The sequence below is a fragment of the Cebidichthys violaceus genome, unplaced genomic scaffold (assembly GCF_023349555.1).
Source record: "Cebidichthys violaceus isolate CVI_PGR_0920_01 unplaced genomic scaffold, fCebVio1.0.p SCAF_21, whole genome shotgun sequence".
In the NCBI taxonomy this organism is placed as follows: Eukaryota; Metazoa; Chordata; class Actinopteri; order Perciformes; family Stichaeidae; genus Cebidichthys; species Cebidichthys violaceus.
This window is the reverse complement of record NW_027176384.1, coordinates 10,059,602-10,203,780: the sequence shown is the minus strand read 5'-3', so window position 1 is coordinate 10,203,780 and position 144,179 is coordinate 10,059,602. Positions and strand designations below refer to the sequence as shown.

The 144,179-nt window shown below is 41.3% G+C and overlaps 2 protein-coding genes across 3 annotated transcripts; one reads left to right on the top strand and one right to left on the bottom strand.

The window, feature by feature from the left end:
* The first annotated feature begins 26,112 nt into the window (after positions 1-26,112).
* On the top strand, positions 26,113-96,632 carry chrm2a (cholinergic receptor, muscarinic 2a). The gene is made up of 3 exons (XM_068717284.1): positions 26,113-26,227; positions 53,663-53,812; positions 90,704-96,632. Exon 3 carries the CDS (start codon positions 90,745-90,747, stop codon positions 92,254-92,256), a length of 1,512 nt encoding a protein of 503 aa, XP_068573385.1. The 5' UTR covers positions 26,113-26,227; positions 53,663-53,812; positions 90,704-90,744; the 3' UTR covers positions 92,257-96,632.
* A 2,051-nt stretch (positions 96,633-98,683) lies between these two features.
* ptn (pleiotrophin) lies at positions 98,684-138,918 on the bottom strand. 2 transcript variants are annotated; one of them, XM_068717286.1, is made up of 5 exons: positions 138,468-138,918; positions 110,870-110,964; positions 109,824-109,997; positions 107,254-107,415; positions 98,684-100,251 (listed from the first exon to the last, which is right to left on the bottom strand). In XM_068717286.1, exons 2-5 carry the CDS (start codon positions 110,961-110,963, stop codon positions 100,196-100,198), a joined length of 486 nt encoding a protein of 161 aa, XP_068573387.1. In that variant the 5' UTR covers position 110,964; positions 138,468-138,918; the 3' UTR covers positions 98,684-100,195. The 2 variants fall into 2 exon arrangements, with proteins under 2 accessions (XP_068573387.1, XP_068573386.1); XM_068717285.1 differs by lacking the exon at positions 138,468-138,918 and adding an exon at positions 138,325-138,435.
* Between the last annotated feature and the right edge of the window lie 5,261 nt (positions 138,919-144,179).

The window sequence follows — 144,179 nt, the reverse complement described above, 5'->3', positions numbered from 1 at the left end:
GAGAGCGTTGTAGCTTTCACATTCCTCACATCTGAAGGACAATGTTTACGCTACAGTACAGCGGGCGATAACGGGAAGGACGGGAGGAGCTTTATCAGTATTTACAAAGGCAAGTACATACCGTGTTTGGAGATGAACATATAGATGCATTTCTAATTGGCCCGCCGAAGACACCAGGGGTGTCTGTTTGTAGTGGGGAGCTATACAGTGGGAGCGACACCGAAATGATGGATGCCAAGGCTGGCAGTGAAGATTAAAAAAAAAAAAAGCACACAAAAAGATGTAGGTGAGAAAGAGAGTGGGAGAGTCAGGGGAGAGAAAGCAATGATAGATGCTGTTTTGGGCACGGAACTAAGATAAGGCAATGGGTGCATATCAGTAGAAACAGATTTAACAGTGAGAAATAACCAGACCGGAGCAGCGCCTCGGCTGCAGGAGTGAGAGCATAAGCACTCAGGGAATGTAAATTGTGTTGCAAGAATCAAGTACATTAATAAGAAGTTTTATGAAAGTTATATTTGCAAGGCAATCATCTTAAACCCATTCCGAAAGAGCCTGACAACCGGGACAAATAAAAAAGTACAAAAGACACACTGTTACTCAAGCATGAACGAGGGCAGTGCAAAACACAAGTTCACAGGAAACATATAATCTTCCACTAATAAACCATGTGTGTTCTGATAAATCAGCATCAAGATTTATCATCCCTCTGAGGTACATCGAAAATCAGAGCATGCTGTGGCAGCAAGGGGCCTTTAGAATTCAAATTAGCATCTCAATCGAGCCAATCAGCAATTTTTCAAACCCCACAGCACATAACGACGTGCGCTCTTGATTCACTGGCAGCTAAAAATTCTTTGTTCAGTCTGTAATTTCTAAATTTTTCGGGACGAGATCTTGCAAATTAAGAGGGGTGCAGCAAAAACAGCAGCAAGAAAGACAAACCGCTACATAATGAAGTCCCACATGTCTGTGCAAGCATCAGAGAGAACACTCTCGGTCGCAATCCTTGTCAGACTGTGCAATTTCAATTTTGAGATTTTGGAATGAATGTCATGCGTAGATTGTAACGCTATGATGTAAAGGGAAAAATATACAAAACTGTCCACACTGGCGATCACAGTACAGTGTATTTATATGAAAGAGAGATCTTCTTCATACAGTATGAAAAACAAGACTCAAAGCAAAGGTCTGAAGGTGGGCACATAAACTGTGACTCAGCTTTTGGCTCTGCCTGAATTTACCGTCACGATCATGGTGACGCAGCCCGGTTTCACTCCCAGCGCATCAAAAAACAAAGTTTTGGCAGTGGCCCTCTGCATCTGGATACCGACGCACCAGGTACCCTTCAACATCTGTTTGAGGCGCACCAGGCTTTCAACTAACTCCAATGTAAACCCATCCGCGTCAGTATTAGGGGCTCATAGCAACGTTGGTTTGGTGGATTGGTCACAGGACTGTCACCTGTATGTCGCGTGTGAAACCAGAAGATGTGTCACGTAACCCTACGTCACTGAGTCACATGACGCTACGTTTGTACCTTAATCTACGTAAGAAACATACTTATGTTTACTCAAACCAAGATCTTTTTTCCCAATCATATCCAAGTAGTTTTGTTTCCTATGTCTTACCACAAGCGTTTCACAATGTTAGCCTTCAAGAACAAGGCCCCTATTGCAGGACGACATCAATTGTCTGTTCGGTTAAAAAATGTATTGTTGAAAACTGTATCCGACAACACTTTGGTTTGGATTCAGGTACAAAAACTTGGTTGGTTTAGGGAACAATCGTGGTTTAGGTTAAAACAAGTACTGCAAAGGGTTCAAAAGACTACTTTGTTAAGGCTAGCAGCTCATCGTTGTCATGATTACATTGTGACCTCTATGAAATCGATTCACCCTGACCTCCCCCTGCGGACGTTGTCACTCTAAAACAACGTCACATGACCTTCTTTTGCTCCTGTCAGAATTACGTCGTCGGCCAGCGGGCTTTGTCACATTAATTTAAACGTATCTTGTTTTGGCGCACTCGCTGAAACGACTGACGCTGTCGTATCTTCTCTGGAGGACAGTGTCCACACTGATATTAGTCCGAGAAAAGCCCGGAGATTAATACACTGCGGCCAGCGTGTCATGGAGAAAATGAGCATCCACAAATAGCCACAGGACTGACCGATAAAGCGTTTCAAAAAATAAGGAAAGGACGTTAAAACAGGGAGTGATGAGATCAGTGTTTTCTCTCCTAGAAATGCCAGAATATGCTTCCACAAAAATAATGGAATGTCAGCGGCTGAAAAACACGGCGGGAAAGGGTGACTTAACCTTGTGTCCTGTAATAACACAAAAACAAGGACACGACCATGCTTTCAGACTCAAGCCTCTCAGCTTTTTTTGCCCGCTAGAGAAGCACACAGAAAAACTGTGGATATATGCCTTTGAAACCTCACCCCTTTCACTTACACTCAAATTTAAAAGAATACAGAGCCTAGGGCATTGTGGAGGAATACTTCTGTATTGGCAGGGAGTGGATATGGAGACTAGACAGCAGTAGGAAAAAAAAGAAAAACAAACTGCTATTCAGTTTGTCCGTGCTCTTAACTGTTCCACTCAGGAACCATTGATCCCATGGACACATGGCGCTCTGCCCAAAGTACCAGCCAATTCATCAAGAAGGAATGTGGCTGCAGCCATTGTGGTTCAGATTACCGTTATATAACCATACTTTGCATGAAACAATAAGTAATAACGCAGGCGAAACAGGTGTTTTCATGAACGTCATAGGTATAGAATCCAATGTTGACCAGAAAGCTAACGTGCAGAAAGCAAGAGTGCCGAAACAGTAAATGTGTGAAATCATTTTTATAGCCTGTTCACCTTATAAATGCACAGTGCCTGTTCGCTCTGGGCTGCTGTTGTTTCGACAAGCCTATACAGAGCTAAAGAACATTCAAAGCTCCACTGACTGCAGCTTTACAGGACATTTTCCGGTATAGTGCTTCCAAAAAAGTAGAGAGAGGGGATAATTAAAATGTAAGAGACTGGGGATAAAACAGCATATTCAATCAAAGATTAAAACAAATATTCCAACTCAAAGGAGGAGCAGATGGGCTACAAAATAAACCCAATCCAGCGTATCGCCAACTGCTTTTGCATCCTTTTAAAATATACTGTGAAACTCTTCATTCCCGTCAATTCTGTGCCCTCTCGATATTCAGTCATGACTGGGCCTTCTATTCATTGCCTATTACCTTTGAATGAGGCGAATGAAACCGCATGCATTAAATCAATGATGTGAGCCCCTGACAATTCCATTACACCAGAACTGTTTTCTCTTTCCTTGCCTTTGCCATAATTTCCCTAAGCGCCTGATGCGCTTGCGCTTTTGTTTGTCATCATTTCTGACATTTCCCTTGCACTGCAATCATTTGTCAAATGCAGGCGGTAACATCTTTCAGAGCTCTGCCTCAATTCCATTGTCTTTGTCGTTTTAGATTATGTTATTCGTCATCTTTATCTACTGTAGACAGCTTCCTTAATAAATCCATTGTCATGCATTTGTGGTGCGCAAACAAATTGTCCTGTTTACAACTGATTTTACAACAGTGTGATATTTATAAGACAGACAAAGACAGATTTACAACTGTGTGAATCCCGGACAAGTTCAAGCAGGAAGACACTTAGCTGCTTGTGCCAACTGGGTAGTTCTTCTCTTTTAGATGCTCAACATAATCTGGCATCTGACTCTGCTACACCCCCCCCCACCAGCATAAAGGCCATCATTTCTTGTTGTATCGTAAGTTTCGTCAACCCAGTGCAGAACCTTCATCAGGAAGATCCATACTTTACCCGCTAATTACATTTTCTGGTTCCTGTCTCTGAGCTCTTTCTTAGGAATAATCCAAACATCAGTTGTAAACTTCAAATATATCCTTGAAGGTTGTAGTGGCTCAGGTTTACACAAACAAGATGGCAAATTTAATTATGCCTTATTATGAGCTAGCGTTATTAAGTTCATGAATATTTTATCGCCGTTTTCCATTAATGAACACTAGAGAGATCCAAGTAATTTGAAACAGCTGGTTGAGAGAACAGCTTAGGTGTTTCACACTCATGAGGGTCCCCAGCATCCTGTGTGTCTGCTGTCATAAATCAATTAAATTACGTAAAGTGATTCTGGTGGCTGACAACTGAAGCCCACATACGGTAGCCCACATATTTCCCATGGAGTACAACCCTGTCGACAGGAACATAATTTGTTTGTGTGCATTGAAACTCTTCTTTGATGATGTCAAAGAGAAGATGTGGATGTCAAGGTAAACTGACATCTATTGCATCCAATTTATATCCAATACTTTCAGCAACATGGCTGAAACGGCCAATAAACCCAGTGACACTGTCTCAACAAAACAAAGCAACACATTCTGAGTCCCAACAGGCGCTTTATAAGTGCTCGTTAACCTCGTTACATGCATGGTGTCTTTTCAAAATGAACGTCCGACATTGGAAGTTAGGTTTAGGCAACAAAACCACTAAGTTAGGTTTAGGAAAAGAAGCTGGTTGACAATAACTTGACATATTTCTGATGCTGAGGGGCACTGACCAAACATCGGTATATGACAAGTTGGGAGTGAGAGCGCTGGTATTAGAGTGAACACGGAACCAGTGAACTTCAGCAACTATAGACAAATTGCCAAGCAGTTGCAGAAATTTTTTTGTCGAAAACAAGAAAATGTGACGTAGGTTTAAGAAACAGAACTACTTGGTTATGGTTAGAAAAAAGATCATAGTTTGTGTTAAAATAATGAAATAACGTAACAACGTAACTTTACCGTAAATAAACAACAGCCCGGAGCAGATTTTCTTAAATAACGTGTAAGTAACAAGCGCAGCAACGTTGCATGACAAACTTAAAGTCAACATTTGTTATTATACCACTTATATTTCTTGCCATGTAACTTTTAAAACCACGTACGGGTAGATCATGCCCAATTTGACATAGCTGTTTCTCCTGACGATAGCCACCTGTTTTAGTGTAATGAAAGTAACCTTCAATCTAAAGAGAAACAACAGCAGCTGTACTACGATTGAGTACTTTCTTGGAGTAACAGGCACAGTAAGCACAGGCAAAAAGTAAGACGTTGTTTTTGACTCTGATGAAGGAACAAGGCAAGAAAAGCATTCTAACGTTGAAAGAATATTGCAAAGTTCGAAGCGTACTCCCTAAATTCAGAGCTGGTGCACATTTTTATTACAAATTCGCTCAACTATTGCAATGCAATCCTCACAGGGCTCTCCAAACACTCTACTAAATCAGTTACAGCTCATGCACAGGGCTGCTAAAGTGAAGTCAAGTAAAGAGATTCTATTGACCTTGCCCCCTGTCCTTGCGCTGGAGTCCTGTTGGAACGCTTTTCTTCTGTATCTGTAAAACTCCTTTTGTTTATACCGAGAATCTGTCGTTGCTACACAACTTTCACAATTCAATTAGTACAACAAGGTCATTTGAGTCCTTGATCTTCTTTAATCCTTACATCCGTATGTAAGTGGTCCATGTTTTCAGCCGGTCAGGTTCAATAAATATATGTATCAAAAAATAGCATGAGCATATTCATTTACACAAATACAGTCTTGGAAACTACAAATGTAGAATAAAATGCTCCTCTACACAGACACAGTACAAACAAAGCAATATAGTGCTTAGTCCTCATTCAATGCCTTAGGATATTTAGTTTTTAAATGATGTTTCCAATAAAGCCTCTCTTTGCACAAGTCTTTTTTATCCCCATCCCTCCCTCAGTGGTGTAACTGCCTCAATAACCATAAAACACAGTGTACAGACTTCATGGCCTATGACATTAAAACGTCTTGCTTCAGTATCGGGGACTTCTCATCTCCTAATGTTACTTTTGTGTTCAGAAATTCAATTCTCTGCAAAATGAACCCACAGGGATATCCGCACTAGATATATTTACTCATGTGTCGTGTTTTTTTTTTTTTTTTTACTTACTTTTTGTGTGGGTGTAAAAAGTGATTACTCCTAATCATTGCACTGCAGTCCCATTGCATTGCCCATTCCCCCCTGAGACTAATCATGCATGATTAGCTGATGGGTTTTGAGATTGGCTTCAGAATGAATCCTAAATTTAACTCCAAATGCGCAGTTTGAAATGTCACTGCATCATTATTGCTTGTATGAAAGCCGACACTTTGTGAAAACAACAGGGACATTCAAGTCCTCCGGTTTGTAAGGAATATCTTCTCTTTACAAAATATATATGATGTGTATAAGAGTGCTTGAAATATCATATATGTGCTGTAAAGATACAAGTGCTTTCACTATTTACTGTGCAAAAGGACACTGGCTCTGGACACCCTTACTCTTCCCGGGATTTTATAGGATATGGCCATATTTCATGGCTCGTAAATGTTGGCAATATAATGGACTGAAGGTCATTTTGATGTAAACGCCCTAACTAACATTTTATTAGCACACACGGTTCGTTCATTCCCAATGGAAGAGCTGTTAAACGTGTTCCTTGTTGAAGAGTACACTCTGTTTTCTTGTGTAAGTACAGATCAACCTCTGCTAGAAATGTCATGAGAGTTCAATTTGAGGAGGGTATGTTCCCCTTCTCAGCCACAACACCACCTACTCCATGTACAGCATCTGCACCGTGCTCCAGTGACAGTGCAGCTGAGACGGCGTCTGTATAATTTGATTGCAGAGCATGCATGCCCTATTGAGCGGGCTCCTGGTATAGGTTACACGTAACCCGCGGGCAAGACTTCACAGATCAATGTAAGCTGCTTCCGATTCTTGGGGCTTCATAATTGGCCAACCAAGTGATCAAGAGAGGTGATCCGAGACATTATCACGTTTTTATTTTATGGGCGGGTGAAATTCAATATCGATTCTCTACGCAGGGCACTCGTATGGACATCTGTACACGAGGGGCCTTACATTCCCAGCATGCACACGTCACAGTACCATCAGTCTTTTAAATGGAATTCTACAGGATGTATCGATGCACATACAATATAAACAGGACCGTCTACAGCATTATAGATTGCCCTTTCAGTTCAACTCAATTTATTAAAACAATAAATATATTAACACAGTTTTACTCTCTCTCGCTGGCTCTCCTTCATACACACATGTTCAAAGAGGGGATATACAGTCATGCGCAACACATTAATGGCATATTATAGAGACATGCACTGGAGCCACAGCTCGTCAGTGATAAAAACCAGTTATTTCATTGCTTTGTAGTTCTTTTTAACACAGTTAACCAAGATGGCCTAAGATTTTTATCACTGCAGCTATGGGCAGAATTGACAAAAATGAGTTAATAAACAGAGGCAAAAACAGGTTAAATGCTAAATTTAGTTGACAGGACAGTTTAGTAGAGAAATAAATCAGCAGGAGCAAAATCAGCCTGGTCAAGCCAGGAAGAAAATGTTGCCATTGAAAGTTTCTGCAAAGGTTAATTATTATTATTGTGTTGGTTTTGTTATTCTTCATGATCATTTTATGACTTCTTGTATGACTTCTTGTAGTCATTTGTAGTCATTTGTGCTCATTTTACATCGTTTTGTGGTGATTTTGAATCACTTTGCAGTCATTTTGTCTTTCTTGATAAAATCTGGATCTGTTAACAATGTTCAGACTAGTCACCATTTTGAAATGACTATCATGGATTACACACATGATGCTCTGAAAACTGATAACCTAAAACTCCCATTGTAACAATGCTGCTGTCCTATAATTTATGACACATCTTTTCTGCTTAAAGAAGCAGCCAGTCGAGTGAGATCAATGGAACACATCGTTCGTAATGACTGAGAAATGAGACGCATCTCCTTTTACTGGGCACAAGAAATCCATAATTGTATTGTTTCTTTTGCTCTTTTGTTTTCATTATTGTTGAATAATATAACAATATATTCTTTTCATGCACAGAACAAAAAGTGCCCACCATTAATCATCAACTCAGACCTCGTGATTTGCCTGTGCCCGTGATAGCATCTGTCACAACGGGACAATATGCATGACTGATTTCCTATCAGCCCTACATCCACACTGCTGGAGATGAACGTCAATCCCCACCCGAACTGAACTTTAGGAAAATAAAAGAAAAAAGTTCCCCTCGCAATTACCCACTGTGATGTACAGACTCCAAAAGTAGGCATTACGAAGCTTGTCGTGCTCAAACCACTAAATGATGTAAAAATGTAGCCAAACGAATGTCAAACATTAGGGAGAACAACTATTCTAGCATTTAATTTGATAACAGATTCTCATTTAGTCTTTTATGAAAATTCATTTGGATGTGCTGAGGCGGTGGCTCACTGTAGGCCTCTGAAAGAAACACTGGGATCACTTTTTTTTTTTTTCCCCAAGCTCTGCGAGAATGAATTTGAGATATAACACTTAAATCGACTAATTTACTGTTTTTATTCCCTTCCAGAGACGCCAGTAAGTTTCGAACTGTTGGGAATTCAATCACAGCAGCTTGATATGTATGCACATGTGTGTTCCCTCCGATTTTTTTCGTTGTCCTTCACGCTGAGTGGCTGCAGCACAATGAGGCCATCACGGTAAATGTTGAAATGCATTAATGTGATATTATCCACCCTTATGACAGACGGTGACCCGCAGGGAAACTCTGGACTGATGTGAAAATATTGCCCAGCGAGGAATGTCCCCAAGTAATTGAATCATGTCTTACATTGTGTACTCTTCCTTTGTAACACTCTGTGTGAAAATTTGTTTAATGGTTTGGAACAATGTTAATGCATTTTGAGCATTGCGTACGAGAAAGGCTGGTGACCCACAGGACGCTTTTCTTTGGGGTTTATCGGAAATGTGACGGCCCCCAGGCCAGTGAGAGCGGTTAAACAGCGATTACTAAATGGCATGTGTGTGCATGTGCTCAGGGTATGTTTGGATAAAACCAAATTAAATATATAATTTTACAGTATCATGTATTTAATAGACCCTTTTGCAGCCGGCAACTTTGATAATATGAGCGTGCGTGTTGGCAACGGAAGTAGCGTTTTGCCCCTGACACTCAGATGAGTTAGCAAGCTTTAAACATCGAATTTAAATGGGAACTAACAGTAATCTAATGATACTAATCTAACAGTATCAAAATGTCTGGTTAATGCATTTTAGAATCTGTATTAAGTTCTTCAGAATTCCAACCGGAAAATCAACTGGTGACTTTCAGCCGAACGCGTCTCTGGTTGCTCGTAACGTTAATGGTTGGCGTAGATAATAAACACAGAATTCATTTAAAATTGGTTGAAGGCTTTTTTCCGAAGACACCCACGTGTTCTGCCGTCACTACGATGTATTTCGTATGTCATTGTATCGTACCCGCTCACTAATAGCTCACAGATCTAGAAAGTCAATGCGTTGCATTTGCAATTTATAGTGGCTAATCCCCTGCTACAACTAATACTTGATGGAACAGTGTTCAAAATATGTGCAGTTAAATTGCAAACTATAACAGTTTGCTCACTAGCTTCTCTTCTATTCAGCATATATATATATAATACATTGTTTTCATTTTCCTACCAGTGTACATGCCATTCAATACAAGAATGACATATTTTATTGAAATGTGCTTGGGTGGTTGCCCTGCGTTTTGCATAAGAAACAGTAATCTTTGGAACCGATGCATTAGAAGTCTAGAAAGTGAAGACCAAAGGAATTTTAATCAGGCAGAAAACATACTGCTGTTTCTATACTAGCTTTTATTCAACCCAGCAGAGCTATTGATGTGTTCTCATAATGACTCCTTGCATTCGTATCCCCACAAACAACAAGAGAAAGAAAGGGAGGAAAAGAAAAAATGGGGAAAGAAGAACAGATTCAGCCGACTCAGTATTCATCCCCTCGGTCAACGGCACCACAATCAGCTGTGGCTCAAACAATTTATCACTCAGGAGTGTTGAGGGTCGCTGTGCTAACCAGTGGTCATCGATGGATAACTTTCAGAGATTTGTTTGACACAGAGGTTTTGGTTCAGCACATATTGATAAAAAAAAAAAAAAACACGTCTGGATTTGGACCACACCACTGTGAAACTCCCTAACAATCAACCTCAGCAGATGTAGGCACATTATTTGATGGATATGTTTAAATTAGACACCAGGACATTTTGTTTAATTGCTGTGTAGGATTCTGCTCTATAGATACGCATGATTGCAGATGGGACCGCAGCACTGCCAAAGGCTCTATTGAGAAGCTAATAGACTCTGCGGATCACAACAATTTTCCTTCCTAACTTGTTAAATGAGACCTGAGAGGTATGATGAGTGGGTGTGCAGAAGGATGTGAGAGTTCCACATGTTAAAATTAGATTAGACTGACTGTTGACTCCTTTTGTTAAGCAAGGCTTAGCATTAACTCCACAAAGTGACTGCTTTTCTTTGCTTTTTCGTGGTTTGGCAGGAGCAATAAGTAAATAAAATCGCCAACGACGGAAAGTGTGAAAGTAAGAAAAAAGATATTTGGACACGTCTTCTGTAGATCTGTATTTACTGAAGAAATATAGACAGCGATGAGCTTTCACGCCTTAACACCTCATCTAACAGAGGGACATAACAATCTACTGGTTACACAAAACGTGTTGAATTATTTTACAATCCAATGCCTTTTTTTTTTTTTTAAATGGTGAAAATACTCATATTAATGGTTTTCGGGACTTAGAAACAGCATGTGAGATAGAAAGCTGAGAACATGCAAAGTGACAAACAGTAAAGCTTTGTGTCTTCGGCTAAAGAGAGAGAAAAAGACAATCATCTGGCTTGTTGGTTATTGAACAGGAACAAGCCAATTGATTCAAAGACGTTAACAACATCCAGGTGGACCCGCTGCATCTAACTGAAGTTACTCAACAGGCTCCCTAGATTGAATTCAAATGAACTGCAGTGTAGTTCCACACATTGTGAGAATCAACATGCGGCTCAATGAGTCAGCCGCAGGGTAAAATACGTAGGGTTGAGGGTCTGTGCATTGATATGCTGTTTTATGAAGCACATACACTATAACTGGTGGACGTGAATGGTTTGTTTTAAGCTGAGCAGCAGCTGGTGCATATTCTACTCTGACATGTGTTTACCAGCACCAGCACTGGTAAACTAGCAGAACAGTGTTAAAGCAAGAAATCTGGAACTGCCCTGTTATCTAAATTGAATTTCACTGTGGAGCCAAAACATAGTAAAGACATATATAGAACAAACTCAGCTGTGAAGCATTTACTTAAAAGAACTGCTTTACTGGATGAACACAGAGGCTTTATTTCTGGAGCTCAGTTTTTTTTTTTAAAACAGTTTACTTGAAAATGAATGAATGATGAAATGAGAATGCACCTATAACCAAACAGCCACGTCCACTTTTTCCCTTTTTTAAAAAAAAAAAATGAATAATGAATGCTGACCTACATGGCAGAAAACATGCATTCAAGAGACAATATTGACCTGTCTGGGTCTGAGAAGCGTCTCAGCATGCTTTCAGAAATGTCCACTCTTTTACTGCGCCAATACAAGTGTGCACTTGATCGATCTCTGTTACCTCTTCCAACTGTCTCAAGTATTGACTGGCTCGACTTTTTCCTCTTTGAGCAGTTTGCAGAGTAAGCACAAAGTCGGTATGTCTTGTTATCTCTCTCACCGGTCCCAGAGCAAAAAAAAAAAAAAAAAAAAACTTGTATATGTTTACAACCATTTTAAACTTTGATATATGGGGGCAGGTTCTACACAAGCTCATTAAGAGCCAATGTTCCTGTTTTTATGACAACAGGAGTTGTTTCGGTTTCACACTGCACGGTTCAATATAAACACCCTTGATTACAGGTGACCAAGACATGAAGGAGAAGAAGAAGAAAGCAATAAACTGGGAAAGGGCATGAAACAAAGGAGGAGGAGGAGGAGGAAGGGTGGAAAAACCCCTGCCAGAAGACATTGCTGACAGAAAGGAAAAAGGAAAAGAGGAAGTGCAAGTTCTGAAAACGTACCAAGAGACATCTCGCTACCAATTAACTTGCTACGAGAGTTACGACTTTCTCTCGAGCGCTCGCATTGGCTTCAACCTTTTGACCGCTCATATATAACTTACAGACCATTAAGTGCCTCACAAAAGTAAGCATCTCATTATAATTGCTTTAAATATTCATGATTTCTTTCACAATCAACAGTAACTTCCTCAAAATGGCCGGTTGGACGTGCAGCTGTTTTCTTTCAACATCTATCTCTCTCAGCACCTGACTTGTCTGCCTAAGTGGGGTATAGTCATTAGTTATCCGCTGGGGGCTTGAAAGGGAGCAGTTAAACTCCTTCATACGAAACCGCAGCTCTGGTCAGCTTGGATATTTGTCCGTTATAAGGCGCTCCAATTGAGAGATTTTGAAGTGTAAATTTTGAAGTCATTGATGGCTGAATTCCATTCAGCTGCTTCGGTTTCAGGGTCCTGGTATTGTGTCATGCTGGTTCTTTGTCACACTGTTTACAGGGATACGTGAACGGAATGGAGCCATTGTTATTAATAACACTTGAGTTTTCCTACGATGACACATCAAAATGTCTGCGGTGAAAAGGTAACATGTTTTTATATTGGGAAAAGAAAAATTATCAAAAATGTGCATTGAGACTTTTCAAACCGCCAGTGCCGCATAACCCACATCAGCGTGTATTCAAATAGCGATAGGACAGCTTCATGAGCATTACAGACTACTTTAATAAGTTTACCACTTTGGTCCAGGCTGAAATATCTCAACAGCTATTGGATGGATTGCTGACCTTGGTGATCCCTTCACTTCTTTTGCGCCACCATAAGGTGGACATTTGTGAATGATCTCAACTGTTTAATGGATGCTGTGGATTACATTTTTTTTTTTTTTTTTTACGTACATTCATGGTCTTTGTGAACTTTGATCATCACCTGACTTTTCATCCAGCCCCATTATCACGCTCAATACGTAGTTTTTTTTTTTTTTTTTTATCTAACAGTTTGGTTTCCTCATCGGTGACAATAAAAGTCTTACAGCCGCGAGCTCGGCTACATGCCATTATGCTGCGTTCACACTACGAGCAACACAACAACGCGCCATGAGTCACTTTCAATGGAAGCCGCTGACGTGAAACAGAAAAGGCCCAATACTTAGTGCTGAATGATGGGTGTTTACAAATCAAAGTTGAGCTGGCCTCAACTGGTTTTCAGTGCTCCAATGACGCAGTGAAGAGTCAACCAATCACGTGGCTGTCAGCTGGTTATTTTGACTCACTTTTAGATATATTTTGACCTGAATGACTGAGAATCTTCACAGACAAAAGTTTGACGACAGCACTGGCAATAAGGAACGCTAACAATGTTTTACTTTTCTTCCTTCCAACATTTGTCATCTACAGCAGCTTGCCTGTGTGACGCTCTCCGTTAGCTGATTAACCCCCTCCATTTAGAGCTTTGTGAAGGCGGCAGGTATGTTTTCCATCTGCAGGGTCTGATTTAAGTGACGTGCCTTGTTAAAGTGTGATTACGCACATCAGATCCACTGTGGGTAGATGATTAGCTCTTCCACGCAAACTTTTGTGTTGTTAAGTCTTGGCAACCCAGTTTGTAGAATGATGAGTGATAATCGTCAGAAGCGTTTGAGATGATGCCGTCCCGGTGACACGTGGGACTCAGTGTTCACTTGTGAGACAATAAAAACTTTTATCCCCTCTTTATGTCTCAGAAAGCCCATCAGAGCTGTCACTTCACACCGAGCCTCTCTCTTCAAATGCATCATTTTCTTCCTAACCGGTTTGACAAAAGTAACACCTAAAGTGTTACATTTCAAATTGCACTAGAGTTTTGTTATTGCAGAGGTGTTTCAGTCCTGCTGATTTATATTGGGGGAAAAAAGAGTTTAAAGTGTCTGGATTGAGACGGAGAGTAAAAAGGCTTACGTTTTCCACACATGCGGTTAAATTCATAAAATTGCATTTTTGATCATTATACTCACATATAAATGTTAATATTCACATCATCACTACAGCTCTCTTTTCACTTCCAGTCATTGCCAGTGTCATCCAACTGCTTCATCCCTCCGGTCTGCCAAAAATAAAAGTAGATTTTTTTATTTTTTTCCTCAGTCACAGTCAGTGTTTTGGCTGTTTGCCAGTCAGCACTCTACACTCCTGCCTCTCCTCTTTTTCTCTTGCAGGGACTTCTGATGAGCTGTGAAAGAGCATCGATAGACTCCTACAGCGCACCTTCCACGTCCCGGCGAGATTGTAATCATGGGCAATTTTTTTTTTTTTTTTTTTCACACATCCTCTGCAAACTTATTCATAGGCGTAACAAATAGGATCCACTCTCTGCGGACTAATGGGAAATCTGAAGTCATACATGGGAGTAAAACACTCAGCAGGGAGAATTTAAAATCCTGTCACGTTTGAACAAAATAAAGATTGGCACTCACTGTATCATGTTAACCACTCTAAAAAGGGGGTATGTTTACTTTTGCAATAGAAGTTGTGAGCTTTTTTGCGGCCTCCTCATTACCAATGCTATTGTGTAAACCCACTTAGTGCTCCAGGAGACAAGACAGGACTGCTGACCCCCCTCCACTATTAAACCCTCCCGGTAGTAATAACCAAATCCAATAGAATTAAAATCTACCCATGAATGTAAGATATAGAGCTTGACCATCTCCCTGATTACTAATTAATTGCACCGCATAATTTCCCTTTAGATTTGGTTGGCGATACTTAATGTACCACTCAAATTTACAGTGTAATTAGTGTAAAAAAAAAAAGGCGCTCCCATCTCTCGTTCTTCCTCTGGTGGTGTTCTTATTACCCTCATCACAGCAAGTGATTTAAACTCAATGCCAGCCACCAGCACTTCTCAACAGACAATTTTGAATTACACTGCCATTGTCCATATTGCTGAACTTCACCACGGACATAAAAACGGTGTTCTCAACACTGGAAGCAAGACAAAAAAGAGGACAGGAGTTCATGCACAGATGAATACAACGTTGTTTCGCCTCGCCACCACTGCAGTTACTAGAGTGGTATAGAGATATTTTGTTTCCGCACATTGACAACCACGTTGGCAATGTTGGCCGCTACTAATTATTTTCAGTGATTATTGCTCTGGGGAATAGTACTTCAATGATTGCTGACTTGCGATTGACAGACCTCTCCTGCACGAAGTTGAGGTTGAGTCACGATTATGCAAAGTCAGATACGGCGAATGGTCAATCAGCGATTATGCAACGAGCGGCCAGATCTCAAAATCAATAAGATCCGTTACTTTCACATATGACAAGGGACTTGGTGTATCTCCACCATTAGACTCTTTTAGCATTACTGAACACTTAAGAACCCCGTGGTTGTGCCGCCGTGGTAACAACTTGCCAATCACAAGGTAACCACGCCATGACTGCTTTATTGTCTATTTTACACTAAATGAGACCATCATTTACTAAATGAGCATCATGCAATTGAGACCATGAACTCATGTTTACAATGTTTACTGGGGTAATGAATCAAGTGCAAACGCATATTGACCCACCAAACTCCATTAACTTCTTTTGTCCGTCCCATTGATCCACAACCCAAGATCCTCTTTTAAAAGAAAAAAGAAAAGCTTTTAAAAAATTAAAGAAAACGTTCATATTTTAAGACTTGGATCATCATGGATCCACCATCACCACAGGGTTCATACTCCTGTGCCTGAAATCAACGTTGGCTAAGCACATCCCCCCTTTTCCACAGCAATACTTTCCAATTTCCTTTTGCGCTGTCTTGCTCCACTTGGCATAATCAATTTCTTATTATTTAGAGACAAAGGGAGCCACGCTTGGCTGAGAATCTTTGATCTAGCACCAGTTTACTCTGCAGCGCTTCATAATTTGCACCATTAAAGTAGACCACCTTCTCAAACCGCCTCTCTCTACCTCATTGTGTGCGGTTACCTCGACTGGTGGAGCTCATCGCGGGTCAGATTTGATTACAAGAATGAGAACATTTGTGCCAAGTCAAGTTTGGTTTTGCGAACGCCAGCTATATGCACAGGCCATTTGACGATGTGCTGCACCGTTCCAATTTCCAGCCTGTTGTTGTCTGCATAATATGAGACAGTGTATAGACAGAAATGAAGAAAAAAAATCCCATAAAAGAAGCATTTGCATTTTTATGACTCACGCTATCTGTCTGTCATTTCCCAAGAAATCACTCTGAATTTGGGCATTGTAACTTAATGACACACCAGGAGCAAATACAACTGTATGCACATCTGCTCGGGCAGAAAAAAAGTTTTTCTCAGATAGGTTCCTATTAGTTGTCTATTCAGTTAATAATTCAGTGACAGAAACTTTTCAAAAACAGCTCCAGCTGCTGCTTGCACACACTTTGCATGAACACAATCTCTGTGCATAAAGTTTTGGAGCAATTTTCCATTCTGATGGTGTTACAGCGTTGTCACAGAGTGTTTGCTTTTGCTCTAATCATCTCTAACTGATAATTAGACGATGTTCTTGTCACCATCACACACACACACACACACGCACACAGCTCCCGGTGGGCCTTGCTTTTTTGGCGATTGCACTTCTTGGGGGTAGTTGTTGTAATTTTTAGTTGTCTCCGTATGAAGTAGCACAGCCTTATCTAAAAAGGAGACAATTTAAAAGACAGGCGAGGACGGGGGGGGGGGGGGGGGGGGGGGGAATAAAACTCAGAGAAGAAACACGCAAAGATTTAACTTTTAAATACCCCCTGTCTGCTTGCAAAGGCAGAGTTTCCATTATGGGCACAACACCTGCCTGAATTGGACAGATTTTAAATATGTAATCTGAGTATTTGTCTCTCAGCTCGGAGTAGCAAAAGGCCAAATTGCCTCTTATGGTGCATTTTTAAATCAAAACTACTGTCTCGGTGAGTCACTGCAGTGCAGAGCTTTTGCTGTCGGGGAGGTATTTACAGGCTACAATAACCTCTGCACAAACACAAATGCAGTGTCCGCTTACATTCCCTTCAAGGCAGTCACAGGTGGAAGCCCCGTATAAAAAGGAGTCGAGTACCCTCAACAGGTCAGTACCGGAGCAAAGCCAAAACAACAGTCTGTGTAGCTGAGACAAGTACAGTTCTTTTCTTCCTGCTTTATTGTAATAGTGAGGTGAGGGTTGGACAACCTCCAGGTAAAGGTTGACTGACCACATCCATTCATGTGATGCAGATTAACGAACTGAAAGGTCACTAATAAATGTACTAAATGTGCTTTGATGATGAATGCTCATATTTGTTGATCACTTTTCTTTCGGCAAAATCTGGTCTAAAAATGACAATCATCCAAAACATTGTTCCTGTTACAATGGTAGTAATTTGTCTTTGCAAATATACAGTGGTACACGTTTGGTAATCTATAGGAAACAGGAAGAGAACAGCAGCCTCCAAGGATTAGTCCAAGTCCAACTTTGTTGCTCTATGACAACCTTACTTTCTCCTTTGCTCCCGTCATAATTTCTACAGCTGCTAGAGGGCTTTGTCATTTGACCGTAAACATATGTGATTCTGTCATTTGACCGCCCTTATGGCAGGTTGACATGATTCATCAGAGCCTTCCAAAACTGTTTGAATTTACCGTTGCATCGATATAACTAGTCACAGCCACCGTTAAGTGGAAGATCCTGGTATATAGGGTGAAGTATAAACACATGGTCAGGGAACAATAGTGGCCACGCTCAAAAGAAACCAACATCGACTGTCAGAAGGAAACAGGAAGCAAACAGCTACATGTGTTGGCCCATCCAACAACCTTCCTCTGTAAACATTGGGACTGTAGCAGCAAAAAAAAGAGTCATGGGATGACATTTATGGTGCTCATAGCATTGAAAATGTAAAAAAAAATCTGCACTGCCTCTTTCCAGAAACAAAGTGCTTTTAGAAGTTTTCAGTGGAACTTTTCATTTAAGAAAAATTTGAAAAAACTCTAGGATGGATATCTCAGAACTTAAAACTTTTGAATTCACATACGGGGCGAGCACTGAAATTTTCTTTTTCCATTTCACTTCTTCATCACCTCATTAGCAACAGTTCAGTACACACCTGAACATTTCAGACTCTGCCTTCTTCACTGTGTGTCTTTAGCTCCTGATTAGTAGAACCCTAAAGGCCTTCAAGAGACTTGGCTGGATACCACAAAAGGTAAGTGAGAAAGTGTGAGTGAATTGACCCTTTAACACCAAAACATGAACATGCCAGTGTTAATGCAACCCTTTATTTTAATCTGTGTCACCGTGGAGAGGTCTGGGTCCCTGAGGCGTGACACAGAGGGTCAAACCCTGCAGGTCTGCACGGCTCTATTGCACATCTGCGCTCTACAGCATTCATGTCTACTCCAATTATCCCACTTATCTAAATAACAAAAAAACGTTTCAGGCAAATGAGCACATTGCTCATCTAAAGCTTTAGCACAATAAGAGGTTGCAGGGTTTATTCTTGAGTGTCACCATTAATGACATATTCATGTATGCTACACCCCTAGCAGGGGTTTTGATGCTTTGTCCACCAATCCACTAATACCATCACTTCACTTAATTACCCTCAATTAAGACACTATAAAAGGATTGCAAAGAATTGCTAATGAACTCATTTGAAGACGTGGAAACATTCAAAAGAGGATCCTGGATCGAGGGCAATTAACCCCAGGCACGATAGATAAGCCTCTTCGCTCCCTTATTCTGTCTCTTTATATGGAGAGAAAATTTGGGCTTGAAGGGTAAATTCATTCTAAAATACTAGACAGCTCAATCAATATTTACAGATTAATATCCGCTTCGCTGACCATTAATAGGTGCACAACGTTGTGGATTCAGAGTGCTTATGCTTTCACATGTTGCTACATGGAACTGATGCGAAATGTCAACCGGAAAATATGTCCATTTAGAAATAAAATCTGTCTTATTCTCTTCACTGCATCCAACGATTTAGTCTCCCATTAGATGCAAGTGACTTAATTTGATCTTCCTGGCATGGCCTAAGTGAAAGGTGGGCAGACGGCTTCAAGTCAAAGCTAAGGGCTGACATCTTTTCAATTCAGTTATGACAGAGATTTGGTATCCGTGGAGTCGGTGCATTTAGTAGGCCTCCTGTGACGTCACATTACGCAAGGTCGTCACTCCTCAACCCCACAGGATTTTGCTTATAAAGTTCAGCCGCCAAACTCACAATTTGAAAGTGTTTCAATAATCATTGAAAGTAACAATAGATATGGTTAATCAGCATACTTGCCAACTTCCAGACACCTAAACAATGCTTATTAATTATCCCGTGTTCGCTTAAAGAGTTGAAACTTCAAACTCAATCTGTTTGGTGGGTTTAATACTTTTCGATAATTTCTATTTGACAGTTTTCAATTTCATAAAATGGGTTCCTGAGGTGGCAAATGCTGTTTTAGCTGCATGAACCAATTAGTTTGGTAATATGTGTAATTTAGGTAATTGTTGTAAAAGCAACAATAGCTTTATTCGAACACGTTAATGCAGATTTTTCAACCAGATTGTGGCATTAATGTTATAATCAGGCAGAACACAGCTCTGTTTTTCTGCTGCTATTCAGCTATTAATATGATACTGAAGGCCTTTCCTTCACACTGGCAACTTCCTGGAAGGCAGCAGGTATCTGCTCCATGTGACACAAAAGCAAACACTCCGAGAAAGATGGCTGCTGTTTCTGAGGATAGACCGGATGGACTCCTGAAGCATCATCGATAACGGAATTAAAGGAACAGTGTGAAGGATTTTTAGTGGCATCTGGCGGTGTAGTTGCAGATCTCTCCAAGACTGCGGCAACGAAAGCCGCAGAGTATAATACCGCAGCGCCGTAGCGCCGTTCACCTCGCTCAGAGTCCATCCATACCATAATTACACTGCTTGAGGAGCAAAAGACAGTGGCTGGTAGTAGCAAGGTTTTGTGCTCTGCGACTCACATTACCACAGTTTCACAAGTGCGTTCGAGAACTACGGTCACCTTCAAGTAATGTAAAGACAAAAAGGGTTCTCGCTAGAACCAGTGTTTGGTTTGTCCTTTCTGGGTTGCTGTAGGAACATGCCGGTGCAACATGGTGGACTCCGTGAAGAGGACCCCGCTCCTTATGTAGAACTACATAAGGACTTTTTGTTTTGTTCAAAAAGTCTTAGTTTCAGGTGATTATACACAAATTAACAAATGGTTTTGAATATTCCAGTGTAAACCAGTACAGCTACAGTATAAACACACTTATATGGATCAAAAAGCTCAGGAAAGAATCATTTCTATATGAATGCTGTTTAAATAATTTGCTTATGGTTACTTAAATTGCATTTTTTTTGTTATTTCACTTTACTCCCTTGATACTCTGCCCCTTGGTAACCCGTCTGCTTTCCAGCTGGTGGAGGCTGGTGCTGCTTACGCATTGAAATCCTGATTGTAAATCATTTTAATTTTCTCTCAATGAAAAACGAATGGGCACGGGGAAAGCACCTGTTGTTGAAGCAGCCCTCATCAAATGGATTGATAATGCCTGGTCACATAACGCTCCCAAAGTGAAACTCTGCCGATGCTCAACCGGCTTTGCGTGTGAACGGCACGAACGGCATTCTTTTAAAGCTAGATGCTAGCTTTGTCATTTGGTGCTTTTCAACTGAAATAGCTGCATACTAAATGGAATATGTTTAGACGAAAAAACACAAACAAATTAGCTAAACATGGCTAAAAAGCTCTGTGGCGCTTGCGGGAGCTCCAGAATCGGATGCATATGTTTGGGTGACACCTTTCACATTCATAAATACAGATAATTTCCATCCAGCGTGTGTCCAACAGTGGGTTGGATAATGCTGAAGCGGTGGATTTATCATGCTAATGGCACTGCCAAATACAAAGACTGATGGCTCGGCAAAACACAGAGAGCAGCAGGCAGGTCACCAGACTCTAGTGAAACATACTTCAAAACGCTGACGCATACAAACCAGTCCTTTCACTCGTAATCGTTCCAAACTGTAAACAAGAGTACAAGGAAAATTAGCGTGCAGGTGGAAAAGACTGAGATGGAGCAACAACGTCTAATTTTTGAAAACAAACCAAAAATAAAAGCATCGTGTTTCGTCGCTGTTTCGTGAGCGTGCTTCATTGTACCGCACGTCAAATTGTTGTGACAGTTGTTTGGCCCGTCCCCTGGATTGCAGGTAAATTCACCATCCCCAGGCTCTCTATTGATCCGTGCATATTGTATTTCTTCTGCTGCCTGCTTTCTCTTCTGCTTGTGTCTTTTGTTCTGGTGTCCCTGAGAGGGATTGTGGGCCCAGCTTGCCAGTGATTTGCCAAGCCTGATTAAGAGAAACTGGTTCTAGTCCAGCTCATTTACCTGATAGCACGACACAGCCTAGATTTTGGGATCATGTGTGTTGATGGTAGAATGGCGAAGAGTTACGTGTTATACAACTTATTGTATTTGTTGAGGTCCAATGTCAAGGAAGCTGTTACATACACAGGGGCAGAATGATCTGGTGGCCTGCTGTGGATCATTGGATCATGCTGTGGTCAGAACCCAGTTGAACCTCTAGAATCTAATTTGGATAACAGATTTTATATTTGAATTTGAAAGTATAGGTTGTTTGTTCATTTGGTCATTTTCATTCTTAACTTCACATTTTTAAATTTGGCCTTATCTTCAAACGCAATATCCCAACATTCAATTTCCCAAATTTACCAGGACTATCCTCACCTTTGTCTCTCTTATTTTTATCAAGTGCTTACAGGATGAACCTTCATACATCTGCTCCACGCTCCCCAGCTTGGAGAGTTCCAGAAGTCTTTAAAAAGAAATCCATGGTAGAGAGTTGATTTAGGACACCAAGGGGATTATTCCATCCTTCTGTTTAATAAAGTGGTTCTTCAGGTTTTTCAACAGCAAGTCAAAGTCTCTTGACAGCTGTTCGCATTGATGGACTATCCAATGATCAATACGCACTCTGTTAACACAGATCCTACTGACTGCAGAGTACTTGAAGTAGTTAAACAAAGAGAATGGATCGGAATCAGGTCTTTGACTGTAACAACTTTGTGAGGAGAAAAGAAGCAATAGACATTATATTCTATATCATTCTATAGATTGTTCTTATATAGACGTTCAGAGCATTAATATAACAGCAAACAACTGTTGCAATGTACAGATATGGCAGAGTAATCTCTATCTGGAGTTTGTGCAAAAAAAGGTGGGATTCATGAACAAAAAAATGTACTGACATTTAATAAAACTAATTTAAACTTAAGCCAAAAGAACAGCCACCTACTTCCTCCCCCGTACTCCGCTGAATGGAATTTTACATTCTCTGCCTCGCTTAACTGGAACCTGCCCAGGTAAGAGAGCAAAAGATCGTCAAAAAAAAAGAATTAGCAAAACTTGAATGTAAGATTTCTGAGTTATTGCTGACATTACAATTTATCCATGGGCACCATACACATCAACGAGCGCACCAAAAGAAGTAAAAGAATGCAATTGGGTGACCGTGGCTAAGTGGAGAGCAGGGCCGCCTTTCAATCGGAGGGTCGACGGTTCTATCCCCGGCTCCTGCTCTACTACTCTCATGTCAATGTGTCCTTGAGCAAGGTGTGTAGATAGACACTGAACTGTAAGTCGCTTTGGATAACAGCGTCTGCTAAAAGACTGTAATGTAATGTATGTAATTTCCTGCAGAACGATCTCGCTTATCTTTCTACATCTCAACAGGCTCCAGCCCCGCCCTGCTAAGAAGACCTAATGAGACACACCTGTTAGCACTGTCCCTGATTGAGCAGCTGATTTACATCAACATCCCAGAGTGAACCCCTTTCACCACGTCAAAATCCTATAAACAACAACAACAAGGAAGTGTGTGTGGTTTATATAACCCCATTGATAAGTGATCAAATAAACTGAAACATTGGACAGAATTCATTATTAGTAAGACACAAAAAAAATGATGTTAATGTGGGGAAACAGGGCCTAGTAACAGCCTGGCCTCCTTAAAATGATGTTCCCGTACATTAAACGTCTGCATGTATCACAAATACATTGAATCAAAGTCCCCACATAACACAAATGTAATTCACAGTGACTATAGGATGTTATTATTATTCATCCTTTTTTGTTTTGTTGTTGTTGTTGTTGTTGTTGTCAGCCTGAAAATGAAGAAAATCTGCAACGATTGCATGAGAGTCTACAAAGCAGAGCCGGTTAGCCATCAGACCCTGGCCGAGGCTGGCCGATGCTACGCTATGATTGGCAAGTCTGCGTTCGAGGGGCGGGACTTAACGCAGGGTCACTTCATTGTTGCCATTTGTCTTGAGTCTGTTGTTTTGTAGAATTTCTCATGTTGTTTAACTTTTTGCTGTTTTGTTTTAGATCTGTTGTTTGTGCTTTTTTGTGAAACTTTTATGCCGCTGTCTTGGCCAGAACACCCTTGTTAAAGAGATTTGTGGGTGAAAAATAAGGTTAAATTGAATTGAAATGTTTATAATCTATACATACTGCCTCACCAGGAGGCATCATATCTTTGTACAACATTTATCAAAAAGGATGAACCATAATAAAGCCCAAGAGCTTAGTTCCATAGTGGTCTTCTTTTGAGACATGCTTTTTCAACTGAACACACAAAAGATTACGGCTTCGACAGGTGAAACAGAAGCACGCTGCAGCCTTGGCAGCTCTCTGCTGCCATTAAAGAAAAATACATTACCAGTCATTCTTTCATATGCACTTTCACACGTTCGCCATTCACAGGGTGGCGCTTCAGACGACTCGTCGTTCAGCATGTCTCTTGTATTTTTGCCAATAGCGAGTCCATTAAAAACTGATTTAGCTCAACTAATTGCAGTGCACTCCAGCCGGCCTTTGAGGCTCTCCTGTTTATCAGTTGGAGACAGGTGCATACTGTGTGCAACGTGTGGTCCGCCCATAGCCATGCACAGTATGTGCCCGTTCACAGCGACGCGGACTCATGCGAGCAGCATGTTGTGCACTGTGAGTCATGTGTATTGTGAACAGGAATAACTGTAGCAATGCGGTGGGTGTTTTGACTGTCACCCAACATTGTTTGTTTGCTCTGGCCATCAGATGGGATTTAGTAATGAGAACGGGCAAGTCTCATTGTACTGCTAATACCGTATCGCCCGACCTGGAGCATTTACATGGGCCGTTAGTGCATTCTCTGAAAGTTAAAATATGTAAAACTGTGTCTGACATCTGTCACCAGATGAAAAAATGCTTTCCCTCTGCATCTTACCGTTATTTTCTCCTCAGAACCCTCCTGCTTAATATGCAAGCTCAGCGTACCCAATTTATACTTCTCAGTTGCTACAAGAGCCACATTGTTAAATAATTCAAGTACAGTATGTGTTTCACAAACCACTGCAACATGATGCATTTTAATTGACAGCTAAGGTTCAGGATGGCACCATTCAAACTGTGCCTAATGGCTTCATTTTTTTTTTTTCTTCCCAAATTTGAAATCACATAAAACTCTTAATGGTGACGGGGATGAAATGTGGAGCGATAGCTTTGGGAGATTGAGGACTGAGGAGAGGCGGAGGAGGTCCAGTATATTCATTAAAATAAAGTCGGTGTTGCCTGTCCATCAGCGTGGTGAGCAGACCTGGAGGAAGAGGCCTGTGTATGAAACTATAGCTTTAACTTTGCCTCCTGTAGGCGTGTACACACACACACACACACACAATTACCTACACACACACACACACACACACACACACACACACACACACACACACACACACACACACACACACACTTAAAAAGAGAGCCTTTTGAGATTATTTCCCCAGTAGATGTCAGTAAAACATTCCCATCCTCTGTTTATTTTCCCTCCCAGTCTTGGCTCTGTAGCATGTTTAAAAAGTAAATACTAAATAATGTCAAATCACACTAAGCCTTTAATACCAGCAGCCCTATTCTCAAATGCAACGTTGTAATAAATCAGGCAGGAATTCTCCTTTTCATACAAGTGTTAAGCGGGTAAATCTCAATAAGTGCCAGTCAGCTATGATAAAACGAGTCATTCGGCTTTAGCAGCTGTCTTCAGAGAGAGGAGGGACAATGTTTACAAAGTGATGAAGAGCAGGACTTCTGCTCCATGTGTTCTGATGATCAACAGGCTCCCTGTGGGGGGACATGAACTGGGGGAACCAAGAGGAGGAACAAATGGGATGTAATACATCAATTGTAATGTTATTCTAATTATTGCCTACTTTTAATTGTATCCATTTAGAATTACTTTCAAGAATTTAATTACGTGGAACTGTTTAGCGATTTATTTTGTCTTGCTCCAAGATATTCAGAAACTGATGTGTCTCCCTCCCACTGACGGATTTCCCCATGGACATGAGAATGAATATTACATTTTGAGACTTAAGTTTGACGTATATGCAGCGTGCTCAGGAGAAGATGATGTTACATAGAGTAAAGTGAGCCCTCTAAATACCCAATGTATCTGATCTTTCACAGGAGCACGTTTTTTTTTTCCCCTCTCCTTACCAAATATGCGCTCTCCTCGGTGCTGAAAGTGGAAAGTGTGGGTAAATCTGCTTTTTTTTCTGAATGGAAATCACCCCGATGTCCCTTAATTTGCAGGCAAAATCTTGTTCTCTACCACCAAGTAAAATAATATGAATGAGTCGCAGTTAAATAGCCTCAAATGCATTAAATTAATGTGAAAAAAAGTCTTAGGCGAAATGAGTTGATTTCCTATGAAAATGAGTGGCATATGAGCCCGCTGACATGGGGTTTAATTGCTGTATTGGCGAATAATACAATGCAAGGCTCTGGGCGACTTCATATTTAAAATCACGTGTTGCTGGACACGCTCAGCCTGGTTTCCCCCGAATTTAAAAGGCAAATAACGACTGTCATTATCGTCAACGAAATGCCAGCCTACTTCTTATGGCTCTCTCTCTCTCTCTCTCTCTCTCTCTCTCTCTCTCTCTCTCTCTCTCTCTCTCTCTCTCTCTCTCTCTCTCTCACACACGCGCACACACACATACACCCGCGCGCTGTCACACTTCTCCCCCACCTTCCCACTGTCTCCCTTACAGCCGAGGCGCGTTTCGTCTCCAAAGCCTGTCTCCAGAAGCATGTCTGAGGACATGCAGCCACGGTGCGATGAAGCGGACCAAAAGACGCCACCAGCATGACAGCATGAAAGCAGGTAAGCCGATACTTGAGTGATCTTTTTTTCCCCTTTATGAACTCTAGCCCGTTTCTGATAAAAAAACCAAAGGAATCGGTATTTCTCAAGCAGGTTTATTTGACTCTCCCAGACCAAGAGATATGGAGCGTTAGTTCCTACAGCGACTGAGCGAGAGGAGAGCAGGTTTCATTTAGGTGTCTTGCTCAAGGACACCCTGACAGAAGGGACCGAACCTGAGACCTATGTCTCTTAACCGTAGACGCATGTATCATGATCCCACAGCGCGTAAAAAGGCGAAATATGGACACTTGGTCAGTACAGTGATACAGAGTACAGATAGTTGCTTTTGTCCGCCAAGGTGACACAAGTGTGTAACTTTATTTTCAGTAAGATTTAACTCAACAGAGAAACCTAGGTGACAGTAAATATCTAGTCGATATTTAGCCGGCATCTAGTAATGGGGAAGCTTTGCACGATGAGCGCAAGGACAGCGAAAGGTTTTACGCTCTATCCGCAGCTGCCTGTGTGTGCCATATTGCGCATCGTGGACTGAAAGGAGAGCAGAACTTTATTCGTGGTTTATTTCATAAAGTTTCCCGAGCAGAAATAGTCTCAGTATCAATTCACGCTATAGTGATTGTGTCATATAATGCAGTTTAATTTTCCAACCAGTTACTACATTGGTGATGGCGCGCTGCCTCATCAAATATCCGGTGCAATGAGCACCGTAAACCCTCCTTTCTCTGGATTTTTCTCAACAGATTTTCTGTAAGCGTTTTCTTTCATGATTATTCAGAAGAAATACCGGTTTACCAGTAACGTGTGCGCCCATGGCACTCTATTGCGCTTTGGATAAAAGCGTCCTCCGTGTCGTTTCATTCCTGTCTTCATATAACAGCTATTTTCTCCGCAGTTCTCTTCTTTTGATATTCCATCTGTGCTGCAAAAAAAAAAAGAAAAGACGTCTAATCATCCACACAGCAGAGATTCCGAATCCTCTCTTGTCTCCTCTCCTTGATTTCAGCGCGTTTGATCGCCACGGCGAATGGAAAACATGCATTTTTTATGCTGCCATATGATTCATGTTTGGTCAAGTCAATAAAACAACCAGATTATGTCCATTAAGATTGACACACCTTCTTTAAAACGAGGTGATTTCGCGTCGCAGCAACACAGCCTTATTGCGTAAAAGCGCGAGGCGAGAACAGACATGGGACGGGATAGGTTTGTGTGGGAGCGTGTGACTGTGGGTCTTACAGTTGAGATGTTTTACGCGCAGAGTGGATCTCCCAAATCACGCGCTGAACTTGCTGCCCATACAATCTACTGGAGGACTCGATGTTCGAAAGGTAAAGCTGTGATTTATCGTGCCACTTTTCCTGCATAGCCACCCGTGTAGGCTGCCCATCTTATTCTTTTAATCAGGAGGACAATTACCTCTAATTAGTCACGTCTATGTGAATGAAAGGCGGAGTAAATCTCTACTCTTCCTATCGTCTGGCTGGACTAATCAGTGCAGTGGGACGAGGTGTGCTTGTGATAAAAGGAGGTAGGTGCTAGTTTTGGGTCATTTAACTTCACTCTGACATTAATAAGAGAGCGAGAGTCAGCGTCAGAAGAGCTGTAATTCTCACTTACCTGAGAAGGAAAATCAAACTATTGGCGGTTATTTCTGCACCATGACAGAAATAAAGTATATGAGCCTGTTTGTTGCCCTATATTTGAGTATTTATTGATAAGTCAAAGTTTATTTCTGATTATTTAGAATTGTATATTTTTTCTGGGGGTTAGTAAGGCAAGGCAAGTTTATTTGTATAGCACATTTCAATAACAAGGCAATTCAAAGTGCTTCACATAAAACCATTACAAGCATCAAAACACAAGGCTAAAAAGGAGATTTAAGTGGATATTTCCAACAGGATCCTGAATAATAATACAGATACAGTTCATCTGGAGCACCAACCTGTGCAGATATTTGATATTCATTTTAACATTTTGTTGTGCAGTGTGAGTGCTGTGGCTTGGCCGTGATGAAGTCGCCGGCTGTAATTGTTTCTATTTGAAGAGATGGCGGCTAAACAAAAAGCACCGATGTCGTCTTTAGTGTCTGCGATTGTCGCGGTGTGTTGGTCGATGCTGCGTTTGTTCTTTCACATTCATGCAGATCTCCAATTCGGAATCTGAGTTAGTGTCAAACAAAGGGAGATGATTTGCATTTTGCTTCTGTCCGTTAGGAAGTTGCCATCACTTCAGCTACGAGAGACAGCACTGCTGGGGAACAAGTGAAGACTTAGGATTCCATTATGTTTGTCTGCAGAATAATGCTTGTTTATCCATCTGGAAAAAGAAGCCTGATCTGAATTTGGTATCAAAGGGTAACTAATGTCAAACTGATTACAGCTGCTGCACTTAGTTTGGTGAGTTCTCTGATCATGTTGCCTTGTTTTGGTGGATACTTGATCATGACTGGGTGCTATCTGCTACACCACCTGACAACCAAAGGCTTTACAGAAGAGCCATTTGATTCTTGACAACCTTTTTTCCATATAAAACACAATTGGCAAGCCCACAACAAAAAAACATGTAGTTTTCATCGATACAATCACAAAACCGTTTACAGCACAACAGAAGGGAAGAACCATTTCATTAGATATGAATAAAAACCTTGGAATGCTCATTTCTAGTGCATAACCACATTATAATCATCCTGTGGATCGTAGAAAATGATATTATCGGGTTAAAACAGTCATTATTTAAGTAGTATCAACATGGCAGTACTAGAAGAAAATTTATTATTTCACTGCACTACAACTACAACCTTCTCAGTACTTTTCCATGTCCTTAGCCATTGCTTAATTTGTATTATTTTACATTTGAGTGCACTTTAACAACCTTTTTCATTCATCAAACATATTGAGGTGTTAAATAAAACTGCATAAGTCCACCAATGTTACCAAAGTGTTTGCTCTGCTCTGCTCTATCTGTGCAAGTTTGCAGAAGTTTTGCAGACTTGTTGCTCTCCTTTTCCACTTATCATCGTCTTTGACATCCTGATGTTGATGGATGAGGTTTGGATGCACCGTGACTGAACAGTCATTTCATGTTTTTTTTTTTCAATTTCTGCCAGCCCACTGCGGTTTTATCGAGGTCAGACATGTGGCTTCCTTTTTTTTTGTTTTTTTTTCTAATGCCCTTCACTAACTCTATTGATATTACATTAGAGATGCAGATATTATGGACTGTGCATAATTTCTACTTGCAGTGTCAATGTGCTTGACTGTGATAGCAAATGATGGCGTACATTGATTAGTGTTTCACGCTTGGCCAGCGATTCTGCATGATAAGTTGCATGTTGGTTCATGCAGATAAGAGCAAAGTGACATATGTTCGAAGCATATTCATTTCAATATCCGTCATCGAATTCCCCTGTTTTAAGAACCCAACCACAGATTGTTGTGTCTAAAAGTGATGCTTATTGCCCCCTGTGGTGAAAACCAGACATGGAACAGTGTGATCCTCAATTGAGTGCCGTTTCCTTTCATATTCAAATTATGATGATGTAAATCAACACTGCTCTTTATCATAGCTAAATGTGTATGCACACACACACACACACACACACACACACACACACACACACACAACAGGGTCAACTTGGTCACACTCACAAGGAGAGAGGAGAAGAGATTGAAGGAGGAGGCTCATGCCAACGCTCCTACCTAGAATGAATGCACACTTATTTCTGAATCTGTGTTTTTGGCAGCTGTGGAAACAATGTTTCTTTTTTGTAAAAAGTTAAATTTAGCTCTCGGGGCGCCTCATTCCATGGACATAAGCTTCTCGGTTGTAGAGCGGCTGCACAGTGCACATTAGTGGATCTGTGTAGCTGGCACACACAGAAAGGAATGTCTAATTATCACGCTTTCAACCGCAGTAGGCTCATCTACGTGCAACTGAGCTCCTGTTCTAATCGCTGTCTTTTTCTATCATTACACACTTATTTGATTTTATTTTTACGCAATTCAAAAAATGTTTTATTCCTGCTCTGTGTGGATGAGCCGGGAAGTCCGCGCAGCATTGACTGGCTGTTGAAGGAAGGTGTAATTGAGCAGAAACAGAAGATTGGCTCCGATAATGTGTAGACATTTTGTGGAAGAGATGAAATGAGATTCTATGAAGGGGTTTTACATAACAGTGAACATGCAGTGTACAATTGCTTGTATAGCTGGATGGATGAAGGTTTTGCCAGAGGGAACACTGCTAGGATGTATTTGACTCATACATATGGTTTCATCAGCGAAATGTAAACTGGATTCAGAGCATGCAGATTTCCACATGCTGATGCCGTATCTTCAGCTAGTGGGACAAACGGCTAGCGTAGCCTTTAGCTGTGCTCCTTATCAGATGCTGAGTGATTGCAGGGCTTTACAATATGAAGTGCCACTAAACCACCGCAAGAAGTGGCATTGATTGGACAGGATGGGAGGAGGGAGATTCCTCCTTAAGGTCATTATCTAGCAGACAGAAAGAGTTAGACGAAACAAACCAGTGTAATTGCATTTGTAACAAAAGACTCGGAATCAATGGACTAAGCACTACTTACAGCATTGTGTCAGCATATTTCATCAACATACAAATGGATTCAGTGACCTTGTAATTGCTCATAAAATCTATCTTATGAAATCATTTCCTCAGCTCCCTGAAGTTCGTGGTCTGTGTGGAACCCACATTTCATGCGATTCAGAATGCATCTGACCACCTCAATGCGGATCCACACAACACTAGCAGTGGGACGAGGCTTATCTCCAGATGTGATGCTATCGCCATATTTGGGTGCATACTTATTGCAATTGCAAACTTTTTTCAACACTAGACCATGGGACAAAGTTTAATCATAGACTTCAAGAGACTTCTAGATCTCTAAATTGAAAGTGTACAAATGTTTGCTTTTCAGCATGTATGTGAAATGTCCTGAACTCAGCAATGTGTTTTTATAGCACCTCAAATATTCACAAATGTAGCTATTTCAATGTACAAAAATGGGAAAATGTTAGTAATATTTTTGTTTTAATTTAGAGCAACAAATATATAATAAATATATCAATGTATCATGTTTTATATTTATTGTGAATATATTCCAATAATATTATTTCCATATATGTATTTAGTAATAACCCTTTGTCTGCACCTTATTTTGAAAATTGGACATAGTCAAATGTTACTTTCCATCGCTCACTCTCCTCGTCAGCTCCGTTTTGTTGAGACATTTATGGTCAGCTCGATCCCTTTTGAATGAATTTACTAATAATATGAGTATATGAGTGCACCATAGACTGTATATGACAAGTGGTAATAGTCACCGTGATGTTGCCCATTGGTTTGTGGACTGCCGTTTTGAAGCCTTGAGTTTGTCATTTTGGCCGTCGCCATCTTGGTTTTTTGGCCATTGACATCTTTTTCTTTGCAACCATATGCGACACAAGTGCAAAGCAAACACTGCGAGATATTTTTAGGCGACAAAAATGTTACAATAAACTTTCAGAAACTGAAAACACATTATGAAAGGGTTTAAGGTCGAAGACTAAAATGCGGACGGCTTCCAGTGCCGTGTTTGTGGCAGCGTGCTGTAAATCACAAGTTAGACACGCTCTAAAGCATACCTTGCTTCATCGTCCATTTTACTTTAAATACATAATTATTACATCATTTACAAAATGAACATCATGCTGTATTGAACACGACTTAAAACGAGCAATTGAGACCGTAAACTCATGTTTACAATGTTTACTGAGGTTTCTCATAGACTCCTATACCAAACAGAGAAATCAAAGGCCATTAGAAAGAATGCAAGTTTAAGGCACTTTGCATTGGTTTACTTTTCAGACGAAGAACTGATTATGCACTCCAGCTTTACCTCCATGATGTATTATTGTCACCATTTTGTAATGTGATGTATTGTATCATGATATATTTTTACTCTCCTAGTAATGTATATGTTTCAACAGAGGTGCCATACAACGTTTACAAATCAGTTTATATAATGTAGGCCTACGCACGGAGGAGCTGCATGGACAAGAAACTGTAGACCTGGCAGTTGCTCACCACAGCATTCTTGTCTCTAAAATCAGGAAATAATTCTTAAGGTGGGTTAAGTGCCCTTGCTTTTAACAGGTCATGGTGATACTGAATTGCAATCAGAAAAGGAAAATCAACATTTGCTTGTATTTTAGAGGCAACGAATAGCAAAAAAACACAAACCTCTAACCCAGGCTTTTATAAAACATCTCCTTCATTGGTCCGTTTCACAGAAAAACATTTTCATTTTAAATCAAGCTGTTTCATGCCAAAATAATAGAACCATACATTTCAGTCATTGTGAAAATCTGAACAGCAGCTCATATGCGACAGCTGCAGCAGCAACAGTTGTAGTTCTGCCCTCAGTATCTCTGGAGATCCCGTTGAATGTTCTCTGCTTGCAAAAGCCTCAGGTGTTCCTCCGTCTTGCTCGTCCAGCAATAATGTCAGGCAGCCATTTCTTGCTTTTAATTACTCTGAACCTCATTAAAGCCAGCTACTTCAAGCTCTGGCTCTGCCATTATCATTGGCTCCATAAAACATTCAGTGTGGCCGCCTGCTCTCGTCGGACCTTATTGTAATTGCCGGCAGGCTTAATTCCTCTGTGATGGAAGATTTTAAGACATGAGACAAAAGAAAGAGGGAGAATCCAGTTTCACACGTCACCTACACATTCACAAAAAAGAAAGTAGGTAAAAATGACTTTTGCCGTCTAATTTCTTTTCCTGCAACTTTAGCAGCAGGGGAAAGAGCTCAGGCTGGTGTCACAACTTCTTGTAAATGGCACCAACATGACAGGGCGCCATAATATCTCACTGTGCTGCTGCAGATGCCACTTGTGTGGGTGTATTTGAAGTAGCCCTGTGCGACTTTTTTTTTTCTCGTGGGCCAGGAGCACTAACAAGCAATTAGCCAACAGAAAGGGCGCTTGGTATTTCAGGGGACAAAATCCAAAGCTTACAAAGTCTAAGACTGCTCTTTTTTAGTTTTTGACGGGAGGTTTTGCTTGTTCTGGGAAGCAAAAGCCACTGGTACTCATACAAAAGCAGCTCAGAATCATTTGAACAAATAAAACAGAGGGGAACATTTTGATAATACAATATAGATTACACAACAGTATGTGTAATGCATTAAAAGAAAGCGTTAATCTATCCACTTGTGCAAATAAATGAGCTGCTGGCAGCTGACGTCTATTTAAATAGACACTAAAAGTCAAACTGTACTCCTGAAAGTGTTGCTGTCCTAATTACAGGCCTGCCTGGAGCGGATGAACAAGAATGATGGCCAAATGGAAGCACCATGTACTTGACGTCAATAATGAATCACTGCCCTCCACCACTTTGGTTCAGACTGAATTAGTTCAACAAATACTGGATAGGATTACAAGATCCTTAAAGTCCTTATAATGGATCGATCCCATGGCTGTTCATCGAGCGCCACCATGAGGTTAATGGTCATTGTTTTGAGTGACATGTCTTCGCAACTGTTGGATGGATCACGACAAAATGTGATACGGACATTCATGCCCTCCTTGGGGTGAATGTCTCCTTTTATACTTTAACGTTTCATGTAGCTCCATCACCAAAGTCAAACATGTATTTTGCTCAATACTTTCCTGCATGACATAAAGAGGCTTTCAAACCAGCTCGATTTCAGTTCATGTGTACTCGGGTTCGCATCTGTTCTGAAAACCAACTGAACCAAAACACGTAACTGGACTGTTATTTAACACAAGTAGCAATTGGCGAGTAAAGTTGCATAGGAGTTTGTTAACGCTGCCGGTCCGCGTATGTGGAGAGCATGCACCGGTCTTATCCTCTTAACTTTACAGCCATGGGTGATAAAGTATGAAGCCAAGCAAGAGGGTCGTTCTTGACATTGTCTCCAGTCATAGTCGGCACGGTACGAATCAATCATAACGAGTACAAAATTGCCCAAAAACCTGCAAAGCTAATGACATTCCCATATTAGTCGCAGCTGTGCTTCTTTAATGCTATTCAGCACATTTTAGCATGCTAACACAAAAAGCTGGTGAGCATTATATCCGCTTAACACCAGTATATTAACAGTAAATGGTGACCATATTTTCAAATCCCCAAACCAGGACCCTTAAGTGTAGGCTATCAAACATTCATGCATTCGCTAATGTATGTGCTTATGCAAGCACCATAGGCATGATATTAGCATTTTCACCATGCACGACTGAAAATGTACTCTTGCAGTGTCTCCAGAACCATAATTTCCTTGCTGGGTACTTCACGAAGGAACGAGGAAGCCTCCTAGAGCTCTTTAGAAAACACCGACTCTCTCTTGGGCATGCCAGCTCACCGTTTGATTACGACTGTCATAGATACAGCCTTGACAACTGCTCATTGATAGATTGGCATACATACTAGCAAATGTATGTTGAATTCAAACATGTAGGTTTAGGTTAGGTAATAATGAGTGAATGGGATAGACCATGATAGACGTCTGTATGTATAAGCGCCGAAAACAACTATATTATTATTTGAATTGAGGTGAAAACCGGAACAATTTGGTAGGGAATGTTGAACACCGGGACACCCAGCTTGAAACATGGACAGTGTCGGACAAACTGGGACGACTCGCCATCGTACTTAGCATAACTGCAGACTCTTTGTCTTCTTGAATTTCTTTATTTCTTTGCTGTTTTTATGAGTTTTTGAGCAAGTTCTTTTTTTCAGTACTATCAAAACTTGAAATTGAATATATATTAGATTATAACCATATTGGTGTTCACATTATTCAGCATTAACGTCTGCCCAAAGCCTGAAGATATATTTGTATCTGCAAAAAAAAATATGATGTGTAATATCCCTTTTAGAAGCACATGGAAGGTTTTCTCAGGTTCGGATGTGGCCTAAGGGCTGTGCTTGATTATCACCAATTCACACTTTGCAAATGTACCTTAAAAAAACAATGTTGATGAATGTTGCATCACCTTCATCAATGTGATAACAGATACTTGTAAACTTTGCGCTTTATTGCTTTCTGTAATTAAAATTGTAATAATTCTTTGTTGCTCCCCTGAGACCAACACTGAATCCATTGAACTGACACCTTCAGTGACAATGGAACTCAAGAGTTTCCGTTAAATTAATTTAACAAGGAAAGTTATCTCTCAATGGGGGCATTGGTATGATATTCTATTCCTTTCCACTCCAATAAAAGGAAGGCTATTTGAAACCACAAGAGCTCTGACCTTCCCCTCTTTGCCACAGTTATGAATGATAAGAAAACATTTACTGAAGGAGCTTGAGGTTTTTTTTCGAAGGTTAAGAAAATGTATTCCATGCGCAGGTAACAGACAAATGTGGTCAGTTTCAGCAGTTTGTACAGTATTTCTAAACTGTGTCTTCACATTCTAAGCCAGATAAAGAACCCTTGAAATCAAAGCTGATTAGAGCTGCCTCTGAGACAGACTTGACGCAAAGCTCAATACTGTGTACACACTCAACAGATAAACACGCGCCCTGGTGCGGGATGTTGTGGATCAAATCAAAAGGTAAATAGACAATACAGCACTAGCTGAGGCAGTGGAGGCTGCTGTACATCCCATCCTGAGCCAATATTTTGAACTCCAGTGACACTCATTGTCTGTTATTGTTATTGGATTCTGTGTCAGCTCTCGGCCACAGGTATCGTCCTGTGTTTGCTTTAATGCCCCCCGGCAATGTAAACTGCAGTTTCCTTTTTATGTGGTCAGCCGGTTCAATTTATAGGGTCTGTCCACTCTGTCTTTTTAAAAATAAACGCGAGACAAAACCCAGATAATGGCAGTAAAGACCACTCTCTGGTTTGATGGAAGTTAGTGAATGTCTGCCTTTTTTTCCCTCAGAAAAGACAACTGTCTTGTTTGTGCGGTGCTTTAAGGGGGCCGTAGAGGAAATCACTGGAGTATGTAGACATACACTATTATTCCAAGTTGCACAGGAAAAGGGGTCATGAGATACTTTAAAGTATAAACATGACCGGGTTATTTAACAGAAAAAACATAGCCTGAGATTACATGTGCGCTTGATAAGTGCAGCGTGACCAAGTCGTCTGAGTCCTGGATGTCTCACTTCCTCCCCTCAGGCATCACTATGAGAGGCCAGTGGACATTGTACTCCATCCAAAGCTTTGTACAGATGCACAGTTTGGCCTGACATTCTCAAAGAAGATCCCTGAAGGTCTGTGTAACTCGTTCCAGGTGAATGATTTGACATTTGAAAGAAAGGCCAGCGAGAGGGAAAGTGGGCACTACTTCTAGGTTTTTCCGAACTTGAGTGTGTTGAGGAACTTGGAGGGCTTCTTCTTTGCATTCTGCACTGGACACACAGTCGAGTTCTGTGCATTTCCCCGATCATGTTTTTTGAACCTCTCCTGGCCTCCAGTTGAGCCGACTCGTCGTGTCAGAGCGTGAAGCCCATCTGAAATACTGTTATTTGACTTGACAGGAACAGGACTGCCTACAGAGTCCAGAGACTACACTGTGTCAGTGGAGCACAAACAGACTGTGGGATAGATTTACTGTGTGAGGCACCCACAGCCCCTATGTTCACACTCTGTGATGGACCTTTCTGAAGCCTGCTCACAAACAAAGTCTAACAGAGATAAGACATGTGGGATCATGTGAAAAAACTCGGACACAGTGAAAGAAGAAATACCTTCTCCAAGTTCTTATACTTTGTTGCTGAACTAATTGTTGTGCTCAGTAAATGTCAAATAGCATGTTTGAATATTTACATTATTTACAGGAAGTCCCTTGGTTTTCTTTACTTAAAAGATATTAAAGAGTTGCTCAACACTCCCTGAAGATCTTGGTTTTACTGACCTCCACTGGTTTAACATCTCACTTTGCTCTAGTGATGTAGAAGTGTACTATGAGGTGTGTCAGTACACTGTGACATCATGGTTGGTCTTAATACCAGACGGCTGTAGTTTAACGTTTCGAGTCCGTTTCACCTCTGACCACAACCAGCGGATGATTTTTAAAATCATGGTGTTGTCATGGTGTACTGACACACCTTGGAGTACACCTCTACATCATCTCAGGACGGTGAGCAGTTAAACCACTAGGGCCCAGCAAAAACAAGATTTTCAGCTGGTGTTAAGTTGCTTTTTTATTTATTTGTATGACTAATCTAACACAGGGAGATGTGTGTATACATTTTTCCAATCAAATGTGATTTAGGATGACTAGATAACCACCCTTGGCTTTGTTAGCTCGTGAGTTATAGACCCTAGCTAAGACAAAGCATGGGTCAGAAGTGTGTGTCAGTTGGAAAAAAACCCGTAGGCACATTAAATCTGAGCAATTTGATCAGATTCCTCCAACCGCACACGTCACTTTACAGACGCTTAAGGCACTAACTGTGACTTTTCAACTGGACTGAATCAAACAGAGAGGATTGCTATGCGGGTACAGCTGTCTCTACTTTGTTTGTCAATCAGGAAAGGAGTGCAAGAGACAAGGTCATCGCACGTCTGTCCAATTATAAAGATTTTTCCAGTCCAATCAATACTGCCCAACATGTCTAAATCAGAGAGGTCTCATTCCCCAGTTTCCTGATAATTGGAAGCTGTTAGAATGGAGGACGGGACAGGAGTATCAATTGGCACTTGAGGCTGATTAGCGTTCTACTAAAAGCCAAAGCTCAAGTGTACTTCATTGTCCACTTTGGTTAGTCAAGGATATTTTAAAATGTTTTAATTTTTATGAGGGAAATCATGAAGACCTAAGCCTACAGTGCTTCGAGAGAGTTGAGTTGAAACAACTCAGTACTATTGGGCACTGGGATGTCTTTTTTTTTTTAAAAGTTAAAGAACTACTTTGCCAAGATGCATGGATTGGAAAAGCAATTACTCTTAAAGGAGGAACAGTGAACTATTCATTTCACATCCGGCCAATGTTTCATCTTATTGTTAAGGATTGAGATCTAAGTGGATTGAGTCTTGATCACTAGGCTTCGTCACACTTTAAGTACTTTATTGAATCAGAAATGTTCCCGGTTTCTACATGACTCGACAACTTTGAAGATTGTTTTTTTGTTGTTAGCCGACACATCCTCCGCTGAGCCTCTGAGTAGCTGTGTTTCTCTCGTCTCCTAATGAGACTCCTACTGTAATTAGTGCTTTATGAGAGGCAGGTGTGCTCAAAAGGCCAAACAGTTAGCTACAAAAACACAGACGGTGAAAAAAAATCCATTGTAAGGGCAAACACACAGTATGTTTGCTAATCAGAGTGATTAAGGTGTAGTCTGTTTTCAATGAAATACTGGCAATTTCTAATAAGATACAAATTAAGGTAACGTAATGGCAACAGGTTTAGAGTTGCCCCAATGTGCTGAAAATGTTTGACTTGCAACATCAGTTTGAATACACCTGAGGAATCATGTCGCATATAATCCTATATTTCTCTCTCCCTCTTCATATTCCCTGTCGTTACACTTTGTCCGCTTTTGCTTTAAAAAAAAAAAGAAGGGAGAAACGCCATAAATTACAGAAAGAAAAATGTGAGACTGTGATACAGTAGATAAGTGATGCGACCTTGACATTCTGTTCCAGTGCAGTACTTAAAACACTTAAAGAGTTTCTCTTTGCATCTTAATTGAGTGAAAGAAGAAAGTTTTATGCCTTCAGACAAAAACGTCTTTATAGGAAATACATTTATTTTTGTAGATAGAGGAACACAAACCTTGTACTACTGCGATCCTATCTTTAAATTACACTTCCGTGGGAGTGTGACTGTGTTCGGCGTAATTACGGAGGCGTCGAACGACCTTTTGTTCAGAAGACACCGACTCAATCATCTCGTCCTTGAGGTCACTTCTCTATCATACCACAGCATGCAAAGCAAGAGCATTCAGCGAACTTGATAAGAAGGACAAAGCCTCACCTAAAGCGCCATAAACTATGGAAACAGCTCAGCAGAACGTCATAGAAATGACTCATGCTCAGAGTACAGCTTTGTCATGGCTGTACATGTCAACTGCTCTGGGTCATTAGACGTCCCGGTCTACCGCCAGTTATAATTTGATATGTTTTCCGCTTCTCAGATCGAAACATTTTGCTCCCTATAGAGGCGCCATCATACAAGTTAAATGATGACAACAGTTCCTGCGGCCCAACAGATTCATTATGGCCTCCATCTTGTCAGGTATCACATTCCTGGAATTAATCCAAAGGGAACTGAATCCCCATTTCTCCTCTTGGACTTAATTGCAAGTAATGGTGTCACTTTTCATGGCGCTGCAGCCGTCCCTTGAGAGCAGCTCGTCCAATTATCTGTTGGCTGGTGATTTATTTGGTCACTTCTTTTCTCCTTTCCATCCCAATACTACCATCCTTCTTTCACACACCCTCATTCCCTCTCCCCATCATTCTGCTTATCCCATGTCCTCGCTCCTCTCATCTTTCCATATCCCCTCCTTGCTCCGTGTTTGCTCTCTCTCTCTCTCTCTCTCTCTCTCTCTCTCTCTCTCTCTCTCTCTCTCTCTCTCTCTCTCTCTCTCTCTCTCTCTCTCTCTCTCTCTCTCTCTCTCTCTACAGAGCAGTAATGGTGTGGTTCACCATGCCGAGGCTCAATAATGAAGTCGCTGCCCTAGAAAAGCCATGTTAATGTTGACTCTGGGATCAGATTCTGCTCCAAGACACACAGCAGTGACAAATGAATGTGCCAGCTTGAGCCAAGCGAGCCCAGCGACCAGCACACAGATCCGAGGCTGTGACTGAGAGCTGGGAGATGCTTTGCAGACAGATTACATATATGAGAAAAAAGAAATTCAAATATATTCATCAGGGAATGTTCAACTGAGCTGTTGACATATGCCCATAGTATATATATAACAAACCATACAGGCATTTTGGGGCATGCCCAAGTGCAGTAGTATGATGTGTCAATAAACAGCGAAGTAGAGCTGTGGCTCCCTAAAGTATTGGTCCATTCATCTGGTTGTCAACAGCATTGACAAGCTGTCTGCCTGCTCTTGCTCTACCACTCTGACCTCGAACCTCCTCGGTACAATCTGACAGCCAGAGATGTGCTGTGCTCATGGAGATGTGGGTGCTTCTTTCTGTCTGCCATTGTGTTTAGCTGCATTTACATTTGAGGATTGCTGTGCCAGTGATCCAGGCTGACGTACATAGGAGGAGTGGAGGAGTTTCCTCTGTCTGCCGTCGCCCCACGTTTCTCCTGTCAGCCTCTGTCTGTCTGGAGCCCGAGGAGCAGCCATGCGTGCCTTCCCTCCATCACAAAGATGGTCTCCGTCCGCTAAACCCACTCATGCTCCCCTAGCTCAATGTATAATCTGTTTGAGTTCTGCAAACTATATTAGTTTGAAATGTTTCTCCCGAGGCAATCCCTATAATGTAAAGCTCCACCATGGTTTTTTTTTAAATGTAAAAAGATAAAACGATAAAAGAAACGAAATTTAAAACACATTTACTGACATTTACTAAGAGCTGAAAATGCAACAGGTCGGAGCCTGAGTGGAGAAAAGGTAGATCGAGCGTGTGGCAGGCAATTAATAAGACAAACGGGACAACATGTACTCGTTAAATGCACTTTAAATGTTAATCTTCAGGCCATTACATTTTCTTATTGAAAGGGTTGTTTTTAAAATCTCAACTAGGAGGTTTCTCCAACTTTATGGCACTACGTACCATTTTCATAGACAATTTTGTCATGCCCCAGTCGACCAACCGCACCAAGTTCAAGGTATTTACCGCAAAAATAGCCTATAGTCTATAAACTCATATTTTTGGGCCGAATCAGTGGTTTCCTTTGGGCCGTGAAGTGTTGAGAGGCCTGGTGTCAGTCTGCGATCCAGGTGTTGGGTTTTTTTTGCCAACCCACTATGCAGGGGCTGGTCCACATAAGTCATTTGGGAGCACTGCTTACATGCAGATTGTGAATGATTGTAGAGCCCTTGCACGCTCATGCACATGTATGTTTGTTGTCCTTCATTAAAAAATAGCAAAAGTGTCAAAATTTGCAATTGGAAATGAACACATTGTGCAAACAGCAGCTTGCATGTTGCACATTTGATGAAATGCAACCCAAATTAGTTGACAGCACCGGCAGCCATTAAAAAAAGAACTTGTCTGAAGGCTCTTCTGTCGTGGCTTCTATATTCAGCCATGGGGGTTTCTGCTTGGAGGTTCTGCCTCTTTCAACCCTTCGGTATCTGCCACAGTTGATAAATCAGCATGCTGTATGCTAACTTGTGATTATGGGATCTTGGGAAGTGGAAGTTTAAAACTTTCAAATATTTCTGCCAATGGAAACAGCTTTCTGCAGCTTTAGGCGATTATCTCACCGGAGAAATCCACTGTAGATATGTAATTCCCAACGTCTTTAAATCAGAAACAAAACTCCAAAACAGCTGCTAACAATTAGGTTAAACATCAGAGGCCTGTTTCACAAAAGCAAATTGTGAGCACGATGGTGGCAACGTCACATTTCACAAATGACTGCCTCACACATATTGCAGATAACATTGTGAGTCTGACATGTTGAATGCTGAAATGTGTCAAAAATTAACATGCGAGCAAATTCTCATTATGTAAATAATGAGTTTTATATGCTGCACATTTGGTGAACATGCATGATTTGACGATGAGTGAATTGGTTGCTATACTTGGGTTGAAACACACTTGCAAAGCATGATAGAGTATTAACCAATTCTTACCCGTCAAATGAGAGAATTTAAAAATCACCTAGCTTGCGCATACTGCATTCAGCAGACACAATAATTGGCTCCGCAAAATGACACCAGGCATCCATCTTGGGAAGAGGAGGGGACGATTTCGCTCCGCTTTCTTGACACCAGTGTGTTTTTTGTTTGTAGCGGTTGCAGGGCAGATGCTATGGCACATGAAACGTAGAGACGAGGTGAAGCTCGTTTCCCGCCACTCGCAGCTAGAAAAGCTGCATCCGTCATGCAAAGATCATCCCCACCCAGGGTCTTTGAAGTGATGGCTTGGATCTGGCGAGGCAACATGGCTTCATCCACACAACTTTCTCCACAGAGAGACACCAGTATGAAACGATTCTGCTGCTGTGCAGCCGCTTATTGAAAAATGCATCAAACTCCCCACGCATGAGGGATGTGAAATGTTATGAGACCAGGTGTAACGCAGCCAAGTCAATCAATTTCCAATTAAGCCATGCTCTTCAGTCATCCATAATTCTTTTAGCATGCAAGTGGCTTTTTAATCTTTTCATACAGGAGGTGTGCTTAACCCATGCACCCTCTCTGCAAAATGTCAACGGGCGTGGGAGGAATTAATTAAAAGCGGCAATGTGTCTGATGGATATTGCTGGAATTTTCCCAGTGACAAGTACAGTTCATTCATTTCAATTCAATCAATGCGTTCAAATCAGGATGGCATGTCCACTGACGCCCATCCCACTCATTTACAGCTCAAAAACTCTCGAGATCTATGGCATCCTTTCACTTCACCATACGAATAATGTATTACGCAATCTCTCCAACAAAAACCAAAGCAACTATTGCTGGTGTCAGACTCTATTGTGCAGAGCAGCAGCAGTTCTCAAAGATTCTTTTGGGGTCGCCAAATACATTTGCCCAATTTCTTCCATAATCTTTCAACACTTATATCTGCAGTACACTTTTGGGCCACATGAGGCAGCCTGAACGTTTGTGTTCTGATAATTGAAGCCTATTTAGAACATTGAATCTAATATGTAAGGCTAGCATACGTTCTGTTTGTTTTAATGAGAGGAAAAAACAAGCGCGTTAACTCGGCCTAAATGCCTTTATTGGGTAGTTATAAAGTATTTAACACATACATATATGTGAGAACATATATATATATATATATATATATATATATATATATATGTATATGTTCTCAATAACACATGCATAAAAAGAAGTTGTGTTGTTTATCCAACGTATATCTTTGAAACTGATGGTAAACCTAGATAATATATGGTGACGCGGAAATGGTTACGAACATTCATTAATTCACACATCTGCTCTTCTCATGATTTGTACATAAGACCTATCATCAATTTTGATTGCGATGGTTTTACATTTTTTTAAAAGAGGGTCCCCAGAAACAAAGTGTGGGAAACGCTGGTGTAGATAGTAAGAGTCGCTCGACCAAAATGCTGTTCATACATTTAACTTTTGTCTGAGGTTGTTTCCCTTTTTATTCTTTGGACTGTTTTGTTGGAATGGAAATTGCAGAGAGATTTCCACAGATAGACAGTGAAGCATTACTCAACTCTCGGGAGATAAGGATGCCTGGTTTCCCAAATAAAAGCTGTCAGTTTGCTTAGCACGGAGAATGTGATTGAGCATGTCTGCTGGCTGCTTACACCTCAGCCTTGCCATCTTCCTCGATACCACGATTGATTAAGCTGTCCCGACAGTGTTTTTATTGGCCCTGTGCCCATCCTGGGGCCGAAATATACACCTGCATGGCCTGTCAGCTACTAAAGTTATGACATCATGAGGCCCCTCATAAGGTATCTCCATTGTTTTGAAATGAAGGCACATCAATTTCATTGGCTCCACTGGCCAGCGGATGATTTGTGGTTGCTATTATCCCCTGAAATCGCTCCGGAAAATGGCTGCAGTGTGAAGACAGGAATTGGTGACGGGGAGCGGAGGACGGGGGTTGGTTGCTTTCATGGAAATGGTTCATTGATTGTGTATGTAACGAGTAAGGGCAAGGTCAGAGTGTATAGAGAAAAAAAAAAAAAAGAAAATGTCATGTTTCCAAAAAAGAAAACGTAATTTCCATGTTTCTTTTGGAAACATGACAGGACTTCATAAATATGACATCCAGCAAACACTAACAGACTTAAAGATGAAGAGGAGGAGGAGGAGGAAGGAGAAAGAGTGAGAGCAAGGAGGAGGGAACGAGTGACCAATAACCTAGTTACAAAATCAGCATGCAAGCGCTTCATCTTTTTTCTTCTCGGAGCAGCAGCGAGAACAGGTCTGACTGCCATCCAGCTGACAGCGGAAGTTTTCATTTCCAAGCTTCACTAATTCATTATAAAACTATTTGAGAGCCAGAACGCTCCGTTGTTACAACCTGAATCTGGGAGATAGAAAGTGCTGACTGTTTGAAGTAATAATTTCAAAACTTGACCAAAAGCAACATGCATCTTGTTGGTAATTCACTTCACTTCCCACTTCAGGTGAGCGGTTCAATTTGTCTGAAGTTGCCACCGACTTAGCAACAAAATAAGCAGATAGCTGATAAGAAATGCTCATTAATCGCGTCTGTGCAGCTATTGAACCCGCTCGCCGTCTAGTTTCTTGACAAGCCTTTACTCTCCTTTTTAAAACTCAAAGTCATACGGGAACAAAAATGTGAATCTGTTTGGAGGAAAGCATTGCAGCATGCTTTCATGAGACCAGAGCACAATACGTGGTCAAATGTTAAAGTTATCAGCGGAGTGCAGAAGTGAAGGAGCCTCTTCACCACTCTGCTTTCCACACCTGCACTGAAGGATTTCCATTCACTGGCAAAACACTCTGTGGCAGTGCAGAGCCATTCTGCTGGACTGAGATAAAACATAGCACACACACACACACACACACACACACACACACACACACACACACACACACACACACACACACACACACACACACATAGAAAAAAAAGAGTTAAATAATCAATTCCAAGGAAATTACTGGGTATTAATCCAGAGTAGACTGTAGGATGGAACCTCCCAGAGAATTGCAAAATGGTTTGCAGAGGGATTTAGGAGATGACTCACAGCTTGTGGAAAAAGTTGTATGTCAATATTTTCTAAAAGACTAAATATTTCACCATCATTGTTAAATTTGTGCAATGAATATGTGCAGCCTTGAGGCTTTTGTTCATAATTATAAAGTAAAATTGTCTGTCTGAAATAGAATAGAATAATTTCTCCCATTTACACTGCGCTATTGCACACACAAGTAAGACTCTAAATTATAGACAAGAAACTAGAAAGCATGGGGTCTGTCCACATTGTCCCAATATATAATATATATAGATATTACAGTCTATACTGGCCATCATTATATGCAAATTTCAACAAGACAAGAAAAATATCTGCAATACCAAACACTATCATCTGACTTTATAGGCTTGATTTGAAAAGCCGCTGAAGTTCATACTTCCTCTAAAATGTAATAATACTTCTAAACCTAATACTAACCTAATATTCCAATTGGGTTATGGTGATCAAGAGCAGTGAAATTGAACCTCTCAGATGTCCTGAAACCCAAGAAATGTCCCACAAATTAGTATGTTCAAGAAGGACGTCCAATTCACAAAAGAAATTTGACATTGAGCGAGCAAATAACATTGACTAATGTCTGCTCAACCTTTTATTTCTGTGCTATTCTTTGTTGATATATTCCCAGCTGTTTGACTTCTTGTAAAAAAAAGTCTCTTCTACTAAAAAGTGCTACTTCACCTTTATTTTTTTACATTGAAAAGAAGCTACTGGCGTGATTGTGATTCCCTCAATTCCACCTCTTGACTAGAGCTTTCAGATGCAGTCCGTGACATGTATGATTAAAATCCCCAACGGCATTGTAAGAAGGGTCCAGCCAGTTGCCATCAAGATTATTGTTTAATCAAAGCGCTGTGGAATTTCATCTTATCTCCTTGTGAGGGGTTCTTTGGATTTTTTTTGATTGGCTGTAATGTGCAAAGCTAAGCTTTTTTTTTCCTCCTTTGGGATTTCTGCTTTATTAGATAGTGAGTGAGACAAACGGAGAGAGAGGAGATGAAATGCAATAAAGGACCCTGGGCAGGACTCAAAGCCAGGCCACTGCGATAAGGACTCGCAAAGCTAGAAGCATCTCCATACCAACGCACAAGGAACCATTTAGCATCTGTGTGACGCAAAAGGGTTCCAACTAACTCCTACGTAAACCCATTAGTCATTTTTAGACATGTCAAACCAAAAGTTGAGTTATTTTACTGACGACTGTACGTCACATGATGCTTAGGAATTAAAAAAATATAAACTTAACCCAGGCGGCGACTGAAACAATCTAGCATTGCTTTGCCTCCTCTGGTTACAAAAATAAGTCAGATTGTATAGAAGTCTATGAGAAAATGATCCAATTCCTACTTGATTTATTACCTCAGTAAACATTGTAAACATGAGTTTATGCTCTCAATTGCTAGTTTCAAGTCTTCTTCAATACAGCATGATGTTCATTTAGTACATTATGGTCCCATTTAGAGAAAAATAGACCATAAAGCAGGGTACGCTTTAGGGCGTGGCTACCTTGTGATTGACAGGTCGCTACCACGGCGTCCACAGTGTGGAGTTGTCCCTGGTCTTGTATTACAATTTTTTTTTACCATTTCACAGTTTGTTTTTAGTTCATGAAAGTTAATTGTAACATTTTGGTTGCCCAAAAATGAGTGCAAATATCAAGATGGCAACGGCCCAAAACCAAGATGGCGACGACAAAAAAAAACAAGTTTGCGAGGGTTGAAATTGTTAAACTCGAGGCTTCAGATCCGTTGTCCACAAACCAAAGGGTGAAGTCATGGTAACTATTTCCACTTCTTAAATACAGTCTATGACCATAACCGCGACTGTTTCCACTATTATATTCCTTTCTGTGCCAAGAAAACAGCCTCCTCTGGCGCCACCTTGCAAAATAACGATAAAATAAGACAAGTAGAGATTAGGTCACATTGTTTATATAGTCCTCACTAAGTGGTTATTCAAATCATGCTTCTCTCTGAAGCCTCAGCCTGAACTTTTTGCCCAAATCTTTTTTCCATTCTGAGCAGGACCAAGGAAGTGATTTTCACTCAGGAGAAGATGAACAGTGCTGGTCCATTCCAATCTCTGACTCTTTTTTTGTATCAAACTTATTTGAGACGTTGTAAACAAAACATAAATCTCAAGTAAATACTTTTCCATCTGCAGATGTGATCACACTCTCTCACACACACACACACACACACACACACACACACACACACACACACACACACTTGTTCACAGCCCAAAGGGTATAACAAACAAAGTCATGTTTTTTGCTATATCTGTTCTTCATTGTCACTCAATGACAGCAATGAACATGCATTTGTTCAACTCAAAAGGAGCATCAATTCAGAAAGAAAATCCAACACATTGTGACGTTGCTGGCGGCAACATCAAAGAGACTCCTCATTGATTCTCATGTCAGGGTAAACGTCTGCTAGCAGCCTGGTGAGAAACAAGCAGCTCCAAGAGCAGTGAAGCCTCAAGCTTATTGCAATATCATCATAATCAGATGGTATCTCCACAGACATCTTGCTGTGTCAATACTTAATGGTGCAAACTGATGACTAAAGCAACATACTAGAAAAGGAAGAAATAAATTCATATTCCCAAAAAGAAATAATTGTTTGACCTTCAGAGATTCAATTCTGTGCAAATGAGAGAGAGTGAGGAGGGTTGCAGAGGAAGTACTTCTTATTTGACTGCTGCACACAACAGTGAGATGTGGAAATATTTAATACACAACTGGTTTTGAGAATGTGCTCACCAAGTCTATAAGCACTCGAAGCGACAGCTATCTGATTTTAAGCTGGAGCGGATGCTGAATCTTGTCCTTTGGCAATAAATATCAGCCCTGCTGATGATAGAAAGGAGGACACAATTCAACTAGAGTGGTGCAATACATTTTAGAGTGTATATAAAATCTGCTGATGAAATGCAATATAAGCTGAGCAGAAATGTATATATAATGTCAATTCTACAGTTTTTACCGTGATAGGCCAATGTACTGTATCTGTCATAAGCAGGGGTGTGGCCACGAGTCCGACGTGAGTCACAAATTGAATTGACTTTAAACTTGACAAAATAAAAAAAGACTTGCACCTTGACTTGGACTTTTATCACCAATGACTCGTGATTTCACTTGGACCAATCACAAACTTATTTACCTTTTTTTTATTTTTGGAATCAACTAACGTTATTCATTCCCAGCAAGTTGACACTTAATTACCCTGATATTTTATTTATGATCTTTTAACAAATAATTACCAATTTTACTATATCGTACTATATTATTACTCTGTGGCTAAAATGGCATCACATTTCGTGAAGAGCGTATTATGACTTTTGGACTTTGTACTTGACTTTGGACTTGAGTGCAAAGACCAATGACTTTCCACCTGTCCCAACTCTGATAATAAGCTAATTCTGGTATCTACAAATACCTCAAACTTGTACTTATGCGCAGCATACTTGACTATAGTTTACAGATTTAACAGATTAACTGGCACATGAAAAAAAAATCCCTTGGCGGTTTCCCTAATTAGCGCCGTTAGCTCTGAGCGGCACTGTGTCAGGACGCGCTGCAGAGGGAGCAGAGGATGGCAGACGGCAGCGCACATAGCTAAGTAAACTCTCCGGTCTAATAACGGGAGCCTTCTGCCCTGAGGTTAAACAGATCCGCTAATCACTCTCTTTGTTTGGTTTGGGTTTTGCATTCATCTGAGCGGCACCCGGAGAGCGATGGACGTCTGTGTGTTTGCATCGCTGCGGTTTCCCTCAGCCTTCAAACATTTGGCTAAATATGCAGATGAAGAAACATGCCACCCACTGAAAATGAGAGCGATGTCCACATCAGTCAAGATACAGATTGAATAAACGCTGGCACTTGTCCATGCATGTTTACTGACTCGTTATTTGGATTTCTTGATCGATCAGAGCAGGCAGTTAAAATGAAAAACATTTACCAGCAGACCACGCATGTAGATCCGTCATGTATATTGGAAGACCAGATATTCTAGGGAGATGCAGAGTCAGTGGAAGATTGATGCATCGGCCTGTAAATAGGCTGACAGCCAGCCTTTCAGACAGTTACATAATCAAGCCTTTTCATCCAGACACATGCCCCCGTGCTGGGATGTTGGATGAGAGCAGATAATGAAGAGACAGTGTAGATGTCCAATGAGATCTATGACCAGGTTCAGACTTGGAGAAGCAACCCCTCCCTCCTCCCCAGCAGAATGCTGATATTGCAATAAAGCAGCAGCCCACACTTGAAGGGAGGCCCTGGCAGTTGCAGTCAGGGGACACCAAGTACTAGGAAATTGCATTACAGCCGTTCCCATCGGAGTATTTAAAAATGGAAACACTGAAAGGCTTGTTTTTATTGCTTGTGTTTTCGACTAGGTCTTTCCAAAGCGCTTCCGACAGTTCATAGCAGTGTGAACATGTTTTCTTTGTTCGGCATTCTTAGGGGGGATCTCGTGGAGATGCAGAAGTCATCAGACATATAACAGCAGTTTTACAGAGGAGTATTCTGAGGTGAAGTTGTGATAAGTGAAAGTGTGGTACTGCATTACACTGCGTTGCTGTAAGCCACAGTAAACCATGTTCACAATGAGAGTAAGACAATGAAATGGCTTGAAATGGCTGCACCCTGTACATCTGCTCTCTCACTGTGTCACGTTTATTGTCACATAAGACAAAGAAAAGCAGCAAATCCTCACAACTAAGAAGCATTTTTGCTTCAAAAATTACTGAAGGGATCAATCGATTAATAGAACAGTAGAATAATGTCCTGTCAATCAACACATCTATCTATCTATCTATCTATCTATCTATCTATCTATCTATCTATCTATCTATCTATCTATCTATCTATCTATCTATCTATCTATATATAAAACTTGTCCAGACATTCCTAAACAAAAGACAGAAACATAAGGAAGAGGAAACACTCTATAATGGTAGAATTCACAAAGAATGGATTGCGGCCGCTGATAGCACCTTGGATGGTACATCGTGTGCAACAGCTTCCTTTCCTTCCCCGTCTTGGATCTTATTCAGAAAAGATATTCTGCAGAGCAAACATGCCCATAAAGTTTTGCTTCTGACTGCAATTATCCATGTGGAAAGTTTAAATGTGCACGAGGCCAATGTCAGTTGTGAGTGGTGGAGTGAGCATGAGAGAAGCCGGTTGGGACCAAACACGCTAAGGCGATTCGGGCCAGACCATTTAGTTTTTTACAGGCCGGGCTCGTATTGGTCTCAGGCTCATTTAACTTCCCTCCTTTCACTGTGCCAAAATACGCCTCCATAAATACATGCAGATAGCACAGGAGCCCCAAGACGCTATTTACTTAGCAGAGCAGTCGGGGTGCATTTCACCATTTTGCGGGTGTTTTGAGAATTACATGGTTTCTTTCAGCCTTATTTGAGCAGGTTGACCTTTCTTGAATTTGCCCCTGAATTTGAAAGAAAACTGCACAGGGCACCTTCAAACAGAACTATGTTTTATGGCACATTTGCCCTAATTGAGAGGTTTGGCAGCCTGTCACAGTGAGCTACGGTGGTTGCTAATTGCTCATCCAAACTCCGCTCCATCTTGTTGCCAAAATGTTTGATTAACCGTCTCCGGTAACAGACAAAATGAGCATACAAGCAGCTTTAAAGTGTCCATTTGCAAGCACAGTGGTGATTTTCACAGATGCTATGTCGTTATTACTCACCGATGCTGATGCACAATCAATTTAGAAGATCTAGCACTCAGTGTGTTTCACACCATTCAACCCCCACAGGTTGCCAGTCTTCTGAAAATTAACTGAAATTGACAGTCAGCTATCAAAAAACAGAGACAAGCTGCCATCAGAAAAAAAACATTTATGAGCACTGTTATCAATAAGAGATTAAGCTCCAAACTATTATATCACTAATCTGGCTGAATAGTGCATAAATCTGGGAGATAAGATCATCCTGGTGTGTACTAACACATAATCTAAAAAATGTGTTTTAGTAGTGTAATGAGATGCAAATGTGATTTAGTTGGCAGCCCAGCCAGCTCTATGGCAACTAATGTGATATGTATCGTGAAGGTATCGGATTACAGGTGTGAAAACAGAGGTGTAAAGAATAAAATCTGACTGCACACAATAATTGGGTGATCTCAACAACAACAACATGATAACTTTGATATTTGTTTATTTAAAAAAAAGAGTGTAAAATAGCTCAGAAACATTAAGGCTTCAGGAGCAAAAAGCCGGCATGGTAACCAGCTGACAATCATCTCTCAGCCAGCAAGAGACAACGTTCATTCCTACATCTTCACAGGGCTTGGACACATTTCATGGTTTTGCGGTCCGCCAAGTTTCCAAGCAGTTCAACAAGCATGTACCAAACGTTTAGTGCTCCTCAGTGATGACAGCCAGGTCGGTCACTATATTCAATAAGAGTTCCCCCTCCCCAGAGGTTGAGGTCATTCTTGGGAGATTAAGGTGACAGTGTGTGGAGAAAGACAGCCTCGCTGGTCCAGGGAGGACACTGTTCTTTATAACCTTGACGTCTCACACACATATACTGCGAGTCCACTGCTTAAAGCAGCAAAGAAACTTATCTTTGGTCATGCCACTCTACTGCCAAACAGTATGCAGTGTACGTCGTCTATATATGTTAAGCTTTAGCGCGCATTTATTCAGAGTTCTCAGATTTGCTCGTGGGGGGAATTAACTGCCTGTGGGCGAGGGAGATTGCAATCCACGTCCAAGGCTGCCTATTCGATATTTTAAACCCTTATCATCATCTGACAATTTTATGAATAAATTTCATCATCTTATAATTCGGCAGAATTGCTGGGAGCCTTCGAATCCTCCTCCGACATGATTAGTGAACATTGAAGTACACTTGTGTTTATGCGATGTCTGATCAGACAAAGCTTTCTCCTATTAGCATAATAAATGAATTAGAGCACCAGAGACAAAGATCATTAGGCAGATTTCCACCACGGGGAAATCATTTGGACAATGTATTGTCTAACAATGTGAGACCACAGCGATGCGTCACGCGGCCTCAACATGTTCCAGCCTCCGGCCTTTTCCCAAATCCTTCCCTCACTAAAGCCCTGCTGGTGTTTGCATTCTGCCCAAACAACCGTCACTTCTTTCAAGGCAGCTGTTTCGCTTCAAACGCGGGGGCGCTGCGATTTCTCCGCTGTCTTGTGTGCTGTGATTAGTCATAACAGTGAATGGCAGTGCTGCAGACGGTAACGGCTAATGTGTCCATGCAGTGACACGCCATAAACACAAGTTGTTATCATCGCACTGCATCTCTCCACCAGCACAGCCTGACTTAGTGTACTAAACCCTGTAGCCTCGGGGCTTATCCCCTTATCAGCCGCTCCCGTCTTTCCCTCAACTTCTTCAGCTCAAGATCTTTCTCTGCCTGCAGTTCAAAAGCTAGATGTGACATTGCTTCGCTCCTGCTCGTCATATGCTAAAGACATAAACAGCGGCGTGTTGAGAGTTGTTTTTTTTTTTATTAGCGTGCAAGGCTTGGGTTAAGAGATTTCAAAACTGCTGGGGCTTCTGCAAGGTGCTCTGGTTGGTTGAAATTTGCATTTAAACATGAGGTGTGCCTGCTAGCGTCTCATCTGTAAATATGACTGAGTGCTGCAGCACTCTGGGATAATAGTCTCAGAGGGCTGTGGCTACCATACAGGGTACGCACATATACGTAGTGAACTTCTGTCACGGTCATTTGCATTAGAGGCGGACAGGGCCAAGATGTGTACATTATGTATAATGGGAGTTACAGGTCCGTAGAGGTCGAGGACTGTAATTTACATAGACTCCAACTTAAAATCACCTCCATGTAGCTCTTCCTCCCTTGAAAACGGCATCACTGGGGATGACCGGTGGAGGATCACTTATGAAACACATTGAGATTGGATGATTATGCTTCACGGTGTGCTGCATACATCCGACGCCAACATTCGGTGGCCATACAGGAAATGATGTGCTCTTAAAAAGACAGTGAAATTAAGTTCTAATCCCGTGGTTTTGTCATTTGTTCATTTATCTCATTACATGACTGAAGCGAAAGATGCTCCATCTTCTGCTTTACTGCGACTAGTATCAAGGTGCAAAAATAAGAGTGTGACTTTTCATTGCATTGGATTGTCATTCATGTCACATTCCTACAAGAAATGTGTTTTTAAGCTTTAAAAACATCACAGTCATTCCCAAACCTTAAGAAGGAACGCTTTGACATTCAGGGGAATTATGCTTTTGTGCTGCTGAGAGACTTATGCTTAGCTTATTTTAAAAGACTGCCAAACCCCATGTATAACTTGTTGTCGTATAGATGAATGTCAGAGATAGAGTGAGTGACTGTGTGAGCTTTAGAGGTGCTGGTAGGTGGAGTTTGTTACATTTAAACAGAAGCAGGCTAGCTGTTCATAGATTGTTTGCCACAACTACAAACCATGCCATGCACAGATATTTTAGAAAACATTTAAAACCGTTGGAATTGAATATCCAAAAGTGTTTTGGGGATGACTTGAAGGCAGCACGTTGCTCATCCTTGTTTACTTTTTCTCTTTTTTTAAACAGTGGCCATGGCTATTAACCATGAAGCTGGAGCCGGACACGCCCATCGCTTCCTTCCGTCAAAAAGAGCCTCTCTGGTGCTGCATTGAACCCACACTCTCCGAGCATGCCATCCAAGTGCGAGAAAGCCCAACGGACTGCTTAACGCCTGCTGTAAGTGCTTACACACTCTTTACACAGGAGTGATAGCTATTGTGTGTTTACTCATGACACACCCAAAAAGAGTGAACCCCCCCCCCCCCCCCAGCTCGGATTTACGAATGACTCATTTCCAATTCTGTTCAAATTTTGTCGTGAGCCGTCACTGCCATTCTCTGCACACATGGTTCACACATTTACATTTCTTTAACTCTACTCTGTCCTGACATTTGATTTGACCTGCTGTCAGTCAGTGCTCGCAATGAATTTCAATTTACCTATGACTTGTTGGCAGACTGAAATTCATGTACACGCAAATGACATATCAACATAATGCACACCTCTTCGAAAGCAGAATCACTTCACCAAGCCTGGCAGGTAGCATTAATATAACATGTATTCATAATCTAAATGTATTCATCATTCATGTGAAATAATGCGGCCATATGCGTTCAGGTAATTTGTTGAATGCGTGGTACACGGCCACAATCTGTCCGATATTATTGTGATAAGAGCTACCAGCAATTTTGTTCACTGAAAGATGACTAATGGTCATGTCCTTGGTCACGGACCATGGAACGCATCTGAACAAGAGGGGGGGCATAAATTCAAGGCATGCGGAGGGGGTCAGGGGGCATATGCTACACAGACATAGGCCTATTACTGATGTATCCGTATTGAGTAACGTTACAGCGCACTTAAGTCCATCAACCAGGCAAGACGCCAGAATGAAGTGACTGAAGGGTTGTTAAAAAATTGCGAGGGGGCCAATTTATTTTTCGAAAAATAAAACCCAATGCTTTAACCAAAGCAATAGCCTCGGAAAGGCGTAATGACAACAACATAAGGCTGCTGGTTCAAAATGAAAGAATACATTTATTCATCAGAGCACTCAGAAGAATGTAGCACTAGCGGAGCGCTACATTTTTTTTTTAATTTGTGAATGAACATTTGTCAAAATAAGGCAGAGAGAGGCGCATAGAAATCTCTCTCTCTCTCTCTCTCTCTCTCTCTCTCTCTCTCTCTCTCTCTCTCTCTCTCTCTCTCTCTCCTCTCTCTCTCTCTCTCTCTCTCCTCTCTCTCTCTCTCTCTCTCTCTCTCTCTCCTCTCTCTCTCTCTCTCTCTCTCAAAATCAAGCAAGCGATTGTTTTTTTGTCCTCTTGCCGCCTTTATTTTTGACAATGCGCAATCATGCATCCGTGTCAATTTTGCTAATCATGGCGTTAACCAACACTGTTGATAAGGATGCAAGTGATTTGTAGCATTGCATTTATTTAAATTATAAAATTAGAGAGAATACCCCTCTACCCACCCACCGCTTCCGTGGTCTGTCCTTGGATCATTATTACAGAATATGTATGTGACATCAACAAAGTCAATTGCGTTACAAGACCTTGTGCTACTTCAACAGATACAAAAGAGCTCTCTCAAAGAGACCTTGAACAGTGAGTGTAGCGCTCAGAGTCATAAGGCTTTAGGGCACCAGGTGGGTGGGGATGAAAGCACATGGAAAGTTCTGATCTCCTCAGGTAAGTCTTTCATTCATGGTAATGCATAATACATTTACATACAATATTTAGATATACGAGCTGCATAGCTGCATTGCAGGTCGGTCAGTAAGTCAGTCAGTCTCCTGGTCCACCATTTGGTCCACTTTTGTTCAGTGCTTTGGTTTATGACCAAAATACTAAACCAATTCACCTCAAAGAACTTGGACTATATTGTAATTGCAGTGTATTTTAGAGGAAGTTTCAAAGGCCGTCAGATCAGGTTTCACACTGTCATGCCAGACTATCTCTGCAGACAAAAAGGACGATATGTAAAGCAAAGTGCGATCACTGATCAACAACCTCACTTCACTCTGCTGGAGTGTATGCGGATGTTACCAGCAGACATGTCATCTGCAGGTACACACACACACACACTCACACACTCACACAACTGTTTGATGCCGTTCCACCAACAACACTGTCGAGAGCTCTCCCTCTTCATCATCGCGATGCTGTCCAGAACCATATCTCAAATGGAGTTGCGGCTCTTTCATTTCACTGAGATTGAGATTGTGTGTAGAGGTGCGTGCGTGTGCATTTGTCTGTCCTAACTGCATATCTGAGTCTTCCATTTGCATGAGAGTTCATGTCTCCTTGTGTATGTGTGCGTGTGTCTAAGTGACTGCATATTCATCCGTCTACTTTTTTTTTTTTTTCTTAGTGTGTGATTGCGCTCCTAACACCCCCAAAGGACTGTCAGGTCAGTTCCGTGTCGAGCCAGCCGAATCCTTGGCACAGATTAACAGGAGAGGGCAGCGGCAGCCGTTGAGGGCAAGCGTAGTGGGAGCAGTCGCACCAATTAGGAAGCGGCAACCCGGCCACCCAGCCCCGCGCTCACCCAGGCTGGCTCAAGATAACAGAGCCGACACACATGCTCAGACAGATAGGCTCGCCGCATACCCACTCATAAGTTGCTAGCTTATACATATGCAACACAGTGCCAAACACCATCCATTAACTGCAACAGGGGCCTGAGCGTGCTGCTAGAAGTGTCAAATATGCATGAGGGAGTGGAGGTCTGTGTCCCATAATCCTCCAGGCAATTAATACCATCGTTTCCAGGGCCAAGCACCCAGATGCACGCATCAAACCTCTCCCTGGGCTCGTTGAATTTTTTAGATGGACTAATTTACAGGTACGTTGGCCAGAGGCTTGCTTTTATGGATTGGAGCTGTCTGGAAGCCGACGGCAGGCCATGCATTGAGGACTGTCCGCAATGATGTATGGGGCTCCGGGGACAACATAGTCGCAGTGGAAAACACTGCTGGAAAAAGCTGTGTTTATAGACGAAAAGTTCTGTTCTTCTGATTGTATTGACTTGTGATTCGGTGTTTGATTTGTTGAGTTAAATTACACTCAGCTCTGCACGTGAGTTGTTTTCAGAGAAATGACTTTGTGTTGAGGTTTCATTTAACATTTGCGTCACACAAACATGCTATTTGTAGACTTTGAATGTCATAGAGAATTCCATTTCTTCTTTACACATCCAGCTGTTTTCATTACATCACTGCAGAGTGCGTCGTCGTCTTTAGTATATTGTAAAGCATTTAATTCCGCCTTTCTTTTTTGTTGTTGCTTCTGCAGATGTTTTCAGCCTCCAGTCAGATATTGAGTGAAATGTTCAGCCGAGTGTGAGGAGAGGGGGGGGGGGGGGGGCTGGTATTCAGAGGCATTCGGTTGGTGGAGAAGCAGTATTGATTGCACTTAAAGTGACAAGATTGAGGAGGCCCCCTTTGACACGTTATCCTTACTGCCGTCAACAGACCAAGTGCGGACCAGAGGAGCAGCGCCGATTGATTTCTGTGGTCATGAATGGCCTAAAGTCCAATGAATCAGTCGCCCAGGCTATACTGTTTGAAAATTAGATGACAATTTTTCACAGCGCAGTGGTAATGTGAGGACTGACAGCCTTTTTGATTTAAGAGGACAGGTAAATACTATGGTAATGAATAGGCCTCGTGCACATTCTGATAAGCAAAAAAAGTCCTCGCAGCTCCGGCAATAGTAAGCCCGCGTATAAAGCACGTAGAATGGTAGTATATCTGAGAAAGCAGGTACTGCGGGCAGCCCCGTTCAGTCATATAAGGGATTTTGTTGTGCATAATTCACTGGCAAGGCATGAAGCTGATATAGCCTCTCCCCCTCTTATGATCATCCATCAGGTGAAATTGCTTTCTTCAAACATTAGGCTGTCAACGAAAAATAACAAATGTAGCCATGCAGAGCAACACATGATTACAGGGTAATAATGCCCCGAGGTCAGTGGATCGTGACCTCAGTCAGAGCGGCTTGTTGAAGAAGTCGCATTAGATGAAGAGTCAGCAGGGATTGGCTCATCCTCATCCGAGGTGGCTGCTGTCAGGTGCCCTGTACCGCCGTGTCTGTTATTTTACCATTGTAACAGCATTCTTCATATAATTGAAACTTATGTTATTTCGACCCTTGAGGACCAAAGAGAACATTTTTTTAAAAGCACGAGAGAGTGTGCATTTAAAACGTTTGCATCGCCTTCGTTTCTGGTGGGTCTCCTTGACCACTGCTCAAAAACATTCCTCGCCGATAGTTCGGGGCTGAGCCCCACATTCGCTCTGATTGTGTAAATCAATCACTATAATCTTTCAGGAAATTGCACAGGCGTTTCCAGAGGTCTAATCGAGATATGGGTGCGCTCACATTCTGGGCAGGAGTGAGAACGAGGATCAAGATGTAGGAGAAGCGAGACAGATGAGGGAAAGACCCGCACGGCTCAAGATGGATATTTTGTGTTTTGAGAAATGGGAAAGCACAAAATAAATAAGTAAACAACAGGATAGAGTAATTAAATGGAGGGGGGAAAAATTGTTTGACATGCATCAGTGAGCTCAGTTTCTTCCATCACAGTGTTCCCCTTCCTGTGTGTCGCCTGCAGGTCTCTGGTTCCATGTGCTGCATAGCCAATTACCCATGAAAATAAAAAAAGAGAAAGCTGGCTGCAAAGTGATTAACACACACTAAATGATAAGACGCTGAAACAAGGATGCACATGGAAAGACAAATGTTCAATATATAGTAAAATCATTTCCATAATTAAGCTTAGTGCTTTATCTGTATTTGGGCTTTATTTAATCATCTTTTTTTTGTATTAAAGAATTTAATAAAAACACCACATTTTGGCCTCACCTATTATCTTCTTAAGTGAGAGAACGCCAGAGCAACAGTAAACTGGGGAACTGGTTTAATGGAGTTTTTCTTTCTTTTCTTTACTCAGCGTACAGCGAGAGTCATAACAGGAGGCAAACACAGCATGGCATATCCTCACAGCAAGTGTTTGTGCATGTGTGTGTGTGTGTGTGTGTGTGTGTGTGTGTGTGTGTGTGTGTGTGTGTGTGTGTGTGTGGGGGGGGGGGGGGGGGGGGGGGGGTGCAGTTAACTGAATGGTATTGTTCTTCGCAGGGAAGGACTCAGAGGATGTTTTAATGATGGAGCTTGGGGAATGCAGTGGCTGTCGTAGCAGAAGGAGAAATATACTGGGTTTCTAATGTAGACACTCAATTATTGAAAAGGAGATCCGTGCGCTGGTAATATGGCTGGCACTATTTCAATTTGGTTAATTACAGTTGTTTCAAAACTGTTACGAATTTTGGTCTGCAGTTAGTTTGAGTTCTAAATGGAAGAAGAAGTTAAATGAGCAAAAAGCTGCAGAGTGTTTCATGCACTTTGTATTTTAAAAAAAAAGTCCTTCACCCTGAAGACCAGAGCTCAGCTTATGTCCATTATTGCCAGCGAGATTGAAACAAGTGGCTGAGAGGCATGTTCCAACTTGATAAATTAGATGCGACAGCCGACTCTGCTCAGCCTTGGGTAGCTTCGTGTATATATGCTTTTGAACAAATAATGCAATGATGTGCAAATATATTCTATTAACTTTGTACTGCATACAATTCAATCATTGATATTTGTTACCTACATTTTTCTCTCAGTTACTAATCAAAACGCATGAGGCAATTGGGAATTTATGTGCATACATAACATCTTTAATATCACGAGTATATGAGTTTCTTTGACATGGTAATATATTTTAATCATCTCAGGATTTCGAGTGAGCAGGTTTTTCCAGCCACGCGGGATTAGCGTTGCTCAGCTAAATGTGTGTAGTGTAGCTAAACTGTGTGCAGGATCGTGTCGCGTCTGACCCTGTGTGGATCATCTGCCTTCTTTGTTTTAATTAAGTTGTAAATGTCAACATATGAACCATTCTCTTCCGCCATGTGAAGCATGTGTGCAGTGTTTGCTGTTTGCTCTGCCGGACGAAGACTGCTGTTCATCTTTTTGTCACATGTTGACTCGCCGGACAATTAGGGAATGTGAATGACTCAAAGGCAGGGCCAAGAATAGCTGCCCGAGATGGCTCTCACTTCCTGACCTCCATTCCTCCCAATATGCATTACAACAGACCAGGACGTACGCGGCCTGGCAACCACCAATTAAGGCCACATATTCTTCACATGAGGGCTAATGCTTAATCAAAGCTTTGAGAATAATGAGCTAAAGTAAACAGTAATTACTGGAACCAGGTCATTGATTCTGTCTGACTGGCCCTGGGGGATTTCTAGGCAAGGGAACATCTCCAAGCATCCGCTTGATAGCAACATGTGGCATTATGGCTTGGAATAAAATCCATTTATATTGCAGAATTTGCATCAAGTATTCTTCATACTGCTTTGAACCGAACACGTTATCAAAATCTATGTTCAGCCATTGCGATTGATGATGACTGCCTCCCACTAAACATAGATCCACTGTCCACCATTTATTCGATGTGAGATGATGAACCCATGGCGCCCGTATTGGCAGCTGAAATTATCCATGTTATAGATTTGCCCCCAAAATGAAGAAGTGGGAAAAGACGTGACCGTGCAAGTTGCCGTCACATTAGGGAAGGATCGGCATGGATTTTTAAGAATATCTGAGCAGTGGAAGTTATTCCAATCTGGAACACAGTTTTATCGTAATCCGAGAGCGAGAAGTCAAACACATGTGGGTTTACAATATGGGCCAACAGCATAGACAGGAATTGTGTTCATGTGAATGTTCTTGGGTTGTACGAGACGCTACTCAACACAAAAATGGCAGCAGAATCAGAATCAAAACCGTTTATTGCCAAGTACGTTACACATACAAGGAATTTGACTTGGTGAATGGTGCATAACAATAAACAATGAACACAGTTCATTGACATTGGATTAGGAAAAAACACATTCAATTTCATTTCATTAGGTCCAATGCAAAGTTGCCGTTTTCTACAATATCTGAGCATGGTACGTACAGTGTTTTTGAGGTTAGGGAAAGATTGTCTTTCCGCTTAAAATAATAAAGGTGAATATCAATTGCAGGTTGATCAGACTTGCTGTGCTCCCATCCATCACCCTGACCGCCACACCCTTATTTTCCACCCATGCTTAGTATGGGAAACATTAAATCTTACTTAATGTTGGCATTACACATAAATCATGGAGGTGCAGAATCATTGAATATGTACATAATTTGTGGGTGGCATCAAGATTTCCCAAACTATTCGCTCAACCCCCGGCCCTTTGTCTCTATACATTTATGCAATAGTCACACAGTTTTTACCTTGCACAGCAGCTGGATCACAACATCACACTAAAATCCATTTTTTGTGGCTACAAGTAATCCAGAGCCCTAGTGTCCTTTGAAGAGCTACTTCAAGCTACGGTTTAAGCTATGGTTTAGGTGTGAGTGACGCAACATGGAAGGGCAACTGTTGGTTCAAAATCAACAATGACGGCTCCTAAAGAGCTTGACGTAGATGCTGGAAAAGCATCAGTTACATCAGAAAGGGAGCATATTTCTTCATTGAAGGAAGAACAAAGAAGCGCACTGAAAGCTTTTCCTGATTGACACGTGTTTACGCTCTTTTCCAAATTGTTTCCAACGATGACTTCTCAAATGGTTTTGTGAAACAAACCATCTGGTGTATCAGGATAACACACCCTGAGGATCAGTGCAAAGTTTGCTCTCAAGTTTAATCATTTTTAACACTTGTGTGCAATGGCCGTTCTGGGCGTGTGCACATTCCAAATGTGTGTCCATTCGGAGCGGACCGATTGCTCGGCCCCCGGAAGTGTCGCTTGCAACGTTGTAGAGAACTGCTCATCGCACATGGAAGTAAAAAAGAGCTAGTTTAAACTTTAGTATATCCTTCATCCAACGGCAAAAGTGAACTGCAGTCAATGACCCTGTAAAAGCTTGCTGCGTACAACATGCTAAAGTCAGTCTGCAGAGCTCTGAAGCCCCGACCCCCTCCTGCTTGTTTATTCAAAGTTTATTAATATTGAATATGTTGAATATCCAAATTGCACCAACTTTGACACTGTACGTCCTTGGGTCCCCAGCAATACCATCGCCAATAGTGAAGTAGATCGGATGAACGGCTCTTGAGATATGCGAAGGACATACCCACATAGAGACAGACAGTCGCGTGTTTGAATCAACCCACTCATGTCTTTCCATTAACTTTGTATGTAATGAGACTGCTTTTCAATTTCCACTTTGTGTTCAGTTTGAAAACACCTTAGGGAAAAGGCCATGGTGGATCATTGGATGTAAAATGTACGTGACTTGGAGGTTTAAGATGCCCACAATGAACCATTCCTTAACCTCAGTTGTGCCAGGGCCAAACAGGCTTATATGAGCTGTTTTAGAAATTCTCTGACAAGCAACAAATATTTGTAATAGTTCGTTGTAGCCATTGGCCCAGAGTCTTGACAGCAACCAAGGCACACCTAGACAAAGTCTCGTGAATTTTCTAGTGTTCACTGAAGGGGACTCTAACATGGCCGTCACCTAAGAGCTGCTAAATAAACTGCACAAGAGAGATACCACAGTCAGAGTCTTTCTTGATTGTCTTTTGGGGGAGTAGGGTGATGTTAAAGCAAGCAGGGAAAGACATTAGCAATGTGTCAATCTAAACAGCCCTCTTGTAGTACTGTAATGACTAAAGGTATTGAATTATCTGTGTACACTGTTTGTCTGCAGGGGTGTTAAGGGCATTCGTAAATGGTGGCTGGTCGTTGGCGCATTAGCAGTGGGAACCTGATATAGCTGCTGAAATCATTACCATTCGTCACTGTTATTATCATTAGAATAGATACTCTCATAAAAGCCACACATTACCTCTCAGTGCACACACTTTATATACAGTGCATTATCTTTCTAAGCCATTTTGCAAATCCCAAGTCAGTAACGAGAGAGAGACACATGCGTGTAATTGTCCTGCTGCTGACATTTCTCGTGCTTTTGACTGCTGGTGTAAAAGGTTGAAAGTTTGCTATTGAAAAGGGTCGTACCTTAGTAAACGTAATACTGTGCCATAAAGTTTTTCTATCAGTCATCCTTCATGGCCTGGAGTGCTGGACAATAAAGCGCTCACACTGAAAACCGTAAAAATTGTGGCCTCGAAAACTGGGTGCTTCAGAAAGAATGAAGATAACTGGGCACTTGTTCAGCAAAATCATATCAAAAGGTTCATAAAAAATGTCGTAATCGTAGACGTTTAGCAGGGTTTATCTGCTGTTCATGCATTGGAGTTTTTTTCGGCATCTCAGAAATAGTGCGCTTTATGTGTAGCATGGTGGGAGTGTTGAGGTTGTGTTGGTGGATGGGTGCTTAGTATGTCTGATTGTCGTAACAAACTCTATAGCCATATCTTAACCTTATTATAATTGCCATAACTACCATACTGTCTTTGCAGAAATCTTCCAATGCTTTCTTGTCTGATGGTTGGGTTTAGTGGCAGTGTATTCAATGGTCAATAAAAACCTTTTTGGAGTAAGTGAGGTCTTTAGCAGGATTCTAGTCAGGGTTCATGTGTTTGGGACATACTAAGAACACAAAAGAATACCTGAGATTTGGATTAGGGGGCATATGCAGCCACTGTAGCTACACCTTATGGCTACAGAGATACAGAATTACAAGCAGAGCGCAATAGCTGCGATTGGTTTGTTTGGCCGATGCTGTTCTCATCTTCAAGTTTCTGATGCAGGTGGAGGATGTGATACTGTAATAAAGACGAGTTTAAGGAAGACAATAAAAGCTCAGTAATCTTGTCCTTTTTTCCACATCAACCAAAGCCATTTCCATTACAAGACTTCTGCTAGCAGCACATAATGATGATAAGGCCATAAGGCCTCACCACATAAGATATGTCATTGCAGGCATCTACAGCAGGACTGCTTTAGAGCAGCTGTGATGTATTTAATATCGGCTACCAGGTTTGGAAACTCTGTTGTCCTTAGAGAATTAACTTTTTCATCCGGAAGTTACTCCTAAAAAATACAAAACTTTTGGACTCTGTACTATAAATCATTGAATATTTTGGATTTCCTGTTTCAGAGGTCATTCCAGTTTAACTGCCCTGCAATGACTTCAAGTAATAGAGGGAGGCATCAAGTTCCACTAATACCGTATCCCAAACGTCCTTATTCTCTGACAGTAGAGAGGGAATGAAGAGATGTGTTCCAGGATCACATCTGGCTCCCTGCGATTTTGTATCCGGATAATCATCCATCTGAAAAATTAAAGTCCTCCAAAAGGATTTCACAATCAACCACAAGCAGTTAAAGTACCCTCCGAGACTGAATCAAACACTTATCACTGACAGGCTTTTATTCAATCTTTGCTCTACATAGCCAAACCTTAGTCTTCCCACATTAGATCAATGTTTGGACATGAATACAGCCCTGTGGAGAGTTTCATCCAGACACACAACGTCCAAGATGTTCAATTTATGACAACCTTCCCTCCTGTGAAGGTTTTGATTCAGCACATCAATAGCACTCAGTGATTTCTAAACAGAATGAATGAGTGGCCAGTGGGGAGTCTAGAAGAAGAAACGACGATCCGTGCCACAAGAAGCTCTTTCTCCCCGTCCTGTTGCTTTTTCGGGGACAGGATTATTCCCGGCACGGTGACACACGATACATGTTACAGTCTCTTCGTCTTTGCGCGCTGCGAGGAGGCAGCCTCTAAGAGCACTTCTGCAACACATTTGTGAGAATAAAACTATAATGAAGTGGCTGAATTTCAAGAGTTTCATCATGGTGCTTTTTGGATTCCCAGTGTATGGGGCTCTGCACTTTCCACATGTTTTTTCAACAAGGCTCCAGCACAACCCGCCAGCTGTCGAATATTGGCGCATAGCACCACAAGGAGTTTTAATCTGCAGCCAGAGAGCCTCAGCGGGACAATGACCAGATTCGGGCTGGAAGAAAAGGGTACATGTCTCAGTCCTGAATGTGAGGTGTCAGCATTTGATGAATGCCTGACATCATTGTGCTTTCAACTTTGGCAGGCTGATATACTGAGAGAAATTTCTGATGGATGGCCACCTTCCTCCGAGATAAAGCACATTTCTCTCCCTATACGGAAACCAGAGATTTTCGATGACTTGTGTGTATCTCATTTGGGATGTTATTACCTGTTGGTCAACCGCAACAAGATGGCCTAGACTTTGTGCACTCTTTAATGAAATGGTTTGGACACTGGCTGAAGGATAGACACGTTCAGCTATCGAGACACAGATTCCTTGCAAATGAGCCAAATGCAGATGCCAGATTCTTAAGCACTTGTTATAGCTCATCATCATCATCTCATAAAACATTGATTCTTTTAACATTTAGGTGTCAGAATATTTTTCCTCCACCATAGCATGTCTTCATGGTAGACTATGGTTTATATAGGAGCATAGATACATGAATTAGAGCATGAGAAAAGCATAGATGTATCGTTTCTAAGTATAGAAAATGCTTTGTACAGCAGAGGTTTGAAGAACAAAACTATGAAGAAATGTTTCCCTGAAGAACTACTTTCTAAAGGTTGTAAACTTGGACATACATGTCAACTAAATCACAGCTGTCAACTGTATTGTATTCATGACACCTAATCAATACATTAGATGGATGATGATTAGGAGGGCCAGAACTAGTGGACTGGGGGTCAATTACAACATGCCAAAATCGGACATGTCGTGAACTGCTTATCACATGTTAATTCCCTGGCTTTGAAATCATATGGCACCTGGGAGAGACATTGTCACGTTTCATTACAGAATCGTCTCTTCCTACCATTACAATAAACAACAAATAAGCACCTTGGGGGTTCCGCTCTCCATATTATGGTCACCGCAAATTCACCTCAAGAGGACGTAACATTCACTTTCATTTACCTTAAGGGCATGCCTGTTAGGAAGATTTACAATATCTTCCAGGTGCCTGCAATTGATTTGAGGTGATTCCCAGTGCAGCAGAGTAAATGAAATGTCAAAATCTTTGTGACGTGATGAAAATTAATGGTATCCCACATAGAAGAGGAGACAGCTGGAGGGTAAAAGTACGAGTACGGTGCAGCCGACTGTCATGTTTGGTGAGACGGGACTTCACTCAGACTCTCTGTACTTGCCATTTAGTGGTTGACTGTAACCACAAGTAAAAAGGTCAGCTCATCCAAATCAAACATATTTAACTTGATATTGAACTTGACCACCAGCAGTGGTTGATCTGCAATGAAGATGAATTTGTTAAGTTTATATGTATTAATGGAAGTGAAAGGATTTTACTGAGGGAGTGATGTGTTCAGCGATCCACTCAGAGCTTTTTGACCGTTATGAGTACTGCAACCAGGAACTCAATAGTGCGCTGCATTGTGCCGTACTTGTCAATGTGTGCACTCAAAAAAAGCAAGTTTAATTAAGTATGGAAGAATGAAAATTGAGACACAGCATGTGCTTTGTTCATGGTGCCGACAGCACTGAAAACATTACATTTTGAAAACTTTTTCCAGTACAATGTCTTTGTTACTTGGAATCCCAGTCATAACTGATTTGGGTGAAATGACCCAAAACCAGAAAAAATTGTCCAAGCAAATTGAGGTTTTTGCCAGTTTTAAAAGACTTCCGAGCAGGATAGAACTTACACAATATGCAAGGCATGTTTCAACTGTCTGAAACAGTGGCTGCATTGTGAAAACTCATCTATCAAATTAGGCAGCACTCCAGTTGTAAACACAGAGAGTGTGTTTTGAGCAGGCTGAGGGCATACTTTGTATGGCTCACTGGAGTTCACCTTTTCTAATCTCCGTCATACACCTTCCTCATCTTCTCGCTGTAATTATGGGCTACATTCACCACGGTTGATTGGCGGCCCTGGTAATCGTATTAAGTAATCCCTACAATGAATGGTAGCAACAGGACATTATTTAAGAACTTTTTCTAAGACGCTTAGTCTGGCAACGTGCCAGACATGACTCTATCCCACCGCTCTAATTTTCTCTTTCTTTACTGAATGTCGGTTCACCTTGATCTGGTCTGAGGGTGTTGTTGGCTCGAGACAAATTTGTAGCCGTTTTAGGAGCTGAGCACGGGGCAGTAAAAAAGAGCAAATCCACAAAAACTACTGTTGACGGCTTATTTTTGTCTCTTTAAAGCCAACGCTCCTCGTTCTTGGGAGAACTTTGGTCAGTTAATTTGCTTTTATTCATTCTGTTCATTGGTAAATGTCATCTGCATCATGGCAAGGAGAAAGGAGAAGGGAGAGAGTCATTTAATGTACCCGAGTGAAACAATCCCAATATTGCATTTGAATATTGAGAGATCACTTCTAAATGTATAACAATACTGTGCTAGCCACAGAGACAAAGACTTGGGACTCATCAACCTGAAGTGTCCTAATGTATGCAGGCAGTTGAAGACAGGAGATGTGACAGGATCCCCCGGGACTCTATATGCTGATGGTGGTGGAGGAAGGCCAGTATATAGGTGGAAAACCGAATCTCACAGTTGAATCTCCTGGACCCATCTGTAGATCATAGATCAGTAGATCAGAAGTAGGTCTGAAAGGCAGCAGCAATGGATTGGTTCAAGGAATGTGTTCAGAAAGATGGTTGGCCAGATATAATGATGTAGTAATGGATGTGAGGAACTCTGACCGCTTGGGAGTTGACGGGGAATATTGGATCCGCAGAAAATAGCTGGAATTCACTAAAAGTAATGATTGTGAAACATGAGAAAAGATACAGCCTATTGAACTCCTTGCAAAGCTTCAGGAAATCAATAAAAGCTCTGTGGTTCCCAACTGGCAGATCACAGGCATGTGAATGAACTTTTCACAACTGCACTTTTATTTTTAAGTACAGTTTACTGTTGTGTAGCGAGTAAGGTGCTACAGCATGCAATTTTACAGGTGACCTATCAATGCTGGCTCTGTCAGCTGGCCGTTTTTTTAAACACTAATCGACTTGTTATAGTAAACTGTGACCTAAAGAAATGGTTGAGCTGGGTTGGGTACAACAAAAAAGTTTTGTCAATCAGTTTCTGACTGATGTAGATTATGGTTGCCTTAAAGTCAAAAAAGAAAATAAGTATACAGATATGTGTTATTTGTATTCTAATGTAGCTGGATAGTTAAACTACTGTTTTTTTTTGTAATCACAGAAATTGGACTCCATCACTAGCAGCATTTTTTTGAAGGATGCACATTTTATTTTAAAGCCTACTTTCAATGCATATTTTGGTGCCTTTGCCAGAGGCGGATACCTCCAGACCCCCCCTCGGTGACTTTTTAGGTTAGAGCAACTACCCTTCAAAATGTCTGTGCACGTCTCTGCATTGTAATATTGTCTCTTCATTCTTGCCGAGGAAAGTTTTCTGGGCTTGTCCAGCGCAGGCAGGGCAGGGCTGAGGAAGCAGAGCACGCTGAATTTATTAGATGTGATCAACTTTGCCCAGTTTAGGTCATTTCTCACATGACTTTGGCATAATGGAAAATCACTCTGTTTCACTCACCATTAGCCCTCTGTCTCATTCATCTCAGCCAATCAAAGGGCCAGCAGAAAAGAAAATCTTCCATCTAATCAATATTCCGAGACCAACATGAAGTACGATCAAATATACAATTCAAACACACATTCATTTTGCATTTGATTGTCAGTCTATCAATAGCAATTATTGTTTACTTCAGGATTAATTGCTCTGGTATTTAAATCATTCATCACACTTTTTTTTTTTAAAAAGATACTCGCCATGATTTCAGATGTGAGCCAAAGGTGCTGCCTGCTCTCATTACTCCGAAAGCTTTCGCTTTAGCTAAGTTTGTAACATCCACTATAAATACAGACTAATAGATGGGTTGCACTCTTGTCATCAGGCCAAAGAGAACAGAATATTTTTCATCTATTTGTGTCAGACACTGTATATTTCACTGTCAACTAGCTGAGATGTTTAACCACCTTAGGTCATCCACTTTTTTTCCTTTTTGGATGCGCTGTGGCTGTCTGTGGGGGGGGGGGGGGGGTGATTCAAATGACTATCTGATAATGACCGTAGTCATTCTTTGGCTGTCAAATGAGAATCAGAGGCCACATACAAAATCAGAACCACGGCATTATTCCAAATGGTTCTGAATAAAACTGTAAAATTCCCTTCTATCTGGGGAAAAAAAAGGTGCTAAAAAGAGTAAAGTATCATTAGAAGTCATTTTAACAGTTTCAACAAATTCATTTTCCTCCAAACTTTATTCCAAACCGTAAGCAGAATCCCAAATACCATACTGCTATATCAATTTGTCTCAATAGTTAGCAACTTACAAAATATGCTCTTCTGAACTTTGGGCAATTATATCAGTGAAATCTTTGGTGAGAAAGACCATCCTCGGATGACGGAAGCTGGCAGAGGAAACGGCTTTGAGGAGCTCTCTGCTAAGAGTGTGCAGTGACCCATTACCGAAGTCTGGCCTCTCTGGCTGCTCGCTACAGCTTCCCCAGTCTCTCATCCACAAAGCTGCCGCTTTTATTACGCCAGGGGTCATTGATAATGGTCCTTTCATGACTGTTTTCAGAGAGCTGCCCAGTGCCCACGGACCATGCAGTTTCTCATTTCCATACACATATTGACACACACTGGAGGGATTTGATGCGCATAATGGAGCGTCAACACATACACTGGCTCTTAGTTGAAAGTGTGCAGGTTTTCTCAAGACCGTCCTCGCTGCCTGAGAACATCTCTCCATATGCTGAAGAGGATGACACCCTCCAGCCTCCGATGCAGCTGCTAATCTGGGGCTATAAATCTAGTTGGCAAAGCCACTCCTTCTCAGCCACAGAAAGGCGGCGTAGCTGAGTGTAGCATACTGATGCCAGCCACTGGAGTCTATAGCTGCGGCCGTCCAGCTGGACTGACGCCTGGCAGCGCTGCTACTCACTTCCTGCCATTGCAGGCGCACAGCGCTTAGCAGTGGTTTATCAAACCGACTGTGCCATGAAAGCATGACAGCGTGAGGCTTGAACGATTAAAGCCACTCAACGCTCCGTCATTGCAAGGAGAAAAACGCAACACTCGACAACAACAGATTTGACAAAAGTCACAGCTCTGGGTTAAAGCCTGAAAAATGACATTTGCTCCCCAAACACTAACGGCTCATCCAAATCTGCTGAGTTTGGTCCCAGCTGTTTGATCTTGCAGGCCTTGTTTCAACAATGACACTCCATCCACTCATGACTTACTAAAGCAGTGCAGATCCAGACTGTCCAATGCTAATACAAAATCTGAAATTGGGAGAACTATTTTACATAGTTGTGCAATGGCTTAAGCAAAGCCCATATCCTAAATATTTAATTTGTCTTTGCATTATAATGTACCACCATTTTTAAAACAGCATTGGCACAGCTGCACAATATTACTTTCCTAAGCTTGAAGGCAGCAGCAGGAATGAAGTCGTTATGCAACACAACAGCAGCTCTTCCGGAAAAAATACAGCTCTTATAGCTCCTGCGCGGTGGCTAACTCCTACGAGTACTGCCGGCTCATAAGGGAGTAAACAGATCAATAGGTCCACCTGAGAGATGGATGTTCACCTCCTCCGAGCAGCAGTGATCAAGCAGAGTCCACAAAGCCCTCCTTTCAGCTGCAGCCTAATGACGCTAATGGGCAGCAATGCTCTCAGAGACCCTTTATTACACTGATTAGGCCAACAACCTCAAATATAATGTCCTAATCTGATTTCGAGATGGACACAGCTGAGCAGAGAGGGACAGAATAGGCAGTGAGAGAGAGAGCAGAATAATAGAGATGGGTTTTTGTTGTTCATGAATCCAAAAGGCTAAATTGCACAGAACTGGCAGTGTGCTCATGCTAATATATGCTAAAATGTCATCCGTAAGAGGTTTATGGACATGTGAAGTGTTCTTGAAAATTAAGCCCTTTTCGAGTGCACTGCTGACACTGACAGGCAACTGTTTGCAACCGATAGGACTATTAGCTGTAGCCAGATGAGTTTATTCGGTCAAAACTGAATAGGCAGAAGGGTTAAAGATTTAGTCGTTTCCAATTATAGGTCACCAACACTGCCTTCCCCTTTTAGCCCAAGTTAGCTTCGAAAAGATGCCCCGGGGATTTTTTTATTATTTTATTTTTTCTTCTTCAGTTTCTTTGAGGTCCAAGAATTGTGATGAAGGCATTGCCCTCCTTATAAAACATTTGCATACTTATAAACTTCTGTATTGTCTACATCCATGTTGGCCTTTGTTGTCGTATTACTATACATTTTTTTGGTTGCCATGGCTTGGAATCTGTCAAAATGTTGGGTAAGGTGCTACTGAAGAAGATTTGTCATGTCTAAGAAAATAAGCTGAGTGATTGGTGGTCATTAGGATCATCTCTGATCTCGACTGGAGATGACAAATCTGGAACATGAAGCTCGCATTACAAATAAGGGGTTCGGAGATAAAGACTCCATTACAATCCAGTACCAAGGATTACAAGTCAGGATCCATTTTTTAACCATTTATGTCTCTCATGACACTTCATGTGGTGAAATAAAATCACACCCTTTGTAGTTTTATTTTTAGCTTTGCTAGAGCATCTGTCCATCAGATTAATTAGCAACCACAGGCTAGCTTGTACTTATTAGCCAACACTGGCTCATTTGCAAATCAAAAAGCTGACCAGACAGTTACTATATTTAGCCATCGAAACACTTAATCAAGCAACAGCGTACAATCAGGTCTGTTTAATTCTAAATTCAGTTGAGATGAGCCATAAGAAACACTTTGGATTACGGATTGCCTCATTTCTCAAAGCAATGTCATGTCTTCTAACTCTTTAAAGTACAAAATAATCCGCTTCAGCTGTGAAATATATCATGTGATACAGGCCAACCCAAAATCAATCACTTCCTGTGGGATGAAACCCGCAGTGATGGATACCACCCCCGGCGAGCTGTGAGACAAGAGTGCCACTTTGTGTGTGTGTGTGTGTGTGTGTGTGTGTGTGTGTGTGTGTGTGTGTGTGTGTGTGTGTGTGTGTGTGTGTGTGTGTGTGTGTGTGTGTGTGTAGACTACACTTCATTTAGCACTGCTCCACAGGGGAGCCAGGGGAAATCACAGAAACACGGAAGGAGAATAAACAAACAAATCAAAAGCATTAAACCAAGCAAACACAACATAGGAGGCTTTTTTTAAAGGACCGTTAAACCTCCATTATCCACCTCAAATTAAATGCGTTCTTTGGTAGACTCCTCATTATGTAGGGAGGTATGAACATGGTAAGCACCAGTTGCAGCACCGGTTGCAGAAGAGTATAAACAAACTGGCTGCTTATAACGGTGGCTTAAAACAGATGAAGTGGATATCAAACATAATCTTTTCTTATTGCACTGCTTTCCATTTTCATAGGGAATGGAGAAAGTGTGTTGCTTCCCCTAAAATAGAAGTTCCTCTAAATGTACCCTCCAATGCTTTTGACATCTTTATTAACAAAAGCTAATTCAAATTTTTCCACTCTAAGCCATCAACCTTAATATGTGTGCCAACATCTTAACGCTTGTAGTCTATATTTATATGGCCGCACCCACCATCTTACAGCTGCAGGCACTCAGTCGGTGGATGATCCAATTAGATGATACAAGCTCCTACAGAGCTCAGAGAAGGTACAAGTCCAACAGATCTACTGGTGTTACAAGGGGCGTTTTCCTTTGAGAAAAGGGACTTTACAGATTACAGATTTGGAGACAACAAACACAGACGGCATTGCACAAGCCCAAATACATTCAAATATGACACTAGACATGCAGAGACATTTGTTAATGCTCAGGCTGGGGTTATAATAATTAAAACAGCTTTAACAAAGTGCTACTTGTACGTTGAATTTTGTTATCATTTTAAAGAAATAGAGAAAGTTCTTAAATTAATATTTTGGCTGCAGCTTCATATTTACCATATAGAGAGGTATACATCTTTCAGCGAGAAAGTGAAAACGGTAAGCATATTTCTCAAAATGTCAAACTACTCCCTTAAACCAATTTGTCTTATAGAATACATATATTGTACATGTGTACATCTTCAGTATTGTGGTTTGTGTACCTAAAACAACCATATACCACTGCATGTTTTAATGGGCGTGCTGTTTTATTGACCTTTTTTTCCATTGTCAATTACTTTTTGAGGGATCTCCTGGATTACATTTATTTTTCACCTATCAAAATACTTTTCTAATCAAAGTACATGGAAGTTCGCATGGATGACAGGGATGCTAATGTTGACAAACTAGCAAGAGTACGCTAGATTTAAAAAGAGAAAAACCCAGCTCAGTGTCATTCAACTGGTTTTTCAATGAAAGTAGCCAGCAGCACTGGCTTATTACAGTCCCACAACAGCTACAGATATCATATTTTTCGGAGAATTTAATTCATTGATTCCTGTCAGGATGTAATGAGAATTTCAGCAAATATAACAAAACGTTTTTTTAGAAGATTATCAACCCTAGATTTAAGCCAAAGCATGATGTTTTACTTAAATTAACCACAAAGTGTGGTTGCCTAAATATAACAAAGTAGTTTGGTTGCTTCAACATAACCAATATGTTTTGTTTTAATTTACAACATTAATCACATGTTTAAAAAACTGCTAATCCAGGAGAAAAAATACATTTCCCTTGAAATGTAATTAAGAATCTGGTTTAATTATGGGAATATAATTTTGCAGGAGAAAGGGTTGCACACGATGTACACTGTTTACACAGGGAAAAAAAGGAGAGTTCTACAATCATACAACATTCATTGGGCTGATAGGTCTGTTAAGATCCACCGTATTTGGAGCTTGATGCAGGCAAGTGGCTAAAAGTCAGGACAACTTGGCCTCTGCCACATACATTTTTTTCTATTTTTAAAATTGATTTTCTCACAAGTCCCACAACTACAAATATCTCTGGAGTGCTCCTTACCATTTTATTGTTGGCTTTGCAGGACCAATTATTTGTCAAGTTAGCAAACAACACATTACTAGCCGCTACAAAAACTAGTCTCTACTTATTGCCCTTTTTCAGCTTGTATGCAAATTTAAAAAGTCTAAAGGTCGAGCAAACATACAATGTTAACCTGTCTAAACACTAAGCCAAGCTGCCTTTCTGTCTGTGGTTACCTATATGTAAGACATATTGAGAAGCCAAGTTGATGGGCTATGCCTGAGTGGATTGGACAGGAATGTTTGTTTTTTTTATTCTCATCATAAGGTCATAAGGTCTGTCAGTTTATGGAGGGAGAACTGTTTCTTTGCTCTATAGTTATTCATAACTACGTGTTTTCTCAGCCTTTATATCTGAGCCTATTCAGATGTTAAATGAACCATATAAGAAAATGTTCATCTCCAAATCAATGCGAATGTGTTTCAGCTCTTAGACTGCATCACTTTCACCTGTTTGACTGACTGACTGGGAAACATTTTATGTATTTATATATATTTTGTGTTTGGTGGCAATTACCTGCAGATAAAACATTATTAGTCACATCAGTAGGTTTATGATATACTATTTTAATAAAGGGAATCTTTGTGTTAAACACATTCATCTAAATATCTCATATTTTTTTCAAATCATTAAAAGAATAATCAATAACTCACGCCCAATACTATAACTTAGCTTAATAAAGAGATACAGTGTATGTCCAAAACAACATGATTTAGTAGCTGTAGTGCATTTCTCCTTTCTGCAGCTTGTAAGATCTAATTGGAGCACCTAATGACTGAGTGCCTGCAGCTGTGAGATCGGTGGGTGGAGTCACAGTTGCTATTTTGCGCACTGAGAGAGTCTTGAGGCTTTCTTCACAACGGTGTCAAAACCATATGGGACAGTTTTGGGAGTGCATTTTTCTGCTTTAGTTAGACACATTCAGTTGAAAATACCTGACAGGACTTTCACTAGAGAAACCTCTTCATCCATCACCAGCTCTTTAGAAAGCTTCTATGTTGGACTGTGTATTGTGGCGCTCAACTGGAAATCTCTCAGTGCATATGGATACAATATTCCAGCTTGACATTTCAATTGAATGGATAGAAAACCGCTATAGAAATTGTAAAGGTTAAACTAAAAAAAGGCAAGATAAGTCCCCAATGCTTCTGGATGGTTTGTAGATATTGAGGATGTAGAAATGAGGTGATAGAAATCATAAAATCAGCAGGCTCCATTGTACCAGAAGCTAAAAGCGTGAAAAGTCCAAATGGTAACGTTACTAGTAATAAGGGAGCAAGGCTTACACATATTGGCAAACTATTTTCAGCAAACTCAACACAGTGCAATCTTCATTTTCCCAGAATTTCATCATTTCTTTCATTGCCAACAACTTTTACCTTTTTAAAACAAACAAAGAAATGATTGCTAATAGACTTTGAATGAAACTGCCTGCAACACTGACACAATTACATTGCGCCAGGCCGTCTGAATCCCTTGCTCTCTTATTGCTTATTGGTAGTCTATATGCAGATTATGCAATGTATTGCCACATCCTAAGTAAATGAAACCAGATTAAAAGAGTGAGTTATACTAAAATGGGAGATTTTTTTTCATTTTGATCAGCGCGAGGGAAATACTGCACCCAAATAAACAAGTGCAGGAAACAAGATATCTCTGTATATCTGAGTACCACACTCACTTTCTCATAATGGGCCGTTACACTGTGGTTTTTCTGCTCCCCCCACTTTCACCTTCTGTGTTTGACTGTCACCATGATTACATAATGATGAGCTGAGACGGATTTGAATCTATTCTCCAGAGACAAGGATGTTCTCGTCCTTTCACTCCGGTGAATTATCCTTTTTTTTATGTAATCGGTACTCATCTGAATCAAATTACAACAAAAGGAGATCAAGATCCGCCTTTTTTTTTTCAGTAAATTATAGACAATGGCAAAGTTTGAGCAGCAATGTGGGATGAATTCATTGGAATTAATTTGAATTTGTCATCGTCACTGTCACACTTGCGTAGGCACTCTAACACTCAGAAGCTGTGCTCAATCTGTTAGAAGTGAAGTTTGAAGAGGCTCCCTTTGGATTTTTTTGAGGTCAGGTTTATCCAATTAGGTGGGGAGTAGGAAAAAGCTTTATCCCATTTGTAAAAAGAATCACTTAGAACCAAAACAGCGTTTATTATTAATGCAGAGGTGCCTGATCCCAATTTGCCATGCAACTGTCCCTCCTGTTCCACAATGCCTTGCATTAATTTCCTAATTAAAAGTTTTTCATTGCAGCTGTAAAGAATTGTCTGCTAGTCAAGACAGAAACAACTTATGATAGCTTTTTAGATATTTCATTAGAGCAAATGGTAACCCACCTGATCAGTGCAATCCAAATTTAAACAAGTAAGGTGGACCAACAATTGAAATCAGCTGCAGCGCATGCTGTGATTGTGATGAGTGGATCAGCTGCTCGCCACTGGGGCTCGCATAGCTGAGTGTCCTGGCTGATCTGTTGCAAAGCCCAATTCACTGTATACAGTGTGTGTGCGGTCATCGTCTAATCCATACTTGCGCTCTGTACAACTTCATGATTGTTACCTGTTGGCTGATTACAGCAATGTTTATTCCTCTGCTTGTTGGCAAATAATCCCCTCAATATATCCTCACTAGCTTCATTAACTTTTAACGTTTCTAATCAAGATAAGGGGAATTACACTGAGGCAACAAAACAATACAAACACACATAGGAGCAGCGCAAACAAAGCCCATGTTTTTGCAATTCACTTATCAATGTGTAAACTTATCACATACCCATTATGTTTTTATGACCATGTGCACCCTTGGCATCAATCTCCTGTCTAGAGAAAATAAAAGCAGGAATATGCTATTTTTACTTACTAAAAAAAAAAAGGATCTAGAAGTATTCTTTCTGTGACTTTGTGTACATGCCTCAATTCCCCAATGTGAAAAATGAAATTGAGGGGTATGTGTTAGTTGTTGTGACTGTGTTGATGGATGTGGGTATAACGGCAATAGTTGAAATCTAGTAAAAAAAAAAAAAAACAAGAGCTGTGCAGCTGAATCTGGCAGCAGAGACTCTCTCTGATCAACATTGCATTTTTAAATTCCAGATTGGTTGACTTCTCTGTATGTTTCTTCGCTGCCTGTGGTGCAGATGACGTCGCGTCAGCAGCAGCCTGAATAATGTGTGAATGCTGTGTTCAAGGTAGACAGCTCATCAAGATGAGTGGCAAGTGCTGGGGTAGGAATTTCACCAACGGAGGGGGGAGGAGTTGGAAGGGCCAGTAAATTCTCTTTGCTGAGAGATGAAAAGTTACACACTGGAGCTCTAATGTCACATCTCAGCACTTTGAAACACTTTGTTGAACCTCTGCACACCAGTGAGATTTAGATGTGGAGGTGGCTGTGTTGCAGGGTTAAGGTTGAAGTTTAGGTTGGCAGAAAAGGAGCACCAACCATTCAGGATTCCTGGTGTTGCTACAGTACATATGCTGCACGTTGTTGGGTTGTCGGTGTATTAACAGCATATCATGTCTAATTATGAGCCATAATGTTGTTTGGAGCACAACTGGCAACAAATAATTGAGTGAGGGCCGAAAGGCACTGAGGTACTTAATGGAATATGGGCATAATTCTCCAAATTAGCATAGTGATAAAGGCGCAATATTCCAAATTTAGAGCGTATCTGCGATTGAGGAATTACCACCACTCGGCTCTCAACATGGCCGAACCAGCGGCTAGCAGCTAACGGTGTAAACAACAACAACAGCGCTGACACAGCTAATAGTGTTAACCAGGGGCGACAGCTTGTTCTCATTCTCAAGGCGTCAATTACCGACGCTTTGCCATGCCCCTCGGCGTCTATATCCTTTTTCCTTGACCTAAGTGGCTTTGTTTGAATTCACAACGTTAACCATGTGTTTAACGCATCCGTAGTGGATAGCTCGGCTCAGTCTGGATGAGTACGGGTTGACAACACACGTAGAAGGAGTGTGACTTCATTCTCCACTCAGGATGCCATTACTCCACTATATTTTTACATAGCAAACAGTTGTTTGCAGCTGTAGTGATGCCATCAACTCATGTAGACATTTCAGACGCTTTATGGTAGATCGTATGAGAAAAGTCAAGGACCAAGACAGTGGGTGAAGTCACGGTCACTGTGTCCATATTTTTTACAGTCTATGGTTTTAGACAGAAGGTGAATACAGGTATACTCAGAGAGACGGTTTGAGAAAAATAATGTTTCTGAACATTAAAACATGTAAACATCAAAAACCCCAAATACAAGTATAAACCTGAAAATTAACTTGATATGTCCCTTAAGCCAGCTGCCAGTCAATTACATGTACAACTCTACCCATTGAACACATTCATGTAGACACATTGAAGTACAAAAGTACAAAACTCATATTCTTCACTAGGAACAATTGCAGTACTTGATCAAATCTGATGTTCAAAATGGGTGAGAGCAGGCAACAGAAGAAGCTTACAAACATAGGAAAGCTGAAATACAAAGACACTACATTACATCTTTAAATTGACTAAATGTAGGAAATAACAGTCAAATAAAGATGTTGGTCAAAGATTGGTCTTTTCAATGCATTATGGCTTCAGGCGACATGACGTGAAAATGTACCAATTAACAGAAACAGGAATGACAGCAAATTTCCTTGGGCTTATTCCCTTTGCCTGCGCTAATGTCAGCTAAATAGCCATCATCAGTGTCATGTCTGCTAATTAATGTTTAGTTGGAAGGGTTTGATTGGCTCTAGGCACCATGTTTTGATGAGATGTTATGTTAGGTGCACTTTTGTTGCTCCAGCAAATGTGAAACACCAATTAGCCACGTTTTTAATGATGGTGAGTGTTTTTTTTTTTTTTTTAGCACAAAAGTCCAGTGGCATGCTCCCCCTGAAATATCAAAGCTGTCTGTCAGAGCACAAGGAAATGAGACACTGAAAGCAAAGGGAGGACAGATTAAGAAGGGCTAATTACATAGCTGACACCTCTTGCCTTCAAACAAAGTATTCTTTCACATTTCCACGGTAAATCCACAACAGGTAGTTTGTTTGGGTGCACATGGCTGTGTTAGCATGTGTTTCTGTCCATTATGTCAGGAAATGGATTAATTAGATGGACAGAAATGATGTAACCTCTGTAGTGAGCAAAACGCAGTGTTGGCCGTTTGTGTTATTCCTACTGCAATACTGAGAACAGTGCCTGTCAGTGTTATCAATCCCGCGTGTCAAGAGCTACTAGAAGAATAGATAGCTTAAATGAATCAAATATATAATGCAGGAGCATGCTTCTTGTCTCTCAAAATGCTACATGCATTCTCCAGCAGCAGAATATATGCCCCTCACAGTATGCCAGTAGCTCTTCGTTGTGTGGTCCTGTTTTCAAAATTAAACCCTGTGATCATCATTTATCTTTTTTTTTTTTTTTTTAAACTTCACAAACCTAATTTATTAACTAAGCAGTCACCATTATGGATGGTTATTCCAGGCGGGACAGCCTCTCGAGGCAATGCAAATAAGTGAAGGGCAGATAGTGAAGCTGGAGTATTTAAAATACAACATGTATAATTAATGACGTCTGTGAAATATAGTGTATATTCAATGGGTGAAAGCCTGTTAAACTGCAGTTTTACACTTGAAAGAAGCTAAGAAGTGCCCTCCAATAGTGTTTCTTTTAGAGTTTTGCACAAATCTGGGCTTTACAATAACTACATTAGATGATATTTTTCACCTATGTTTTTTATTGGAAATCGGTACAAATGGAAAAAATAGGAGGTACAAATTTGTGGCCAAAATTGCTTTTCCCTTTTTGGTGTGATAAAACAGAGAAATTAAAAGATTCCTTCCTCTAACCCAACAAAAAGTAATAAAATAAAATGAAGTAATATATAAAGGATGTTAAAGGTGCTTACTTTAAAGAACAGATGCACTGAGAATCATTTGGGGTCCAGAGAAGTCACCTTTTTCTAATGATAGAAAAGACATCAAATCATTTAGCCAAGCTGTAGTAGGAAGCAGATTTGAGCTTTTCTACTGTTACTCAATATGTCTTCCGTCTGTGAGTGAGCAAAGGCAGCAGCATTATCTTTTTGAGACTGGCAGGAATAAAGGGTTCCCCAAAGACAGCTATCAAGGGGCTTTGCCTAAAGAAACAAGACCAGGATGTATAGTATATGATCCGCCAGCGACAAGCCACATCTACCACAGGTATCACTTGTACCTGGAAACAATGAGAAGTTATGTGAAAACTGTCAAAACATTGTAGACCCCCTCTAAAAAGAGCATTGAGGTAAAATCAAAAAATGCCACTCGGGTATACCACTAAACTGTTACTAATCTCTTCTCTTCAGCAGATACATGAGAGGGAATGACAAGGAAATCAAATCAGGGAAAGCCACATAAATGGGTCCTGTCGAAATTGCCTGTCCATGTGACACGTGGCTCGACAGGCCATCAGGTTTCAGCGCTTTGAGTTTTGGTCATGGCGCAACCATTATCTGGATCAAGGTTGCCGTGAATTAGCATCCGTCAGCTTTATTGACAGCAACACCACTAGGCTCCAGAGCGCCGGTTACTGACAACGATGCTGATGGCCACTTGTGTCTGACTGTGGCACATTGTGTTCCCGTCTTATCTGACTTGGCTGAAGTTGCCTCTTTACAAGTGTGACACAGAACCCTCTTCAAGTGAACAACCGCAGAGATGCTTCATACATCAGTGGTTCCTGGACCGCAAGTCCCATAACGCTCCACTGACAGTTCGTTATAGTCTGCTGACTTTTGGTTCGGCTGTTGCATTTAAGGAACACGGGAAACTAGAGTATGGATATGGGAAATTGCTCTAAACTAGTAAAAAACTTAGACAGGCACAGAATGCTGCTCTAGATGAATGCATGTTGTGGTGGGAATCATCTTCTGGCCTATTGTAACATGTGAGAGCTTGAACAAGTACTGTATATAGAACAACCTGTCCAAGGGCAACGTAGCTCTGCTTTTTGTCACTAAACTCACAAGAGAAAGACAGAGTGTGTGGGGGATGGGCAGCCAAATACAGAAACAATGAAGTGGAACAAATCCAACAGGCACACGCTTTATCTCGTTCCCTTCGCCTTCCCTGCGTTTTTTCCATTTTTGCTATCTTTCTCTATCTTAATGAGCACCACAGCTCTCTATCGAGGGATGGTGCCAGTGTGATACATCACAGGCAGGACACATGCAGGGGGAACAAGGACAGGACAGTAGCAGGGTGACAGTGATGCTGGCAGAGCGATTAAGAGTGCTTAGACAGGCATGCTGATTCACAGAGTGCGAGCAAAAGAGCACCATCATGCTCAGGCAAGTGGCAGAGGCACCCATCATCTCCTCAAGATGAAAATGGAAAAAGGACTTCATATTGTATAAGAATTAGGTGTTTTGAAGCAGACACAGACCTGGAGTCATGACCACCTGAGAGGATTCCATTTCAGTTGAGTTTGAGCTGAGATCTAAAAGGAATGAGCCCAAGTCAACACAAATGGCAATTGTATTAAACTTTGGAAACTCATATCGTATTTCAGAAAACAAAAATAATTTTAAAAAAAGTTTCTATTTGCAATCATTGCATTAAATGGAATCTAAATAGACAACGTAATGCATTCTGCTAACCCCCTCCCAATTCCTCCAACCCAGGAAGAATTTGATGAATGGGCTGAAAGATAGACGGCAACATCAATATTATTTGAAAAATCTACAATCAAACATAAATATTGTGCATATAGTGGCTTTAAATGGCTTTCTACAGTAACTTTACCCACCAGATGGTTTGCTTACACAGAACCACCCGAAAAGCCGTCATCAGAAACTGTTTGGAAAAGGGCAGGGACTTTCAAAAAATACTTGGCAGTTGACTTGATGAACCATCTGTCAATAAAACTCTTGCCGAAGTGAGTCGCAAGTCGAGCGAAAACATCTGTTCAGCCTACAGTGTAGTTCTTTGCTTTTCTTTCAATGATACAAAATACTCCAGTTCTAATGCTGTTGCAGCATTTACCTTTAACCTCTTTAGGAGACGTCATTGTTGTAGTGCTTGCAAAACAATCCACAGTTGTCGCTAAAGCTACCCTATTATTCATGTTTTCAATAGGGAGGAAAAGGTTAAGTCAACTTCCAGTAGTGGATAATTCAAAAGAGTTCTCTTGAGACTGGAATCAAGACCGTAACGAGACTCAAGTACTACAGACCAGGTCTGTGTGTTGTATCACATGACCTTTCTCCACTGATCCCCCAACTACTGAATACTAACAATATGCTCGACACCTTTTTAAGAGTGTCACATTGAGAGTGACATCAGCAGGCTTATGTTCTTCCCACTGAGCGCACTCTACTCAAAGGGTTAGTTGTAATTGCTCATCGGCATGAGTTAAAATGCCTGGTCATGAAGGCAGTCTGCATGGAGAGCTGGTGGCACGGTTAGAACCACTCACCGTGTAAAGTCGGAGAGCTCACTTGCATAACACGATCTCATTATTCAAAAATAACGTTACGCCACATTAATAGAAGGTGACCTTTCTATTTGTTTGCAGCTGCCTCAGATTTTTACTTTTACCCCTCTTAGTCTTGCCGTCTCAAACTCTTCAACAAATCAGAATTGAAATATGTATATTTCTGTAACACCTAATCCATTCCTTTCCTCTAAATTTCCATACCAGGCGATGCGACACTATACTGTTGTTCTGTGGTGGCAGCTAAGAGCACGGTTTAATTGAACAAAGCCTGGGAGAGGAAGCCCCAGAGCAGCAGCAGCAGGGCTCTGCTTCACCTGCGTGAGGCGATTACTGAGCCACTACATAAATGCAGCGCTTCGGTGGAGAGTGCCTCCATGTCTATGCTCTATGTGAAATCAGTAATAAGCCAGCAACTGCCATGAGAGAGTAGTGGGGCCAGCTCATTGCCATGCATAGTTTAAAGACACAGGGACAGCAGGGGAGTCCCGGAGGCAATATATAAAAGGAAACAGGCTATATTGTCATTCTAATGGTGGTGTATATGACTTGGGGAATGCTCTTAGCTGATAGCAACAATAGGGTAAGACATCCTATTACCACATAATGTGGTACATGATGGTGTTCCTGGCCAAGCAAACCTCAGCAGTGGTTGCCAAAGATGAGCCGTGAGACAGGCATTCACCGTAAAGTGCAAAAACAATCATCGATGTTCTATTTTTGCCCCGTGAGACACAGATAATCAAAAATGGGCATCTATTTATAGGAGAAGAAATGGAAATACACTTATTCGAGGTGAAAAGATTTCCCCACGCACACAGCGTTGGATCACTACACGTTTTTACATTATTCCATCCATAGAATTGCCCTCGCTCAAAAATGCAGGCTGTCTGCTGCTGGCAATGTCCTGCAGCATTTCACCAGAGAAATGGTTAGGCTGCCAGATGTTGCTTAATAAGTCTGTCTGTTGATTACGGCTTGTTTCATGGCTGCTACAAATGCCCTTGGTGCCATGTTTCAGCGAGACACCTGGGACGATTTCAATGAGGATGAAGTAAAACAGGTCTGCATTATGGTTTTAACTAACGTGGATTATTTTTAGGGCCTTTTTAGATCAAGGTTGCTGACAATAGCAGATAGTTGTGCTGATATTGGAAACACTGCTGAGACTATAATAAGACAAAATCTCTATTGAGATTCAGACTAATGGAAATGTTCAAGGTGGGGTAGCAGCTCACACTCCTACTCTTGAGAAGCAATTATTATTATAACTATGGAAATCTGCTAATTAAAGCCAATTCAACAGAGGATACACGGTGCAGGGGTTTTCAGTCGTGGGAAAAAAATTTTTGTATAAAATAAAACGTTTAATGTGAAGTGAGAGGCGAGATAGTGAGCGTTTGAGGAGGTAGCGTGACAGTCGGAGCTGCTGCATGGACTCTCTGGATGACAGGAGAAAATTGACTCGTCTCCCACACCTTCCCAGTTTGCTTGAGGACTTTGCTCATTCATTACTGGCTGAGCTCCAGTGTTGTTGGTTTTTTGGTGCCCAGAAGGCTGGTGATATTTCCCACACAGTGTGGCTGCTGAACTGCCATCTATGGTTAGAACTAAGATATTTCCATTGACCTGCATCTGTTCAAAATAAGTACTCTTGGCTCTCAGTATTTTAATCTTTGCTCTGCAGAAAGCTTAGATGTACTTCCGGTAATTCCATCCTCAAATTGTGTGTATCTAACAGATTTTTGGGATGAATGTGGCAGCTTACAGTGAATCAGAGTCGTTGGGTAGGCTGCCTGGCAGAGCCGTAGAGGTCGTACATGTAACACTGTCATTTTTCACAGATGGTGTGGAGGCTGCCATAGCAAAAAAAAAAGCAAAAACCTGGAATATCAATAGGCTGATCTCTGGGCATTCTCTGAATCTGTGAGGAGGGGGTGTAGCTGGATAGAGGGCACCTTAAAATGACATTCCTGTAATGCTGAAGATAATTTGCGGTAAATCAGTATGAATCTAATTTCTATGAAGTGGCACCTAAAGGTCACATTGAAAGAATTATGAGCATCTTGCTGTCAAGACGCAAGACAATTCATCAAAAGAAATAAAGAGGAAGCCAAGCCGTCACGTGGTCTTGATTTGGTTGACCGCATTGAAATGGAAAATGGAGAAGAGTCTGGCCAAGACCAGTATTCATACACCCCCTTGTTGTATTGATAATCAAAATATATGCCCACACAGAGACATGCAAATTCTCCAGTGTACATTTTGATCTCATTCCACTCGCTTGGCTCACAGTGACACATGGCCACCTCCAGGTTCTCTGGGGAATCTCTGGGTAGTCTGACTGTTTGCAGATTGTCACAGTTTGTTTTTCCACCCGCTTGAATGCCATTTCCTACTCGTTAACTCTCCATTGACTTCATATCCACTTAACACAAGCACTGCCGGAGAGGTCTGTGCTTGAGAGACTTTGTCACACCTTCAAAGAAGAGGTTGTACTTGTAATTGTATAATTAATTACATTAATATTTAATAAGGTCAATGTCAAGTTATTCCATAAGAGTTGGATACTCCATCCGTTATCATTTCGTTGAGGTTTTGTGTCCCTGGGAGTTGTCGGATAGTAACGAGTTACCTCGCATAGAACAGGGAAACCCCATCCTGGAGTTCAGACTGGGAGAGCAGCTTTTTTTGGAATTGGGTTGATCTCTATACGCAGGACAAGCTGTGGAAAAAATACCTGGACATGTTTTGACTTCTCCAGAGAGACACCAGCCAATGGTCACAATGATGGTGCTCACAAGAACCCAACTGAGATCCACTGTGTTGGAGCGTAGAATATAGCATGCGGGTCATTGCTATGAGCCTTCTGGTCCTTGAGTGAGACCTATGTACATGTTCTTTTGGGGCTTTGGGCTGTCTCTCGTTGCCAATCTGTTATGTGATTTTCATGAACAGGCTCTCAAAGCACTGGCGATGTACTTTTTGCAACTGATTCAGCGACAAGTGTGCAGCAAAGAGTAAAGCAGCTGGGGTGGGGTTAGTATCTCCAAGTATGAGGCCTTGGTACTGTGCTGGATAATACTGGATTGCCCATTTAAAGGTTGGAAGTAACTTGCTTCTGATAGTGATGGAGTGTTACATTGAGACACTGGTACAAACAGAAGGTTGATTCAAATCCAGGACTCAAACACAGAGCAGGTTCAATGAAAAAAATGGTCTTTACTGGAAGCAGTTGTTCGGTAAACAGAAGATCAGTCCAGAATGAGGCAGAAGTATTAAAAAATCCCGAGGCTAAGGCAGAGTCACAAACACAGGGACAAGATGAAAAGCTTAGACATCCGAAGGGAGTTTTAGGTGGAACCCCAGCTCATTGAAGTTGGAAGGAGCCAGTTGTTCTGACCTGAATGCCTCCTGGGGGGTATTCCCCGTAGTGGTATCCCCCTGCGTCTCCTACCAGGTCGACGAGATCCAAGAGGATACTTTCACAGAATTTGCTGGAGCAATTGCATATCTTTTCTGGGCAGGGGCCACTATGATGGAGGTTTTGGCTTTGGGAAGGAGAACGCCTGGCCCACTTTGTTTAGCCCACTGCCACCATGATCCAGTACCCAAATAAATCACTAAAACGAATGGATAAATAGCTTTGATCATTCACATATTTACACTGACTTTCCACAGGCATTCGTCAAGATCTATCCCTTACACTCTGATACCCCTGAGACAGTAGAGAGAGCTTGAGGAAATGAATGCAAATTTGTAATTATACTTCTCCAGCTCAAGATTTGGATCATTTCGTAGCCATGTTTCATCAGAACACTGAGATGGCTTCAGGGTTTGATGGTTATCGGAACCTTTTTCATTTCCTGCTAAACGTTTCTTCAAATATTTGTATGCATTTGGGTGTCTGTGTATCTCAGCGCTTTGCCAATCTCCCTGTCTGAATGACGGCCTTGTTGGAGAGTAGTGACACACGCTTGGGATAAAATGAGCCAATATTTACCTAAGCAGGAACTTAACCTCACAACGGAGTGCAAAACGATGTGGAAGATTGTCTCAGTGAAAAAAAGACTTCCACATTATTTTTACCAGCCATCAGTAGACCTTCCCCAATGTCATATTAAATTGTGACTGTTGTAGTTACACCACTTCTCTTAACATTTGTCAGAACATATTGTTTCTCTACAATAGGGACTCCTTGAGCTTTGGATGAGCAAGTGGAGTGGTGTTTTATATATATATATTTTTTTCAAACTTCCTTATATTCATGAACCGTAATATGACTGAGAGAAGCGCTGAATGGATCTGCACCTCATGTGGAGCAGCTGTTCTGCAGCAATGATTGGTTTTGCATTCCAGTCATGCTTCTCTGCAAACGGCAAGTAAACGAAGGTCTAACCCTGCACACTCCCATGGAGAGGGCCAGCAATGAAAATGCATGTAATCATTGAAAGCAGGGGGCAGGTGCCATGGGCTTTACCTTGGATCAGTGCTCAGAGATGGTGAACGGGAATCTGGACACAAGGGAGGCAGCCAAATGCATCAGTTTCAGTGCAACTACACAGCGGCAAATAAAAACAATGTTTCTAATATTTCTGCTTGAAACAACATCAACAGAAAGCTGACACCTGTTGTCTGTCCCTGACAAAACTGGTGACCTGTGTAAGTGGTTATTTAGCTTCAGATGAAAGGCAAAGCAGTTGTTGTCAGTTAAACAAAAATGCAACGACTGTTTCTTACAGTTTCACATCCGATGCTCCTGGAGTCCACTGCAAAAGACAGTGAGGACAGCAGTTGTGAGAAGAATAAAGGTTGAGGTTAGACCTTTATGCTTCCCAGAGGGCAAAAGCAATTTTCAGCTCTAGTGAGCCAGCTCCAGGAACACCTAAGTCTGAACACAGAACAATACTCAAGCTCATTTATTCACAGTCTCCCATGGCAGCAACTGACTTTTTTTTCTAATACACCAAACAAAAAGGGCAAATCTAGGATTGCAGAATCCACTGACACGCATTTAACTCAGAAGTGCAGAAGTTTTTACTTCAAGTTCTGTTTGTTGTGTAAGTCAGTCCATTAAGAAATGTGATGAGGAAAAATCTGAATATTCATCTCTCTTAGGATAATAATAGCAGTGTCACTCATGTTGTGCTTGTGCTCTCTCAGACGCACTCGCGCTGACTGCAGTAGTACTGAGACTTGCAGGTAAGCTCTATGATTGATGTCTATGCTAAGAGTGCCACTGCTGCTCTCCCCAGGCGATGGGAACTGCACTCGTGCTCAGCAGGCTGGCATGTCAGCATTTCTACCAGTCAACACTGAAGCAAAGACATCTTCCTTCTGTTCAGTATAACTTCCCTGCTATTGCTCATATCTTTGGGATATGGAATAGAGGTATTTAAAATGGAATCCAACAGGCAAAACTGTAAAACGACAGGATGTCCTTTTGAAGCAGAAGGGTATGTTTGCAGCATATCCTTCTCCCCTAAAAATAACGTTTCCATACAGCAAAACTGTAATGTGAATTACGTGTCAAGGGAACGTATTTTGTCACGGATTACTTTTCTTTTTACTTATCACAAATGGTTCTAATGGTGGACAGGGGTGGATAGGACAAACAAACATAAGGCATTCACCCGGGAGAACACACTTTCTGTCCCATGTAAAACAAAAAGTAAATGTGCAGCAATTTTAAATTACGTCTGCATTTTACTACATAACAAACTTAGTCATTTTAAGTCAAACCATTGTTTTATTTTACAAAACATAACCTAGTTTTGAGGCCTAAACCTAACCAGGTAGTTTTTTCTGTTTTTGTTTTGTTTCAATTTACAATGATAACTACGTGTTTAAAATTGCAACCTTGATCCAGGAGAAATAATCTGTGATAAAATATGTTTCCCTTAAAATGTTATTGCGAATGCAGTTCAGTTGTATAAGAACGTTATTTTGTAGGATGGTTAGCAGAAGATTAATGCCAACGTGGCTCACAATATGTGGCTTTAAAGTCTTGTCTTCCCTGAGACCTTTTCATAAAACTATGGCTGTTCACATTGAGCTGTAACGGATTACTGCATCTTTAGTTGACTCTAGCCGGGGCACAGCTTTCGCTGTGTTGTGGCAGAGATTTCAGGTGCGAGGCGAGGCTTATGGCAGCTGGAGGTGGACAAAGAGCACTTGGGGAGTCAACTGCCTGCACTGTGCTATGACCATCTACACTGATCCACTTTACTTTTCTAATCCACTTGTCTCAAGCGAGCCACAAGTGTGTCCCATTTGTATTGTTGGTGTTTTTGAGTATGAATCGGTGGACTTAAACATTTTATGAGGATTAGTCCAGCTTAGCTCCATGCCTAATGCAATGATTAGGGATTTCTGGCACAGCAGATAAGTGAATGTTCACTAGTTACTCAGCAACAGCACTCAACTGTTAAAGACCTTAAGCCGAAATGGCAAAGTCTTGGACAAGGCAGCTCTCCAGCTGCAGTAGTGTGTCACTCATAACACTTCATTAACTTTGGCTACGCAGTGATAAATCGGTTTCACATTGGTCATTGAATATCTGAGGAAGTTAAACAATCTATTGTCACCATCAAGTTCAAATCAAGTGAGTAGCTTACATACAGCATGGCGAGGAAGAAGGCCTGGATGAAACGAATGAAGTTACAAGAATTAAAACGCAAAAAAAGAAAGTACAACTCTAGTGCAATATAATACTATATAAATCCTAACAAGTTTGTGTTCTTTGGCAAATGAGCCAGCTTTGTTTGCAGGAGGTCTACCCTTTTAAAATTTAGCATTCACGTCTCAACTGAACAATCAATTCGGTTCTATCATGCACAATTAAACTGCAGATGTTGTCTGAACATTGATAAATGTGCATGGTTTCCCTCATCAGTTTTAGTTAAATTTGTGTTCACTTATTTGACAGCATAGTGATCTTTCTCAGCAGAATGGTTTGAGAAAAAGCTTGATTTACAGGTTGAAAACTACAGGCTGAATAAAGTTTGATTTGTTGTTTATCAAAAGAAGGAGCTTGAGGAAAGAGTTGAAGAATTTCTCCAGCCTGATGACTTTATGTCAAACTGAGAAGCAATAAGCCTCCAAATGTGCCATAAAATCTGACCTACAGCACCAGAAACCGCTCCAAGAGTGGTGGCCCAGCTAAAGGTTTAGAGTAGACAAACTGCATTACTCCTAATACCAAAAGGCATGTGAAGCGTAGAACTGAGCAGTGTACAAATCAAAGCCTTCAAGGTCTACAACACAGTCGAATGTTTAAGGTTAAAAGCGAGAACTAGTGGGTCACTTGGGGATCAAAAGAATATTTTATAGGGCTGTATGAAGGGAATTTTTGAGTGCACGTTGGAAATGGACCTTTGAAGATAAAATGTCTGCTCCAATTGTGTCAATAATTCCTTTTAAAGTTTTTATTGAAATCTTGGTCATATGAACGGTGTGTGTGTGTGTGTGCTGTATAATTACACTTTTCCCTCTCTTTTTAAGAATGTACGTGCCATTGCATTGATTAAATAAATATATATTCTCGGTAGAAGGAAGATTAAATCAACTCTAAATATAAGGTTTGGGAACACCATTAAAAAGAAATGAAAAGGACACAGGCGAGTCATTAGGCATTATGTGGTCAAAAATGTATCCATTAAAGTGGATCGGCAGATAAAAGCCTGGAGAAAATAACAGCTTTGAGCACTTTGCATGAAAAAAATAAATGCATGTTTCATACATCACATGGATTTCTACATGGAGTAATTTGTTGCGAGTGAGCGAAGATTCTCTTTCTCCCATGGTTGAAATGAATTGTGCTTGATACTAAACTTCATTCTGATAGTCACCTATGACCTGTTGCCTCATTTCCATGCATCTCATCAGCCATTCATGTGCATTTAGATTGTGCAGTCCCTTTTTTTTTTTTTTTTTTCCTCTTTTCAATAATGAAGCAGGTGTCTAATGGGGAGATGTTATTCATGCACTGATCATGAAAAATAGCTGTGCCCGTTATATTTGCTTCACATTACCAATGTAATTGGTGTACAGACAAAATTGTCACTGTTATTTGATGAATTGCTTTTAGACGAGCTAAAAGCTGATGTAAGGAAAGGTCACATTGCTCATACGGATGGTTTGGAAAGACAATATAGATTTCAATTTTGTATTATACCTCTTGATCATCATTAATCTCCTCTCACACCATTACACATTGAAACATGGCATCACATAAGTAGCACAATTAATAGATTTGACCAAATGTGACTGAAACGAGTACTGAATGTTAAATGTTAGAGTGCTGTTGATGTCCAACAAGAAGGTTTTTGTCTGTTTCCTGGATTTTTGTCATTATTTCTCTGAAATGTACTTGCCTAAAGTCTTGGCTTTCTGAGGTCAGAAAGAAAGTGAATTATTCCTTAGTAGCATAATATAATGGTGCTCTACCAATGACCCTGTTACATATGGCATTCAGAGGTCTTCAGGTGACTAAATAGGCTGAAGGTGACACAGTCATCTTTTGCGCCTCATTACAAATCTTCTCTTTCTGTTCTGTTTTGCAGGTTCCATCTGAGTAGGAGGTGGCAACAAAAGACCAAATGCCATGGATGTATTCAATTCCACCTACTGGAATGCCTCCGAAGGCAATGGCACAGAAGTTGTGGAAGAAAGGGAAAGCCCCTACAAGACTGTGGAGGTGGTGTTCATCGTGTTGGTGGCCGGTTCCCTCAGTTTGGTTACAGTTATTGGAAATATCCTGGTCATGCTTTCCATCAAAGTTAATAGGAACTTACAAACTGTCAACAACTATTTTCTGTTCAGCCTTGCATGTGCTGACCTAATTATTGGACTGTGCTCTATGAACTTGTACACAGTCTACATCGTAATGGGGTACTGGCCCCTGGGCCCGGTGGTGTGTGACTTGTGGTTAGCCTTGGACTATGTCGTCAGCAATGCGTCCGTCATGAATCTTCTCATCATAAGCTTTGACAGATATTTCTGTGTCACCAAGCCCCTCAGCTACCCAGTCAAAAGGACCACCAAGATGGCGGGAATGATGATTGCAGCAGCCTGGGTCCTGTCTTTTATCCTCTGGGCGCCAGCCATTCTCTTCTGGCAGTTCATTGTTGGTGGGCGGACAGTGCCTGAGAGGGAGTGCTACATCCAGTTCTTCTCTAACGCTGCAGTCACTTTTGGCACCGCCATCGCCGCCTTTTACCTGCCTGTCATCATCATGATTCAGCTCTACTGGCAGATCTCCAGAGCGAGCAAGAGTCGCGTGAAGAAGGATAACCGCAAGCCGTCTGGAGCCAATCCAGAGCCCCTGTCGCCTGGCCAGAGGAGGAACAACACACCGAAACCCAACAATAACAACGTACCAGGGGAAGACACAGGACGTTTGCAGAGCCAGAATGCTGATGATGGAGCTAACCAGCATGATGGAAAACTGCAAAACGGCAAGGGGCCTTCCTCGACCACTGCTGAGGGAGAAACCGAAGGAGACGACGTGGCAAGGGAGAACTGCGCCCCTGCAGAGGAGAAGGAGAGCTCTAATGATTCAACATCCGGCAGTGTGGCTGCGTCCAATCAGAAGGAGGAGGAGGCGGCGGCACCCTCCACCGCTAACTCCAGCGCCGCGACAAGCCAGCCACTCCCACGGCAGCGAGCCAAGGCAGGGGGCTCCAAGCTGACCTGCATCAAGATCAAGACTAAATCACCCAAGGGTGACTGCTACACACCGTCCAACGCCACCGTTGAGATTGTCCCGGCCTCAGAGCGGCAGAATCACGTCGCCCGGAAGATTGTGAAGATGACAAAGCAACCTCCCAACAAGAAGAAGAAAATGCCGCCATCACGGGAGAAAAAAGTGACCCGCACCATTATGGCCATCCTGGTAGCTTTTGTTGCAACCTGGACTCCTTATAATGTAATGGTGCTTATTAACACCTTCTGCTCCAGCTGCATCCCCAACACAGTGTGGACTATTGGATACTGGCTGTGCTACATCAACAGCACCATCAACCCGGCCTGCTACGCTCTGTGCAATGTCACTTTTAAAAAGACATTCAAACATCTTCTCCTCTGCCAATATAAAAATATTAGGTCAGCCAGATAAATATGGGCCACTTGGGAGGAAGAGTTGCCTGTGTGTGTGCCATCCATGTGTATGTGTGTGTGTGTGTGTGTGTGTGTGTGTGTGTGTGTGTGTGTGTGTGTGTGTGTGTGTGAGTGAGAAAGAGGTCCGTGAGCAAGACTGCAAGTGTACGTGTGAAATTACTTTCCATCATTTTAATCATTTGTTTTCCGATTTTCCTCTCAATAACCGGTTGTAGCACTTTACACAAATTCAACTGCTGCCAGTTGCTTTGAGATGTGTCGTGCAAAAGCAGCATAGATTACGAAGGTTGGGAAAAGTTGAGCTGTAAGCTCAAAAAAGGAGGGGGTATAAAGTAGGGAGCACTTAAGAGTGACACTGAGCTGATTTGAAAAGAAATTGAAAAGATAAAGAGCAGAAGAAGATCTGCACTGTACGAAAACACAAGAGTTCAAATGGGAAAATAGGGCTGACTGAATTTCCAAACTTAAAGCTGTTTAAAGTTCAGTGGAGATACCTGTAGATAACTGTACATATCAGTGTATACTCAATATTTATGTGTGTGCACATGTGGGTGTGTGCTGGCTCGGAGTATGTGTGTGTACGCCCATCTGTGCCCCTCTGCCTGCCTTCTTTCTGTCCGTCTGTGATCCTCATCATGGCACTTCCAACCAGCAACATGTAAAATAAAGTGGGGTTGCTCATATAGATTGCCTCTTACATGGAAGCTATCCCATCTACCAATGAGTCCATTTGGAAATGAGTTTCCATTAATACATAATAGATATATAAAAAATATTATAGCTGCATTTCAGCCAAACTACAAAAACTCCTTTTCTCACTTACCTCTACTGGTGGTGTTTAACCGTGCGGGTTAGGTTGCCTTTATTTGGCCAAGTATGACTCAGAATTTTTTATTTGTACTCGCAGCATTGAAAAATTCCATGAAAAAAAAAATCAATTTCCTGACTACACAGTGATCACTGACATGTTTCATTAGAACTACTTTCTAGTGAAGATATAGTCCCCCTCACTTAAAGTTCACAATAAGTAAACTATACTTTTTTTTCTTCTTTATAGGCTATGGATCCATTTTGTGCCATAAAATATATAAAAAATAATTATTATCTAGTGGATGGAGACTAGATAATGGATACTCAACTACTAACCTGGAACCTCCAAGATAATAAACCCTCATTGGATTTAAAGGAACACTTCGACATTTTGGGATATACACTTATTTAATGTCTTGCAGAGAGTAAGATGAAAAGATTGATACCACTCATGTCTGTAGATATGAAGCCAGGATGCAGTTAGCTTAGCTTAGCATAAAGGCTGAAAGCAGGTGGAAACATCTAGCCTGGCTCTGTCCAAACCTCAAAAGCAAATCAGTCTACCAGAACCTCTAAAGTTTGCACGTTATATCTCGTTTGTTTTATGTGTAAAATAACCAACGTGCAAAAGGTTTATGTGTGGGACTATTTTTTTTCTTTTGGCAGGGAGCATAAATTTCCTGAAGTCTTGTCGTCTCCGTGAGGATATCACTGCACCCGGCCAAGAAATAGTCCCTCACGTAACCATCCTAAAAACCAGGATTTGTCGTTTTCACATTTTGGACTACAACCAGCCATTCATCATTGTAGAGAATAACCAAATAGCTGTCAGAACAACAGCAAGAGTTATGACTAAATAGGAATGGGGCGTGAGATTGTTCAGTCGCACTCTTTGATTTGCCTGCCGATCACACGACATCCCGTCAGCTTTTACAACTGCTGACAGGATGTCTGATGTTTGTTTCATGGTGGTTTATTAAGATGCCTGTGTTTGCTGTCACTGCTAGGAAGCTTCCTACTCAGTGAGTGAAACAGGTGGCTGGAGCTCAGAGCTGTGGCTTATTGCTGTCTGTGGGAAGGCATTGTGTGGTGCGTTTGTGTGGATGAGTGGGAGACATCGTGTGATTCTGCTGATTAGTAGATTGATATCACAGCGTGTACTGTACTCACTGTACTGATGATGATTGTGAAGCTCTGGGTGTGTGTGTGTGTGTGTGTGTGTGTGTGTGTGTGTGTGTGTGGGTGGGAGCTCTTGTGTTGGTATACATGCTGATGTGTGTTTGCTCCAAGAGTGGAGTTTACTTCTGATCACAAGTCACAACCTTGTGATTTATATAAGGGCTATTTCCGCGTCTTAACTGTACATGTTTTCTAACCCACCACCTTTTTTTTATTTTGAAAATTAACGGGAGCGTTAATTCTGTCAATCAATTATATTTTTAGATTAGAAATAATAAATAGTCGTGTCTTATTTTAATTGGGAAAGAAATTAGAAAATATCAATTTACTGTAAGACATGTTCTGTGTATTCATGCATGTCATCCATCATTTCAACCCATTAGTCAATTCTCAGTTACATTAATGTATGCTCACCAGTCGGAGTGATGAATATTCAGGAGCATTTGCCATCAGGAGGTTGCCACAGTGGCTGGTAGGGGGGCTTTGCGAAGAATTACGCCTGCACCGAATAGCTCCTCAAGGCTGTCTCCTTAAACAGAGATCTGGGACAGATCCTATAATGAAAACTCACCATGAGGCTGATCAGATTATGGGACGATGTGGAACACCTACATTTGAGATTAAAGATTGCCCATTACACGCTCAGCTTGTGCTCGCATGCTACGCGCTCATGCCCCACTTAGTCCTCCACTCTGTCCTGATCCTGTTATAGTATCAAACCTCATATATGAGGTCATGAACGTAATGTAAATATCACACATATATATTCATTAGCTTGCTCTATTTTTGATTATCTTACTCCTGCACTCATTCTCGCCTTCCTTCTTGCTACAGCATGTAGCGCTGTAAATCCCCTCTATGTGCAGAGCCAGTGCAGAATAAACATCCTTGCACATGCATTCAAATCACAATTCAGCATTGAGCTAGCACACTGACATTTACATTTCTTTGCTGGCAAATAGCTATCCGAAATTACCATACATACATAAACTCTGGATGCATCTCCAGCATGTAGCTAAAACCCTTAGTTCCTATACTCAAATTATAGCTGCAAAATCACAATGTAGCAATACCATATCACAAGTAAAAAACCTGCATTCAAAATTACTTTACTTCATTTTACTCCTCTGATTTTACATGTTAAAGTCGACGTACAAATCATATCAAATACATAAAGGGCCAGTGTGTACAGTGTTGTCTTTAGTGTATAATCACCTGAAAATAAGAGTAATTGTGTTTTCGTTACCTTTTGAATGAGCCATTTATATCCACATACAACCCGGCTGCTTCTACAGTTGCTCAGAACAGGCAAACCAAACACTGGCTCTAGAGGGGGCCATTCACGTTTTCGCTTTGGCCGCCGTAGTTCTCCTCCACGCTTGGCACACGGGAGAAGTTTGGAGTTCGTTGCAATTTGCATCCTCACCTTGCTAGATGCCTTCAAATCCCACGCACTGGCCCTTTAACAGTCAACAACTCAGCAAACCTGTTTCATCATGTCCGTGTGGATGTGGTTTGATCAGATCTGAGTAGTAGTTGATAGTGATCTGGCAAATATAAGCAAACGATCCAACAATAGTCATCATATTTTAATATATTTATAATTCGGATTAGCCCAATGCAGTAAATGACAACACTTTTTTCAGCACACTAACACTTGAGTAAATGTACTTTCCAGCACTCCTGCTGTTTGTGGATGGTCCGTGTTTATCTATCCGAGAAGTTTCAGCGGGAACCGAGGCATCCATCCAAGTCCGACTTCCAACCATCCGTCAGGGTGATAAGTGGAGCCATGTCTGTCTGACATCCGTCACACATCTCAGTAGTGGGTAGAGAGCCTTCCAGAATATCTGATTAATCTTTGCTAAGCTGTCGTTTGAGTGATACCAGCAGGAGAGTAAGTGGCTTGCAGCTCCAGCGGTGGTCCAGGGGTCCCAGTTTGAGCAGCTGCTTAGGTGTTTGATGGAAGGTGATGGCAGTTTATCACCTCCTGGAGCGGGGAAAAGGGGGAGATATATCTAAAAAAAAAACAAGTGGTTATCTCCACGGCATGCACTCTAAACGTCAGGAGCATAGTTTTCGTAAACCTCCTCGCTCCCCCCCATCTTGTGTTGCCAATTTGGTGGCCAGATGAGAACAAAACGACGTTCTTGTATCAGGCGTTGTCGGGGGGGGAGGGGGTTATGTGAGAGAATGTGGGCTTATGATAGAACAAGAAAGCGTTGTTTGTTGACAGCGAAAGAGAACGGCTGTCATGCATGTGAGGGAGATAACCCCCAAGGTGTACAGTTTGTACCTTTTGAAACAGATAAGCTTGCCTTTGTAGTCATGGCTACGAGGAGAGTGGGGGTTGAGAGAGAGAGAGAGGGGGAGAAATTGTGGGGGGGGGGAGATAGGATGGAGGAGTTGGTTTGTCAGTGACAGAATCCAAAGCTGAGAGGATCATGCTGCGTGTGGACCATGTTTGGAGAAGTCCCAGCCGTTGTTGGCAGGTTCAGCCAAGGGTTCTGCTGCAGGAATTTGAATGTCCCAGACGAAATCTGCCGCCTGGTGTAAACACCGCGTGATACGCCGCTGTTTACCATCCCTCCTGCGCTTTTATTGCGGCTCATTCTCATGTTGTGCAAACAGAATCAACCGTCTCTCGCTTCGGAGTTATCATCATCGTAACAAGTCCATTCTAATGCATATACGCTCACGCATACAGAACATATATTCTGGCGTTCATCTATCTAATGTGACTCGAATAAACATTGTCTCTGTTGTGATCAACAGATCATAATGTGCCGTCAGAGCTAGCTGGGCTCCTCTTCATACGGCTTATGTCAAAGGGCTAAACTCCTTTTAAGGAGTACATATGACATGTAACGTTTATCAGAGAGGACTTCAAATTTAAGGTTTCTCTGGCTTCACTCTTGGGGGCTGCTGCTGAGAATAATCTTGTGCAGCCATGCAGAAGTGTGCACGCAGCAGCTCGTGCACGCTGGGAGAGTTTAATCGGAGAGGGAAACATATATATATCGCCAGATTGTACAGAGCAATTTGAAGTGCCTTATCCAGAGTAACATAAGCAAATTGCTCTTTTGTCCTAAAAACCCTGTTGTGTGTTTAGTGTGTCTGTGCTGAAAGTTGTAGATGGCGCTGCAGTGGGATGCACATTAAAGCGCATGTTCACTTTTTGGGTAAGGATATTGTGTTTCTCAGCTCTGAGCTCCCATCACTATAATTTCCATCTCATCAGCTGTCTGATTGCAGAGGCAATGGAAGTTTGGACTGAACAATCTAAAACCATCATCTCAATTCCTTTTGAAATAATTCATTTAAAAAAAAAAAACGTATAGCATACAGTCACAGCAGTGACTTATTACTATACATCCTGGAGGCACAGCGGGGTATTTCGGTTCATTTTCCATCCAATCTGTGTGTGTGTGTGTGTGTGTGTGTGTGTGTGTGTGTGTGTGTGTGTGTGTGTGTGTGTGTGTGTGTGTGTGTGTGTGTGTGTGTGTGTGCGTGTATTTACATTTGTCATATGTGCTTTTCGGTGTGTGTCTGCCATTATACAGAGAACAGTGCTGACATTTGTGTGTGTGTGTGTGTGTGTGTGTGTGTGTGTGTGTGTGTGTGTGTGTGTGTGTGTGTGTGTGTGTGTGTGTGTGTGTGTGTGTGTGTGTGTGTGCGCATGCAGCTTGCTGTGCGGTGTTTTATTTTTTCTAAATGGCATCCTCAGCATGAAGACATCAGATTGGACAAAATATCATGGCACACATCAGGGTAGATGCACAAAGTGTGATTGTCTATTTGTGTCATCACTCCTTCCTCTTTGTCTTTCAATAGCAACAGGCTTCCAAAGACTCACTTAGACACATCTTTGTGTGGTACTGGAACACACATAAATACATTATATTGTACATTTTCTATCACATTTATTAAAGCTGTTTCTTTTTATCACTGTAAAAAGTACAAATGTAATATTATAGATTGAAATATGAGCAGTGTACAGCCAGAGAGTTTCTTTTTTTTGTTTTAAAATGTGATTTAAAATCTATAAAGATATGAATATTATGGGTATTGGAAGTGTTTCAAATAGATTATAAGAGTAGAAGGTATAAATATGTGTGCATTTCGGGTGGCATGACTTACTAAGAAATGGATTCTTGCCTTGAAAAATGAGCGACTGGATCCAAACTTTTTAACTTCGGAGCAGCATTCAAGGGGACTTCAAGAGTGACTTTTGCAGCCTGAAAGGGGAGGAAAAAAGAGCAAAGCTGGAAACCCGGACAGGAGGACAGAAGCTAAAACTAGTTTCCAGTGACCCAAAGGCCCAGTGGCAAGGGCTGAATTTTGAATTCACCTGTAAATGTATGAGGCCTCACGCTCACCTTGGGAAGAAGCTGGCCGTCTGCTATCTTACTGGACACACTTTATAACTTTTGCAATTTTATCATCCTTTTTTTTTTCTTTTTTTTTTTTTCTTGTGGAGCAACCAAAGTGTTGAGGGTTGAGTTGTTTGACCTGTTTTAAGCTTCAAGGGTCACGGTAAACGTGGATTTAAAACAAAATCAGCAAACAAACAAAAAAAAACAAAAAAAAAGAAAATCAATAGCTTGCTGCAAGTGTTAAATGTGCATACAAGTGTTCATTTTTCATTTGCTTATATATGTAGATGTTCATTGTGTATTCACTCACTGTGGCTTGTGGCTTCTCTTGCAATAGGAAAAAATGCATTTTACAGTCTATTGTTTGCATTGTATATATCTATATTATAATAAATTATATGTAATTCGGATGCGGTACATTTGTAATGTACATACACGTCTTTAATAGCTACTATCTGAATGTTTCCTCCACCCAAAAATCCCTCATTTATTCTCCTCTCCCCCTCCCCCACTATGATACTTCCTGTACAGTAACAATGGTATTGATTTCCTTTTTGATGCATTCTTGATTGATTATTTGTTCTGGACAATGAATCTGAGTGTTATTATCGCTGGCCACCTATGACACTGTAAGATGAACTGCATTAAGTGGTTACATTGTGCCATTTTCTCTCAGAATGGAATTCAAATAAAGATATATGAAATGTGTTTTAATTCTTTTGATTTTGTTTTTGAATGTGAGGACACACAGGGTAAAATAGAAATATCTTTTCTGCCTTTTATTTTGTATTCATTTTTATTTTTGGAAACAGGAAACAAAGGGAATGTTAACTCCAACTGAGGACTACAATAGGGAGGACTTTTATTTTTTTTTTATAGCCAAGAGCTGGAGAGTAAAAATCAGAGGGTATAAATTGAGGTACAACAGAGCAGCAGGAGGAAAACACACTAAAACTGTAGTAGTTTGCACTTATACATATGCTAATCATGCAGCCTCCAGTCAGATTGTTTATTCTTACTGGAAATGGAAGAAAAATATCATAAAGCATATAGTAATGGAGGGAAACGTTATCAATAACTTGAGACACTTGAAAGATTGCAAATGCTTTTTTTTTTTTTTGCACAAATTAATTAAGTGAAGACATTCAGATCTTCACTTTTAGCAAACTGCTTCATTAAGTCGAGGCATGGACCGAAAAGCTTTCCAAATTAGAGTTAGGCTATGCAGCTGTAAAACAAATCCTATCCAATTTGTTGGTAAGAAAATAATCCTAAAAATTACATCATTAGGTAAAACACTAGCAAACAAATCTCTTCCATATTCATTATTCATCCCTACCGCTGACTATCACATCTCCTATCGCAACATACAAGTTGTTTCTTATCAGGTGCTAGAAAGAAGAAAAAGTAAAACATGTTGTCACTAAAAGTCATGTTTCCACTGGTTTTGTCAAAGATCTATAGGCTCCTACTGTCAACCTACAGGACATACAAAGAGGAACCGTGTTGAAATAGGGCAGTGGACGTCTTTCCACCCTCTTCTTCCTTCCTCCCGGTGGACAAACAACCTCATCAGTCCATTTGGGTGCGCTCTCGCTTCTTTCCTTCCTTCTTTTGCTTCTTTGCATCTGCAAGAACAGAAAAAAAAGAGTTGCAGCACACACCGTTTACTTTGACACGTTCTCTGCCAGAGGTGGTGTTCTTGCAAATAAACAAATCCCATTGTCTCCATGAGGAGCTCATATGCTCCGCTTCAGATTGTAATAATCAATAATTGACTGTGACACTGCATGCGGTCCCTCCCTCCCACTCTCTCCTGGGGATTGATTTGCATCCTGGTGTGCTTTATCAACTTCCTGAAAGAGTGAATTGGTACCTGGCAGCCATGACAGAAGCCACGGTCCATGGCTTTCCCTTCCTTTCTGCTCTGGTGAACAGGAAGAGAGCACAACCTCCAGCTGTTTGGCTAGCTAGCCACTGGTTAGCTGTTTTGGTAGACTGTCAATCTGGTGTGAATATCTGCTTGTCTGTATGCACGTGTCTGTCTTTTTTATTCTTCAAACATACGCATGTGTGTGTGCAGTTACATACCTAAATCGACATTTTAGTTAAGTTAAATTAAAGTTAAATGAAATGAAATATTTTTTTGTGATGAATTGAGATGACTCCCCGACACCAAAAAGGCCTTTCTCATTGAAAGCATTTTGCCATGTCACAGTAAGAAAAGAAGCAACGTTGTAAATAATAAATAACATTAATTGAAATCAATTTCAAGGTCCTGATAATGAAAAGAAGTGTGAGGAAGTGCTCACACTTGGTTGTTTTTGTCTCTTCCCTTGCTATCCACACTGGAGGTGGATGTATTGTCTGCAGATTTAGTGCTAGTTTCAATATGAATGCAAAATGCTCATGAAATGTTTCAACATAAAATATAAAACACAAAGTACACTTTAGTGTTTGCATGACACACACCAGCTAAAATGTAAACCTAGCCGCATAATTAGAAGGTCAGAGCAGGTGACGTAGTATTCATTTCTAAATGGTCCACATGGGGCAGATGGGAAGCGAGGTAGGATGGGTCAAACAAACAAAACCAACAACAAACCAAAATGTGAGCGTGTGTTCCAAACTTAAAGAAATTTAAAGTAGGCTTTGTAACGGTTGACATGTGTAGTTGACCACTTCCACTCTCACGTCTGTGCTATACACAAAGTGCTGGTACTTTTTGGGGATTTTGTTTCTTCCGCGCAGAGCAAGGTTAGCTGCTAAGCTAAGTTAGCTGGATGCTAAAGGTAGCTTCATATTTAGGGTACAGACAGAATGGTGGAATCAATCTCCTCGTGTAACTCTCGACAACAGCGCACATCAGCGATTTCTCAAAATGTGAACATTTTCCCAGGAAGTGGAACAAAGGAATTATCAGGCCCGATGAGGTCAGTCTGTCACTTGGTTTATGAGGACAATTGAATACAATAAAGCCATCATTGGTATTTTTGGCAACCTTTGCTTTTCTTAGAAATAACAAGTCAAAATGGCTTTTAACTTCTGTAACTCTCAGTGGGTTTGACCATCTTTTTTTTTTTAAATACATTGTGATAAGTTTATATTTTTTAAATGCCTGGCATGACTAACCTCTATAAGTGTTTTCTGGCAAGCTTTCCATTTTACGAAATGTTGAACAGAGATGTCAGCCTGGATAATCCACAACCCTTTTATTTAGACCTAATTCAAAGCAAGTTCTCGCTGTTGCACTTAAAACTAAATTTAGATCCTCCCACATCGCTTTTGTTTGGGTTCACAACTCACCCGACTTTACATAAATGGAAGTTGTGTTAAATGTGACTAAAGAAGCGCCACATATTTTCATAATGACGGTGTTTCAGAAGTAAAACTAGTGGAGGTCAAGGGAAAAAAAGCAGATTTGATCAAAATTCTCTGACAAATACAATAGAAGTAGTGTGTGGGGAAAAACAGTGGTTTATTTAAAAAAGATAGTGTGATGATATAAGAAAAGGCTAAAATCCTGAATTAATTTTAGTTTGAAATGGATTAGCTTGAAAGGACACCTCCACAAATCCTCTAATGACATGCCGGAAAGCAGTTCTGAACAGCGACAAGGTCTGCTTACTCAATGAGGTTTCAACCTTTTTAACATTCTGAATGTGCACTGTGAGGAAATCTTTTTAGAAATCTGTTCTTGTCACCTCCGCTGCAAACTTCCATGAGCATTAAGATTTTGACGTGCAACGCGCTTTCACCCATGCAAATACGGATATTGCTCTTCCATTCCATTCGTTTGCTTGTTTTAATTTGTCTGAATGTTTTCTCTTCTTTTCTTTTTTTTTTTTCTTCTGTCCCACTGTTTCTGTCAGCATATTTTGCTCCCGGGAGAGAGAGATGGCAGAATGGATTCACTCTCATCTTCCTCCATGTGTGAGATGTGGGACTCTTGTGTACGGCTGGAGTACTTTCTGCTGCATTTGCACATCACATGGCGCTGCTCACTCTCCTCTCTGCTTCTGACACACAATCATAATCAGGCCGTTGCTGCCTTCACTGGATCAAATGAGCCAAAACACAAGAACTACACGTGTGTACAGTTCTATGCTACTTTATGCTTCTACTTCCCAACATTTCAGTATTCCAGTTAATGTATTTGACACATGTAGTAACTTTTCAGATACAGTGTAAACCAAATAGTGATCGCACTTACAGTGATCAACCGCTCATATGGATCAAAAAGTTTGGGACAGAATGATTCCTATGCAAAGTCTGCAAAAACAATTTGCTTATAGTAATCAAGTAGTCCGCTTAGAGTCTTCATTTGGGGTCTTTTCATCCATGACAACATATAGAAAAAATATTTAAACCACTATAATTTAGTTTGGCTGGCCAGCCTACAAACACCAAACCTTCTTTTCTTTCCTTCACAGTTTCTGTGCCTTACAAAGGCAGAGAGCAAATCAGGAGTGAGTGTAATAATAATAATTATAATACTCTGCGTGGCTCTGAATTTATGTCTCCGATTTGAAATCAGAACACCACCTGTCTGTCCAGAAAGAATGACACAAACAAAAAATTCAGAGACGCCATATTTTAGCTACAAAAGCTTTTGTTTAACCTGAAATCAACTCTGGCATCCAAACACCAACTCCAAACACGCTGCTCACTCCTGTTCTGCTGAAAGAGAAGGCGGGGACCTTGAGGTTTCTACAGGCATTCATAATGTTTCATTTCTGTCACTCTTTGTTCTCTCTTTCGCTCCGCGGGGTCTGTGTTTCACCTGGGCTAGACAGCAAAGACACGCAACTCTGAATCTCAGATCGCTCCCAATGCGCCTCTTAGCATTGTCTCCTGCAGAATCTGCAAGTGGCAGATGCTACCTCCATCACCGCAACCTGCTGCAGTCAGGGGAAACCTATCTGCCAACCCAAGGTGGCTGTTCAGAATTGCAGATTTGGCCGGGCAGATCTCTGCTCCCAGCCGGGGGTTAGATAGCCTCTCCATCTCAGTCACGCCAAAGCCAAACATTTCTTCTTTTTGTTTTTTTCATAAGCTCCCTGATCCCGCTGCTGTGGACCGTATCTCTGCCATCCCCTGACACAGACAACTATACACAATTCCCCTTCCTGCACACACCTCATTGTGCACAGCACCCCCTCTTATTTTCCCCAGTAACCTCTTTGCTTCCCAGGGCTTATCTTCCAACTGGCAGACGTCGAAAATCACGCCGCGCATCATGCAATCACATTGCTCTAAAAGCGGGTCTCTCTCTCTCTCTCTCTCCGACTGCTTCCCTTCATCTCGGCCACTGTCATCCTCGCTCTGCTTCTCTGCTGCCCTCAGCTCTCACACCTCTTAGACTGTCACTCCACATCCACGCATCTGGCCTTCATTACAATTGTTGCGCGCAGGTACACACATTGCTGAAAACCAAACACCTTGTCAGGCACACATCCAGAATGTGAATATATACATTTTTATGTACATTTTTAACAGGAAAGTTTCATGATCTACATCGATTTTCCTGCATAATGTAACAGCAGAGTAATCAAAGTGGAATGTGGATGCATTCATGCATCCTTTAAAGGGATTTTAATTTGGACCTACTTGTCTTGAATTTCTATGCCACACAGTAGCAAAGGAAAGGGTCTGATGATTACATTTATCAAATTGACAAAAGGTTATTTATATTAACTATATCACGCTTACAATACCAAGATAACAATAGCAAAAATAAGAAGAATTTATAGAGACTGATATATTGGAGACCTGTCTACGGAGCAACCTTCCTCACTTTCACCCATGGCATTATGGGATAGGTTCCATCTCCTACAGCTCAGGTCAGAATAAATCCATGTAGAAAATGGATGGACATTCAAATTTCAAATTTGAAAGCAAAATGCATTGTTTGTCATTGCCCTTGGCTCCCACAAGAGTAATGATTGTGGCTGCTGGAGGTCTTTAACCTAAACACATGAGATTATTGGACATTTGCTGAAATGACTGATGCTGTTGCTTTTCTTGACGAAAGACGAAAGTTGGGGTATTTAGTATTAAGAGCGATACATGGATGATGGATGGTTGGGTTAAAAAACACCGGACTTTCACACGAGAGACCGCCATTTGTGTCCTGAGTGAAACCAATAGTTTACTTATTTTAATATACGTGACAAAATGCATCGTTATTACGTCGGATATGTAACAGTCTGCATTTTAACCCAATCCACATTCTTGAAAATGTTATTTCCTGCTAAAATGTATTTATTTTGAAAAGACACGGTATGTGTACCGAGATTAAGCAGTATGTATGGGTACGAAAACTGACACATTCGACTGATGCTAGAGGGGTACGTAGAGCGTCACAGTTTGAAGCGTAGGCCCACTGACCAAGCTACCATATTTGACAAGTTGGGAGTGACCTAAGTTAAATCCATATACATCTATTTATATTTTAGCAGCTGCAGCATACTGTTTTCTCTATTTGCTATAAAGTATGGGAGAGCTACAGATGGCGAGTGCAGTGCAGTTCCTCAAGAAATGTCTTCCTGTCACAATGCATTAATGATGTGCTACCGAGTGAAACATTAGACACAGATTCCTCCTTTGAAAGTCAAATAGAGTTTTGCATAACATCTTAAGACAAACAGTCGAGCAGACAGACAGTAACAGTTGTCAGCACTGAAGCTGCAGACATCCTGGAGTGAAACAATACAAATAAAAAAAATGTAGCATTTGTTTTATCGACATAATGTGGGGCTTCACCTGGCTGTGGCTGTTTGATGAAGTGACAGTAGGGTTATGCAAACTCCATGTGCAAAGCGGTGTGTGCACACATGTCATCTGCTGAGCGCGATAAGGGCGCAGTTTATGACCATTGGCAGCAATTTTGCACTCATTATAATCCTGTTTGGACAATGGGACAGTCACAGCGGGTCAGATACATTCTTGTTTACAGAATTAACAAAGGGCATCGCCTCACTTGGAATGAACCAAAGGCTTTCTTATCACCAGTTTAACACCAAGCAGATGGTAATATATTCCACATGGTTATTTAAAATTCTCCCATTAGTTCAAATCTTGTGTCGACTCCACTTTTAGGATAACTGCCCATTTCCCGTAGAATGTAGGAAGTAGAAGCTCCCTGACTTTGGTGTCTTTGACATGACTAAAGGACACTAAAAGCATGTAATTACAACTGAATAGTGGGTTAACCTATTCACCTCTGCTTCAACACTGCCACTCAATGCTTCAACTTAGCACTTAAGTAGGTGGATTTCCATCATGCTGATGGCATTGCCTGAGATTAAAGTCATTTGCAAGGGCTTGTGGGATTGAGCAAAGACGCAGTCAGTCTGAGATGTGGCAGGAGACCGGATAAATACATCTATCACAAAGAGGAATTAAATTAAAAAAAATGCATTAAATTAAATTCTTTTATTTCAGATATTTGACCTGTCATAGCTAAAACACACAAACATCAAAAACGGCACAAAATATACAAGCTTGTTGCCGGGAGCAGTTCAACTGAATAAACAGAGACACGTCGGTGGTAAACATCCCTTCAGCTATAATTAATTAAACAAACCAACCAATTTAACATTCCCTGTAACTGTTTACAGTGATTTGACAGTGCAAGAAAGTACTGCAGTGCTTCATGGCTGTCTCTGCTTTAGTCTTTCTTTTGATCCAAACCGTCCCACTGACATGTGATTTCTCTATCTAACAAAAAATAACATTTCCAGCTTTCATACTAGTCCAAAAAGGCGACTGTGTTGCATCAAGGGTTTGACATTATGTTGCAACTAATCCCTTTTAAGCTTATATTACAAAGTCCATGAACAAGTCTTATAAAGTCTGCTTCAATCGAACTCTGTTGCGGCTTGTTTGGGGTGGTGCGGACCAAAACAACCGATCCAAGACCTCTTGCAAAAAGTGGTCCCACACCGTCTCTGAGCGAACCAAAACAGCCTGTCTGCACAGGCTTTTGTTAAGATGGACTGCAGGAAAACAGCTTCGTACGACTGTAGATCAGTGAATAAACTACGGCAGCAATATTTCAAAACCCACAGTTTCTTGCAGAGAAGTGGCAACTCTCACAACGAAAAAGAGGAATTTGCTATTTCTTCTTCTCAGCAAATTCATTTTTTTATTTGACCGTTTAGATTTGTGCACTGCCAAACCAATCCAGGCTGGATAGTTGACGAACTAAAACGACAAAACCTACTATGGCTTGTTAGAGCGCCCTAAAATACTTTGTTTGTCTTGGGTGAAATTCATTTAAGTTTTGTTGAAAATGCAGGTATTTCAAAGTGGTACCTTAATTTCTTCAATAAATTTAATTTGTTTGAAAGAAAAAGTCATCTTTCTCAGGGCACACAAAGGAAGGAGTCAGTTGGCACACAATAAGTTATTAAAGGACTCAAGTTGCCATCCTGAATTTTTGATGTTGTGTTTAAGCTTCTGAAATTGAACGGTGAAATATCCCATCTTTTGTTAGAGTGCAAAAGAACCTCATGTCATATTTTTGAGGCAACAGTGATTCATCAACAGTTCACCCCGCGGTTGCCGACAGCATGTCCGGCGAGAGTTACATTTTATCTAGTGATGATTTATTCCTCTCAGTTTACCTTGCAGCTTAGTCTTGGGGATTTTCCCACAGGGCTTGGTGGCTGTGACAGTGGCGGCGCAGGTCGCATCCATGAGCGCTCGCTTCAGCACGCCCGTCCTGTTCTTCTTGCCTGTCGCCAGATCGCACTCCCCCCAAGCCTGGAAGTCGTACTTACATTCCCCTGCAGGACACAAAGAAATCAGACACTTCATTAGGTGCTTTTGTTTCGTGAAATAACTGTGAGGAAGCATAGTATAGGAGAGATTAAGCAGAAAACCTGGTAAAACCGGACACAGTGCAGCATTGATTGACATTTTAAAAAAAAACAGGTAATTGCAATCAGTCAATGAATCAACCCCTTTGACCTGGAGGAGTTGTGAGTCATACACTTTGAATGGTTGTTTGATGAATGCTTTTAATTTACTTGGCTCTTATGCCCGTCCTATCAATATAAACTGTCCAAGAGCCACAAAACCATATCACGAGACACTCTTATTAAAATCAAAATAAAAGATGCTCATAGCTTTTTCCTAACAGCAGCAGATGGTGCTTCGCAGTTCTGATCCTGTATTTCCTATATAATGAAACCCGCTAACAGATGAATGTAATCAAAAACAGCCTGGCTCCTGTACATCCTGGAAATAATAAACTGATACAATCTTGGCAGCAGAGAAGTGAAAGTACTTTTATCAGTAACTCTAATAAATGTGCTTTCATTTTATACAAAATGTTACCCACCTTAAACTCAACCCCAGAGGATGCTAGCAGTGGCCTGTGTGTGTTATGGAAATGTGTTTGAAAGTGTGTGTGTGTGTGTGTGTGTGTGTGTGTGTGTGTGTGTGTGTGTGTGTGTGTGTGTGTGTGTGTGTGTGTGTGTGTGTGTGTGTGTGTGTGTGTGTGTGTCTACTATATGTCCATGTCTCTCACATCTCCCTCCATTATTTTGTTGCCACTCTAGTCGGGCTCCCTGGAGGCTGTGACACTCATTCGTCAGCTTCCTCTCACATGAAAGCGTCGGACCCCTTGTCACTGCCTCTGAGATCCCCGGGTGCTCATCAGAGGAGGGGAGAGGAGAGAGAAGGGGTGAGGAGAGGAGGGACGGAGAGGGGAGGGAGGGAGTGACAGGGCCATTGTTGCAAGAATCCTACAGGGACTTCCTGAGCATCCAACTTTAAAAAACCTTCGCCTCTATAATTTGTCTCTGAGAGACCGAGAGGGAGAGAGAGCTTCCTGGCTGGCTCCTGGGAATTTAACAGGAGCCCATGTCGTCTTTAAGGTGTCATATACAAGTAGACAAAAACATGGTTGTAGCTGTGTGGACACTTCTAAGCAACCTTCAGCGAAACAGAGTCCTATGTAGATTTCAGGATGATTGATCATTTAGAATCAAAGCCAGTTTCAAATACTTTTTAAGTAGAAGATTTTAAGGTCATCGCTCGAAAGTAGTCAAAGCAGAGAACACTCACAATTGGGGAATGATTTATGTTATTTTACAATATTGTTGTGTACATATTTGTACGCATTTAATCTGGAGTCCAGAACGACTCTCAGAGAAAACCCCATGATTCCCAGTTCACACTTTGTCAGAAGGTTCTTGACATGATACCTGAAGCCACATCATAATAATATTAATACAGTATGCTGATTCATATCTGAATCCATGGTTAAATTGCAGGGTCTCTTCACACCAATTCAGACACATTTTGTGTGGCGTGGGCAACAAATGTTACAGTAGATATGTCTCTTTTAGACTGCAAAAAAATCCTCACACCTAAAATTTTAAATCTTACCACGTATATTTGTCTTTTTACTTGACAAAATATGATAACACTTAAGATACAATCACCTAAAAAGTTAAATATATAGATATAGGGAGTCTCTCAGTGTAAAATGAAAAAGGGACTTGCTCAGTATCACTCTTTACATGTACACAAGAGGGGCCTTCTCTTCTCTTTCCCTTTTTTTTCTTTTCTCAAGTAACTTCCTACAATTTTTCAAGGCCAGAGGTGTGTAAGTTATTGCAACTACCCCAAAAGTTTTTCTGCTATAATCTATATAGCGAGTTAGCAGGACCCTCATTTCCTGCAGTGTGTTCATCACTCGTGACAGGCTCATTGCAGAGCAGCATGCTCTTGCCTGACAGGCCTTACTGGGGGAACAAAAGTCCCTCAGGCTTGTCACTGCAAGACATTTCAGCTGTGAAGGCTGCACAGTCTCTAGCCCAAAAAAACAAATGACAAAGCATGATGATTATTCCTGCGTTTTCCATGACGATGTATCACTTCCTCAGCAGACATTTTGTACCTCTAATTAGCCAGCTTACATATTCCTATTGTGAAAATGGGACCATTGTTTGTGTGAGTGACAGGCCAGCATACATTAGAAGGAGATGTGGGGTGAGAGAGGGATAGGAGCCATGCAGTTATACAGAAGGAAGGAGGAAGTTTTCTGGGTCTTTAGTGGTTGCAGAGTACCTACATTTTATCTTAAAGTAGACATTTTAGAATGGTTAAGAAATATCTATACTGTACTGTCCATTTGTGATCAGATCACCCACGACGCATATTCATTCCCTGTGTTCTCCCTGACCTCCAAACTTCTTCTTCCAGTTGCAGGGGATCTTGCAGCGTTGGGTCTTGATGGTCTGCTTGCAGTCGGTCCCGGTGCGTGTTCCCTCCCTGGTGCCGAGTCCACAGTCACCTTCGTTGGCTACACACACACTCCACTGCCACTCCCCACAGTCTGACTTGCGCTCCTTCTTTCCTGTAGGATCAAACATACACCAGTTTTGTTACACTGATGAGCACCAGTCATTTTGCTGTATAGGCCTTGTAATTAGATATATTTCAATTTGAATATAAATATTCACTGCGTGTGCCCATGCAAGGCTTTGCTGATATCAGTCGTTTGAGGATTTAAGTTCTAGGTCCAGTTAAGTCCATGACGAGTCTGAAATATGAATTGTTATGTCAAATAAGGCAGAACAGTCTCGCATCTACAGTTCTGGTTACAACGAATGTTTTAGAATCGTTGTCTTTATTAAAACAAGAAATGGCGACTGCTTCTTGCAGTGTCTATGAAGATATTTACGCTCTCTTGGACTTGTTGTTATTATTTCAAGGCAGATGTAATGAGTTTAGTGCTTATGCTAATTTCCAATTCAAATTAACTCTCTTTCTTGGATTTAAATTAGCTAAATGTTGTTTTTTACCCAAGTGGGAATTATCTGACTTATTTTGCTTTTCTTGTAAGTTATGTTAACTTGTAAGTTTTCTTAACAACTATGTGTTTCTGGTAAATTCTCAAGGGAGACCAATTACTTCAACCCCAAAGGCTTTTTTCATTGTCAAATATTTTCAAGAGTTGTGTCCAACTAAATAAGCTGTTAAGAGGAGCATTTCTAAGCATTTTGAGGGGGTGATAGCACTGCATGTCAGGAGAAAGTCATTTTTACATTGATGAAGTTAATTGACAAACATTGCTTCTCAATCACAAGTTGTAGATTGTATTTAATGTTGAATATCTTGGTGCTTCTGTTTGATATTACCATACTGTGTAAAGGAAATCTAAACCTGCAGAGATCGTATGGATTTTTATGTATTTGAAGATAATGTTCTAGGCTTTGCAAACTTCACCTTGTTTTTCCGCTTTGCCGCCTTCAGCTGCCATCACCGTTAGCACCAGGAGTGCCATCACGGCCACCCGTGTCCACTGCTTCTGTCCATTCATTCTGAAAGAGAGATAAGACAATCGTTAGAGGAGAACCCTGCTTTATTTACACAATTACAGTGTTATCAGTGTGTGCTTTTCAGCGCAATCAAGGAGTCTCTTTGGAATGTCATGTGTCACTTGTCCACTTATACGTTGATTAATGATCTCCTTGTTTATTACACAGAATTTTGAGAATCTCTAAAATGTGCTTGACTTGACACATTCAGCTGTTTGGTAGAACAGGAGGAAGAAGAAGAAAGCAATAGTTATAAGTCTCATGGGACAGAGGAATTGCCTGGGGAATTTCCACTGTGCTGGATTCCAATATCAACATTTTGATTGTCTGCACTGTCAGTCACGGCTGTATTTGCTGTCAATCTCTGTGAATCCTTGTCAAGTGTAGATAAAGTCCAACACACAAGTTTTGTTTGTCAAAACTCAAAAAAGATATTTTGTGAGTGAAGCTAAATCAACCCTTGCTGACAACTTAAGAGTGAGGCTGCAATGTGGCAAAATGTTGTCTTTAAAGAAGCATTTGCTTCGATTCCACACATTTTCTTTTTTTATTATATATGTTTAGATTGTTTTTGAGGGTTGATTGGAAGGTTTTGAAGAAATGCTCAGTATTGGTGCTTATACTGACCTTTTTAAAAGTACCCTGTAGAGACTATTAGGTCTTGTTTTGACCTGAGCAATGTTTTTGTGTGTGTGTCCCCATTTTGCATACTTTATTCACAGGTCCCAATGTTGTGTGTTATATGAGCGGGTCCCTGTTTTGTGTGTTTTATGAATGGGTCCCCATTTTGTTTTTATGAAAAGGTCTATGTTTTGCACACACACACACACACACACACACACACACACACACACACACACACACACACACACACACAAGGATGCGAGTGGGTGACCCGATACATATTCCTTCCCAGTGGTTTCACAATTTTCAACCAATTGTCAGGTGGCAGTAATGACCCAGAAAGGCAGAAATGTGCCAACAAAAGCCAGTTAAAAAGAATTAGTTAAATGAGTTCCACACTGTGAGTACTGGTATCAGATCGGCACTTTGTTTTAGTTGAGGTATCCGAATGTGTATCGGGAGGGGAAAGGTTTGAACGTGCCATCCCTAAATTAGGAGTAACAAGTGTTTAAAGAGTGATTTTAGGGTTTTAGTGTGAATGTGTTCTTAAGAACACAATGTGATACATACAACTGATGTTGAAACCACAAATAGGGAAGTAAATGGCAAAGATTCCATTATCAGTATTCCATTTTTAGCTGCCAGAAGAGGCTTGTAGTTTAAGAGACTTGTGTTTTGGGTCCAAACAGGCTTACAGAATTCTACAATAGTTGCTCAAGAAAAGATTACACCTGCTGCCAGAAAGCGAGAAAAGAGCTAGATGGCCGGGATTAAATTGCCACTGTACTATGATTTGTCACACAAAAATGTGATTAGTCGTCTGTCTCTTTGTTTGCACAAAGCTTCTGACATTTCTTAGCAGGTTTAAGGTCTTAAAAAATCAAACATCCTCCATATAATCAGAGTCAGAAGTTCCTTTTACTATTTGATCCTCCAGCTGGTTCTGGATCAGCAGAAAGCTGTTACTGTCACTATCACCAGCCTAATGCACTGTGATGAAATTGTTGCAGAAAACCCACTCAATTTGACTTTCCTCCCCTCTCCTCCATTTTTTTTAGAGAGGGAGAAATCCTTTTGCAGCCAACACTCTCTGAGAGGAGAGACAGCATGAGACTGAAGCAATTACCAAGCGTTGACGCCAAAAAAAAGGCTCTTCTGTGCTCAAATTCCTGTACAAAGGTTCATCCTAGTAGGGAAATAATATCCATTTGTCATTTTTAATTAATCTTGAGCTGGTTCTGAGCCCCTCGTTGCCCCCATCACATTGTGTAAGGAACTTGCATTCCCAACTTTTCATTCACTCACTTAAGACTACATAAGTTAAGTCTGTTTATAGGACGGCGAAAGCCTCTGAAATTTAAATCATGTATTCAAACCTCATATTTAATTATTGAATGTTATTGTCGTGCATTCTACCTGGGATTTAACGTCTCACAGCACTTCTTAGAAACTCATAATGAGCCTTATGGCAGCGCATGTAGTCTGCCTGCCAGGAAAAGTCGTTTGAAACCTTCACACGATTGATTTTATAGTTTACTGACTGTGGCAGCGTGCAGGCAAACCCTGTTTTGATTAAATACTTGAGACTCCATCTCAGAGTTTTTTTATGTTGACTTTTTAAGACATTCCAAACTATTCATCTCCATAACCTCAAAAAGGAAGGGGGAAGAAAAGGAAAAAATGAGAGAATCCCAACTGTAAGAAGCCCAGATAATGAGTTCAGGGAGAAAACCCAATGAAAGCACCCAGATAGAGATCATTTCCAAGAAAAAGGCATTGTGGCCGTTCAAAAGATAAGAAAACCTTTTCTTCTGTAAGTCACACAGAAAGTGTTGGGCTCTTGCTGCAGTGCAGGCATAAAGGGGGACGGGGTTGATGACTTTGAGTGAGCACGCCATACAGTGGCTTAAAGAAAGAAAAGTCTGGGAATTGAAGTGAATTAACCAGTTCCTCTGAAGCCATAGATTCCTATGAGACGACAGGTTGCTCCTCCTCTTGAGGTCAATACATTAAATGGAAGTCTCTCGCTGCCATGTTGCTCCTATTTCCAGAGCATGACAGCGTAATGGATGTCTGGGTGGATCGGAGCATTTGACTATCATTTGGCGGGCATGTGTGACGCTTTGATAACAAGCGCTGGGGAATGCCAACTTATAGGACAGCTACTTGTGCTCTTACCCTCTTTTTCTTCAACAGTCAGACACACCTACAGCTTGACACTTTGTGACACAGAGTAGAGGACTTTCTTCCAAATGGTCCTCTTATTCTACTGACTCATACGCCCCAAATTTGACAAAGCAATGGGGGTTTATTTTAGCTCAATTCACCACAGGCCGCGTCATCCTTCATCGTCACCAACAGAGACGTGGTGGTTTGTCCTGCAGGAAATCCATTTAATTTCAGGGAAATACTGATGAATTTTGTAAACTTTTTAGACATATCTCAATGTTCTGCTAAAAGTGATACCCAAGTAGCTGGACACCACAAAGAAAAGGCATCATCAATCATCGCTCAACCTGTCCCCAGATTCTGAGCTAGATATTTGTAGCAGGATATTGCCATACCTGAAGGTTTAGTGAGTGGAAACTCTTCAAATAAAAAGTAATTTAATGCCTCAGACCTTGTGGTAAGAGTTTAAATTGCAAAATGAATATGAGTTTCTGTTCTGCTTTTGGGGTGTCGAGCACAACTCAATTGTAGTTTATGTGACATCCTGGAACAAAGACTTTTTTGGGACATACACATCAATTACAAAAGAAACAACTTCAACAATTAGAACACTTTCTGAGTGTGTCACACATTTAAAAACTGGGATCGTAACCATTTAAACTATTAATTCCACTATATATAAGCCCCAAAGAATAGAAAAAGAAGAGGTTTTTCTTGCCATTTGTCAGAGAGAAACGTATGCTTCATTAATAAAAGATATTACATTTTAAATACCATACAACTGCAAAAAGCAGCAAATTATCCCATTTGAGAAGCTGGAACCAAGTAATGTTTGCTTTTTTTGCTCGATAAATGACTGGGCTGATTAATCATTTATCAAAGTAGCTGCCAATTAATTTTCTGTGGATCGACAAATCGATTAGTAAAACAACAACACAGTATTTGAGAAGAAAAAAGAGAAACGGTCCTTTTTATTAAGAGAGAATGAGAAAATGAAATGTCTTGCATGTTTTACTCTGGGGAGCCAAAGATGATCACATTTAGCAACTGCTCGCAATTAAGGTCAGAAACATAATAAAGTCAAAGTGTAAAAGCAAAGACGGCAACAGGAGAACTGAATGTTTGCAAACCTTGAGGGTTTCTTTAGCTGAAACATTAGAAACACCGAGTGATCAGTGTGTGGCTCATGAGCCAGTGAGAATTAGTCCGATCAAACCCTCCATTTGCCCCATTGATCCAGGCACAGCTGTGGGTTCCCGGTGAAGGTAGCGAGAGAGGAAAGCCAATACTGCACCACAAATCGATGGACCTTCAATGACTCCTTGTTTGCTCCAGCAAACACACACACAAGACGATCCACCACACTGGAGCGCAGACTAACGGCAGAAAGAAAACGCTCCCCATCTCTCTCATTACTGACGTAATCCCTGCCAAGTACATAAAAGAGAATCTATCTATCGGCCTACTATCAGATCCTTTGCTAACAAAGGCAGGAGGCAATGGAGTAGGCAGGAGTAAGCAGTTTAATGAATCAATTATAAGACCCTTGAAGGGGTGAGTCACTTGTGTTTTTAACTGTACTGGCTGAACAAAAAAGATTTCGACCATTACCACTCAGTGAGGAATGGATTTTAGTTTCTTTAATTTAAACCATTAGCCTACCGAAATCCAGCTCTTAATCAGAGAACTTGTCTAAATATGGGGAGCATGTAATCAAGCAACTCTGTGGTGTGTTAATGATGAACACACATATTATCATAGCACACATGTATTCTTCTAATATCACTTAGTTGGACATGAATTATTATTTGTTATTCTTTGAATAACTCTTCGCCCCTGGAGGTAACAAATCAAAGAATGTAGTTTCCAAAGGCAAGTCCTTCCGAGCTCACTCATCATGCAATACTTAGAGTCAATATGAGATATTTTTTTAAGGATATTTTTAGTCCTTTGACTTGAGTAATACGGACCATTAAAACACTTGAAGCAATTTAAAAAAAAACAGCTAATATCATGCATGCATATCCGGTTTTAGTAGAAACTATAATCTATATTTTGTAACAAATGAGACAATGTGATAGCGGTCACTTATAGTGACTACAGAGAATTATCACCCAAATCTGCAGCTCTTTGAAGACTTTGAAGAAGTTGACTTTGGTTGGCTTAAGCTTTAATATAATTTAAATGGTTGAGTTATACAAAAATGTATTTGCGGAAAAGTTGTCATGACATGGATATACAGTAGCTACAGAGACCCAACCTGACTGTAAACATGTTTATTTCTGCAAAGTTGGCATTTTAATATGGGGGTGTCTATGGAGATTGACCTGCTTTTGGAGCCAGTCTCAAGTGAAACTGCAATCTTAGGCACTTCGACGTTGGCTTCATTTCTCTGCGCCGGAAGTTGCCACTTGCTCAGAAGTTGCTAGAGACCAAAAAAAGAGTGCTAAAAAGAGAGCTAAACGAGTGAACGGTGATATGACAACACTGTTGTTGCTGCTGCCAAGTAGCCAAAAAGAGTAATTACATTACATTACAGTCATTTAGCAGACGCTTTTATCCAAAGCGACTTACAATAAGTGTATTCAACATAGGTATTCAAGAAAACTACTCGTCACCAGAGGTCATATGTTGCATCTCCTTGTTTAAACAAGCATCTAAGAGCAGGAACCAGAGCAAAGGTACAGTGCAGAAACAAACTAATATGAATAAATAAGTGCAACAAACTAATATGAATACAATAAGTGTTAAGTGGAAGGCTTAGGGTACTACTTCATAATTTGTCTTTAAATTTGACTATTGTTTAGATAAGCACTGAGAAGCATCCATACTAAATAACAAAAGGAGATTTCAATCTTGGGATAACAATAGCCACAGTTTTGCTCTTCTTCCACTACATATGGAGATATGGAGTCAGATATAGAGTCACTCAGCTTTGAGTATGAACATTTACATACAGTATACACATGTTCAGCCAATCATAAAGAGCCTATCGATTCACTACATCCTTAGAAATTATTGGAATGGCCGGTAAACATGTATGGGGTTGTGCATTGAGTCAGACTTACAATACGTAACTATTGATCTATTTCAGTAACGGGGAACCAACCCTGATAGCAGGACAGACTTTGTGCAAAGGAGAAAGTTGTGGATGGCAAAGACAAAACATGCTGCAATAAGCATGTCTTGTATTCTCCCACTAGCCTTTCCCTCTTTTCATAGCCTCTTTAAGTCTTGGAGGTACATTTCATATGAACGTGCAATTGGAAGGAGAAGGTAGTTTAAGTTGCGCACTCACTGTTTCCTTCCAAGTGATAAATACTGGGCTCAGGTGGAAAAAGACCACACAGGTCACATGGGTCTATTCCTCGTGCCAAAATGGACCTTAAGAGGAAAGAACTGACCTTTTCACCTCTCTCTTTGCTCTGTGAGCGTCTGACTCACAGGTCCGGGTACAAGCCTGGAGGAAAAACACAAACGCACACAGCTGAGGTAGAGCCAACACAAAGTCTTGAAATCTATTAGTAATGTAAAGGAACCTGTGCTGAGGCAACAGACACAGTCCATGAAACAACCAAGTAGCTGCTGTTTGCACTTCACTGTACCTGTACATACCACATGCTCTTTGTCTGCTAGAAAACAGGCACGTGTATTGCATCCATCGATTAATCTGCATATTTTCGCCACGAGGGAGGTGTGTGTGTGTGGAGCGACAGTCCTCGGTAGCTCCATGTTCAGCGACGTTCTAAGCCCGCCCACTTTTTAGCGGTCCAATCAAATGCAAGTACAAAAGAGGAGGACACTCTAACGTCAGTTTCACTGGGACTTTAAAGATATCATTACATTACATTACAGTCATTTAGCGACTTACAATTCAGTATCCATCTATATACTGTAGACGCAGCTACAGGAGCAATTTTTTGGGGTTAAGTGTCTTGCTCAAGGACACATTGACATTAGCAGAGCAGGAGCCGGGGATCGAACCACCGACCCTCTGATTGAAAGGCGGCCCTGCTCTTATCACATTGCTGTAGTGATGTAGAAATGTACTCCAGGGTGTGATCCGTACACTGTGACATCACTTGCTGGGTGTGGTAATCTTTCAAACCCGAAAAGGTCATTGACATAATGCTTTTCAGCTTGGTTTTAAGTTCATTTTATATATATTTTTTTTTGGAGAGTGTTTGTTTTTGCTGCCACTTCCTATGTTCATGTTGATCTCTTTTGAAAATCTCGGTTTGACGATGCCTTTACCTTCTTTCTTGCATAATTGATGACCCTTACCTGCAAATGCAGGTAAACTTAATGAAGAAAGGGAATTTTAAAACATCTCATGCAGAAATATGTCTACTTGGATGAACATTTCTGCTCCTACCAAGCTATGTCAGATGTTTAGAAAACAGAAACAAAAGAAAACACATTTTATTGACAGGTTTATCTTTACGGTTCACTGTTTGTTTATCTTTAGAGACAGACAGCGAATGCAGCACTGTGTCCTTGGGAAGAGACAGGCAGAAAAATCCGCTTCTGAGTGGCTTTCCCATCTCAGTAGTTGTGATTCAGAAGAGGAGCGAATGCTTCATCTCGACACAGGGCATATTGAAAGGATTGAAAGGAGTTTCTCGGTCTGTGTGTTCCTTGAGCTGAGCTTTTGAGAGATTCCAGCACAGATGAAATGGGAAGTGTATTGACTAGAGGAGGGGCCTTTGAAAAAAAACAAACAGACAAGAACGTAAAGTCAAGCATAAAGCTCTGTAATGCAGCAATAAAAAAGAAAAAACTAAACGGATTACTGGGGGGAGAAAGTATAACCAGGTGTGTGAAAGGTTACAGCATGAATATAGATACACATATGGTAACGCATATAAGAGCAGGTTAAGAAAATGCTGCTCTGTGCAGTAATACCTCCGGGATAATGACTGCTATTGAAGAAAAGTGAATCATTTCTCACGGGGCCGCTGGACGCCTTAATTGAGGCGCGCCGCCATTTCTCATGTGTTAGGGTGCAGATGATTAGAGGAAAATGCCACACATTTTCTGACTTGTGTTTTGTAAAGGTCAGACAGTGGGGGAGAGAGTGTGTGGAGAGGGTCCCCGCTATCTCTCAGAACAGCCCTGGAGGAGCCCACAGGGAGCAGCACTCCGGAACAAAAACAGCGTGTGTGGCACTCTGTATGTGTGTGTGTGTGTGTCTGTCTGCCTTTTCTGAGAGTGTGTGTGTATTATGTCTGAGGCCAAGTCTTGAAAAGTGAGCTCAGTTTGCGGTTTCAGAATGATGGGCTTGTTTAATGATAAAAACACAATAATAAGGATGACAAACAATGTCTCTGTGAGAGCACCGGAGCTGAAACAGCTGAAATTGAAGACTTCTATTTATGCATGAATGCCTCCATTACGCTGATCATATTATATCTACGCCTGCAAACACCCACTCGGTCGCTTATCCTCCCACTCATCTCTGTGCCCCCTTTTTCTTTGTTATTGGCACTCATATGAGAACATTATGAGCCCCATGCTGTCACTGGTACGACAAACTCCAGTGGTTATCAATTACCCTCCTTTTTTTAGGATTATACAACTGCAGTACCAAAAGACAAGACTATATTCAACTTCCTTTGCAAATGGAACTCCACTCCCTCCCTCTCTTTATATCTATTCAGCTTTGTAATATTTCCGCCATGTTTTCACATGAAAAAAAAAAAAGGCTGCAACAAAGAGAGCCAGGGGAGCCACACCGGTGGATTAAACTTTCAATAAGGGCTTCTTCTCAGTGGAGACAGGTTGGTAGAATACCGCAAAAAACAACCTGTTATAGCACTGACTCAAGAGGTAAACATTCCAAACAAATTTTAGAGACTGTTCAAAGTTAGGACGCTGTGATGGATAGCAAAGAAGTCTGAAAGATTGCCACTGTTTGAAGTAATTTTGAGTTTTCTCAAAACTTTTTAACAACCTGTATCCAGTTTTACTCTCTGCAGTGTGCTGAATACGTACATCATATCACCTGAAAATGGTTGGCGATCTTTAGGTTTAAACTTCAACTGATTCATATAAACAACTCCGAAATGCATGTCCGTCAAAAAGAAAAAGTTTCAAACAAGGTTGCTATTCTTAAGTCCCAAAAAGTTGACACTAGTGAGCCTCGAAGGCCGCAAGTTGTTGATGCGACAATTACACTGTGGTAATTTAATTAGCAACAAATTTGTGTCTACTTTAACACTTTTGATATTATTGCTTATATGGAGCATATCCATAAACCAGCAATAAAAAGCTCTGATCACAAATTTGTAGTCTGAGTGCACCTGAAGGCCGCCAAAGTGCTTGAAAAACGAGGGGCGAGTATTCAGTAGATCGCAATCTGCAACCTCACAGCTAGATGCCACTAAATCCTACACACTGGTCACTTACGGGGATTCAAAAGGGACCCACATCTAATTTTTGGAATCTGAAATTAATTATGTTTATGCAAAGTAATGCAGTTATTGGCAAAATTCTGCTAGTTTTCTGCTGCAAAATGTGTAAGTTTATTGAAATATTTCAGTGTTTGGACAAACTTCAGTTCATTCCTGCAACAGCAAAGATCTCAGATTCTTGGAAGGGCTCTCACTCGTACAAACTGATGTTAGGGTTGTCTCAAACTGCAACAGTATTCTCGAGTATTATGTTTTTTCCATGTGTGAAATGTCAGAACTAAAAGGGTTCACAGGCTAAACGCTGATAGAGGTGGCAGCATTTAGAGAATATGCTGAAAAAGGCTACACTATGTGAATGTTTAGAGTCAGCAGGTTTGATCATTTTAGATCACGCCGATATGGGTTTGCTGTATTTATACAGTCGCCTGTTCTCATCTCGACCATTAATCTTCGTTCCTGAATCACCTGTGCACAGCCTGGCTGCAGGGGACGTCTTATCACCGCTCCTCGCGCTTGTCTCCCTGTTCGGGTGCCTTTTGATTGCTAGAAATAGCTGGGTTTGTTCCCTTTAGATCCCGGCTGTCTGGCTGCTGGACCTGTGCAGTCTGATCCCCCTGGCAGCCGCTGACAGCCCAGAAACCGAGCGCCGTCCCTCAAGCCCCACGCTGTTAGCATCAGCAGTCAGCGCCTCCCTCTCTCAGACGCCGTCTCCTGCCTGCTCTCCAAAGGCGCCAATTTAGAGGTGTCTGTCTAATTGAATAGGCAACATTTATCTTTTGCGTGAGTGTGAGTGTTCCTCTCAAGAACCCGCTGAAAGCACCTTGAGTCACTTGTTCATTAAAGTGTGCTGGATGAGAAAGCCTTTGCATACAGCGTGGGCAGCTTTGTCCGCCTGTTGATTAAGCCGTCTTGCCTCCTTCTCTCTTTTCCATCCTGTCTGCCTCTCTCTTTCCCGCTATCTATTCTCTTCTCCGCCGTATTTCTGTCCACTTGAGCATTGCCGTTCATATCTCTGAGTTTTTAATTTTGCTTGTAAAGAGACTGGAGTCGAACGGCAGTGACAGCTTATTCAAGAGACTCCTTAAAAGTGACTGCGGAATGAGGTAAACAATGCTGCAGCCGATGTGACACGCCATCATGCTTGTTTCTGTGAATTTCACGGTATGTCAGTAATCTTTAAGCCGGGAAGTCACTCATTATATCATGATTTTAGATTTTGCATCGGCATTTTCGGTCCGTCACCGACACACTGTTCAGCATGCTTAGTTCAGCTCGAGGATTCTGTGCTTAAGATTAGTCCATCCATAAAGCGAACACCTCATCTGCACAAGAAATGGAGGCTGAGGTCTATTTGGAGCTGCATTTGCAATAAATTCCAATAGTGATGTTTGAGAAAAGTTTTTTTTTATGGCTTAGACAAGAATAAGAATGTCCATAGGAACTTTTCAAACTACTCTTGCAGAATAATCCACTCCAGTGCTGTCTGTCCCTCCGTCTGCTCAGTGTTGCTGCTTCTATCTCAGTCCTAATGCACAGCCCTCTGAAGCTTACTAAACAGATGCATGTGGTTAAAAGGAGTAAGTTAACTCCAACGATGCAGGACCAACATATACTCTATAAATTTCTCCATAAAGTTGCATTACAAGTAATAAACAGATTGATTAAGACACTAGATAACTAACAGCTCAGAGACAAGACTCATGTTTGGATCTTGTCTCACAGAAAAGTTGACTTAGAGAAGAAAACTTTTTTCAAATAAAGTTGGCATTGAACTCACTGGAGTTAAAATAAAGATTCCCCACACGCTCGCATACAGCCTGACACGCAGGGAGATCATAGAGTAGGACGGAGAACAAAAGTTTGACTGATGATGATGCAGTCATATCAAAACATAAGGACTTGCACCAAATCAATAACATTTTAACTTTCTGCGGGCTCCAGAGCTTTCTTTGAGTAAGAAGCTGAGAGACTTTCTGCTACGTGCACGTTATTCTTACATATATTCAAATACTGTTGTCCTTATGATCCAAATATTTGTTATTGTTACAAAAGTTGTCTTAACTCAGATCGCCTAATTTTTGTAGTCACAGATTTGTTAATATGCAACCAAATTCCAAATTTTGCTACAGTGACCCCGACTAGTTTCATTATCTCAGATATGTATCACGGTGCCCGCAAATCCTCAGTTTGTTATGCCAGTTAAACATTTCTGATAAGCATAAAAGTATGCCTCTAGGCACCAGAATTTGTTACAACATCCCAATTATTTTTAACCCCCAATTGTGTTTATGAGAAGCCAGAATTCAGGTTTTGCTATTTTTTTTGTTACCTTCCAAATTTGATATGGTCCCTACAAACCGAAAGTTTTATATAACCTGCCAAAGAAATGGTATTTGTTACTTCTAACATTTGTTATTGTGCAGCCCAAGTCTCAACATTTTTGAAGCACTCCCCCCAAATGTATAATTTGTTAAAAAAAATATATATATGCTGTCCCACCCACACAAAAAAAAAGGACATTTTAGACATTTGGGGACATAGTTAAGCCTCAGTTCTAAACGTGTTCAAGGACAGCTGCGGAGTACTAGTCCTGTTTATACTACCACTACGCTACCACTTGAAGTATAGAGGCTGTGAACTGAGCAGAGGAATAATCGGAATTGGGAGCCCCCTGTTGGCCGTGTGATACTAAAAAGCAACGTGTTTCCTTTGATGCTAATGTGAATAATAATGACAGCAGGCTGAAAGCGTGGTGCATCACTATTTACTGTACAACCTCGGATTCAGAGCAGGACTCCGTATTGCGTACCACACACCAGAGAGGAGATATTGCTCATCCTCTGGATTTAAACTATGATTCCAGTCTCTGATAATCTACCACCTACACACACGCCGACATTTCCCCACAGAGGTTTACCACCCACCTCCCCCAAACCAGGCGTCGCACTGCGAGGCCGAGAGGGAGCACGACTAAAGCTGCTGGTGGAGAGATAAGGCTTCCAGTTACCTGTAATCCCACACCAGTTTCTCACAGACAGGCTTAATGGTCACAACAGCAGAGTATGGGACCGGGATTAGCCAAGAAGGAGAACATGTACTGTAAAAGCCACCAACAGAAAAGACTGTCAGTGTTTCTGCTTCATGTTCAAGGTACTAACAAATCTGTTTGTCTGTTCTTTCTGCGATTCATTCTCCAGAAATCAGGTTTTTCCTCTTTTGTATTTTTAGCCTGAAGTTTGATCCGCTACAGGTGGCTTCCTTTTCCTCGGATCATCTTTCGTTTATTTCAAACAAACCACAAACCCAAAACAAATAATATAGCGTTGCAGTGCAACATGTCGCTTCAATGCCTCCAACCTGATGAGGGGCATAAACCTAGTAAATTGCCCCTCTTATAGAAATTGGACAGGTAAGAAGTCAAAAATATGCCAAAAATAAGCCGTAATATAACAATAAAAAAAAAGGTACGCCCACTTCGTCTAAAGATCTATGTCAGTTAAAGCCAGCAATCACCCTTCACTTAAAAGTGCCTCAAAGTCAGTGGTTGGACATTTCACAAGTGCCAAGGAGCTGTGAGTGCAGAGGATGTGCTGCTCTCTGCAGTCAGGACATGACATAACCATCAATTGGAGGATATTTATTTTTGCATCGAAAATAGATTGTGGCGCAGTGGCAGCTTCTGCCAGACAGACTGATTAAGAATAAACAGGTTCATGCATCAGAATAATGGTGACTTATGTGGGGAGGAAAAGTTTCCTCCTCTCACATGATGCCTGCAGATCTCATCTCGCGTCTTAAAAAGGGAAGCCGTGGTGACAGCGGTGGCAACATTAGCTCGCGAGGCTTCTCTAAGCTGTGCTGTCACCGAGACGCGCGGCCGCAAGAGGAGAAGTTTTGACTGTCTGACATCGACGCAAGACAATAACTGAGAAAAGTGTGGGCGGGCCAATGTTTGCTCACTTAAGCAAAACAAATTGTGGTCGGACAGTTTCGACAGCTCTTCCCACTATTTTGAGGACATGTAATGTCGTGTTTACAATATTAGTGCCACACTGCTGGCATAGATACTGGAGAACACACACAGTGCATGCTATATATATTTACCTCTCGTGTTGATAGCAGTGCTCTCCTGAGCCCACGTACTGTGAATCAGAGGTGCTTTTATGAGTTTCTTTATCCCTTCTTGGAACAGGTTTTAAAAAGGTGCAGGTCTATATGGTCTCTGATGTAGCAAAGATACCGTACGGTGTATTTGTTTTGCTGAAGCACTTCAGTCCTGTTGGTTCCCTTGTAGCCTGTGTGGCAGTGGAACAAAGCTCGACTGCAGATTACGAAAGCCTCACAAAAGGCAAACAGTTGTACATTTCCCTCCAGGGCACACGGCAGCAGCGGAGAGAAATAGCAACAGTTCAACATCTACGTGATGCACGTCGCACACCCTCGACCAGTCGAGACCCCCACAAGCGATGCCTAAAAAAAGCCTATTGATTTTAAAATAACAATAAAAATCTGCCTCTACAGCCTCTTTGAGTCGCAGCATTACCGAGATATCCGTCCAATTTCAGGGATGACTGCAACCGAGCGATTCTAGGCCTTTTAATCACTAACCTGCGCGATTTGATAAGAGGCAATCATGAGTGGTCATTTTCAACTATTTTCTCCCAAGGACATCAATCAGTGATCCTTCAATTTGCAACACATGTGCCCAACACGTGTTGATATTCCCTCTCCAGTTCCCTCTCGCATCTGAAATGTTTGCTTGGTTACTATTCATTCACACGCTGCTCCCATGTGGACGACCCGCACAGACGGGAGTTTCGGGTGCAGCGTTCGATAACGGTGTTCCTCTGCTGCTTTGGTTCGGGATTTGCTTCTCCCTGCAGTTTTTCCTCATCAAATTCCCCCAACAGCCTGTCTGAAACTAAAAGATAGTCGGACAGAGTTGAGGTGAAGTTGTTGTTGTTTTGTTTTTTTTTCTTCCCAACATTATTCGCAAAATCCGTGGGCGAATAACGAACATGTCAAATGGATTTTATTTTCTCATGAGATGAAGTACTGAATATTAAGAGCTCTTTCACTTTTTTTCCCCTACAAATAAAATGGCTCGAGGTGTGAAATAGAGCAGCCAAAACAATAAATGATTAACTTCAATCGTTCATTTATTGCTTTTAATGCATTTTTTTCAATGCAGACAAACTTCTTACACGTTGTCTACCTTTTTGTCTTTTTTCGACACAAAGAGGTTAATGTGCATCAGAAATGAGGGATTTGACTTCATTCAAGTGGCAAAATCTGTCACAATTTGGGTAGAAAACGCTGCGTGATTCATTTTGCAGAGGAAAGAGCATCACTCTTTCTTTCTGCCGGATCACACCTGTAAAAAGAGGCCGTAAAGTAGCACAGCTTCCACCACGAAGGGTGAAAATAAACCACTGGTCACTCCTCAAGGCTGTGAACAGTTTCAGCATATTCACACTGTTATTTTCCCACACCTCCCCTTTGATCACTAAATCAGTACTTCATTTCTTTTACAGCAGTAGGTGGGTGTTTGGAATAAGGTTTTAGTGCTAAATGATGATTAGAATTTCCCAGTCCCACTTCTATTCTCCACATGAAGTGGGGAAAAGCAACCTTTTTCCTATGACTCAACCGCAGATATAATCACACCTATTCAGTAAAGTCTATTTTTCTTCTTAATGTGCGGCAGAAACTGGAAGCGGGGGACTTTTTTTTTTTTTTTTTTTTTTTTTGTGATATTGGTTTATTTTGATTTAACTGTCAGTAGAGGGCTCTCATGATCCATTCACAGTGGCCCTGACCTCTCATCTGCACTCTGATGCAGGAACTGCATTCAATGACACCCACCATCAACATCCTTTCATGAAAATATTGAACGGGGCTTTTTCTCTCGCTATGTTTTTCTTCTCCAAACAATAGGCGGAGATGGCTTTAATGTTCACCTTACTTCACTGTCAAACACAATTTGTCTCTTTGTTACCTGCTGCTCAATGTTCCATTGATTCCTTCGCAGTGATTCTCCTTAACTGGACTATGATATCCATGCCCCCTTCTGCACTATGAGGTGTTCAAAGCTTCTTCTTTTTTCAGCTGTCATATTGAGTGGATGACCTCATCAGCTACACACTGGCCTCTACTGGGTGAAATAAGTTGTTGCCTGAGGAAAAGGAAGCAGAGGAAAGGTATAGATGCTTTTGGGGGAGAGAATAGCATTTCAAATGTTTTTTTTAAGATGGAGGATGTCAGTCGCATTAGGGGTTTGTGTTCATGTTGATGGGTAGTTTTAGAGCATGCAGCGGCGCAGAAACGATAAAGCCGAATTTCTTCGCTACTCCTTGTGAGCCTGCTCGTCTTCTCATCTACCCAAAACACCCTTTTGGCAGCCTTTGAATTACCTGCTCTCCTTCCTGCCTAAATTGTTCAAATATGTTAGAAGTTGATCAAACGGAAAGGCTTTCGGAGCGCATGGCCGACAGAGCTTTCCCCTGTGGGCTGTTGGGGATCAGACATGAAAACAGGGAAAGAACAAAGGCTTGTCGGGACTGTTAAAGACGCCTGGACCATAGCAGCACATCAAAATTCATTCAGCGAAACAGCCATGAAATACCCGACTGACGGCAGGAACCCCTCAAACATGTCAAAACTCTTCTATCTCTCAGAAAATGTAATGAGCTAGGGAGAAACTTACAAGAGTCGCGAAGCCTTTTACTTTACTTTCTCTGAATCAACATATATAATGATACAGTATCTCCAATTCATGCTTCATCAACAAACACACACATATTTTGTCATTTAGACTGATTGTGAGAACTGAATCAAATCTTTTCAAAACATTTTGTTATAGACAAACATGCTTTTGACTAGAAACCTGCCCAACACCAAACAGCAGGCAGACAAAGTAAGCGACTAGCTGGTGAACACAGTGGAGCATTTAGCAGCGTAAGAGTCCGAAATTTGCTTCAGGAGTTTGCGGAGACCAAAGCAGAGCAAAGAGCTGTGTGAATATTGGACACAAAACCAACTCCAAATGAATGCTAACGTTGCTTTGCATCTGCCGGATGGATAACAGGCAGCTGTTTGGTAACATGTTAGCTATTAGGTGACAATATGTCAGTGTTATGTTTCTAGCTTGCTATATACATATCATTTTTTTATTATTGGAAAATGCAAGGGATTGGTTCTCCTTTTTTTTTTTATATGAAATACACAGATCAGATAAAACCAATCAATTATTATTTTCAATAGCAATAACAAAAGAGGAGTTGTAACGAAAAGCAGCAGAGTCACAGAGGAATTTGCCCTTATTAAGATGGAAGGGGCTACAATTCATTATCCGGACATTGTCCTAGTATTTTGTACATTCTGTGTTGTTGCCATTTTATGGTTAACATATACAAAGTTGCTTATCTTGCTTTTCTATGCAAAAAAAGTTTTTTTTTAAAACCCTTCCACGACAAAGAGACTCTTATTTGTAACTTGTTTACTACATTTGCAATGATAGTGTCACTCAGTTCCTACTCTGCCAGGCTCTGCTCGACCCTCAATGAATCAAGCATAGCTAGCGACGCACTATATTCCAAGACCCAGTGACAGGCTTATTTCCAGACATCGAGGAAGCAGGGGGAAAGTTATTTACTGAGAACGGTGGACAGAAGAAGATTGGACATCCCTGATCTGTCAAGGACATGACTTTCTGCCGAAACAAATCATTCACTTTTATTGCATTGTCTTTGGGGCCATTTGGCACGAGCAGATGGAATTGGAAGGCTAACCTCAGCGCATTGCCTTCATCTAGCACTGTCTTCCACTGCTAAGTTTTCCCGGAAGAAGACAAAGTCCAGTCTATAACCTGTAGAGTCTGGAAAAACTCGTACAATTCTTCACAGAGTCTGGCCTTGCTCTCCAGAGCAAACTGCTGATCTGAAACACACAATTATTAGACCGAACAGTAAACGATGATGTGTATCTATCACATCTTTTTTTTTTTTTTTTTAGAGCAGAAAACAACTTAAGCGATCTTTAAAACATCTCTGACACCAGCTGGCGGAAAGTCAATTAAACACCTGTTTTCCCAAGGAGAAATCTTGCTTTAACACTTATCTTAGTAAACATGTAAATAACGTTTTATATGTAATGTCCTTGACTTGAAAAGATAGGGGGGGCGGGGGGGGGGGGGTAGTGATTGTCATGTAATTGGTGCCATGGTCTCAGGGGTATGCATTTGTCTGTTTGCATGTGTGGGTTTGAGAGAGTTTTAAGTGGAGAGCAGTCACCGTGGAGGGCACGTGCAGCACCACAGAGATCCACCGCCTGAGGTCCTCTGACGTCAGCTGGAGAGGCTGATGGGAATTCAATACCCAGCATCCAAAGCGTCTAATTTATTCCACAATGAAATCGACTGCAGCTTCGTTTGTCTGCAGTTCCATTGACGGTTCGGGCCGATGAACGTCACTGGAGTTCGCCACCGATTCTTCAGCTAAAGAGGTTTCTGTAAATCTCTTTTCACATATTTGTTAAGCTGCTAAAACGAGTGCAGAATAACAGGACAAAAAAAAAAAAAAGAACTAAAAGCAACCATGAATTTAAAATACAATAAGGCCACAGTTCATTTACTGCATTATGTGCTGCAGCGGTGTTATATAATAGGACACTGAACAATCCAATATTCCAATAAGCTACATACACTAAAGAGAGTGGAAACATCTATTCTCACTGTAAAGGTAGCCACAAGTAGGATAATAAAGAAAGAAAATGTTCCTTTCAAAATACTGTATGTCCCATTTTGTAACCGAACTCATTTAGTTTTGTTTCTCTCACACACACACACACACACACACACACACACACACACAATGGCGTGTTTGCCCACCTCACAAATCCATCCCATTCACCATCACCCTGCCTCTGCAGTAAGCTATTTCCATCCATCAGGAACGCAACCCACCAGATTTTCCTGTGTCCCCGCTGCTGTCGCCGTCTACATTCATCTGCACAAAACACTATTTGCTCCAGCTTTATTTACAAAAAAAAAACATGAATGCGACGATACTATACGTGACACAATTTACAAGTAAATAAGGGAGCTCATTTCGCTGCACGGACAGATCCGATCATTCCCGTTGAAGATGTAAACTCTGAGCTGCCGTGCGAATACCAGAAGCCCCTCTCTGACGCGGGCTGTGCTCAGCTGTGGGGTGGGTGTGGGGTTAAGGGCTGGAGGGAGGCGGTGGCGAAAGTGGCTCTTGCCCACAGTCACAGCCCAGGGCACTGAACGGGACCTTTCAACTTGCCACTGAGCATTAGACCAGTCAGAGGAGACATCGAGTCCTCATGTACAAAAAAACGCTCTCTAACTTTAATGTGTGTCACACAAGCCTCTGCCGTCAAGGTAGTTTCACCTCCCAACGTGACACCCGGTTGATTCTATAACTCTAGTGCTGAACTGGTTGTCTCTGCAGAGCGAACAAAGTCAGGTCCAATTTTCTACAATAAAAAGAAATGCAGCATCGCTGGCACGTAGTTTAGATTTCTGACAAACGTTGTATCATACAGACGGTTCACAATAAAGTGAATAGATCAGTGGAGAAATCAAAGGGGTGCTCATAAAAAATGCATGCACATCACAAATTATTGCCAATAACACGATAAGATTGACAAAAAGTCAACTCATTTCCCTTTGCATCCTCTAGTCCTCTACATGGCAGCAGACAGGAAAAAAAATGTGAACCTTAGATATTAGATTTGGAAATAATAGACCCTCAAGAGAGCCAATGTGTGTGTTTTTTTTATCGACCATTAAGGTACAGAGTAGTTTCGGATGCCAGTTCAGCCTCCATTAAAATGGACTATTAAATGTCATGCTCTTGAAGTCAGTTAAGGCAGCGCACTGATCGGGGAACCTGGTTGATACAGGACAAAAACAACACAGAGATCAGGGACCAATTCCCAGCAGCAGAGCTTGACCCCAATTGGCGGTGTGGGTGGGTGGGAAGCCGATGAGGGATCAGTCTCCTCTGGTTGTTTAAGCCAAGAGCAGGAGATAGAAGCAACAAGAAGTGAAGGGTGAACTGGCTGTTCAAATGAAGGCAAAACTGATTTTCTCTATATCCCCTGATGATTATGTTTAAAGGTCACTCGGGTACATAATTGAACTTTTCAAGGTACAAATGGCAGAGGTTCAAAGCCTGAGCTGCAAGAAAGGGTACTTTGATGCACTTGTTCAGGGTGCTGCTCCTGGGACTAGCCTTTGTGCTCAAAAACCAGTGCAACACGTTTTTCTGAGGGGCGGTCAGCTGGTGTCGGATGACATCTCATGGTACTTTTCCGTCCACTTGTTTTTGCAGCCATTTTCAATTTGTGCATGAAGACCTAAGTGGAAATTGCAGAAGTTCAAATGAAAAGGACAAAAGCTGTAGTGGAAAAATTGTTTGGCATTAATGTGATGCACACTAATATTCCACTATTATTCTGAATATGACAATAGTCTGAATTTGATATGAAGGCGTGCAAACAGTATATTCCATTTGGATATTCCCAATCAGGCTTTATTCCTAATGTCGCATTGTCTGTTAAGATGTGGGATATGCCGATATTCAGGTTTTAAGAGCATTCTTTGGACGTGTATACAGCACATTTGGAAACCATGTCTCAATTTGGGGTTTTACTGCAATGTGCGACACACAGCTTCACATCAGTTTAGCTCTGGTAGAGATGCATGCCATAAACATTTGTGGACGGAAGGAGAAACACTTGAGACGTTATGAAAGACTTGGATATCAACAGTTTTTTTTGGATGGCAATGCCAACCTTTTAAGAAGGTGGTTGAAGGAATAAAAAAAGGGAGACAGTGTTTGTACGTCGAGCAAGTCCGCCAACGGTTACATTGATCGGAGTATGGATGGCTGCATGTAAAACCGAAATATGAATGAAACTTTCATTTTCAGTTTCAACAGTTGAGTTGGAATATTGTCCTTTTTTGGAATAAGGGCAAACAAAGTATTTCTTGTGAATCGATATAAGCCTCCGCATAGCCCAATAAAGAAGGAATTGCTGCATGGATGGGGGGGGGGGGGGGGCTGTTGCATGTCACCTTGCTGTCTGTAAACCATAAAGGCTGATAAAAAGACCATATGTGGATCAGAAGAGACAAATGTATTCATTAGAAGACACAAGCTCAGCTGTGATGCAGCACTGAAACGTCTCAATGTATCAGAGTTACTCATGTTCCATTAATTATATCATCTTGTCATCTCCTCATGAATATATACATATCGAGGTAGTTAAAGCAAATATGCACTGATTTACATTTGCAGATATTTTAATGGAAACTGTCAGAGTCTGTCGAAGCCTCTTAATGCTCAGTAGTTGAAGTTTGTGAAGGTTTGAAAGTTCAGCTTCCTCTTGGGAGCGCTGGGATCTTTTCGGGAAGGGAAGGTGGCAGGTGTGTGAAGGGTGGAGAGACACCCCCTTGGACCTGACAATGCATCGGGCTGTCGATTTAAAAACGCTCAGAGGGCTAAACATTAAGAATTCACATTATGTTTTTCTCTTCCCTCTCCCAGGCCGAGGCCTTGCACTGTACTGTCCTCATCATGTACCGAACAGCATGTGAATTGTTGCTTTACCAGCCCCGCTAACATTTCTAAACTCCAGCGGAGACAGAGGGCAAGGCCAAAGCCCTGGCCTGGTGTTTGTGGTCAGATGGAATGTGAACTCCGTGTGAGAAAAAAGAGAGGAAGTAATAATGAGGCATCCCCCCTCTGCTGGTTGTTTGTTTGGACAGACCGGCTGTCTCACAGCACAAGCTGTGGATGGAATACTAATAGTTTTGACTAACGATTCTCCCTCTCCTCTCTCCCTTTCTCCTTGATGCCTTCACACTCGACTCTCCTCTCTCACCCCTCCTTTTCCCAGTCCCTCCATGTGGATGAAACTTTAAACTCTCGAGTCAGAGCTTCGAAATGCATAATTCAGTTCCAACGAAGGGGGACAGCTGTGACATGCACGCACATTTTACGATATTTAGGGCACGTAACAAGTGCACTGAATGTTTTCTCTCTCGGGGCTTTGTTGAACACACCCCCACCATTACTGATCCTGGTTTTTAATCACTTATTGGTGGGTGGTCATAAAACCATCCCTGGTCGTTGCAACCATAGCGTGGGCCTTTCTAATCCTCTGCCCATCCATTTTAGGTTTTTAACTTTCCAAATCTTTCTCCAGAATGTGGCGCCTTGAGGGAGAAACAGGAAGACATCCCAGAGCTGCAGAATCTCTCCACTGGGCCAGATTAAAGCCTGCTGAGATTTAACCAAGGATTAGACACCCCCTTTGGCAATTGGGGGCTATATAAACTGTTTAAAATTATTTTGGTATTAAGTATTGAAGATGTGGAGCTTTAAGCAGTCTGGTAACCACAGTTAGGCCTAATAATAACATCTGTGAGAGGGAAAGGGAAGCAATTTTCTATTTTGGATATATAATTTTATTGAATCCATTGAGAGAGGAATGTAGAAGAATATATACATACATTATATAGTCTCCTCGTTGAACACAGCTGGTTCCATACAAAGGTTTAGATTAGTGATCGCATGATTGGTTTGTCTTTAGTGCCTTTTTAAAAATACTGACGCCTGTGCATTCTCTGATATGGACGTTCCATTTATCTGCTGCTCTGAATTAAATGCTGATTGCCGAAAAGCAGTTTTCCTGATTTTAGCCGAGTAGTCACCTCTGGCTGATGCCTTGCTCTCCCTAACGTTGTCCTTGCATGAATGACGCACATTGTTTAGGAGGTGCAGGAATTAACTCTCACATCAAGCGCATATCTGTGAAACAAAGTTATTCTTCTCAATGATGGTACAATGGTACAATGATGATATTTTGATTAAGGATTTTCTCAGATTGTTTGTAAAGAGTGTACAATGGTTTTAGCGTATTCAAGCCCTTCTAATCAGAGACGTTTGTCATCCCTTTGCAGCTTCACCATTAGCAATCCAATTAGCAGCGGGATCGGAATGCAGATACTAAGTGGCAGACGGTGTTCCGCTGCGATGCTCACGATCAATTTAACTTTCCATTTGAACGTCAGTGGCCGCATCACAACGAACCCCTGCATCCGTGTGAGTGTGCGCGACCTGTCGCTACACGTCTCTGAATGCTTTTCCCCCTCTTTTATCACTGTTCACGCCTTACAAGAATCAAATTCTCCCAGTAGAAATGATTATAATATCGCTAATAACTCTGCTGGCCGGGTCGAATCTACTCCCGGCCACATAGCAGCCAAAGAAGTGGCTCTAAGTAAACTGAGATTGCATTGATTGAGCCAATAGATTGCAGCATTTAGGTGGAGCTTTGGCAGCATATTGGCTGTACGTTATTCAATGGCAGCCTCAGGTTTTACCTGTGAGACATTCAGCGAGGCTCTGGATTGGGGAGAAAGTTTTCTTAGTCAATAACTTTCATTTCTGCTGCACCTGTAATAATCACGAGGGGAACAAAGAATGACCGGATGGTCAATATTAAAAAAGGGCAATTTCTACATCTTCCATTGAATATATGTGATGCTAATATCCAGTTTGATCTTATATTTTCTGTTTAATCCCCTCCTTTCAGTGTCTAGCTTTCTGTCTGATGACATGGTTCGTGAGAGAGACACGATCATCCCACAGTTCATTAGAGGAATACAAACACTACCCACTCCCCTGTGCTTCACACTCTGAAGCCTGCACACACGCAAACAAGGGGGAGGGGGGGGGGCACCCTCAGGACCTGTATTCCCTGTATGACATTTGCCTAAGATATACAACAGCAACATCTATTTCCAAAGCCTCTACTGCATCTTGTACTCTGCAGGACGTGTTTAAGCTGCTTGTGAGATAATCAAATGGCACACAAGCTTATACGCACATGTGCAAGCTTCTTTTTGGCTCCTTATTTACATATCATAAAGCTGTTTAATATGCTTTTGGGTTGAATTACTTTGTGTAATGTTAAAGGAGTCACTCACAATGATGAACCCCTAAGAGAATTAACACCAATTTCTGCCGTTTCCCTCAGCTCTATGGAACTTTTTAACCTCTTTGAGTGAATTGTTTTGGTTTTGCAGCTCCCATCAACCTCGTTTTCAACAGCAATAGCAAAAACTCTTCGACAAAAATGCTCTTAAACAAATCAGCCCGTTCTTACTCCCAGCTCGTTAAACACCGCCAGTTGGTCAGTGCCCCTCGACGTCTGATACGACGCACCAAGGCACCCTTTAATTGTCTGTATGAGATGCTTCGGGCTTCCGACTAACTCCAATCCACGTCATTAAGGGACCGTCAGAGCAACAGCTGCAGTATAAACAGCGAGGAACTTAATGTAGGGTGTGCGGAAGGGGAGGTTGGACAGGTCAAACGGACACAAGACTGCTGTTTGTGTCCTATGAGTGCGAAAACCGAGGTGCTGCTGGCAGCCTTTCCGACTTACATATACAAACGTTGCGTTATAGCGGTAAAGATAATCTCTGAGCAAGGCGGACGGCGTTACTACGGTTTTGCACTCGTCTCGCGATTCTGCAGTTTCGGAAAGAGAGGAGTGAGCGGAGGGGTACCGAGTTAGATGTGATCTGCAACCACACCGTTACACAGAATTCATGTTGCAAGATGCTGTTACAACAGTTTCACATCTCAACACTGGATACCTGGAATAGTAGACAGAATACTTAAAAATGTAAAAAAAAAAAATAGCATGGTTTGCGAAACGATTATTTGTACTAAAACTTGCAAAACCGCTAGTGTGTGGTTTAAATGTGCCACAGACAAACATTGCGATCGATTACATCCAATTAAATGGTCCAGTCTTACATTCCTGCATGTTTACTTTCTCAGTAGGGAGAGAACTTATGTTCCAACCCTGTGACCTTAGCCCTCTCTTCTTTCATTCACCTACCAGCAGGCCTGGGGACGGTTTGTGTGTGTTTGTTTGTACGTATTTGGGGGTGGCTGTGTGACTGAGTGGGACACTAATGAGCTGACTGATTACAGTGCAAAGCCTCGGGTTAGCATTAGCTCTCCGAGGATCAAACACCAGATCAAGCCAACAGCAGGGCGGAGAGATGCAGGCCTCAATTAGATATTTGTTTTTCCACAGGAAAAGTAGAAAATCTGCACGCATCCAAGGAAGGAAAGAAAGGAGCTCCTTTTTTTTTTTAGGGCACAAAGCGAGATGGTGGAAGTTTGATTCTGATCAAAGAGCGGCAGAGAGGTTTATAACATGCCTCGACACTTGTGCACGAACACAAACCCTTACTCGTGTATTTAAATTCCTCCACAAAAGCATTGGTAGTCCCAGCAATGGAATCCCTCAGACAATCGGGACCAACACCACACAAGAGGAACAATCTCTCATCACCGGCTTAGAGGTTTTGCAGACAGCTTTGATTGTCTCGCTCTTGGCTGTAATGAGATAGCTGCTGGCTTGACGTCTCCATGAGAACGTCTGCATTTCCACACGTTACCATTAACAGATTGATCAGGAGAGCAGACACTGCTCATCGCCACAGCTGAATAAAAGATCAGGGGAGATTTCAGCTGTGCTTCTCCCGAAGGTCTGTCTGCTTCAACACAACAGTTTATTTGTAGTCATTGAATGAGTATGTTGTACACACCGAACTGAGAGACATATCAAACACACTTAAGACTTTCAACTAGGAGACCAGTGTTCGAGGCCAGGTTTAATTTGAAGGGGCATGTTTTCCATACTTATTTTACACTGTTTTTATGTTGTACTTTCTTATTTTAAGCCCAACCGTGATGTTTCTCCTAAAACTAAGTGGTTTTGATGCCTAAACCTAGTTTTTTAGAATGATAATTATGGGTTCACTGCCACCGTAGCGGAGCGTCATAGTTTGATGGACTGGGCTCCCCAGTGCATTGGGAAGTGACGCCAAGGGTCCTGACCGAGCGTCAGAATGTGACGAGTTGTGAAGACAACGGGTTGCAACCTACCGATTTTATGCACCATGTTACGATTACTTGTCACCTGAAATTACTGCTCTGCCTGTTAAAAGAGCTGTGTAATATCTTCTTTGGTAATAGAGGGAATGCTTCAGAGGAAGGAAATAACATTGCAACATATAAACTGGTGCTCTGGAGTTTGCCAGTCACTGTTTACCAGGCAGGATGGGGTCTAACAAAAGATAGTTGCATAATGGCAAGTGTAGGATCCAGGGTTTTTGGAGCTTTGCCTAGAACTGAATGTCAGGATGTATCAGCTTATTTTTTTGTAAAATGTCACTTCTGAAGTAAAACCTATATGATTGTTTATTGCTCCTTCTTTTTTTCTTTTAGCCCTTTCACCATGTTCCCAGATTTCAGTTGGTAACTTATTACCGAAAGGAATTGTGGCCAAAACCAATAAAATAAGGCCCAATTTGCAATGCCCCAGAATCCTTCTTTAAGGTTATATCATTACCTTTTCAAGTTCTACTTTATTGCAACTTTTGACGCTTTTGCGATATGACGCCTACAAATGGATGCAATAAAGGATGGTTCCCTGACCGGCCTCTCTACTGGCATCCCTCCCCTCCTCTTTTCTTCTACTCCTCTTTTTATCCCGTCCTCCCTTTCTTTGGAGGCCCTCCGGACCCCATCAAGGCTCATTCTGTTCATCCCACATGTGAGGGGTCAGTGCGTACCCCACAAGAATAAACCAGCCACTCAATGTGAGGATCTTTGTGTATGTCCTCATCCCCCTACCCTCTTTTTCTCTCTCTCCCTCACTTACTTGTGCCCTATAGATGAGAATTGGCTCCATTCACGGCTCTTCCCTCCCCCCTGGAGTGGACTTCTCAGGGCCCTAACAGCGCAATTCTATGCCTTATTGCTCCAGCTCCTCCATGGAGAGCAGTCTCGTCAAAGCATTTGTGAAGACACAGAAGGAAATGAACTGGCTTTGTGCTTGGTCTTGACATATAGGCGCGATCACGTGGTGAAGTTTGTGGGGCAAGCGTTTAACAAGAGAAAAGGGCAGAATGTGTAAAATGTCTCTTAATGGCCATCTCATGGCAAACGTGGTAGGAAAATGCCAGGACCTATTTAAAAATGAAGCAGTTTTATGAGTTTGGCCCTGCTGGCTGTCATCCAGCTTAATCCACATTGTGTTCTGACTTCCTACGGACCCAAAGCTGGTTTCTCAAGCTCATCTCCACCTCATGTTTAATCTCCCCCAGCTCTTTCATTAGGACCACACCATGTGTTGATTCTAAAGAAATGAAGCGGACACCTCATTTTGAGCAAGAATGAGCCGGAGAAAGCTTTTGTCCACAGCAGGAATGCCCATAAGACAGAGAGGAACACTGTTTGGTCTGACTCGGGTTGCTATACCAGTGCTGAAGAAAGCCATGGCAACGCAAGCAGAAGGTCTGCCGGACCACATAGCGCTGATACAAAACGGCTGCTCCGGGTTTGTCAGTCCAGTCAGGCCTGACCCAAATTACGACATCCCCGGCAAAAGTGGCCTACTTCAACCAGCGCACATGCACAGACATACTTAATTGGGCTTGCATACATTTGGCTGATAGCGATAATAAACAAAACATATGGATGTTTGAAGTCTAATCACTGAGGAGATGGCCCTGTTAATGATTTAATACCACAGTCCATAGCCCATGGCTGCTGGAGTATTGTGACTTTCCGATTGTTTACCCAATATGTCTACAAGCCACTTTTTCCATCTGCAGTTATAATTCTTAGCATTTTAAGCTTAATAGTCTTTTATGTTTTCATATGTTCATTATCTCTTATCAACAGCCTCAGGGCAAAATCTGCTTAAAATGGGAAGAGCAACAAAAAAGCGATTAGGACCATGTCTACAGAAGCGTTCTGGTAAAGCATGAAATGGTAAAACAAACAGGCGAAATATTAGGGAAAATTACAGAAAAGCAAAACAATGTTTTGATCACCAAAGAAACTTTAACTGAGTTTCTTTTACAACTTCAGGCAAAATTCTCTTATTGTGAGATTTAGAAACATGAGCACAACAGAGGGCTGATATTGGCAGTTCTGGAAATCACATAAATCCCACCCCCAACATACGCACAGATACACACACACACACACGCAGAGAAACACACACCAAGAAATGGCCTTCATATCACCTGTACTGCCGAGTCTCTCTGCACAGAATACAGTTGAATTCCAAACTTTTCTGTTCAAGAAACCACCTCGCCATCTCATCACACCTACCCAACGAAAGCCATGCATCTATAAGTGTGTTACCAGAAAAGAAAAATCCACTTACTTTATTTTGGAGGTCTGGTAGTTGTATATCAGAGCTTGAAGAAGTATTTTCTCTAGGCTCTTTTCATCTGCACCTCTGCCCCGCTGCCCTGCCGCTCCAATACTATTTCTCTTTGTGGGCTGAGCATGCGATAGCTGTGTAGTTTTTTTTTTTTTTTTTTTCCTTCTTTTTTTTGTGTGTGTTGCATGGGGTGAGGGGAGGGTGGTGGGTTGGGTGTTGAATGCCGGGTTTCCTGACTCGTGATCAGGAGCTCATTACCCCCAAGGTCACTCCAGGGACGCCCTGCCTGGCACTCACCGAGACGCCAGAGACAAGATGTGAGATTGCCAACGCAGAGTGTGAGAGAAAGAGAAAGGAAGAGAGCAGTTAAGAGCCAAAGTGCCCGGGAGCTCCACGGGGACGAGGAGACAGAGCCGAGAGAGAAAAAGTGATGCACAGATACATATAAACAGAAAGAGAAGGGAGACGGTGGAGAGCCACTGATCCAAATGCTAACAGGGGGGGGAGATATTCAGGAGGAACGAGCAAACACAACAGCTAAATGTGTCTGTAGGAGCCGTTATGAGCCCACGGAGTGAGCAGGCTGGGAGCAGCAGCAGCTCAGCCAAACTACACAGTTATATAAAATATCTTGTTGATCCATGGAAAAGTGAGTCCAACCACAGCGATCAATAAAATATTGACAAACACCAGCTGGGCTCTGCATTTGTTTTTCAGCTTTTTATATGGGCAAGCAATGCAGAAGCATATTTTCTGTGTCATGTGTGAATGACATCTGAGTATATATATATCTCTAATCATTGTTTTTGTTGCAAGATTGAAGGGTTGTCTAACTTTATAATATGTTGTTTCTTTTATATGCTGGGTTTATGGTTGTCTTGTCAGCGAAATCACTGTTTTTGTGACAATTTGATTTGATTTTCAAGTGGAAGGCCATTTTTATCAGATGGGATAGGACCACAGTTAGGAAGAGAGTAAGTTTCACCGCTGCTTATTTTAGAGAGAATTTTTGTTTGGATCATCAAACTGACAATGAAACATAGATTTTGGTTTATGGCTGCAGTTTTGTTACAGAAACAAACATAGATGTCAGAATCAAACACAGATGTTTCTTAGGATGCATCTTCTGGGGACCACGAACCTCTGAATAAAACAGTTGTTGAGATATTTCAGTATGGACCAAAGTGATGGACCGATACCGCTATGCATCAGCGAGGCAAAAGAACACGTCAAAACGTCATGTGTGAAGGATTAGGAGTCGTTTAAAGGCACCTTTGTCAGATGGGCTGAGTATATGTACTCATAAATACAACTAATTACTTTGGCTGGTGAGTAATTAGTCAAATAATTACTTTTTTAAATAAGTAATTAGTAATTGATTATATTTCTCGAGTAACTTGCCCAACATTGATTTTCTGTTTGACTAATTGATTATTTGGCTAATCATTTCAGCCCTAAACAAAGTACCACAGTTCCATTTGATTATATGTCTGAGTTGTTAATTTAAAAAAAAAAAAAAAAAATGAGGCTTCTTTTGACTGTCAAATGTGAATTTAGATAATTCACCTAAACATCTATGTGCCAGTTAATCTATCGCCTCTGTCTTTCTCCTCTTGTCTCTCTCCTCTCATGTTTCTAGTTAGATCCATTTTAGCTGTCGTTTGTGGCCAGATATGCTTTTAGAGGGAGTGTGGTAATAACGTGTGTGTCGTACTCTCGGGGTGTTTGGAATGGCAGATGGCTGGAGTTGACCCTATAGAGCAGCGCTGGCACTCTGCCACAGCAGGACAAGCCTGGATTGACAGGTTACAGCACACACAATCAATAAAGTCTACCATTAGTTCCACAAAGAACGATGTACAATACTGATGTCTGACCACCTCTGTAAACTCTATGTAGTCCACACACACACACACACACACACACACACGGATATTCCCATATTTCACTTTATAAGGCTGTCTTTTCTGGCTCGAATTATTGATTGAGAGGCTGGCACGGATTCATTCTGCATTAGAAAAAAAATACCTCATAGTGCCAAGAGAGCAGCTCTTTAGCACATAATTTTTAGATAACACATTTTAGTGCCAGTCTGCTGTTAGGGTGATACCCAGAGCTATTCACAATGTGATTATGATGCACCATTTCACTACTTTTATGGTCATTTACAGGTGGAAGCATATTCAAGAACCATTAAAAAGTGTGATGGAAACTCAGCGTCATTAATCCTAAAAGAGGGACACAAATTACCATTAATGGTCACCAATGATCAGATTCGTTCTTAAATCAAATAGCAGAATCTTCCCACCAGGGCTGCTTATAAGTCAAAGATGAGTCTCAGTAATTTTCCAATAAGTCTCGTCTTTAAAAGCAAATCACAAGTCTCTCTGATTACCATTAAAATGACACTACATTTGAAATGTTATCCCAGCACGAGATGTAAATATGAATATCATCCTCCTTGACTGAGCTGTGATCATAGACTGTATATAACAAGTGGACATAGCCGCTGTGTTGTGTTGGGGACTACAGTTTTGAAGTTTGAAGTTTGGCATTTTGGCCGCCGCCATCTTGGTTTTTGCCCTTCGCAATCTTGGTTTTGGCTGTTGCCATTTTTGGTTTTGGCTGCTACTATCTTAGCATTTTGCAACCAGAAGTGACACGAGAGAGAGAGTGAATCCAAGAACAACCAAACACTAAATAAGTCCTTTTTAGGCAACCAAAAGGGTTACAGTTAACTTTCATGAACTGAAAATACGCTGCTGAAGGGTTAAAGTTCAAAACCTAAAACACGGACGCCATGGTAGCGACCTGTCAATCACAAGGTAGCCGCGCCCTAAAGCATACCCTGCTTTATGGTCAATTTGACTCTAAATGGACCATAATCTACTAAATGAACATCATGCTGTATTGAAGAAGACTTGAAACTAGAGATTGAGACCATAAACTCATGTTTACAATGTTTACTGAGGGAATAAAGTGAGAAGTCGGGTCATTTTCTCATGGACATAGAGTCGCCCCCTTGATGGTCATCAGAAAAAATGTAAGTTTAAGCCAGTTCCTCTTTGGCTTCCACGTTACCTCAGTAGTGCTAGGTGAGGTAGCAGTAAACGTTTGCTAACACAAGCCTCTCCTCCATGAGTTGATGCAGGCTTCATTCTGTGCAGTGATACGGTTGGTGTGTGAAGTCTGTTCGAAAAAAAAAATAGTTCCCACATGAAAATGCTCACAACAAGATGTGTGGATTGTCTTGAGTTAAGCTCAGAGCACCACAAGCCAGGTGCCTTCTAGTTCCATAAGAGAAGGCAACTAACACCAAAACAATGTAGATGGATAAATGGCAAAACAGGGAAAAAGCATTTTTTATTTTGGAATAAACTGTCCCTTTTTAAGTCTAAGAATCAACTCTTCCCTACCACGCTGTGCAACTTCTTTCAGGTTGATATGAAAAATGATGATGGGGGTAAAGAGGTGATATGTGAGATGCAATGTTATGAATTTCAAGAGAGGCCTCAAACACCCTTTGCCTTGCAACTGAAAGCTTGTTTTGAAAGTCATCAAAGAGGTTCTGTGTTGAAAAATTGTTGAGATTGGCGAGCAACAGGCCAGCAGCAAAGTAATGGATGATTTAGTAAGGAGCCTTTAGGCTGTTTGGTACATCTGCTGCAGAAAGATATGCCTCATCTAAAGTCTATAGATTAAGCCAGAAATAAAGGCATTGATTTTTGGACAAGAACAAGCAGTTGAACAAAGTTGAGAATTAAGCTTCAATCCAGTGCACTCATAGCCAAATAGCATTAAAAAAAAACTATGTTTTCGGAAATTCTACAAATGAGGAATGAATGTCTTTCCCGATCTCCATTTTTCTGCATAATTTTGCTGTGTTTTTGTCATAATTACCCTGCACTTCGGTCCATTGTTCATTCCTGCTGCCTTGAATGTTGTGATGCAGCTGCAAACAATGCAGCTCCACATGTTCAGCATCATGTTGCACTGTTGGGGATTTCAGTGGTGGCCAGTAATTAGTATGACTCATGGCCCCCCGCTGATAACGATATACCATTCCACTGCTGCCGTCTCATATTCAACTCATTAATAATAGATTTCATCCATTTGCACCCCACCCCCCCCCACCCCCCCCCAGCCCTACCCTAAGTGTGTGATATGCTTTGTGCCATCCATGAGGAGCTTCTCCAATGATATCACTTCCCACATTTGATTAAATGAGATATGACAAACGATAAAAAGAAAATGATGAAAAAAGATCCTCGATGGCCAAGAGATTTTCTGTCCAGCTGAAAGCAGAAAAGGGGCTCCATGAAACAGTTTACACTGATATAACAGAGTTTGAGTGAAATATGATCTTTATATTGAATCCAACAGCTCCCTCGTTATTGTTGCTCACGTTGAACTGGCTGCTGTCGTTGTGAGGCTGAACAGAGCCGGGAATGAAGTCACCGTTGAGCCTCACTCACCCTGTTCGTTTTACGAAGTGTCCGCCTGCAGCCGATAAGACGACGGCACTGACTGGGCCTGTTTGCGGTGAGAGTCTGATGAAACCAAATGAAATCAGCCTGTCGAAGTCAGCCACAGTCTTTTTTTTTTTCTTCTTCTTCTTTTTTTTTAAGCCACAGATCCATCGGCTCTGCCCCACCATCCCGGAGTTCCCCGACACAAACACCACAAAGTATCCGCACAGATGAGAGAGCCGGAAAATGGTAGAAAAGTCATTTTTCCACACCTTTCTTTGATAAGCAAGTATTCAATTTCTGCAGCATGTCTGGAAGGAAATGGAGATTGAATTTATGGCCATAAGAAAAGGAGAGAAAATAGCTATGTCTCAGAGCTCCCTCTCAAATCACTCAAAAGCTGTTTGGATGTATAAAGAATCAGAGAAAGCATATTGGAACCTGCAATAATATAACATATTCCAGAGTTAAGGGCACATATAAGCTTTCTTCACTGCTATTGTGCATGCAGTCTATTCTTCATATGACGATAGTGCATGAGGACAAAATGCAGGAACAAAATGTCCTGTGATTCACAGAATGTACCCCGCTAGGCCGTAAGTCATATCAAACACAGGAAAACACACACACACACACACACACACACACTCTCTCTAAACATCTGTGGGGCCATGACCGCTATTTAAATTTGTATCTGGCTAAATACTGTATGCAGCTGTCTACCCGACACCTATTGAAACAAGTCAAGTCAAGTTTATTTCGACCTCAATCACCAGTTTGTATCAGAGGGCTTTGCAATACACACAGCGTACAATACTCTCTGTCCTTGCACCCTTGATTCGGATAGTGAAGTGCTCTACAAAAAGAAATCTTATCAGGAAAAGTGAAGAGACGGATCTCAGGATATCGGGCCCTTAAAGTACACAAGTGCTAGATAGAAGCAGCACTATTGGTATTGGTAATTACAGAAAAGTGCTGCGAGGATGACGTATTTTTGTAGGCCACCCTTGAAGTCAGCATCGTACTGTATCCCTCGACAAAAAGCCAATGGGATTCTTCCATTGGAATTTGGGTTATTGCAAAAAATACCATATCTGTGGCAAACAAACGTTTGGAAGATACTCTTCACAACTGAGAACCACTTTTGTGATTTTTTTTTTTTTTTTTTTTTTTTTTTTTTTTTTAAGTTTGAAGGCATTCGGAAGAAGCAAATGTTAAACTACAAACAAACTACAGCACGGAG

What these genes read in the sequence shown, in the direction of transcription:
- chrm2a (XM_068717284.1), top strand. Translation starts at nt 90,745, where the DNA reads ATGGATGTATTCAATTCCACCTACTGGAATGCCTCCGAAGGCAATGGC.
- ptn (XM_068717285.1), bottom strand. Translation starts at nt 138,398, where the DNA reads ATGGCGAGGTGGTTTCTTGAACAGAAAAGTTTGGAATTCAACTGTATT. An exon ending in AGAGAGACTCGGCAGTACAG is followed by an intron (nt 110,965 to 138,324) that starts GTGATATGAAGG and finishes TCTCTCTTTCAG; the next exon opens with AATGAATGGACAGAAGCAGT. An exon ending in CGGCAAAGCGGAAAAACAAG is followed by an intron (nt 109,998 to 110,869) that starts GTGAAGTTTGCA and finishes TTGATCCTACAG; the next exon opens with GAAAGAAGGAGCGCAAGTCA.